We start from the raw sequence: 144179 nt of genomic DNA, 5'->3' as shown, positions 1-144179 counted from the left end.
TCACTTGGAAATGTAAGGGTTTCTTAGAGAACATGAAGTCAATCATGCTTTTGCACTCTGCTACCGATAGAAATGACTTTTTGTACATGCCCGTCTGAAATTCACTGCAAAATGCCCTTCTTTTCTACTTTCTTGAATGTTCTCAACGCATTAGGTGAAAGAGCGTGTTTGAGCAAGAGTGATGCAGTGTGCGTTTTCCTGATTTTCAAGTGATTTGGGAAACATACTCCTTGTATTTCCACATTGTGTATGAAACAACATGAAGCTTGCAAGAGATTGAAACAATGAATCCCAAAACGTATTCCAGCAGTGAAAACACACGTTTCTACAAAGACCTTGAAGGAGCAGGCAAAAGCCTGGTGGCTGAGTGTTCTTTCAGAGAGAAAAACATGCATTTCATCCTTTTGGAGTGAGTTTTCAGCCTGGAATCCATATGCGTTTTGTACTGTGCAGAATGTAGCTACCTGCTCGGGGGTTGTGTCATAGAAGCACCTTTCCTGCAGGAGCTCATTGCAACATTCATTCTTTGGCTAAGTTCTTTAGGGTTGGTTTTGGAAGGTCTTTCAACTTTGGCCAAATCCCGCTTCGTACGAAATTTTTTCACAGCGCTGTTTCCAAGTGTCCACAAAGAGCTGCTGCTTGAAACTGTACACATGCACATCTCCCATACTGGTGTGCTCGTTTCACTACCTGGATTTTGGTTTCCTCTTCTTTCTTTGAAATGACAAGCCTTCATTCGCCATGCTACACACACCTTGTAGCAGTATCAGTGTTAAGCATGTTGGTGCTCTCAAATCGCTGTGTATTCTGTGTAGAGTGTATCACTCTCCAGCACTGAATACACAACTCAGAGCTCCATTCGCCACAGACACGGAAACACATCTTTTTGGGAAAGTCCTAATTCAGGTCACTTGGAAATGTAAGGGTTTCTTCGAGAACATGAAGTGAATCATGCTTTTGCACTCTGCAACCGATAGAAATGATTTTTTGTACATGCCCGTTTGAAATTCACTGCAAAATGCCCTTCTTTTCTACTTTCTTGAATGTTCTCAACGCATTAGGTGAAAGAGCGTGTTTGAGCAAGAGTGATGCAGTGTGCGTTTTCCTGATTTTCAAGTGATTTGGGAAACATACTCCTTGTATTTCCACATTGTGTAAGAAACAACATGAAGCTTGCAAGAGATTGAAACAATGAATCCCAAAACGTATTCCAGCAGTGAAAACACACGTTTCTACAAAGACCTTGAAGGAGCAAGCAAAAGCCTGGTGGCTGAGTGTTCTTTCAGAGAGAAACACATGCATTTCATCCTTCTGGAGTGAGTTTTCAGCCTGGAATTCATATGCGTTTTGTACTGTGCAGAATGTAGCTACCTGCTCGGGGGTTGTGTCATAGAAGCACCTTTCCTGCAGGAGCTCATTGCAACATTCATTGTTTGGCTAAGTTCTTTAGGGTTGGTTTTGGAAGGTCTTTCAACTTTGGCCAAATCCCGCTTCGTACGAAATTTTTTCACAGCGCTGTTTCCAAGTGTCCACAAAGAGCTGCTGCTTGAAACTGTACACATGCACATCTCCCATACTGGTGTGCTCGTTTCACTACCTGGATTTTGGTTTCCTCTTCTTTCTTTGAAATGACAAGCCTTCATTCGCCATGCTACACACACCTTGTAGCAGTATCAGTGTTAAGCATGTTGGTGCTCTCAAAACGCTGTGTATCCTGTGAAGAGTGAATCACTCTACAATACTAAATACACAACTTAGAGCTCCATTCGCCACAGACACGGAAACACATCTTTTTGGGAAAGTCCTAATTCAGGTCACTTGGAAATGTAAGGGTTTCTTCGAGAACATGAAGTCAATCATGCTTTTGCACTCTGCAACCGATAGAAATGATTTTTTGTACATGCCCGTTTGAAATTCACTGCAAAATGCCCTTCTTTTCTACTTTCTTGAATGTTCTCAACGCATTAGGTGAAAGAGCGTGTTTGAGCAAGAGTGATGCAGTGTGCGTTTTCCTGATTTTCAAGTGATTTGGGAAACATACTCCTTGTATTTCCACATTGTGTAAGAAACAACATGAAGCTTGCAAGAGATTGAAACAATGAATCCCAAAACGTATTCCAGCAGTGAAAACACACGTTTCTACAAAGACCTTGAAGGAGCAAGCAAAAGCCTGGTGGCTGAGTGTTTTTCAGAGAGAAACACATGCATTTCATCCTTCTGGAGTGAGTTTTCAGCCTGGAATTCATATGCGTTTTGTACTGTGCAGAATGTAGCTACCTGCTCGGGGGTTGTGTCATAGAAGCACCTTTCCTGCAGGAGCTCATTGCAACATTCATTCTTTGGCTAAGTTCTTTAAGGTTGGTTTTGGAAGTTCTTTCAACTTTGGCCAAATCCCGCTTCGTACGAAATTTTTTCACAGCGCTGTTTCCAAGTGTCCACAAAGAGCTGCTGCTTGAAACTGTACACATGCACATCTCCCATACTGGTGTGCTCGTTTCACTACCTGGATTTTGGTTTCGTCTTCTTTCTTTGAAATGACAAGCCTTCATTCGCCATGCTACACACACCTTGTAGCAGTATCAGTGTTAAGCATGTTGGTGCTCTCAAAACGCTGTGTATCCTGTGAAGAGTGAATCACTCTACAATACTAAATACACAACTTAGAGCTCCATTCGCCACAGACACGCAAACACATCTTTTGGGGAAAGTCCTAATTCAGGTCACTTGGAAATGTAAGGGTTTCTTAGAGAACATGAAGTCAATCATGCTTTTGCACTCTGCTACCGATAGAAATGACTTTTTGTACTTGCCCGTCTGAAATTCACTGCAAAATGCCCTTCTTTTCTACTTTCTTGAATGTTCTCAATGCATTAGGTGAAAGAGCGTGTTTGAGCAAGAGTGATGCAGTGTGCGTTTTCCTGATTTTCAAGTGATTTGGGAAACATACTCCTTGTATTTCCACATTGTGTAAGAAACAACATGAAGCTTGCAAGAGATTGAAACAATGAATCCCAAAACGTATTCCAGCAGTGAAAACACACGTTTCTACAAAGACCTTGAAGGAGCAGGCAAAAGCCTGGTGGCTGAGTGTTCTTTCAGAGAGAAAAACATGCATTTCATCCTTTTGGAGTGAGTTTTCAGCCTGGAATTCATATGCGTTTTGTACTGTGCAGAATGTAGCTACCTGCTCGGGGGTTGTGTCATAGAAGCACCTTTCCTGCAGGAGCTCATTGCAACATTCATTCTTTGGCTAAGTTCTTTAGGGTTGGTTTTGGAAGGTCTTTCAACTTTGGCCAAATCCCGCTTCGTACGAAATTTTTTCACAGCGCTGTTTCCAAGTGTCCACAAAGAGCTGCTGCTTGAAACTGTACACATGCACATCTCCCATACTGGTGTGCTCGTTTCACTACCTGGATTTTGGTTTCCTCTTCTTTCTTTGAAATGACAAGCCTTCATTCGCCATGCTACACACACCTTGTAGCAGTATCAGTGTTAAGCATGTTGGTGCTCTCAAATCGCTGTGTATTCTGGGTAGAGTGTATCACTCTCCAGCACTGAATACACAACTCAGAGCTCCATTCGCCACAGACACGGAAACACATCTTTTTGGGAAAGTCCTAATTCAGGTCACTTGGAAATGTAAGGGTTTCTTCGAGAACATGAAGTCAATCATGCTTTTGCACTCTGCAACCGATAGAAATGATTTTTTGTACATGCCCGTTTGAAATTCACTGCAAAATGCCCTTCTTTTCTACTTTCTTGAATGTTCTCAACGCATTAGGTGAAAGAGCGTGTTTGAGCAAGAGTGATGCAGTGTGCGTTTTCCTGATTTTCAAGTGATTTGGGAAACATACTCCTTGTATTTCCACATTGTGTAAGAAACAACATGAAGCTTGCAAGAGATTGAAACAATGAATCCCAAAACGTATTCCAGCAGTGAAAACACACGTTTCTACAAAGACCTTGAAGGAGCAAGCAAAAGCCTGGTGGCTGAGTGTTCTTTCAGAGAGAAACACATGCATTTCATCCTTCTGGAGTGAGTTTTCAGCCTGGAATTCATATGCGTTTTGTACTGTGCAGAATGTAGCTACCTGCTCGGGGGTTGTGTCATAGAAGCACCTTTCCTGCAGGAGCTCATTGCAACATTCATTGTTTGGCTAAGTTCTTTAGGGTTGGTTTTGGAAGGTCTTTCAACTTTGGCCAAATCCCGCTTCGTACGAAATTTTTTCACAGCGCTGTTTCCAAGTGTCCACAAAGAGCTGCTGCTTGAAACTGTACACATGCACATCTCCCATACTGGTGTGCTCGTTTCACTACCTGGATTTTGGTTTCCTCTTCTTTCTTTGAAATGACAAGCCTTCATTCGCCATGCTACACACACCTTTTAGCAGTATCAGTGTTAAGCATGTTGGTGCTCTCAAATCGCTGTGTATTCTGTGTAGAGTGTATCAATCTCCAGCACTGAATACACAACTTAGAGCTCCATTCGCCACAGACACGGAAACACATCTTTTTGGGAAAGTCCTAATTCAGGTCACTTGGAAATGTAAGGGTTTCCTCGAGAACATGAAGTCAATCATGCTTTTGCACTCTGCAACCGATAGAAATGACTTTTTGTACATGCCCGTTTGAAATTCACTGCAAAATGCCCTTCTTTTCTACTTTCTTGAATGTTCTCAACGCATTAGGTGAAAGAGCGTGTTTGAGCAAGAGTGATGCAGTGTGCGTTTTCCTGATTTTCAAGTGATTTGGGAAACATACTCCTTGTATTTCCACATTGTGTAAGAAACAACATGAAGCTTGCAAGAGATTGAAACAATGAATCCCAAAACGTATTCCAGCAGTGAAAACACACGTTTCTACAAAGACCTTGAAGGAGCAAGCAAAAGCCTGGTGGCTGAGTGTTCTTTCAGAGAGAAACACATGCATTTCATCCTTCTGGAGTGAGTTTTCAGCCTGGAATTCATATACGTTTTGTACTGTGCAGAATGTAGCTACCTGCTCGGGGGTTGTGTCATAGAAGCACCTTTCCTGCAGGAGCTCATTGCAACATTCATTGTTTGGCTAAGTTCTTTAGGGTTGGTTTTGGAAGGTCTTTCAACTTTGGCCAAATCCCGCTTCGTACGAAATTTTTTCACAGCGCTGTTTCCAAGTGTCCACAAAGAGCTGCTGCTTGAAACTGTACACATGCACATCTCCCATACTGGTGTGCTCGTTTCACTACCTGGATTTTGGTTTCCTCTTCTTTCTTTGAAATGACAAGCCTTCATTCGCCATGCTACACACACCTTGTAGCAGTATCAGTGTTAAGCATGTTGGTGCTCTCAAATCGCTGTGTATTCTGTGTAGAGTGTATCACTCTCCAGCACTGAATACACAACTTAGAGCTCCATTCGCCACAGACACGGAAACACATCTTTTTGGGAAAGTCCTAATTCAGGTCACTTGGAAATGTAAGGGTTTCTTCGAGAACATGAAGTCAATCATGCTTTTGCACTCTGCAACCGATAGAAATGACTTTTTGTACATGCCAGTTTGAAATTCACTGCAAAATGCCCTTCTTTTCTACTTTCTTGAATGTTCTCAACGCATTAAGTGAAAGAGCGTGTTTGAGCAAGAGTGATGCAGTGTGCGTTTTCCTGATTTTCAAGTGATTTGGGAAACATACTCCTTGTATTTCCACATTGTGTAAGAAACAACATGAAGCTTGCAAGAGATTGAAACAATGAATCCCAAAACGTATTCCAGCAGTGAAAACACACGTTTCTACAAAGACCTTGAAGGAGCAAGCAAAAGCCTGGTGGCTGAGTGTTCTTTCAGAGAGAAACACATGCATTTCATCCTTCTGGAGTGAGTTTTCAGCCTGGAATTCATATGCGTTTTGTACTGTGCAGAATGTAGCTACCTGCTCGGGGGTTGTGTCATAGAAGCACCTTTCCTGCAGGAGCTCATTGCAACATTCATTGTTTGGCTAAGTTCTTTAGGGTTGGTTTTGGAAGGTCTTTCAACTTTGGCCAAATCCCGCTTCGTACGAAATTTTTTCACAGCGCTGTTTCCAAGTGTCCACAAAGAGCTGCTGCTTGAAACTGTACACATGCACATCTCCCATACTGGTGTGCTCGTTTCACTACCTGGATTTTGGTTTCCTCTTCTTTCTTTGAAATGACAAGCCTTCATTCGCCATGCTACACACACCTTGTAGCAGTATCAGTGTTAAGCATGTTGGTGCTCTCAAAACGCTGTGTATCCTGTGAAGAGTGAATCACTCTACAATACTAAATACACAACTTAGAGCTCCATTCGCCACAGACACGGAAACACATCTTTTTGGGAAAGTCCTAATTCAGGTCACTTGGAAATGTAAGGGTTTCTTCGAGAACATGAAGTCAATCATGCTTTTGCACTCTGCAACCGATAGAAATGACTTTTTGTACATGCCCGTTTGAAATTCACTGCAAAATGCCCTTCTTTTCTACTTTCTTGAATGTTCTCAACGCATTAGGTGAAAGAGCGTGTTTGAGCAAGAGTGATGCAGTGTGCGTTTTCCTGATTTTCAAGTGATTTGGGAAACATACTCCTTGTATTTCCACATTGTGTAAGAAACAACATGAAGCTTGCAAGAGATTGAAACAATGAATCCCAAAACGTATTCCAGCAGTGAAAACACACGTTTCTACAAAGACCTTGAAGGAGCAAGCAAAAGCCTGGTGGCTGAGTGTTTTTCAGAGAGAAACACATGCATTTGATCCTTCTGGAGTGAGTTTTCAGCCTGGAATTCATATGCGTTTTGTACTGTGCAGAATGTAGCTACCTGCTCGGGGGTTGTGTCATAGAAGCACCTTTCCTGCAGGAGCTCATTGCAACATTCATTCTTTGGCTAAGTTCTTTAAGGTTGGTTTTGGAAGTTCTTTCAACTTTGGCCAAATCCCGCTTCGTACGAAATTTTTTCACAGCGCTGTTTCCAAGTGTCCACAAAGAGCTGCTGCTTGAAACTGTACACATGCACATCTCCCATACTGGTGTGCTCGTTTCACTACCTGGATTTTGGTTTCCTCTTCTTTCTTTGAAATGACAAGCCTTCATTCGCCATGCTACACACACCTTGTAGCAGTATCAGTGTTAAGCATGTTGGTGCTCTCAAATCGCTGTGTATTCTGTGTAGAGTGTATCACTCTCCAGCACTGAATACACAACTTAGAGCTCCATTCGCCACAGACACGCAAACACATCTTTTTGGGAAAGTCCTAATTCAGGTCACTTGGAAATGTAAGGGTTTCTTCGAGAACATGAAGTCAATCATGCTTTTGCACTCTGCAACCGGTAGAAATGACTTTTTGTACATGCCCGTTTGAAATTCACTGCAAAATGCCCTTCTTTTCTACTTTCTTGTATGTTCTCAACGCATTAAGTGAAAGAGCGTGTTTGAGCAAGAGTGATGCAGTGTGCGTTTTCCTGATTTTCAAGTGATTTGGGAAACATATTCCTTGTATTTCCACATTGTGTAAGAAACAACATGAAGCTTGCAAGAGATTGAAACAATGAATCCCAAAACGTATTCCAGTAGTGAAAACACACGTTTCTACAAAGACCTTGAAGGAGCAAGCAAAAGCCTGGTGGCTGAGTGTTCTTTCAGAGAGAAACACATGCATTTCATCCTTCTGGAGTGAGTTTTCAGCCTGGAATTCATATGCGTTTTGTACTGTGCAAAATGTAGCTACCTGCTCGGGGGTTGTGTCATAGAAGCACCTTTCCTGCAGGAGCTTATTGCAACATTCATTGTTTGGCTAAGTTCTTTAGGGTTGGTTTTGGAAGGTCTTTCAACTTTGGCCAAATCCCGCTTCGTACGAAATTTTTTCACAGCGCTGTTTCCAAGTGTCCACAAAGAGCTGCTGCTTGAAACTGTACACATGCACATCTCCCATACTGGTGTGCTCGTTTCACTACCTGGATTTTGGTTTCCTCTTCTTTATTGAAATAACAAGCCTTCATTCGCCATGCTACACACACCTTGTAGCAGTATCAGTGTTAAGCATGTTGGTGCTCTCAGAACGCTGTGTATCCTGTGAAGAGTGAATCACTCTACAATACTAAATACACAACTTAGAGCTCCATTCGCCACAGACACTCAAACACATCTTTTGGGGAAAGTCCTAATTCAGGTCACTTGGAAATGTAAGGGTTTCCTCGAGAACATGAAGTCAATCATGCTTTTGCACTCTGCAACCGATAGAAATGACTTTTTGTACATGCCCGTTTGAAATTCACTGCAAAATGCCCTTCTTTTCTACTTTCTTGAATGTTCTCAACGCATTAGGTGAAAGAGCGTGTTTGAGCAAGAGTGATGCAGTGTGCGTTTTCCTGATTTTCAAGTGATTTGGGAAACATACTCCTTGTATTTCCACATTGTGTAAGAAACAACATGAAGCTTGCAAGAGATTGAAACAATGAATCCCAAAACGTATTCCAGCAGTGAAAACACACGTTTCTACAAAGACCTTGAAGGAGCAAGCAAAAGCCTGGTGGCTGAGTGTTCTTTCAGAGAGAAACACATGCATTTCATCCTTCTGGAGTGAGTTTTCAGCCTGGAATTCATATGCGTTTTGTACTGTGCAGAATGTAGCTACCTGCTCGGGGGTTGTGTCATAGAAGCACCTTTCCTGCAGGAGCTCATTGCAACATTCATTGTTTGGCTAAGTTCTTTAGGGTTGGTTTTGGAAGGTCTTTCAACTTTGGCCAAATCCCGCTTCGTACGAAATTTTTTCACAGCGCTGTTTCCAAGTGTCCACAAAGAGCTGCTGCTTGAAACTGTACACATGCACATCTCCCATACTGGTGTGCTCGTTTCACTACCTGGATTTTGGTTTCCTCTTCTTTCTTTGAAATGACAAGCCTTCATTCGCCATGCTACACACACCTTGTAGCAGTATCAGTGTTAAGCATGTTGGTGCTCTCAAATCGCTGTGTATTCTGTGTAGAGTGTATCACTCTCCAGCACTGAATACACAACTTAGAGCTCCATTCGCCACAGACACGGAAACACATCTTTTTGGGAAAGTCCTAATTCAGGTCACTTGGAAATGTAAGGGTTTCTTCGAGAACATGAAGTCAATCATGCTTTTGCACTCTGCAACCGATAGAAATGATTTTTTGTACATGCCCGTTTGAAATTCACTGCAAAATGCCCTTCTTTTCTACTTTCTTGAATGTTCTCAACGCATTAGGTGAAAGAGCGTGTTTGAGCAAGAGTGATGCAGTGTGCGTTTTCCTGATTTTCAAGTGATTTGGGAAACATACTCCTTGTATTTCCACATTGTGTAAGAAACAACATGAAGCTTGCAAGAGGTTGAAACAATGAATCCCAAAACGTATTCCAGCAGTGAAAACACACGTTTCTACAAAGACCTTGAAGGAGCAAGCAAAAGCCTGGTGGCTGAGTGTTCTTTCAGAGAGAAACACATGCATTTCATCCTTCTGGAGTGAGTTTTCAGCCTGGAATTCATCTGCGTTTTGTACTGTGCAGAATGTAGCTACCTGCTCGGGGGTTGTGTCATAGAAGCACCTTTCCTGCAGGAGCTCATTGCAACATTCATTGTTTGGCTAAGTTCTTTAGGGTTGGTTTTGGAAGGTCTTTCAACTTTGGCCTAATCCCGCTTCGTACGAAATTTTTTCACAGCGCTGTTTCCAAGTGTCCACAAAGAGCTGCTGCTTGAAACTGTACACATGCACATCTCCCATACTGGTGTCCTCGTTTCACTACCTGGATTTTGGTTTCCTCTTCTTTCTTTGAAATGACAAGCCTTCATTCGCCATGCTACACACACCTTGTAGCAGTATCAGTGTTAAGCATGTTGGTGCTCTCAAATCGCTGTGTATTCTGTGTAGAGTGTATCACTCTCCAGCACTGAATACACAACTTAGAGCTCCATTCGCCACAGACACGCAAACACATCTTTCGGGAAAGTCCTAATTCAGGTCACTTGGAAATGTAAGGGTTACTTCGAGAACATGAAGTCAATCATGCTTTTCCTATCTGCAACTAATAGAAATGACTTTTTGTACATGCCCTTCTGAAATTCACTGCAAAATGTCCTTCTTTTCTACTTTCTTGAATGTTCTCAACGCATTAGGTGAAAGAGCGTGTTTGAGCAAGAGTGATGCAGTGTGCGTTTTCCTGATTTTCAAGTGATTTGGGAAACATACTCCTTGTATTTCCACATTGTGTAAGAAACAACATGAAGCTTGCAAGAGATTGAAACAATGAATCCCAAAACGTATTCCAGCAGTGAAAACACACGTTTCTACAAAGACCTTGAAGGAGCAAGCAAAAGCCTGGTGGCTGAGTGTTCTTTCAGAGAGAAACACATGCATTTCATCCTTTTGGAGTGAGTTTTCAGCCTGGAATTCATATGCGTTTTGTACTGTGCAGAATGTAGCTACCTGCTCGGGGGTTGTGTCATAGAAGCACCTTTCCTGCAGGAGCTCATTGCAACATTCATTGTTTGGCTAAGTTCTTTAGGGTTGGTTTTGGAAGGTCTTTCAACTTTGGCCAAATCCCGCTTCGTACGAAATTTTTTCACAGCGCTGTTTCCAAGTGTCCACAAAGAGCTGCTGCTTGAAACTGTACACATGCACATCTCCCATACTGGTGTGCTCGTTTCACTACCTGGATTTTGGTTTCCTCTTCTTTCTTTGAAATGACAAGCCTTCATTCGCCATGCTACACACACCTTTTAGCAGTATCAGTGTTAAGCATGTTGGTGCTCTCAAATCGCTGTGTATTCTGTGTAGAGTGTATCAATCTCCAGCACTGAATACACAACTTAGAGCTCCATTCGCCACAGACACGGAAACACATCTTTTTGGGAAAGTCCTAATTCAGGTCACTTGGAAATGTAAGGGTTTCCTCGAGAACATGAAGTCAATCATGCTTTTGCACTCTGCAACCGATAGAAATGACTTTTTGTACATGCCCGTTTGAAATTCACTGCAAAATGCCCTTCTTTTCTACTTTCTTGAATGTTCTCAACGCATTAGGTGAAAGAGCGTGTTTGAGCAAGAGTGATGCAGTGTGCGTTTTCCTGATTTTCAAGTGATTTGGGAAACATACTCCTTGTATTTCCACATTGTGTAAGAAACAACATGAAGCTTGCAAGAGATTGAAACAATGAATCCCAAAACGTATTCCAGCAGTGAAAACACACGTTTCTACAAAGACCTTGAAGGAGCAAGCAAAAGCCTGGTGGCTGAGTGTTCTTTCAGAGAGAAACACATGCATTTCATCCTTCTGGAGTGAGTTTTCAGCCTGGAATTCATATGCGTTTTGTACTGTGCAGAATGTAGCTACCTGCTCGGGGGTTGTGTCATAGAAGCACCTTTCCTGCAGGAGCTCATTGCAACATTCATTGTTTGGCTAAGTTCTTTAGGGTTGGTTTTGGAAGGTCTTTCAACTTTGGCCAAATCCCGCTTCGTACGAAATTTTTTCACAGCGCTGTTTCCAAGTGTCCACAAAGAGCTGCTGCTTGAAACTGTACACATGCACATCTCCCATACTGGTGTGCTCGTTTCACTACCTGGATTTTGGTTTCCTCTTCTTTCTTTGAAATGACAAGCCTTCATTCGCCATGCTACACACACCTTGTAGCAGTATCAGTGTTAAGCATGTTGGTGCTCTCAAATCGCTGTGTATTCTGTGTAGAGTGTATCACTCTCCAGCACTGAATACACAACTTAGAGCTCCATTCGCCACAGACACGGAAACACATCTTTTTGGGAAAGTCCTAATTCAGGTCACTTGGAAATGTAAGGGTTTCTTCGAGAACATGAAGTCAATCATGCTTTTGCACTCTGCAACCGATAGAAATGATTTTTTGTACATGCCCGTTTGAAATTCACTGCAAAATGCCCTTCTTTTCTACTTTCTTGAATGTTCTCAACGCATTAGGTGAAAGAGCGTGTTTGAGCAAGAGTGATGCAGTGTGCGTTTTCCTGATTTTCAAGTGATTTGGGAAACATACTCCTTGTATTTCCACATTGTGTAAGAAACAACATGAAGCTTGCAAGAGGTTGAAACAATGAATCCCAAAACGTATTCCAGCAGTGAAAACACACGTTTCTACAAAGACCTTGAAGGAGCAAGCAAAAGCCTGGTGGCTGAGTGTTCTTTCAGAGAGAAACACATGCATTTCATCCTTCTGGAGTGAGTTTTCAGCCTGGAATTCATCTGCGTTTTGTACTGTGCAGAATGTAGCTACCTGATCGGGGGTTGTGTCATAGAAGCACCTTTCCTGCAGGAGCTCATTGCAACATTCATTGTTTGGCTAAGTTCTTTAGGGTTGGTTTTGGAAGGTCTTTCAACTTTGGCCAAATCCCGCTTCGTACGAAATTTTTTCACAGCGCTGTTTCCAAGTGTCCACAAAGAGCTGCTGCTTGAAACTGTACACATGCACATCTCCCATACTGGTGTCCTCGTTTCACTACCTGGATTTTGGTTTCCTCTTCTTTCTTTGAAATGACAAGCCTTCATTCGCCATGCTACACACACCTTGTAGCAGTATCAGTGTTAAGCATGTTGGTGCTCTCAAATCGCTGTGTATTCTGTGTAGAGTGTATCACTCTCCAGCACTGAATACACAACTTAGAGCTCCATTCGCCACAGACACGCAAACACATCTTTCGGGAAAGTCCTAATTCAGGTCACTTGGAAATGTAAGGGTTACTTCGAGAACATGAAGTCAATCATGCTTTTCCTATCTGCAACTAATAGAAATGACTTTTTGTACATGCCCTTCTGAAATTCACTGCAAAATGTCCTTCTTTTCTACTTTCTTGAATGTTCTCAACGCATTAGGTGAAAGAGCGTGTTTGAGCAAGAGTGATGCAGTGTGCGTTTTCCTGATTTTCAAGTGATTTGGGAAACATACTCCTTGTATTTCCACATTGTGTAAGAAACAACATGAAGCTTGCAAGAGATTGAAACAATGAATCCCAAAACGTATTCCAGCAGTGAAAACACACGTTTCTACAAAGACCTTGAAGGAGCAAGCAAAAGCCTGGTGGCTGAGTGTTCTTTCAGAGAGAAACACATGCATTTCATCCTTTTGGAGTGAGTTTTCAGCCTGGAATTCATATGCGTTTTGTACTGTGCAGAATGTAGCTACCTGCTCGGGGGTTGTGTCATAGAAGCACCTTGCCTGCAGGAGCTCATTGCAACATTCATTCTTTGGCTAAGTTCTTTAGGGTTGGTTTTGGAAGGTCTTTCAACTTTGGCCAAATCCCGCTTCGTACGAAATTTTTTCACAGCGCTGTTTCCAAGTGTCCACAAAGAGCTGCTGCTTGAAACTGTACACATGCACATCTCCCATACTGGTGTGCTCGTTTCACAACCTGGATTTTGGTTTCCTCTTCTTTCTTTGAAATGACAAGCCTTCATTCGCCATGCTACACACACCTTGTAGCAGTATCAGTGTTAAGCATGTTGGTGCTCTCAAATCGCTGTGTATTCTGTGTAGAGTGTATCACTCTCCAGCACTGAATACACAACTTAGAGCTCCATTCGCCACAAACACGGAAACACATCTTTTTGGGAAAGTCCTAATTCAGGTCACTTGGAAATGTAAGGGTTTCTTCGAGAACATGAAGTCAATCATGCTTTTGCACTCTGCAACCGATAGAAATGACTTTTTGTACATGCCCGTTTGAAATTCACTGCAAAATGCCCTTCTTTTCTACTTTCTTGAATGTTCTCAACGCATTAGGTGAAAGAGCGTGTTTGAGCAAGAGTGATGCAGTGTGCGTTTTCCTGATTTTCAAGTGATTTGGGAAACATACTCCTTGTATTTCCACATTGTGTAAGAAACAACATGAAGCTTGCAAGAGATTGAAACAATGAATCCCAAAACGTATTCCAGCAGTGAAAACACACGTTTCTACAAAGACCTTGAAGGAGCAAGCAAAAGCCTGGTGGCTGAGTGTTCTTTCAGAGAGAAACACATGCATTTCATCCTTCTGGAGTGAGTTTTCAGCCTGGAATTCATCTGCGTTTTGTACTGTGCAGAATGTAGCTACCTGCTCGGGGGTTGTGTCATAGAAGCACCTTTCCTGCAGGAGCTCATTGCAACATTCATTCTTTGGCTAAGTTCTTTAGGGTTGGTTTTGGAAGGTCTTTCAACTTTGGCCAAATCCCGCTTCGTACGAAATTTTTTCACAGCGCTGTTTCCAAGTGTCCACAAAGAGCTGCTGCTTGAAACTGTACACATGCACATCTCCCATACTGGTGTGCTCGTTTCACTACCTGGATTTTGGTTTCCTCTTCTTTCTTTGAAATGACAAGCCTTCATTCGCCATGCTACACACACCTTGTAGCAGTATCAGTGTTAAGCATGTTGGTGCTCTCAAATCGCTGTGTATTCTGTGTAGAGTGTATCACTGTCCAGCACTGAATACACAACTTAGAGCTCCATTCGCCACAGACACGCAAACACATCTTTTTGGGAAAGTCCTAATTCAGGTCACTTGGAAATGTAAGGGTTTCTTCGAGAACATGAAGTCAATCATGCTTTTGCACTCTGCAACCGATAGAAATGATTTTTTGTACATGCCCGTTTGAAATTCACTGCAAAATGCCCTTCTTTTCTACTTTCTTGAATGTTCTCAACGCATTAGGTGAAAGAGCGTGTTTGAGCAAGAGTGATGCAGTGTGCGTTTTCCTGATTTTCAAGTGATTTGGGAAACATACTCCTTGTATTTCCACATTGTGTAAGAAACAACATGAAGCTTGCAAGAGGTTGAAACAATGAATCCCAAAACGTATTCCAGCAGTGAAAACACACGTTTCTACAAAGACCTTGAAGGAGCAAGCAAAAGCCTGGTGGCTGAGTGTTCTTTCAGAGAGAAACACATGCATTTCATCCTTCTGGAGTGAGTTTTCAGCCTGGAATTCATCTGCGTTTTGTACTGTGCAGAATGTAGCTACCTGATCGGGGGTTGTGTCATAGAAGCACCTTTCCTGCAGGAGCTCATTGCAACATTCATTGTTTGGCTAAGTTCTTTAGGGTTGGTTTTGGAAGGTCTTTCAACTTTGGCCAAATCCCGCTTCGTACGAAATTTTTTCACAGCGCTGTTTCCAAGTGTCCACAAAGAGCTGCTGCTTGAAACTGTACACATGCACATCTCCCATACTGGTGTGCTCGTTTCACTACCTGGATTTTGGTTTCCTCTTCTTTCTTTGAAATGACAAGCCTTCATTCGCCATGCTACACACACCTTGTAGCAGTATCAGTGTTAAGCATGTTGGTGCTCTCAAATCGCTGTGTATTCTGTGTAGAGTGTATCACTCTCCAGCACTGAATACACAACTTAGAGCTCCATTCGCCACAGACACGCAAACACATCTTTCGGGAAAGTCCTAATTCAGGTCACTTGGAAATGTAAGGGTTACTTCGAGAACATGAAGTCAATCATGCTTTTCCTATCTGCAACTAATAGAAATGACTTTTTGTACATGCCCTTCTGAAATTCACTGCAAAATGTCCTTCTTTTCTACTTTCTTGAATGTTCTCAACGCATTAGGTGAAAGAGCGTGTTTGAGCAAGAGTGATGCAGTGTGCGTTTTCCTGATTTTCAAGTGATTTGGGAAACATACTCCTTGTATTTCCACATTGTGTAAGAAACAACATGAAGCTTGCAAGAGATTGAAACAATGAATCCCAAAACGTATTCCAGCAGTGAAAACACACGTTTCTACAAAGACCTTGAAGGAGCAAGCAAAAGCCTGGTGGCTGAGTGTTCTTTCAGAGAGAAACACATGCATTTCATCCTTCTGGAGTGAGTTTTCAGCCTGGAATTCATATGCGTTTTGTACTGTGCAGAATGTAGCTACCTGCTCGGGGGTTGTGTCATAGAAGCACCTTTCCTGCAGGAGCTCATTGCAACATTCATTCTTTGGCTAAGTTCTTTAGGGTTGGTTTTGGAAGGTCTTTCAACTTTGGCCAAATCCCGCTTCGTACGAAATTTTTTCACAGCGCTGTTTCCAAGTGTCCACAAAGAGCTGCTGCTTGAAACTGTACACATGCACATCTCCCATACTGGTGTGCTCGTTTCACTACCTGGATTTTGGTTTCCTCTTCTTTCTTTGAAATGACAAGCCTTCATTCGCCATGCTACACACACCTTGTAGCAGTATCAGTGTTAAGCATGTTGGTGCTCTCAATACGCTGTGTATTCTGTGTAGAGTGTATCAATCTCCAGCACTGAATACACAACTTAGAGCTCCATTCGCCACAAACACGGAAACACATCTTTTTGGGAAAGTCCTAATTCAGGTCACTTGGAAATGTAAGGGTTTCCTCGAGAACATGAAGTCAATCATGCTTTTGCACTCTGCAACCGATAGAAATGACTTTTTGTACATGCCCGTTTGAAATTCACTGCAAAATGCCCTTCTTTTCTACTTTCTTGAATGTTCTCAACGCATTAGGTGAAAGAGCGTGTTTGAGCAAGAGTGATGCAGTGTGCGTTTTCCTGATTTTCAAGTGATTTGGGAAACATACTCCTTGTATTTCCACATTGTGTAAGAAACAACATGAAGCTTGCAAGAGATTGAAACAATGAATCCCAAAACGTATTCCAGCAGTGAAAACACACGTTTCTACAAAGACCTTGAAGGAGCAAGCAAAAGCCTGGTGGCTGAGTGTTCTTTCAGAGAGAAACATATGCATTTCATCCTTCTGGAGTGAGTTTTCAGCCTGGAATTCATATGCGTTTTGTACTGTGCAGAATGTAGCTACCTGCTCGGGGGTTGTGTCATAGAAGCACCTTTCCTGCAGGAGCTCATTGCAACATTCATTCTTTGGCTAAGTTCTTTAGGGTTGGTTTTGGAAGGTCTTTCAACTTTGGCCAAATCCCGCTTCGTACGAAATTTTTTCACAGCGCTGTTTCCAAGTGTCCACAAAGAGCTGCTGCTTGAAACTGTACACATGCACATCTCCCATACTGGTGTGCTCGTTTCACTACCTGGATTTTGGTTTCCTCTTCTTTCTTTGAAATGACAAGCCTTCATTCGCCATGCTACACACACCTTGTAGCAGTATCAGTGTTAAGCATGTTGGTGCTCTCAAATCGCTGTGTATTCTGTGTAGAGTGTATCACTCTCCAGCACTGAATACACAACTTAGAGCTCCATTCGCCACAGACACGCAAACACATCTTTTTGGGAAAGTCCTAATTCAGGTCACTTGGAAATGTAAGGGTTTCTTCGAGAACATGAAGTCAATCATGCTTTTGCACTCTGCAACCGATAGAAATGATTTTTTGTACATGCCCGTTTGAAATTCACTGCAAAATGCCCTTCTTTTCTACTTTCTTGAATGTTCTCAACGCATTAGGTGAAAGAGCGTGTTTGAGCAAGAGTGATGCAGTGTGCGTTTTCCTGATTTTCAAGTGATTTGGGAAACATACTCCTTGTATTTCCACATTGTGTAAGAAACAACATGAAGCTTGCAAGAGATTGAAACAATGAATCCCAAAACGTATTCCAGCAGTGAAAACACACGTTTCTACAAAGACCTTGAAGGAGCAAGCAAAAGCCTGGTGGCTGAGTGTTCTTTCAGAGAGAAACACATGCATTTCATCCTTTTGGAGTGAGTTTTCAGCCTGGAATTCATATGCGTTTTGTACTGTGCAGAATGTAGCTACCTGCTCGGGGGTTGTGTCATAGAAGCACCTTGCCTGCAGGAGCTCATTGCAACATTCATTCTTTGGCTAAGTTCTTTAGGGTTGGTTTTGGAAGGTCTTTCAACTTTGGCCAAATCCCGCTTCGTACGAAATTTTTTCACAGCGCTGTTTCCAAGTGTCCACAAAGAGCTGCTGCTTGAAACTGTACACATGCACATCTCCCATACTGGTGTGCTCGTTTCACTACCTGGATTTTGGTTTCCTCTTCTTTCTTTGAAATGACAAGCCTTCATTCGCCATGCTACACACACCTTGTAGCAGTATCAGTGTTAAGCATGTTGGTGCTCTCAAATCGCTGTGTATTCTGTGTAGAGTGTATCACTCTCCAGCACTGAATACACAACTTAGAGCTCCATTCGCCACAGACACGGAAACACATCTTTTTGGGAAAGTCCTAATTCAGGTCACTTGGAAATGTAAGGGTTTCTTCGAGAACATGAAGTCAATCATGCTTTTGCACTCTGCAACCGATAGAAATGATTTTTTGTACATGCCCTTCTGAAATTCACTGCAAAATGCCCTTCTTTTCTACTTTCTTGAATGTTCTCAACGCATTAGGTGAAAGAGCGTGTTTGAGCAAGAGTGATGCAGTGTGCGTTTTCCTGATTTTCAAGTGATTTGGGAAACATACTCCTTGTATTTCCACATTGTGTAAGAAACAACATGAAGCTTGCAAGAGGTTGAAACAATGAATCCCAAAACGTATTCCAGCAGTGAAAACACACGTTTCTACAAAGACCTTGAAGGAGCAAGCAAAAGCCTGGTGGCTGAGTGTTCTTTCAGAGAGAAACACATGCATTTCATCCTTCTGGAGTGAGTTTTCAGCCTGGAATTCATCTGCGTTTTGTACTGTGCAGAATGTAGCTACCTGATCGGGGGTTGTGTCATAGAAGCACCTTTCCTGCAGGAGCTCATTGCAACATTCATTGTTTGGCTAAGTTCTTTAGGGTTGGTTTTGGAAGGTCTTTCAACTTTGGCCAAATCCCGCTTCGTACGAAATTTTTTCACAGCGCTGTTTCCAAGTGTCCACAAAGAGCTGCTGCTTGAAACTGTACACATGCACATCTCCCATACTGGTGTGCTCGTTTCACTACCTGGATTTTGGTTTCCTCTTCTTTCTTTGAAATGACAAGCCTTCATTCGCCATGCTACACACACCTTGTAGCAGTATCAGTGTTAAGCATGTTGGTGCTCTCAAATCGCTGTGTATTCTGTGTAGAGTGTATCACTCTCCAGCACTGAATACACAACTTAGAGCTCCATTCGCCACAGACACGCAAACACATCTTTCGGGAAAGTCCTAATTCAGGTCACTTGGAAATGTAAGGGTTACTTCGAGAACATGAAGTCAATCATGCTTTTCCTATCTGCAACTAATAGAAATGACTTTTTGTACATGCCCTTCTGAAATTCACTGCAAAATGTCCTTCTTTTCTACTTTCTTGAATGTTCTCAACGCATTAGGTGAAAGAGCGTGTTTGAGCAAGAGTGATGCAGTGTACGTTTTCCTGATTTTCAAGTGATTTGGGAAACATATTCCTTGTATTTCCAGATTGTGTAAGAAATAACATGAAGCTTGCAAGAGATTGAAACAATGAATCCCAAAACGTATTCCAGCAGTGAAAACACACGTTTCTACAAAGACCTTGAAGGAGCAAGCAAAGGCCTGGTGGCTGAGTGTTCTTTCAGAGAGAAACACAAGCATTTCATCCTTCTGGAGTGAGTTTTCAGACTGGATTTATATGCGTTTTGTACTGTGCAGAATGTAGCTACCTGCTCGGGGGTTGTGTCATAGAAGCACCTTTCCTGCAGGAGCTTATTGCAACATTCATTGTTTGGCTAAGTTCTTTAGGGTTGGTTTTGGAAAGTCTTTCATCTTTGGCTAAATCCCGCTTCGTACGACATTTTTTCACAGCGCTGTTTCCAAGTGTCCACAAAGAGCTGCTGCTTGAAACTGTGCACATGCACATCTCCCATACTGGTGTGCTCATTTCACTACCTGGATTTTGGTTTCCTCTTCTTTCTTTGAAATGAAAAGCCTTCATTCGCCATGCTACACACCCCTTGTAGCAGTATCAGTGTTAAGCATGTTGGTGCTCTCAAAACGCTCTATATCCTTTGTAGAGTGTATCACTCTCCAGCACTGAATACACAACTTAGAGCTCCATTCGCCACAGACACACAAACACATCTTTTGTGGAAAGTCCTAATTCAGGACACTTGGAAATGTGAGGGATTCTTCGAGAACATGAAGTCAATCATGCTTTTGCACTCTGCAACCGATAGAAATGACATTTTGTACATGCCCGTCTGAAATTAACTGCAAAATGCCCTTCTTTTCTGCTTTCTTGAATGTTCTCAACGCATTAGGTGAAAGAGCGTGTTTGAGGAAGTGTGATGCAGTGTGCGTTTTCCTGATTTTCAAGTGATTTGGGAAACATAGTCCTTGTATTTCCACATTGTGTAAGAAACAACATGAAGCCTGCAAGAGATTGAAACAATGCATCCCAAAACGTATTGCAGCAGTGTCAACACACGCTTCTACAAAGACCTTGAAGGAGCAAGCAAATGCCTGGTGGCTGAGTGTTCTTTCAGAGAGAGACACATGCATTTCATCCTTCTGGAGTGAGTTTTCAGCTCTTAATTCATATGCGTTTTGTACTGTGCAGAATTTAGCTTCCTGCTCGGGGGTTGTGTCATAGAAGCACCTTTCCTGCAAGACCTTATTGCAACATTCATTTTTGGATAAGTTCTGGAGTACTGGTTTGGAAGATCTTTCAACTTTTTCCAAATCCCGCTTTGTACGAATTTTTTTCACAGTTCTCTTTCCAAGTGTCCATAAAGAGCTGCTGCAAGAAATGTTACACGTGCACTTCTTTCATTCCCTTGTGCTCGTTTCACTACATAGATATTGGTTTCCAGGTTTTTCTTCAAAATTACAAGCCTTCTTTGAGGGATCGTCCCATCGCTAAGTAAAACGACAAGGGAGGTCCATTTTTGAATGTTCCCTTCCTCAGGGATGTGTTACAAGGTAAATATCTCCAAGAAAGATACCTCTTTCTCCATGCTTCATACACTTTGGAGCTGTATCAGTTTTCAGCATGTTGTTGATCTACAAAAGGTTGTTTAACCTATGTAGATTTTGTAACTCTCCCGCACTGAAACGACGCCTTAGAACTCATTTAGGAAGATTAAAGCAAATTGACAGGCGAAGAAATCCTTTGCCTTAAAATCTTTCTTTAGTGTACAGGGAAATGTAGCATTTCATCTACACGATGAAGTATTTCCTGGCTTAGCTCTCTGTAACCTATACAAATGATCTTTTCTACATACACGTCCCAATTTTACTGCAAAATGCTTTCCTTTCTGGTTTCTAGCATCTTCTGAATGCATTAGTAGTAAGTACGTGTTAGAGCAAGGGTTAGGGGTTGCACATTTGTTTCGATTACAGTTCATTTGGGGTACAAATTCTTGAATTTGCACCTTCGCTAAGGAAACAACATTGAAGTCTGCACATCATGCTTGTGAAACATTACATAATTCAACCCTAGACTTATTCCACAAGTCACAATGCCGTGACCGACTATATTTCCAGAGACAAATACATGCATTTGATCCTTCTGGAGTGACTTTTCATTCTGGAATTCATGTGCATTTTGTACTGTGTAGAATGTTGCTATCTGCTAGAGGGTTCTGTCAGAGAAGCACCTTTCCTGCAGGAACTTGTTGCAACATCCATTTAGGAGAAGTTCTGTAGAGCTGGTTTTGGAAGGTCTTTCAACTGTGGCCAAATCCCGCTTTGTACGAATTTTTCTCACAGTTGTCTTTCCAAGTGTCCACAAAGAGCAGCTGCATGAAATGCCACATGTGCACTTCTTTCATTTCCTTGTGCTCGTTTCACTACATAGATATTGGTTTCCAGGTTTTTCTTCAATATTACAAGCCTTCTTTGAGGTATCGTCCCATCGCTAAGTAAAAGGACATGGGAAGTCCATTTTTGAATGTTCCCTTCCTCAGGGATGTGTTACAAGGTAAATGTCTCCAAGAAAGATACCTCTTTATCCATGCTTCACACACTTTGGAGCTGTTTCAGTTTTCAGCATGTTCATCTACAAAAAGTTGTTTAACCTATGTAGAGTTTGTTATTCTCCCGCACTGAAAAGATGCCTTAGAACTCATGTAGGATGATTAAAGTGAATTGACACGCGGAGAAATCCTTTGCCTTAAAATCTCTCTTTAGGGTACACGGAAATGTGAGCATTTCGTCCACATGATGAAGTATTTCATGATTTAGCTCTCTCTAACCTATACAAAAGAACTTTTCTACATACACGTCCGAATTTCACTGCAAAATGCTTTTTTTCTGCTTCCTTGCATCTTGTGAATGCATTCTTAGTAAAAACTGGTTTGAGCAAGAATTATGCTTTGTACATTTATTTCGATTACAATTCATTTGGAGTAAAAATTCTGGAATTTGCACCTTGGCTAAGGAAACAACCTTGAAGTCGGCACATCATGCTTGTGAAACATTACATAATGTAACCCAAAAGTTTTTCCACCAGTCAAGATAAACTTTCCTCCACAGACTTTGAAGGATCAAGGACCAATGCAGTCACCGCGTATTCTTCCAGAGACAAATAGATACATTTTATCCTTCTGGAGTGACTTTTCCTTCTGGAATTCATGTGCATTTTGTACTGTGTAGAATGTTGCTATCTGCTGGAGGGTTGTGTCAGAGAAGCACCTTTCCTGCAGGAACTTGTTGCAACATTCATTTTTCGATAAGTTCTGGAGTGCTGGTTTGGAAGGTCTTTCAACTTTGACCAAATCCAGCTTCGTACAAATTTTTCTCACAGCTCTCTTTCCAAGTGTCCATAAAGAGCTGCTTCATGCAATGCGACACATGCACTGGATTCATTCTTGTGTTCTCGTTTTACTACATGGATATTGAATTCCAGTTTTTTCTTCAATATAACAAGTCTTCTTTGAGGGATCCTCCCATCATTAAGTAAACCGACTGGGGAAGTCCATTTTTGAATGTTCCCTTCCTCAGGGATGTGTTACAAGGTAAATGTTTCCAAGAACGATACCTCTTTCTCCATGCTTCACACACTTAAGAGCTGTATCAGTTTTCAGCATGTTGTTGATCTACAAAAGGTTGTTTAACCTATGTAGAGTTTGTAACTCTCCCGCAATGAAAAGACGCCTTAGAACTCATTTAGGAAGATTAAGGCGAATTGACAAGCGAAGAAATCCTTTGCCTTAAAATCTTCCTTTAGGGTACATGGAAATGTGAGAATTTCGTCCACACGATGAAGTATTTCATTGTTTAGCTCTATGTAACCTATACAAATGATCTTGTGTACATACACGTCCGAATTTCACTGCAAAATGCTTTCCTTTCTGGTTTCTTGCATCTTGTGAATGCATTATTAGTAAGTACGTGTTTGAGCAAGAGTTACGCGTTTACATTTGTTTCGATTACAATTCATTTGGGGTACAAATTCTGGAATTTGCACCTTCGCTAAGGAAACAACATTGAAGTCTGCACATCATGCTTGTGAAACATTACATAATGCAACCCAAGACTTATTCCACAAGTCACAATGCCGTGACCGACTATATTTCCAGAGACAAATAGATGCATTTGATCCTTCTGGAGTGACTTTTCATTCTGGAATTCATGTGCATTTTGTACTGTGTAGAATGTTGCTATCTGCTAGAGGGTTGCGTCAGAGAAGCAGCTTTCCTGCAGGAACTTGTTGCAACATTCATTTAGGAGAAGTTCTGTAGTGCTGGTTTTGGAAGGTCTTTCAACTGTGGCCAAATCCCGCTTTGTACGAATTTTTCTCACAGTTGTCTTTCCAAGTGTCCACAAAGAGCTGCTGCATGAAATGGTACACGTGCACTTCTTTGATTCCCTTGTGCTCGTTTCACTACATAGATATTGGTTTCCAGGTTTTTCTTTAAAATTACAAGCCTTCTTTGAGGGATCGTCCCATCGCTAAGTAAAACGACAAGGGAAGTCCATTTTTGAATGTTCCCTTCCTCAGGGATTTGTTACAAGGTAAATGTCTCCAAGAAAGATATCTCTTTCTCCATGCTTCACACACTTTGGAGCTGTATCAGTTTTCAGCATGTTGTTGATCTACAAAATGTTCTCTAACCTATGTAGAGTTTGTAACACTCCCGCACTGAAACGACGCCTTAGAACTCATTTAGGAAGATTAAAGCGAATTGACAGGCGAAGAAATCCTTTGCCTTAAAATCTTTCTTTAGGGTACATGGAAATGTGAGCATTTCATCCAACGATGAAGTATTTCATGGTTTAGCTCTCCGTAACCTATACAAATGATCTTTTGTACATACACGTCCGAATTTACTGCAAAATGCTTTCCTTTCTGGTTTCTTGCATCTTCTGAATGCATTAGTAGTAAGTACGTGTTTGAGCAAGGGTTATGCGTTGTACATTTGTTTCGATTACAGTTCATTTGGGGTACAAATTCTGGAATTTGCACCTTCGCTAAGGAAACAACATTGAAGTCTGCACATCATGTTTGTGAAACATTACATAATGCAACCCAAAACTTATTCCTCAAGTCACAATGCAGTGACCGAGTATATTTCCAGAGACAAATAGATGCATTTGATCCTTCTGGAGTGACTTTTCATTCTGGAATTCATGTGAATTTTGTACTGTGTAGAATGTTGCTATCTGCTGGAGGGTTGTGTCAGAGAAGCACCTCTCCTGCAGGAACTTGTTGCAATATTCATTTAGTAGAAGTTCTGTAGTGCTGGTTTTGGAAGGTCTTTCAACTTTGGCCAAATCCCGCTTTGTACGAATTTTTCTCACAGTTGTCTTTCCAAGTGTCCACAAAGAGCTGCTGCATGAAATGCTACACGTGCACTTCTTTGATTCCCTTGTGCTCGTTTCACTACATAGATATTGGTTTCCAGGTTTTTCTTCAAAATTACAAGCCTTCTTTGAGGGTTCGTCCCATCGCTAAGTAAAACGACAAGGGAAGTCCATTTTTGAATGTTCCCTTCCTCAGGGATGTGTTACAAGGTAAATGTCTACAAGAAAGATATCTCTTTCTCCATGCTTCACACACTTTGGAGCTGTATCAGTTTTCAGCATGTTGTTGATCTAGAAAAGGTTGTTTAACCTATGTAGAGTTTGTAACTCTCCCGCACTGAAACGACGCCTTAGAACTCATTTAGGAAGATTAAAGCGAATTGACAGGCGAAGAAATCCTTTGCCTAAAATCTTTCTTTAGGGTACATGGAAATGTGAGCATTTCATCCACACGATGAAGTATTTCGTGGTTTAGCTCTCTGTAACCTATACAAATGATCTTTTGTACATACACGTCCGAATTTTACTGCAAAATGCTTTCCTTTCTGGTTTCTTGCATCTTCTGAATGCATTAGTAGTAAGTACGTGTTTGAGCAAGGGTTATGAGTTGTACATTTGTTTCGATTACAGTTCATTTGGGGTACAAATTCTGGAATATGCACCTTCGCTAAGGAAACAACATTGAAGTCTGCACATCATGTTTTTGAAACATTACGTAATGCAACCCAATACTTATTCCACAAGTCACAATGCAGTGACCGAGTATATTTCCAGAGACAAATAGATGCATTTGATCCTTCTGGAGTGACTTTTCATTCTGGAATTCATGTGCATTTTGTACTGTGTAGAATGTTGCTATCTGCTGGAGGGTTGTGTCAGAGAAGCACCTTTCCTGCAGGAACTTGTTGTAATATTCATTTAGTAGAAGTTCAGTAGTGCTGGTTTTGGAAGGTCTTTCAACTTTGGCCAAATCCCGCTTTGTACGAATTTTTCTCACAGTTGTCTTTCCAAGTGTCCACAAAGAGCTGCTGCATGAAATGGTACACGTGCACTTCTTTCATTCCCTTGTGCTCGTTTCACTACATGGATATTGGTTTCCAGGTTTTTCTTCAAAATTACAAGTCTTCTTTTTGGGATCGTCCCATCGCTAAGTAAAAAGTCAAGGGAAGTCCATTTTTCAATGCTCCATTCCTCTGGGATGTGTTATAAGGTAAATGTCTCCAAGAAAGATACCTCTTTCTCCATGCTTCACACACTTTGGAGCTGTTTCAGTTTTCAGCATGTTCATCTACAAAAAGTTGTTTAACCTATGTAGAGTTTGTTATTCTCCCGCACTGAAAAGATGCCTTAGAACTCATGTAGGAAGATTAAAGTGAATTGACACGCGGAGAAATCCTTTGCCTTAAAATCTCTCTTTAGGGTACACGGAAATGTGAGCATTTCTTCCACACGATGAAGTATTTCATGGTTTAGCTCTCTCTAACCTATACAAAAGAACTTTTCTACATACACGTCCGAATTTCACTGCAAAATGCTTTTTTTCTGCTTCCTTGCATCTTGTGAATGCATTCTTAGTAAAAACTGGTTTGAGCAAGAATTATGCGTTGTGCATTTGTTTCGATTACAATTCATTTGGAGTACAAATTCTGGAATTTGCACCTTCGCTAAGGAAACAACCTTGAAGTCTGCACATCATGCTTGTGAAACATTACATAATGCAACCCAAAACTTTTTCCAACAGTCAAGATAAACATTCCTCCACAGACTTTGAAGGATCAAGGACCAATGCAGTGACCGAGTATTCTTCCAGAGACAAATAGATACATTTTATCCTTCTGGAGTGACTTTTCATTCTGGAATTCATGTGCATTTAGTACTGTGTAGAATGTTGCTATCTGCTGGAGGGTTGTGTCAGAGAAGCACCTTTCCTGCAGGAACTTGTTGCAACTTTCATTTTTGGATAAGTTCTGGAGTGCTGGTTTGGAAGGTCTTTCAACTTTGGCCAAATCCCGCTTCGTACAAATTTTTCTCACAGCTCTCTTTCCAAGTGTCCATAAAGAGCTGCTTCATGAAATGCTACACATGCACTGGTTTCATTCTCGTGTTCTCGTTTCACTACATGGATATTGATTTCCAGTTTTTTCTTCAATATTACAAGTCTTCTTGAGGGATCTTCCCATCATTAAGTAAATCGACTGGGGAAGTCCATTTTTGAATGTTCCCTTCCTCAGGGATGTGTTACAAGGTAAATGTCTCCAAGAAAGATACCTCTTTCTCCATGCTTCACACACTTTGGAGCTGTATCAGTTTTCAGCATGTTGTTGATCTACAAAAGGTTGTTTAACCTATGTAGAGTTTGTAACTCTCCCGCAATGAAAAGACGCCTTAGAACTCATTTAGGAAGATTAAAGCGAATTGACAGGCGAAGAAATCCTTTGCCTTAAATCTTTCTTTAAGGTACATGGAAATGTGAGCATTTCGTCCACACGATGAAGTATTTCATGGTTTAGCTCTCTGTAACCTATACAAATGATCTTTTGTACACACACGTCCGAATTTCACTGCAAAATGCTTTCCTTTCTGGTTTCTTGCATCTTGTGAATTCATTATTAGTAAGTACGTGTTTGAGCAAGAGTTATGCGTTGTACATTTGTTTCGATTACAATTCATTTGGGGTACAAATTCTGGAATTTGCACCTTCGCTAAGGAAACAACATTGAAGTCTGCACATAATGCTTGTGAAACATTACATAATGCAACCCAGACTTATTCCACAAGTCACAATGCCGTGACCGACTATATTTCCAGAGACAAATAGATGCAGTTGATCCTTCTGGAGTGACTTTTCATTCTGGAATTCATGTGCATTTTGTACTGTGTAGAATGTTGCTATCTGCTAGAGGGTTGCGTCAGAGAAGCAGCTTTCCTGCAGGAAGTTGTTGCAACATTCATTTAGGAGAAGTTCTGTAGTGCTGGTTTTGGAAGGTCTTTCAACTGTGGCCAAATCCCGCTTTGTACGAATTTTTCTCACAGTTGTCTTTCCAAGTGTCCACAAAGAGCTGCTGCATGAAATGCTACACGTGCACTTCTTTGATTCCCTTGTGCTCGTTTCACTACATAGATATTGGTTTCCAGGTTTTTCTTTAAAATTACAAGCCTTCTTTGAGGGATCGTCCCATCGCTAAGTAAAACGACAAGGGAAGTCCATTTTTGAATGTTCCCTTCCTCAGGGATTTGTTACAAGGTAAATGTCTCCAAGAAAGATATCTCTTTCTCCATGCTTCACACACTTTGGAGCTGTATCAGTTTTCAGCATGTTGTTGATCTACAAAAGGTTCTCTAACCTATGTAGAGTTTGTAACTCTCCCGCACTGAAACGACGCCTTAGAACTCATTTAGGAAGATTAAAGCGAATTGACAGGCGAAGAAATCCTTTGCCTTAAAATCTTTCTTTAGGGTACATGGAAATGTGAGCATTTCATCCAACGATGAAGTATTTCATGGTTTAGCTCTCTATAACCTATACAAATGATCTTTTGTACATACACGTCCGAATTTTACTGCAAAATGCTTTCCTTTCTGGTTTCTTGCATCTTGTGAATGCATTAGTAGTAAGTACGTGTTTGAGCAAGGGTTATGCGTTGTACATTTGTTTCGATTACAGTTCATTTGGGGTACAAATTCTGGAATTTGCACCTTCGCTAAGGAAACAACATTGAAGTCTGCACATCATGTTTGTGAAACATTACATAATGCAACCCAAAACTTATTCCACAAGTCACAATGCAGTGACCGAGTATATTTCCAGAGACAAATAGATGCATTTGATCCTTCTGGAGTGACTTTTCATTCTGGAATTCATGTGCATTTTGTACTGTGTAGAATGTTGCTATCTGCTGGAGGGTTGTGTCAGAGAAGCACCTGTCCTGCAGGAACTTGTTGTAATATTCATTTAGTAGAAGTTCAGTAGTGCTGGTTTTGGAAGGTCTTTCAACTTTGGCCAAATCCCGCTTTGTACGAATTTTTCTCACAGTTCTCTTTCCAAGTGTCCATAAAGAGCTGCTGCATGAAATGCTACACGTGCACTTCTTTCATTCCCTTGTGCTCGTTACACTACATGGATATTGGTTTCCAGGTTTTTCTTCAAAATTACAAGCCTTCTTTTTGGGATCGTCCCATCGCTAAGTAAAACGTCAAGGGAAGTCCATTTTTCAATGCTCCATTCCTCTGGGATGTGTTATAAGATAAATGTCTCTAAGAAAGATACCTCTTTCTCCATGCTTCACACACTTTGGAGCTGTTTCAGTTTTCAGCATGTTCATCTACAAAAAGTTGTTTAACCTATGTAGAGTTTGTTATTCTCCCGCACTGAAAAGATGCCTTAGAACTCATGTAGGAAGATGAAAGTGAATTGACACGCGGAGAAATCCTTTGCCTTAAAATCTCTCTTTAGAGTACACGGAAATGTGAGCATTTCTTCCACACGATGAAGTATTTCATGGTTTAGCTCTCTCTAACCTATACAAAAGAACTTTTCTACATACACGTCCGAATTTCACTGCAAAATGCTTTGTTTCTGCTTCCTTGCATCTTGTGAATGCATTCTTAGTAAAAACTTGTTTTAGCAAGAATTATGCGTTGTGCATTTGTTTCGATTACAATTCATTTGGAGTACAAATTCTGGAATTTGCACCTTCGCTAAGGAAACAACCTTGAAGTCTGCACATCATGCTTGTGAAGCATTACATAATGCAACCCAAAAGTTTTTCCACCAGTCAAGATAAACTTTCCTCCACAGACTTTGAAGGGTCAAGGACCAATGCAGTGACCGAGTATTCTTCCAGAGACAAATAGATACATTTTATCCTTCTGGAGTGACTTTTCATTCTGGAATTCATGTGCATTTAGTACTGTGTAGAATGTTGCTATCTGCTGGAGGGTTGTGTCAGAGAAGCACCTTTCCTGCAGGAACTTGTTGCAACTTACATTTTTGGATAATTTCTGGAGTGCTGGTTTGGAAGGTCTTTCAACTTTGGCCAAATCCCGCTTCGTACAAATTTTTCTCACAGCTCTCTTTCCAAGTGTCCATAAAGAGCTGCTTCATGAAATGGTACACATGCACTGGTTTCATTCTCTTGTTCTCGTTTCACTACTTGGATATTGATTTCCAGTTTTTTCTTCAATATTACAAGTCTTCTTGAGGGATCTTCCCATCATTAAGTAAATCGACTGGGGAAGTCCATTTTTGAATGTTCCCTTCCTCAGGGATGCGTTACAAGGTAAATGTCTCCAAGAAAGATACCTCTTTCTCCATGCTTCACACACTTTGGAGCTGTATCAGTTTTCAGCATGTTGTTGATCTACAAAATGTTCTCTAACCTATGTAGAGTTTGTAACACTCCCGCACTGAAACGACGCCTTAGAACTCATTTAGGAAGATTAAAGCGAATTGACAAGCGAAGAAATCCTTTGCCTTAAAATCTTTCTTTAGGGTACATGGAAATGTGAGCATTTCATCCACACGATGAAGTATTTCATTGTTTAGCTCTCTGTAACCTATACAAATGATCTTTTGTACATAAACGTCCGAATTTCACTGCAAAATGCTTTCCTTTCTGGTTTCTTGCATCTTGTGAATTCGTTATTAGTAAGTACGTGTTTGAGCAAGAGTTATGCGTTGTACATTTGTTTCGATTACAATTCATTTGGGGTACAAATTCTGTAATTTGCACCTTCGCTAAGGAAACAACATTGAAGTCTGCACATCATGCTTGTAAAACATTACATAATGCAACCCAAGACTTATTCCACAAGTCACAATGTCGTGACCGACTATATTTCCAGAGACAAATAGATGCATTTGATCCTTCTGGAGTGACTTTTCATTCTGGAATTCATGTGCATTTTGTACTGTGTAGAATGTTGCTATCTGCTGGAGGGTTGTGTCAGAGAAGCCCCTTTCCTGCAGGAACTTGTTGCAATATTCATTTAGTAGAAGTTCTGTAGTGCTGGTTTTGGAAGGTCTTTCAACTTTGGCCAAATCCCGCTTTGTACGAAATTTTCTCACAGTTGTCTTTCCAAGTGTCCATAAAGAGCTGCTGCATGAAATGCTACACGTGCACTTCTTTGATTCCCTTGTGCTCGTTTCACTACATAGATATTGGTTTTCAGGTTTTTCTTCAAAATTACAAGCCTTCTTTGAGGGATCGTCCCATCGCTAAGTAAAACGACAAACGAAGTCCATTTTTGAATGTTCCCTTCCTCAGGGATGTGTTACAGGGTAAATGTCTCCAAGAAAGATACCTCTTTCTCCATGCTTCACACACTTTCGAGCTGTATCAGTTTTCAGCATGTTTTTGATGTACAAAAGTTGTTTAACCTATGTAGAATTTGTAACTCTCCCCCACTGAAAACACCCCTTAGAGCTCTTTTCGGAAGAGGAAAGCTCATTGTTGCCCGAAGAAATCCTTTTCTTCAAGGTCTTTCTATAGGGCTCATGGAAATGTAAGGGTTTCGTCGACAACAGGAAGTAATTCATGCTTTAGATCTCTGCAACCTACACAAGTGAACTTTTGTACACACTGGTCTGATTTTCACTGAAAAATGCCTTTCTTTTCTGCCTTCTTGCATCTTCTCAATGCATTAGTAGTAAGAGCGTCTTTGAGCAAGAATTATGCAGTGTACATTTTTCTGCTTTACAAGTCATTTGGGCTACAAATTCCCAAATTTGCACATTCTCTAAAGAAACAACATAGAGGTCTGCACATCATGCTTGTGTAACAGTATACAATGCAAACCCAAACTTATTCCACGAGGGAAAATACACTTTCCTCAAAAGATTTTGAAGGATCAGTCACCAATGCAGTGACCGAGTAGTCTTCCAAGGAGAAATGGATGCATTTGATTCTTCTGGAGTGACTTTTCATTCTGGAGTTCATGTGCATTTTGTACTGTGTAGAATGTTGTTATCTGCTGGAGGGCTGTGTTAGAGAAGCACCTTTCCTGCAGGAACTTGTTGCAACATTCATTTTTGAAAAAGTTCTGTAGTGCTGTTTTGGAAGGTCTTTCAACTTTGGCCAAATCCCGCTTCGTACAAATTTTTCTCACAGCTCTCTTTCCAAGTGTCCATAAAGAGCTGCTTCATGAAATGCTACACATGCACTGCTTTCATTCTCGTGTTCTCGTTTCACTACATGGATATTGATTTCCAGTTTTTTCTTCAATATTACAAGCCTTCTTTTCAGGATCGTCTCATCTTTAAGTAAATCGACAAGGGAAGTCCATTTTTGAATGTTCCCTTTCTCTGGGGTGTGTTATAAGGTAAATGTCTCCAAGAAAGATACCTCTTTCTCCATGCTTCACACACTTTGGAGCTGTATCAGTTTTCAGCATATTGTTGATCTACAAAAGGTTGTTTAACCTATGTAGAGTTTGTTACTCTCCCGCACTGAAAAGACGCCTTAGAACTCATTTAGGAAGATTAAATCGAATTGACATGCAAAGAAATCCTTTCCCTTAAAAGCTTTTTTTAGGGTACACTGAAATGTGAGCATTTCGTCCACATGATGAAGTATTTCATGGTTTAGCTCTCTTGTAACCTATACAAATGATCTTTTGTACATACACGTCCGAATTTCACTGCCAAATGCTTTCCTTTCTGGTTTCTTGCATCTTGTGAATGCATTATTAGTAAGTACGTGTTTGAGCAAGAGTTATGCGTTTACATTTTTTTTTATTACAATTCATTTGGAGTACAAATTCTGGAATTTGCACCTTCGCTAAGGAAACAATATTGAAGTCTGCACATCATGCTTGTGAAACATTACATAATGCAACCCAAAACTTTTTCCACCAGTCAAGATAAACTTTCCTCCACAGACTTTGAAGGATCAAGGACCAATGCAGTGACCGAGTATTCTTCCAGAGACAAATAGAAACATTTTATCCTTCTGGACTGACTTTTCATTCTGGAATTCATGTGCATTTTGTACTGTGTAGAATGTTGCTATCTGCTGGAGGGTTGTGTTATAGAAGCACCTTTCATCCAAGAGCTTGTTTCAACATTCATTTTTGGATCAGTTCTCTAGTGCTCGTTTTGGAATTTTTTCTAGTTTGGCCAAATCCTGCTTTGTACGATTTTTTTTATAGTGCTATTTCCAAGTGTCCACAAGGAGTTGCTGCTTGAAATGCTACACAGGCACTTCTCCTGGACTGGCATGCTCGTTTCACTACGTACATTTTGGTTTCCTGTTATTTCTTTTAAATTACAAACCTTCTTTCCTTGGTTGTCCCATCTTTAAAGAAATGGACCAGGGTAGTCCATTTTTGAATGCTCCTCTACTCAGGAATGTGTTATCCACGTCTCTAAGAAAGATACCTCCCTCCATACTGCATTAACTAGTAAAATTTTCCGTTCTGACTGATTTCGTATCCCTCAGGAGTTTTCTTGTGTTTCTAGTACCATGTTTTTAGGACCGCACATGGGTTATCTCATGTTTTGCAAGCAATCTGTTAAAACCCGCTCACGGGTTTTTTTGTGTTTCACCAGCCATCTGTTAAGGGCCACTTCTGAATCTTCTGTTGTTTTCATGTAATCTGTTAAGGACCTCTCACGAGTTTTCATGATTTTCACTTGCCTTATCTTTTGGACCTTAGATGTCAGCACACTGTCTTGTGCACATTGAATGAAGTGATCTTATTTGTGGAAACCGTGCAGGTCAATCTACAAAAAACTATATAATTGCACAAACCGATAAAGCATTGCAGTTACATTGTATTTTGGTGATTCTAGTAGTCTTCGTCTTCAAGTTCCTGGCTCTTCTGGAAATACTCTCAGAAAAAGGAAGGAACCCAAAGAAACTGATACACTTCCAGGAGTATTTAATGATAATTTATCTGTTATTCATAGTGAGATCCAAGATGGGGTGACTGTTTTGAAGATCCCAGAGATGATTCTGCTGATTCTACTAACGGTGAATTTATTACACCTGTAAGGAAGCGCAAGGTGGCGGTGCTTTCAAGTGATTCGGACACTAACGAAGCTACTGATAATTGGTCTTCTGAAATTGACACACCACCGCGCTTACAAATGTTTGAAGGTCATGCTGGGGTCACTACACTTCCGTCTCATTGTGATCATACCCTCTGTGGCGGTAAACCTCTACTCTCTGTAATAATCCCACAGACTCCAGGTTTGTTCTGTGGCAGCAATTCAGCAGTAGATGTAGCATTGTAATAAGTATCCTGGTAAATATGGTGCCGTATGTCAAGATAGGGTCCAAAGACTGAAAGGACAGTTGCTTGCAATTTCTTTCCTTCAGCAGTGTATATCTCCATATTGCAGATAGAGCCAGTGTCACTCTCGCACACCATCCAAAAAAGTTAACCGTATTTTGTTATTTTCGCTGGGTTGTATGTGCTAAATTTTAAACATCTTCTCCATGGAATCATTCCCCCGTCCAAGGACAACTGTTGCTTTGGCTTCTATATTGTTCGAAATTTATGCAGGAAATAATCCAGCACAACTTGCATCTTGAAAAGCCTCCCCGAGGGACTGTCCACTTTGGCGTTATCATTGAAATGTCCATATTTGTTCAAATCAATGGTGACTCATTGTCTGTGGAAATATAGGAGTACATATCAAAGGATCTGTTGACCAATAGTCTTCAAGCTCTCTTTTCTTGTTTGATCCATCAGAATAATTAGGACAAAACATTTCTTGATGTCCTTCTGTGTAACCAGAGACCACTTTAGTGTTCTAGATGGTGTTTTGTGTTTCATTGCGGTTTGTTCATGATAGTTGGACAGCTCTTTGCACAACATCTCAAACAATTCATCACCAAAAAAGAGATTGGTCACAGAGGGTACAGAGTCACACTGAGATGGAAATGTAGTGACCCCGGCATGACCTTCAAACGTTTGTAATTGTGGTGGTGTGTCTATTTCAGATCAACAATTATCAGTAGCTTCGTCAGTGTCCGAATCACTTGAAAGCACAGCCACCTTGCACTTCTTTACAGGTCTGATAATTTCACTGTCAGTAGAATCACCTCCGGAATCATCAAAACAGTCATTCGCATCATCGATCTCACTAGGAATATCTGATAAATTATCGTTAAATACTTCTGGAAGTGTATCAGTTTCATTGGTTTCCTTCTTTTTTCTGAAAGAGGGCACTTCCAAAAGGGCCAAGAACTTGAAGACGAAGACTATTCGAATGACCAAAATACAATGTAATTGCAATGCTTTATTGGTTCATGCAATTATATAGTTTTCGTAGATTGACCTGCACGGTTTCCATAAATGAGATTGCTTCATTCGATATGGACAAGACAGTGTGTTGACATCTAAGGTCAATAAGAGACAGCGCGTGAAAAACGAGAAAACTCGTGATCAGTCCTTAACAGATCACCTGAAAAACACGCGAAAACTCGTGAGCGGTCCTTAAGAGATGTCACTCAAATCACCAGAAAACTCTTGAGCGGTACACATTGTGTTAAAACTGAAACTGCTACTACTGTGTGAAGCATGGAGTGAAATGTCTCTGCAATATTAGATCCACCAGTTCAAACAACCAAGAGGAGGTTTGGTCCCTGCCCAGCTGTGGTATGGATGGTGCCTCAGGGGCAAGGAAAACTGCCATCAATTTAATAGTGCTCAATTTGGAATAGGTTTGGGGTTGCATTGTTTAATCTCTCGCAAGCGTGATATGCAGCCTTCAATGTTGTTTGCTTGTGGTGAAGCTGCAGGCAGCCAGCCAAGGACAGAGTCAGGACCTGGCTCTGCTGAGGGGAGTGGTGGAATCTGTGCAGGGCACCCAGGGCTCCAACCAAACAATGTTTGTCAGGTTAGGCTCTAATAGCCAGGGAAGAAAAATGTGCCTGGAACGTGTACTTTATTTTGTCATATCTTATATTTATATTAACATATATGGAAATTAAACATATTGCATATATTTTAATATTTTTAAATATTTTATTTTTCAAAATATTTTTTTCAAGTGTGATATATTGTGTAACTTGTCTCTACATGCAATGGTGCTAAACAAGTTTTACACACATATTGTGTTTCACTCCACTTTCCCTAGAAGACCATACTTTACATGCCCTAGTGGGATTTTTTTACTGCTGGTTACTATCTTTTGTAAAACACAATCTTTTAATTGTCCTGATAATCTGAATGGTGAATCTTTATTTGGAGCCCTGCTACACATAATGGAGGAGGTGCTAGGCCATGTGCTGCATGGGGTTGAATTTTCAGTAATCCATTTTCTAGTGATATCAAATAAAAAATTTTTATACCTCATTTTTTTTTCTTCCCCTTCTGCAGAATCACTCTCCCTGTCGAACACTCACATTTCTCTTTTGCCTGGTGATGGTCTAATGTCAGACTCATCACTCTCTTCCAACAAAGTCCTATCTTCCAGCTGACGGCCAAAGTCACCTGGCCCATCAGACAGTGTCTGCATGTAATTTGCTCAAACCTTCTCTGCTGCAATGCACCTTTTAAAAAACTTTCGCCGTGAAAAAAGGTGGATGGAAAGAGTTAGATGTATTGCTTATCATGTCTCTGGAAATGCTGACTGGCAAGTTGAGGAAAAGGCAGGCACAACGGACAGGAAAGCTAGGGGTGGCCAAAATAAGTGGGGGGCCCAGCGGTGAAGTGCAGTCAAGAGTTAACTCGTGAGTGGTGGGAAAGGTGTTTAACTGAGACTAAAAAGTGTTCAGGGCCCAGCTGGGCATGGCTCAGTGCTTGAGTGTCGACCTAGGATCCAGGCGATCAGGGTTCGATTCCCGGTCAGGGCACATGCCCAGGTTGCAGGCTGGAGCCAATCCATGACTCTCTCATCATTGAGGTTTCTAGCTCTCTCTCTCTGTCTCCCTTCCTCTCTCTGAAATCAATAAAGATATACTTAAAAAAAAAAAAAAAAAGCATTCAGGCATCTTGCTAGTTCAGTTGTGGGGTCTGCTGGCTTTTGCTGGCAGGGTTTTTGGTAATCATAGTCTTGATTTGACAGGCTTTTTTCTTCCTCTGATTTTGTCCTAGCCATGTGCTTTTATTTTACCTGTGCACTACCTTTTCTTACTTCTCTGGGTACTCATTATAACTTACCTTGCTTTTGTTTTCTCTTGCTGCCTTGCTGGCTCCGCCGGCTCTGAGTTTCCTCTTGGGCAATGGTTTGGCTTTTCTCCTTCATATTTGGGACTCTCTTCAAAAACTCATGGTCCTTAGCTGTCCTCTCCTATTCGGCAGTGAGGCTCCAAATGCTGCCCAGAGCCCTAGGTGTGCGGTGGGGCGTCTCGGCTGGTGGGCTCTCCACTGGATGGCAGGGCAATGATCTGAAGTGATCACTGGGGGCTGCTAAGTGACAGGAGACTTTTTCTCAGCAAGAGACCACTCAGTTTCTCAAGAGAAAGATGCTTGGGAGGGTGATCAGGAGGATGCATTCTGGCCTGCTGGTCCTTAAGGGGCAGGGCAGCAGCAAACAGGTGGACGGTTTCACAAGTTGACATGAGATGCTCATTGATTCCACCAACTGCCTCACCTTGCTCCCCCCTCCCAGAGACCCTAATGTCCCCAATTCTGTTTCCTCAAAAAGAGCCCCTATCTTTTGCAGGGAGGACTTCCCATGGTGGGAAGCCCAAGTCCCCTGTGTCATGCCCCTTGTCCCCTCCATGGCATCCACAGCTGAGAACGAGCACTCCGAGGGGCCCACTGCCTCACTCCCACAGGAAGTTCCTCTGAAAGGACTGGCATGTGACTTACTCCGTCTCCACTTGTCCATCATCCTTCCAAATTCCAAAACTAAGCTCAACTCCTTCACCCACTTTTGTCACCTCTCCTACTCTTTTTGTTCTTGTGAGATAATAACTGAAATTTTTGTTTTTGTTTGCCTAATTTTAGCAGGGTTTGGTAGACCGAAGACATAGACATCTGCGGTCCATTTGTCCACTGAACCAGAAGTCAATTTTCAATTTTCCATATGTCCTCTGACACTTCCAGTACATTGATGTACATAAAACTAACCACTCAGAGCAAACCTGCCAATGAATGCAAATAGAAAACATTGAATGTATTTCTGTAGGTACACACGTGTTTTTGTTTGTCTGAACTGTGAGTATGTGTGTATATATATGTGCAGGTGCTTGGTCTCCCCAGGCCACGCACATGTATGGGAAAATCACAATGACTGCAGACTTCTGTCTGTTCAGGTAACTCAAGTTCATTTTCAAAGTCACTCTTAGTTAGCTGTTTCCAAGATTTCAGGGTTAAAGTTGATATGCCCCCAGAAACTGGACTCTCTCCTGCAGCCACTGCAAGGCCAAGGCATGCAAGTTGTTTCCCTGTCTGCATGCTGCCCTTGAAGGTACCTGACTCACCACAGCCCCTGTGCAGGTTCCAACAGGGAGAGGCTGAGAAAGTGACCACCTGGGGTTTTCAGAGGGCCAGCCATAGGGTTTCAAACACTTCTGAATCTGCATAGGAAGAAATGCCTCTTTCCATCTCCATGTCATACTGGATGTGTTACAGGCCCCAAAACACCTCTTCTTGTGCCTAGTGCCAGTGTCTTAAATAAACTATATGAGAAATAGTTCCATCAGTCTCTCTCCCTGCTTGCCCAGAATTTCCAAAACTCTCTCCAGAAAACATTTTGGCTTCCTTTGTGGCTCATTTTTTCTAATCATAGTTGCTGAAATTCAGTCCACTCTCCTCGATCCACTTCTCCCCTGAGACTTCCCCTTCAGCACACGTCTCCCTCTTCCCAGTTGCAAACAATGTCCTTTGCAAGTCAGTGGATGACCGGAGATGGTGATCTAAGGGTGGGTTGTTCATAGTGGGAGAGCTCAGCCTCCTGTCAGCCAGCCAGGAGCCTTGAAGTGTGTGTGAGAGCACACACGTGTATGAGTGTGTTTCTGTGAGCGTGTGTGTGTCTGTGCACAGCGGGGCCCCAAATGCATGTGCATAGCACACATGTCTCTTTTCAAGTCACTATACACTTGGAATTGAGGCATTAAAGAGAAAAAGACTTACCTTTGTTCTTCTTATGAGCAATGCCTTAGAGTTGGAAAGTGTGGTACATATCCCAGGTAACCCTATCCGCCTAATAAAAACTTTCCTATAAGGGCGAAGAAGATGCTGCTGGAATTGAAGCAAGTGCATTTCCACTGTCAGAGATAAAGGACTGAGGTGCCATCTCTGTTGGAATTGCCCTATGACGTCATGGTTTGGCTGGGGTCACATGGTCCGGCTTCTCTTTAGTGGTGACATAGTGAGAACTGCAAAAAAACTAGCTATTCTAAGTTTTACTAAGGCTTAGATTGAATTGAAGGAGAAATGGAAAAGCCGAGGGTAAGTAGGTGTAATTTCCAGTGGACTGATAGACTCTGGCAAGCAGACATTGATTCCAGTGCCTGGAACATGAATGCATGGATCCATCCTGTCCACTTTGTCGAAGGCACCAGGTCTCATTTTCTACTCAATTGAAGACCACAGTTCAGGCTGGCAGTCTGATTAACTGAGCCCATGAGAGGGGATCGGTGAAGCTTTAAGCTCCCACAGTGCGCTCTGATTTTCAGAAAATCTCAACATTCTTTAGGCTCCAGAAGGGGGAAAAAAAAAAAAAGGTTTATTGATTTGATTCTTTCAACAGTGATGTATTATAACATTACCAGCAATCAAAATGGACTTCATTAGGGGGAATTTTAATGATGCTTCCTGGGAGGCCTGTTGTACTTGAAATAGCTTCACCTCTTCCTGTTTCTTCCACAGCCGTGACGGGTTTTCCAGGGAAGGAAATGAGAACAGCTGCTCAGATCATCTTAGGTGGGCCTTTCATGATATATCATGTAAGCTGGGGAGATAAACCATCCCTAGAAGCAGCTTCTTAGCAGGAAACTAGTCTTTGCTAGGCATTTAAATACTATGCTTTTGACGCTGGGGGACAGGGAGCCTGTGAAATGCATAAGCGATCCTGTGTGCATTTCTTTGCTCTGTTTTTTTCTCATGACAAGAGCATCACTTACAGATCAGTGGTGATTTCATGTCAGAAATCAGCTCATGAACCTGTGTCCTTATTTCACTGTGAGAGGTGACTTTGCAGACAGAATAAATGGATCAGGTTCAGGTGCCAGTGAAAGTATTTGAGAAGCCCTCTGCTCTAAGGACAACTCCTTTCTAGATGATACAGGGCCCTCTGTGCACTCTTGTGGGGACAGGGCCCCCTGTGCACACCGGGTGGCACTCTCTTGGGCACTACCTGTTGCCAGGGCCCCAGCCTCGAGGTTGGCGACTCACTCACTCAACCTGTGAGCAGATCACCACGGATGGCCATGGGCTTCTCAAGGACAGAGCCTGCAGCTTTTCCCAGCCAGTTATGAACATAAATCAGAATAGAAAATGAAAGTTTTAGGATACAATCAAAAAGACTGAGTTCATACTTGGGCAACATGTCTTTTGGACGGGATGTGTCAGGCTGCACACGAATGTGATGTGCTGATCCTGGCCAGAGGGTGGGGCAGCCTCTTGCTGCACCTCTTAACCCCAGGAGGAGGGGAGCAGAGAGAGGTTTATTGTCCCAGGTCTAAGTTTCTCACTCTTGCTAAACTCAACAAAAACAATGAAATGTTTAAATGGAGGACCTCTGCAGCCTTTCAAAATATGATGCCCAAGAAGGTGCTCAAATTACAATGGATTAAGAATAAAAACAATGGCAAAGACAGTAAGTGCTCTCATGGGAGAGAGTTGGAGGCAAGAAAGGAACGTGCATCCAGAATTGATACTGCTGAACTAGGCCACTTCACACAGCAACAGCCAGGGGCATGGCCAAGCTGAGCACAGTGAGGGCTGTCCTTGGCAGACACCTTGCCGTTTGTGACAACCCTGCCTTCTATGACCTGGATGGACCTTGAGGGCATAATGCTTAGTGAGGTAAGTCAGACAGAGGAAGACAAATATCGTATGATCTCACTTATGTGTAGAATCTAAAAACAAAACAAAATTCATAGATACAGAGAACAGATTGATGGCTGTCAGAGGCAGGGGTAGGTGGTGGTAGAAATGTGTGAAGGGGGCCAAAAGGAACAAACTTCCAGTTATGAAACAAATGGGTTCTGGGCTCTGGCCAGTGTGGCTCAGTGGTTAGAGCATTGGCCTCCACACCAAAGGGTCTCGGGTTTGATTCTCAGTCAAGGGCATGTACCTTGCTTGCAGGTTTGATCTCTGGCCCCACTTGGGGCAAGTGTGGGAAGAAACCAATGGATGTGTCTCTTTCATATATCACTTGGATGTCTCTCTCTCCCCCTTCTTCTCCCCCTTCCCTTCCACTCTCTCTAAAAATCAATGGAAAAAATACCCTTGGGTTACAATTAACAGCAACAAAAAGTTGAATAATGCAAGACTATTGTGAACATATTAAGTAATAAGGAATCTCTAAACATGCTGGATGTGGTCACTGGTCTTCCATGAATGGCCTTTCATGTGAGGACAGAGGGACCATCTTTCTCTTGCAACAGCTGCCGTGAATTCCATGGGTGACCCCTGGTTGAAAGGCACAGTGGAACCTCCAGTCCCAGTTCTGGTTCCCTTTGCTTTATCATTGATCGTGCTGTCATCACGTAGGAATGCGACAGGGTTAGAGGCCATGTGGAACCCCCCATGCAATGGACTAATATCCCAGGTCTTCTTGAGCTTGAGTGGCCACACCCATTCTGGCCAATGACCTGTTCCCGGGTGTGAGTGACAGACACATATTGCAGGGAACACGTCTAAAATGTCTGGCCTTCCCTTTGTTCCTTTCTCTTATTAGTAACTAGGTTAATTACAATGGCATCATTAGGATTGAGGTCTGAGGAATCTAAACACAAAGGGGAGACAAAAGGTTTTATCTTAATCCATTTTCAGTAACTGCACCATTAAAAATTCAGCTTTCAGCCCTGCTGGGCTTGGCTCAGTGGTTGAGCATAGACCTAGGATCCAGGCAATCCAGGTTTGATTCCCAGTCAGGGCACATGCCCAGTTTGTGGACTAAGCAGCCGATCAATAACTCTCTCATCATTTTTGTTTCTACCTCTCTCTCTCCCCCTCCTTTCCACTCTCTGAAATTAATAAAGATATGTTTAAAAAAAGAAAAATTCAGCTTTCAGACATTCAGGCACAGATCAGTATAGATTGGGTGAACACAATGGTAGGCAATTTTAGATGTTAATTATAATTATGTTTCCTTTTCACTGAAACCTTCACAACCAAGTTCTGTGAGATCAAATGAAATTTTCACTCAACTTTTCTAGTCATTTTTTTTTTCCACATTGAAAACCTAGCATTTTCCAGCTTGCATTTTAGCTCCAGTGAAATAATTACCTCCAACTGATGAGGCTAATGGACATCTCAGGATCTGTTCTTTTAATTCTAAGATGATTTCAGCTGCAAATACTGATATCTGTAGGAAACTATAGCAAAGGGATATCACTTACAAGTGAACATTCAGAGTCTCTCAATGTAATTGTCTACTGTTGGTACTTCCATCCATACCCAAACCATTAAATGCATCTTGTTCTTGGAGGCACATGATGGTTGGAAGAAGCTGTTTGTCACATTTCATCAGCTTGGGTGTTGGAAGAAAAGGAAGGCTCCACGGAAAGTGCTGCTGTGGACTTGGCCGTACCCAGTACAGGTGCCCCGACCTGCCCCAGAGAGCTGATGGGCATTGGCAGAATCGGCTGTGGCCATGTCAAAGGCCACCAACAGGTGTGTTGAAGGCCACCAGGTCCCACCAGTACAGTGTAATGGATCCCACCTACCCTTGCAGGCTGGGTGGCCGTTTTCCCTCAATCTATCCTGACTGGTCAGGGAAAGAAACCGTGTGGTGATCACCAATTATAAGCCTGGCATTTCCTCCTTCCTAGCTCACTGGAGCTTTTGGAGGCCAAAGGCCTGGGAAAAGACAATGAACTGTGTCAAAACATGAGGCGTGGAGTCCTGATTTGCCACTTTCTCTGTGTGCTTCGGGACCAAATATCTGAAATGTCTGAGTCTCAAATTTTTCATCTTCACAATTAAAGTATGTGTTGTGTTGAAGGATCAAAACCGATAATGGAAACAAAAGTACTTTAAACCTTTTGAAAGCACTTTGTAAATGTCGGATTTGGGTGACTGGTGCTGGTGAGGCCTCCTTGGCCAGCCAATGAGAGGCTGCAACAGCCAAGCCACCTCGGTGTCTTTAATCTGGCTGGCGGACTGGTTCCAGAGGAAAGCTGTTCTCAGGGGAGAGAAAATAAGTCTATTGACTTAGTCATGTAACCAGAATCAAATCCCACCCAGGCCATGCCTACCTCCCAGGGGTTCCCATCTAAAGGTTTACTCTGATAATTTTAGTTTCCAATGTGCAAGTGTCAGTCAGGATTAGGAACAGGGAAAGTCAACTTTAAAAATGTTCCTAGCTACACCTGGAATATTAAAACACACACACACAGCCCTAGCCAGTGCAGCTCAGTGGTTGAGCATTGTGCCATGCACCAAGAGGTCACTGGTTCAAGTCAGCACACATGCCCTTGGTTGAGATGCATGGAGGCAGCCGATTGGTGTTTTTCTCTCACATAGATGTTTCTCTCTTTCTCTCTCCCTCTCCCTTCCTCTCTTTCTAAAATAAAACAAAACATTTAAACACACACACACAATATTAGGGCAAATATACATGCATGGAGAAAGAAATGAGCAAAGAGATTTGTGCTAAAGACAGAAACTCAGAATTCGATTCACTAGATTTTCTTTACGCTATATTTTGGGGGGTAGGGGCTATTTCTCTCACCTACATTATTTTTGGTGGAGAACCAATGATTTGGTAGGTGATGGATATATGACCATTCTCAAACTTGGGTTCCTTGGTGACCTGTTTAATAGAAAGAAAGCTTATGATGAAAAGGAGGGAAAATAAGCACAGCACATACCATGGCAGCTGCCGGCCAGTGGAAGCTACACTAGCATCTTGTGGCTCCCAGGGCTCCACAGACTGTGGAAAGACACTTACACTCCAGTATGGAACAGGAGTGTACAGGGAGTATGAGGGGAGGGTGAGCCCCATGCTCCAGTCCCTCCTTGCAGCTCAGAGCCAGAGATCACTCAGTGGGTGAAGGCACAACCTGGACTCCAAGAAGCTTCCAGAGCAGAGACAGGCAGAGCTGGGAGCGGAGCACGGGACTGAGACCTAACACCCTGCTGACACTCGAGCTGCATGTTTACTACCGCGAGCAATTGTTGTAACTGGGTGGATCACGTGAAGAGAGCAAGACTTCACCTGATTCCATTTCTTGTGTGATATTTGTGGAAAGGGTATTTTATCTGAAAGACTAAATTTATTCTATTTCTGAAATCCTAGTTAGGACTTAAAATAAGAATATAAAGAGTCGAATTCCCAAAGCTGCAGAAATGGAAATAAATCTCACCCAAGGTGTTAACTATATAAAAGGAATGGTGAGTGTTGAATATTACGGAAAAATCATCCATTTAGTAATTCAGCACCTATTTCCTAGAAACCCATATATATCAGGCTGGAGACATGAACCACAGTTGGCTTGGTGTCTGGACACTGGAGGGTAGGGAGAGATGCGGTGGATGTGGGGAGCTGGGGGTGCCCAGAGGAGTAGGGATAAGTCCTGTGCCAAGGGAGATCTCTCCAAAGAGCCAGCCTGAGGTGGGAAAGGGAACATGTGAGCAGGTAAATCAAGGACATGCTCCTCCCGCAGCAAGGCCATCTTGCTAAGGAAGCGAGAGAACTGAACTGGATGGCATGATCAGTGATTCAGTCAGTTTAGGTTCTGACACAAGATCCTTATCTTGTCACAAACCAGCGCCGACTGTCCTAGGCCAGTGCTGGACTGTGGACCATACTTTGAACCCTGTCCTAAGGGACAATTAAGAGTTTTTCAGGGGAGCAGGAAGGACTAGTGTCCCACAGAGAGAGCAGCCTTGGCCAAGACCAGAGGCAGGAGGGGCCCCACAGCCCAGTGCACAATAGTTCAGAGGGACACAGGTGGGGGACTGCAATTCAGCAGGGGCCAAGCTTATTTATAATTAAGGAAGCTGGACAGCTTGCACCCGCTTCCTGTGAAAAATCTTCTGGAAATGAACAGTCTGCACAACTCAGAGAAAGAAGGTTTGCTCCTCAGCCTCTGAGGCCAAAGGCCCCATTCTTTCCAGGGAAAGGGTGCATTTAAGAAGCACAGGACTCCTGGTGAGTAAGAGAAACAAGATAAAAAGATCCCAAAGGAGGCATCTATGGGCCTTCCCTAGGTTTTGGTTTCTGAAAACCTCACTTCCTACCTGCTGTCTGTTGAGAAATTACAGTGAGACTGTTTAGCTGCTTTACAAAGCAAGAGAGCAGGAGAGAGAAGGAGGGGGGTTTAGAGCTGCCCTGTCCACAGCCTTTGATCTGAGGCCAGACATACAACCTGTGGGAGGAGGGGTCTGGCTGAGGCTGCCACACACACCTGCCTCACTGTGGCCAGAAATGCCACCTTTATGAGTCCATTCCTTTGAATTAAGCCTGTTCTCTCTAATAATTACCTTTTAAAATCCAAATGCTCTTGGAAAAGCATAAAGCCAAGCTTGACTTAGTTTTAAATGTAAAGGCTGAACTGGGCTCATTTATTAACTCAGCATGGTTCCCAGCCTTACTGAGACAGCCAGGAAAGTCAGTAAGTAAAAAGGCACACCAGACACACTTCACAGACACATCCTGCCCAGAGCCATACCTAAGAGTGTCCGCTATGAGCATGCCCACACTCCCCCCCCCCCCCGAAGACACAGATGTTTCCTTTGCCCTGAAGAACCTGTGCATTGTTGGGATTCATGGAATAGTTCTCCAGATGTTGTAAACATGACTCACCTATGCCTTTCCCAAGAATATTTCGCTTTCACTCAGTTTCCCAGGAAATCTTTCTGTTGCTCCAAGTTCTAAGTAACAGGACACCGAGCCACTTCCCCTTTCCTTCCCCTGCCTGGAACCCGTGCTCAGGTGCTCAGGGGGGAGGTGCAGAGCTCTGTGACAGTGAGGGGCTGGGTCTGAGCTGTGGGGAGGATGCACACTCCCCACTTCTGCGGCGCAGGCAGTGGACAGAATGCAGCTGTTTTAGGAAAGAAATGTCAACTATAGTAAAATGGACTGCACTTACAATACAGCCCTGCTTCCCAGCCAGGCACAGAGACAGTTCAGATCCAGAAGAGCTGGGATTCCAGGAGAAAGCGTTGCCTTCCTATCCCTGTCAGGTCAGGACCCTGGGAGATGAGGCATTTGTGCCTTAATCTCTCCCAGGCATTAAAGAGAGCGGCCAGGACGATCAAACCAAGGAGCCTAGCTTTATCCTTCAGGCGACAGAGATGAATGGCAGTTTTGTGCAGGGAAAGGGAAGAGACAAGTGTGGCACCAGTAATTGTCACCTGCTGTGTGCTCACGGCCAGGATGAGCAATCTAAATACAGGGAGTCCAAGTTTCCAGGACCTCTTTCTCTCGAGGGTCAGCACAACACTGGTAAATTCGTTCCTGCTGAAGAGTGCTTGGCTTTAAGGAGAAGACCTTTCCCTAGACACTTCTATGCCTGTGGAATATTTTCCAACTAAGAGTTTTCAATAACTTATCCTCACTAAGTGCCAGGCTCTGTGATAAATACTTCACATGTGCTGTTACTATTATTATCTCACCCATCTTACAAGTCAGGAAATCAAAGCTTTGAAATTTCAAATGTTGCCCAAGACACACGAGTAAGTGGTGGAGCTGGACTCAGGCTCCAGTGCTCTGCTTCTGGAACCGCCTTCCTGAATGGCTGGGCTCTGCCACATGAGCTGAGTTTCAGACGGGCCTTCTCCACCTCTAGGGCCAGCCCTGCACACGGAGCTCCTTGGGGCTCCTCACCCTTTGGGAATCGTTTCCCTTCCTTGTCCTAAAGGAGGCTCTCTTCTTCCAAACCATTTTCACTCCTCAGACCCTCAAGGAATGTACTGATTCTAAGCCCCGTCAGAATGCCCTGCAGCGAGGCCTTCAAGGCCTCTCCCTAGCGATCGCTACACCTCTAAGTTCATGCTAGAATCTTTAAACTCGTGAAGAATTACAAAATTCAGTGTCAATCCCAGCTATCTTCTCCAAGCTCTCCTAGCAAAGACCATTTGTAAAAAATTTACAAGTAATGGCTTTCTCTCTGTCTTTTGTTTCTTAGGGAGGGTGGTTCTCTAGATGAGAATCATCTATATAGTTGATAAGTGAAAATTCTAATATTTTCCTTATTATGGACACAAACTACTATCAGAGTAGCCTGGTTCAGTGGAAAAAGCTCCAGGTCAGAGGACAGAAGCTCTGAATTGCACCTCCGCTCAGTCAACAACACACCTTTGGACCCATAGCCAGCTGCTTCCTGCTCACAGGCTGTTTCTTATCTTTGTGAGTTGAGGGATGGATTAGTTGCTCTCTCAGAGTCTTTTAAGCTGTGCCATTCTATCATCACAGTCATCAAATATCACCAAGCACTTCTGATGAGCACATGTCTATCAGGTGATAAATGTCCTGTTTGTCTGATGGCAGCCACATTCCCTGAGGGTCTGCTGTATCCAGTGAGGGCAGGGCTGATTCTCTACCTGGACACCTCAGTTTGCTTTTCAAAGCTGAAAAGAAGAGAGAGCACACACAGTGAGTATCAAATACCTAATGCCAGGCACTGTGTTGGGCACATAACATGTATTATATTCTCATATCAAAGGTCAAGGGTGGAAAGGACCATCTCTACATGTATTTGTTTATTTAAGAAATATGTCCAGAGAGCTTCCAACATTCTGATGCTGTTTTAGGTGCTAGAGATACAACAGGAAATGAGAGAGACAAACCTATGACATTGTATAAATACCAATTTATTCTACACATATTTACTGAATACTTACCATATGCCAATCGCTCTGCTAGCTGTTGGAGATACCAGAGTGAACACGTCTCTGCCCTCATGTTTACCGCTTAGACTACAGTAATGAGTGGACAACATTCACAACATAAGAACACTCTGGAAACACCAGAGGGACACATGGCAGAGGGAGACACACCTTTACCTTCACCTGGTCACAGAGTGAGTTCATCAAGGTGCTTTAGATTAACAAACTTGAAGTGGTCTCTTTGCTTGTTTACTCAAGTACAGGATTCTCCCCTGACCTGCTTGCTTTTAGAGCACAAATTTAGGTAAATAATAGATAACATATAGCATCTCTACTTATGTATCTTCATCTTTCTCCCTTTTCTATTATAAATGAATTTTTTGTCAATACCAACCACCTCTTTTTGGGAGAGAGAACTAATACTCTCATCATTCAAGCCTATTCTGTATGATATTGGATTGCAAAGAGCCTTGGGTTGTCACTCATTAAGCACATCATGAACTGCCCACAGGCAGCAAGGTCAAGAAGAGACTATCATTTTAATTTATTCAGCTCAGTTTGACACTATTGGAAAGAAATCTGATCGTACATTCTCTAAAATCTTTACACGGTTCCGGAAATGGACACAGTAGAACCAGATGGTCGATATGCCTGGAAACTTTCCGAGCTCACACAAGTCTAGATTTAATCAATTAATGGAAAAAAATAAAAGAAAAGAAGGTCTTAGTCAGTGTCAAGAGAGCCACAGGTTTGGAGCATTTCATTAAATCACAGAAGTCTCAGCACCCTAACTGCCCCAATCAGGAAGTTTGGTGTGGAAAATTCAAATAAGTGCTGAAAATATAGCATCAAATTACTTTTATTTTGTTACTTTTGATTGAAGGCTCAAAATTATACTTCATATTAAAATAACCAGTTATGAACATTTAAAATTCAAGAATATGAATGTTTATACAGCCATCCTAGTTGACAGAGTTGTGTGCTTTTCTATATTCATTCAACAAACATTTATTGGGTGTCTCCCAAGGGACAGGCATGCAGCCCCTGGCCACAGAGATGGATCAAATTTGAGAAGAGAGTGAAAGCTTTGCAGAAAAAGGAATCCTTAAGTGGATCTTGAGAGATGTGTAGGAGTTGATCATGAGGACAAGATGTGCTTGGCAGTGGGACAGGGAGGAGACAGAGGCAGGAGATGGACGGAAAGCAGAACAGGCAGTCCAGGTAGAGGTAAGAGCCTACACAAGGGCCAGGGCCATGGAAACACATTGCAGGTTGAGGGAACACAAGCCCCAGGGTTGGGGATGAGGCGCAGTGGGGGGCAAGGCTCAGCACAGGAGCTGCCACAGGTAGTGAAGGAGCCCTGCCAAGCTGCGGGCGCTGCTGATTCTGTACCTGAAAGGAGCCCCTACTGTGTTTTAAGTAAAGGGATACAGAATAAGATGGTTTCAAGGAGGTTCCTAGAATCACTTTATCATTGTCAGCATTTCACAGTGCATGACTATAGCAGTTCATTGTCTCTTAGAATTACTTTACCACTGTCAGCATCTCACTGTGCATGAGTACAGCAGTTCATTATCTCAGCATCTCCATCTTCATGTTCATGAACTTCTCTCAGCTGTAACTCCTCTGGCTCCTGGCTCCCTGGGAGCAGCAGTGGCCTGTGCTCTCCTCTCAGGTTACTATCTAAAGGTTATTAGGACAAAACTGTGGATTTCACTATTTAAAATAACTGAAGTTTAATGTTTTTGTAAAGCAAAGGGCCACTTGATTTTTATACATCTTATGAATTTTGATTTTTTAAATGTGAATAAAAAAAGTGAAGAAATATTTTCTAGTTTGAAAAATCAATGCCCCTGCCCTAGACCACCGTGTGGACTTGACTGTTGCGCATGCTCCCATGAATGACATCAGCTGGCGAGACTCTGGGGAGACATTGGGGTGGTACTGTTTTCAGGAACAACACATCTTCCATCTGTGTCTTCTATTGAACTCTGCAGACAGTCCAGGCAGGTGCATTCCTGGTGTCATCTCTTTCAATGTTGATCCAGCTCTGCCTTCTGCTCGCCAACACCAACAGGGAGGAGAGAAGAGCATTACAATTTGTCCAAGGAATGTCCACTGCTCATCTCAAATAGCTTAAGATAGACCAGGAACAAGATGCTGTCATTATATCAATGAGACAAGAGAGGACATCAGCTATAGGGGACTGTTGGCTTATAGAATAACAGTATTAAAAGCCCTCAGAGGAGATGGGTACAGCTATCCCCAGAAGACTGTGACATGATGTGGAGCCTTCAGAGGGCAAGGGGTGACTGTCCCAGGTGCCAGCAGGGGTGGGGAATCTAGTGTGAAGGACATCTCCTGGCACCCCGGTTGGAGATGGTGCAACGGAAGAGAAGGGCTCTCTGCTTGGGACACACAGACAGGCAAGAGTCATCGGCCCAATATGTGTCTCAAAACCCAAAAGTGGGTTGATGGTTTTCCAAAGCCCTGAACCACTCAGGGCTCAAGTGACTCACCCAGATCAGCTCTGCTCTGTCAGCCAAATTGTACAGCCCACGAAGGAAGTACTGTCTGGCCACCAGGAGTGATCTGCTCAGGCACTGAAGGGGCAGGGAGGTATACAGGGCTAGAGACCCAAAAATGGAAAAACAGGGACAGGGGTACACACTGGTCCCGGGCACTGGAGGGGCCTTAGGAAATTGCAAAGAAGGTGTGTCCAGCGACACAGGACCAAGCCCTCCACCTGGACTCTATGGCTAGTCCCAGGATGGGAGAGGGACTGTCCAGGAAGACATAGCACTGTGCTGGGGGACGGGGATCCTGAGGCACAAGACATGGACAGGAACCAAGCTGTCCTGGGTCTGAGTGGTGCTTAGATTTGTGGTCACACACAGAGTCTGGATGGAGCTGTGAAGGGAATCTGCAGCCCTGAGTGTCACAGCAGCCTCATGGCCACCAATAAACAAATTATTAAGAGAGAGAGAGAGAGAGAGAGAGAGAGAGTGTTGGGGGTGAATGGGGAGGAGAGGGCACCAATTATGTGCATATTAATGTATTAAATACTGTCATCCTGACAAACTTCTAGATGCAGACTGAGCTGAATCTAGCTTATGGTCTCCTACGCCAGCACTGAGGACAGTCATATTCACACAGTTCCCTAGGGCAGTTAGAAATAGGAGACATCAGTGCCTGAGCACCCGACGTGCCTTTACGTCACTCTTCCTGACTCCAGCTGTGTCTTAGTGGAGAGGGTCCCCTAGGTCGCAGCCCGTGACTCTGCGCAAAAGGGAGCTAATGGCAAAGAGCTCGGTGTTGCCTTCCTTTCTCGGGGGGGATTCCATTGGGTCATGGCCTTCCCTGGCTCCCTCAGGGTAGAGCCTTACTCTGCAGCTAAGGGGCTGTGTCACTCTCTTTTGTTGGGTGGTGAAACCTCACCCTGCTCCAGAGGAACCACCAGGAGGAACCTGCCATCTGCCCACGATCATCCCGCTATCACCACTGACTTCCAAACTCAAGGGCTGAACCTTGTGACTGTGTCCACGTGACAGCCTGCCCTCCAAACGCGAGGCGGCAGGAAAGGCTCGCCTGGCTGGTGGCTGGGGCATCCCCTCAGGCAGGAAGGGGGTAAGGTTCAGATGACCGCAATCGTGGGTTCTAAACTAGGCTTCTGGAGCCAGAGGAAAGGCCAGAGAGGATCAGGCAACAAAGAGCCAGGGTAAAGGGCCAGAGAGGACCAAGCAACAAATACAAAAGGTGGCGGTGAGTGAGCAAAATCCCAGAAAACTGGAGGAAGCGTGGATGGTGCTAGCAGAAAGCTGGCCAAAGTTTGTCTTCACTTTTTCCTCCCACGGTCAATACAACTGGGTTTTTCTCCAGACAGTGTGACGATACTGGGGAGGCGGCCAGCAAGTTGACTTAAAGACACTGCAGTTCTGGAAATTCCTGGGGCTACCAGCCCAATTCCTGGCCACTGGGAAGAGTTATTTCAAAATGGCCAGCAATGTGTTCAGTAGCAATGTGACCTACAGGATTGGGGTTATTCTTGAAAACTTTGAGCGGATTACAAATAAGAGAAGTTTGTAAGCTATTCTTATACTCTACAAATGTTATTGTTTAATATATTGAGAGTAAATGGGAAAAAATAATAGATGGAAAATATACAGGTATTTTCATACCCCCATGTTCAGTATAGACACAATTAAAAGCAAGACCAGAAAAACCACATAGAGACACAAGTGACTGCACATGTCAAGTGTCGGAGACACAAGAGAGATTATACTCACAATATTTTTTAAAAAGCATCAGAGACATTAAAGATAAGAGAGAGAGATGCTAGACAAAGCAGGCACACTCAGGGTGGGTGAAATTTCAGTCCTCCAGGGTCTGGCTTCTTCAACAGCAAACCTAAGTAAAGAGGAAGCTTGTTTGAAAGGATGCTCCCGAGGAACATAAAATGTTGACAACTAGGGGTTTTGCATGAAGATACTTGCTGTAAACAAAAAAGAGCTGCACCAAAGAAGAAAAACAAATACCTACAAAGGGAACTTGTGGACAGCTCTTCCCCCTTTCTGTGCTGCTTGCCTTAGGGCCATGCTATTACTTTTCACGAGGGTACATTATATAAACAGCATTCCTGGGGAGTCAGCTGGTATGCAGGCTGCTCCTGGCTCTCATGGTTGACTGTTTTTCGCTATCTCAGGTCTTAATTCTTGAGTCACTAAGATTTAAACTTAGGCAAGAAGGAAAAGCAACTCCTGTGCTTTTCTAAGAAAGCATCACCTAACCCAAGATCACACAGGTCATAGTTTTCTTCCAAGAGTTTTACCATGGGAACTCTTATATTTAGGTCTATTTTTCATTTTGTGCATATATTTACTTCTTTATTCACTTCTCTAAATATGTACATTGGGTAGATTATAAATGGAATTATTAAAGAATATAAATAATTTTTATTATTTTTGATGTATACTTTAAACTTGATTGTGAGGAAGGTTGTACCAATTCATACTCTTCATAGCAGCTTAGGGAATAAATGTTTACTGAAATCCTATTATTTGCGAGTGCTATCATTCTCTTCTCTCCTCCTTTCTTCTTTTTATTTATTTAATGCTCACCCGAGGATATTTTTTCCATTGCTTTTCAGAGAGCATGGAAGGGAGGTAGAGAGAAACATCAACATGAAAGACACATCAATTGGTTGCTTCCCGCACTTGCCCCGACTGGGGGCTGGGGACTGAGGCTACAGCCAAGCCACGTGCCCTTAGCCAAAATCAAACCCAGGACCCTTCAGTTCTCGGGCTGACACTCTAACCACTGATCCAAATGGGCCAGGACCTGTTCCCCTTTCTTGCGAGATAATTGACATGTATCACGTGCAAGTTTAAGGGGTACAATGTGATGATTTGATATACATACGTATTGTAAAATCTCTTCCACAATAAGGTTAGCTGTCACACTTTTCATCTCACATAACAGTAATTTCTAAAACATATTTCCAGTTACCAAGGAATGGTTTTCACCAAGGAAGTAAACAAAGTGTTAAAGACCCCAGTTTCCTCACGAAGAAAAATGTGGCGAGAACATCCCCCATGGACAATGGGCAGGTTTGAATACTGTGTCTCATAATGAGCATCCTAATGATCAGCGAAAACCAAAGCACTCAGAGTGCAACGTCCCAGCTATCTGCAGGCTTTTCTGTGCACATTTCGTTATTCAGCAGGAAACTACCAGCTGCATTAACTATCAAAGACTCACTCTGTAATGAGATGTAAATTGCATTCTAAAAACCAGTATTTCCCCTCAAGGGACTGGGAAACTAAATTACGTAGATTTTGGTCTTCAAAGACCACCATAAGTTATGATATAGACAAAAGCTAGGCAAAGAATGAATTTCCCACCATGTGACCATTTCTAAAAGAAAAATATTGATCCTACCATGCAACTTCAAGCTAGTCGCTGGCAAGTGGTGCCAGGAATTCAGAATCCATGGTGAGCAGCAACAATTCCATGAGCTCTGCATGCCAAAAAGGCTCCAAATTCTCACACTTTGATTGGTCAAAAAAGTAGTGTCCTGATTGGTTGGAGTGGAGCTGCTCTGATTGGTCAGTGAAGATGTTAATGAGGAAGATATAGCTGCACAGCTCTGATTGGACATGGAAAGTCTCAGTCCTATTGGTTCAAATATAACTCCAGGAACTGGTTTACAAGGGCTTGCTCTGCAGGCAGAAACAGTGCAGGCAGGTGGGTCAGCGTGGGAGGCAGACAATCTAGTGCAGGCTTTTCTCTGAAGTGTGGTTTGCGTGAGAGGCAACTCTTTAGAAACAGCTTCTAGGCTCTGTTTTTATTTAGGTTCTGTTTTTTTATTTGAGCCCAGTGAGCCACCAGGATTCCTTCTTGGCAGGTATCTTCTTTCTCAGGTTGAGCATAGTGTGGGGGAGTGTGGACAAATGGCATTTAAAATGCGGTTTACACAACTCCACCACCTCTCAAAATTTTTGGTCCTAGATTTTTAATATGTGATACCCATCACAGGAGAGTGATTGCCCAAGATAAAATTAATATCTGTAAAGCCAATACTTACCTTTACCTTAAAGGAATACATGGCTCTACTTTACTTTAAATAGTGGTGAAATTCTACAGAACACGCGATGTCATCAAAAAAGCTGATAGTGGTGAAAGTCTACAGAACACATGATGTTATCAAAAGAACTGATACACTGTTAGAGTCAGATCAATAGGACATGGGGTGTTGGCATAAAAAACAGAGGTGCCACCAATTCAAACATCCCTGGGCACCAAGTCTAATAGGCCTTGTTATAACCCTGGACATACTTAATAAAAAGTTAACCTATAGAGAGAAGGAACTGCACAGCCCAGAACATTGCAGGTTCTCTTTCAATAATTAAACATACCAGAGTATTGCAAACACAGTGACATGACAAAAGGAAATTGAAAGAGATTTCTATCAGGATCTCCTGCATATTTTAATGATGCCTGAGAGAAATTAAAGTCTTTAAGCAAAATATTCATGTAGTCTTTATCTTTGCTACTTTTTTGATAATAAGAAAAATGTTAAATCAAAGTTTTCAATGGCTCTTTTCATAGCCTTTAAGGCTAAGATGATGACCAGAGGCTTAGGCAAGTTGTGGTCTGGGGGGGTCTCCTCTGTACCCATCCTTTGCTTTAGGTTCTACCCTTCCTTTAAGGTGGATCATCTTTGTAAGCTAAATAATTGAGCTGTTGGGGTGTGTGTGTGTATGTATGAACATGTGTGCCTGTGCTTGTGTGTGCTGTATATATGTATTGTGCTTGTGTGTGTGTTGTGTGTACTATGTGCTATATATGTTGTTGTGAATTTCAGTCTCTTATGAGTGTGTTGTGTATAAATGTGTTGTATGTTGTCAGTATGTAAGTGTAGATTTTTCAGTTGTGTGTATTGTGTGTATAGGTGTGTTGTGTATATTTAAGCATGTACTTGTATGTCTGTTGTGTGCTTCCACAATGTCGGTATAGGACACACTATGTGATCTGTTTGTATTTATTAAGAGAATATTAGGGGACATTTCTTAAGCAGACATTTTTGAATGGTTGCTGAGTAGAGCAGGGGAATTCTGCTTCCAGACAGTAGCTAATGATGGTGGTACACCTACCGCTTGAGACATTTTGGTTCAATTCTGCCAAGGCTGATACAGACATCTGGGGGTTGGACCTAGCAAGCAGCTAGTAACTTCCTTGTTTCCCTGTTTGGAGCAGATGTATGAGAAAGATCACTTTATACAGATCACCTTGTTTCTGTGTAACCATCACTGAAAAATCATTTGCTCCCTCATCTTTTCAATACCTTCCCAAATCACATCCATTGTTTTTCCTTTTTCTTCTAAGGGTGTACATTTGGCTGCAATTCCACACACAATCCAGTGCTGTTAGTGTTCCTCGTCTGTGAACTAATATGTATACAGTGCCACCTAGTGTTCAGGAAGCAAAAAACCAATGCAAGCAATTCAAACAGGATTTTTCCATTTTTGAAATGGGTAATGTTGACTTCGGGTCATAAAGAGATTGGAGGCACAATTATTACCAAATTAGTTGATCTGAATCACAATTGTACCTGTATAAATAAGTACCTGTGCCAGAGGGAAAGTCTTGGCTTACTGTAAAATTCAATACTTATTAAACTGTAAAAGAGAGATTTTTCTAGTTTTGAATTAGAGCTCTCAATCATGGGTCACTGTAGCTCTCATGGTCAAACCTAAGTAAAGAAACCTTTTTATTCCTGTCGGAGTATCTTTTTAAATAGTGGACATATTTTCCTGTAGACTTAAGGACTCAAATTGGATGTTTATTTTCTTGTGGAAAACATTGCTAAAACATTTTGGAGAGACTACATTAGAAAGTGTTCTGACTTCCGACATACAGATTGAGAAAACCGTACCCACACGGTCCTTGTCAACAGTCCTTTTGGCTGTCTCTGAAGATGTGTGCTAGGGGTGCCTGCCACTAAACAGTGGACCGGTCTAACTAAAGGAGGAATATGCCATCGCTGACACAGATCCAGTAGCCATGGTAGGGAGCAGTGAGGGACAAGATGACCACTGGGGACCTCACAATTCACCAGTGTGTCAGAGATCTGATAATGGTGAAAGTTAATATTCGGTCCCTATCCTATAGTGTTAGGACTGAGGGATTTTTATACACGGTTGTGCCATAATGCTGTATCTTTACACTTTAGAACAGAACAGAAATGAGGAAAGGTAACAAAAAAACTGCTGCAGGGCATGGAACTATATTCCTTTGTCATAGCCCCTTGGAATTATGCAGGGAGGCAGAATTCAGTGAGGCTGTTTCTTTCAATAAAAGCAAGGAGCATCCACCTCCTGTCTGGAGGAAAATGTGTCGATGGCTCCAGGGAATGGGGTAATTCTCAGATAATATTGTTATGGGTTAGGGATGGTCTTTGGGAGGGTGGGATGTGCTCTTCCACTGTTTTCTCCTCCCTGGATCAGTTTTACCCAGGTGAGTTGTCCTTCCTCTTTGCATCACCCTCTCTGGCTCTTCTATTTCCCAGAGAGCTTTCTTCACCTTACTTCCCATGTCCAAATCATTCGGCACCTTCAACCATCTCTCTCCAGCTCCAACCTCCTTGGAGTATTTATAGATGTCCAGTCATTCAAGTTGAATTACAGTATTGTCTGTTTTTTATATCTTTACTGATTTTGTTTCCTTTTTCTATTACTGAGAGATGAACTGAAATTTACAATTGTGATTATGGGTCTATTTCAGGAAGAAACATATAAACTTTTGCTTCAAAGCTCTGATTTTAGGTGCAGAAACATTTAGGATTGTTTTGTTTTTCTGATGAACTGACTTCTTGACATTATGAAATGACCCTTTTTATTTCACAATATTCTTTATTTAGAAATATATTTTCTCTAATATTAATATAGGCACTCCAACTTTCCTGTGTTAGTGTTCACATGGTATAACTATTTTCACCATTTTCATTTTAACCTATTGGTCCCTTTACATTTAAAGTGTGTTTCTTATAGATCGAATGTGTTTTCATCATGCTTGTATAACGAGTCCAACAATTTCTGAACTTCAGTTGGGATGTTTATGATTTACATTTAATGCGGTTAATGTGATTTGTTTAAAGACATGTGTTTTGTTTCCTATTTGTTCCATCTGCTGTTTTGTCCCTGTGCTTTTTATGCTTTCTTTTGTATTAAGTATTTTTGATTGATTGACTTTTAGAGAGAAGAGGGAGGGGAGAGAAACATCAATTTTTTGTCCCACTTATTTATGCATTCATTGGTTGATTCTTGTATGTGCCTATGTGCCCTGACCAGGAACAGAACCTGTAATCTTGGTGTATTGCTCTAACCAACTGAGCTACTTGGCCAGGGACTGAATTAAGTCTTTTTAATGATTCCATTTATGTAATTTGTTAACCTATTAGCATCATTCTTTTCCTGTGGTAGTTTTAGAACTTATAGTACATGTCTTTAACTTCTCACAGTCTACCTTCAATTCATATTACACCACTTCACATATAAGAGCACTCCAACAATATACTTCCTCCCTTCCTCCCACCTCTCTGCATTTTGTGCTTTAAAACCAACAGTGTTATTACTTTGGATGTAATCTGTCAATTACCTTTATTTTTTTCCCCCAATTTTAATTTTTCCATCACCTCTTATCTCCTCTAATCCCTCTTCCTCCTGTGCCCATCCCCCTCACCCTGCAATCACCGCACTGTGGTCCATACCCAACAGTTCTCCCTTTTTTCTTTTTTGCTCAATTCCTCCACCTCCCCAACCCTCCCTCACCCCTCCTGAGCTGTATGCCTGCTATCTATCTGTCCCTATTTTTGCTTGGTAGTTCAGTTTGTTCATTAAATTCCACGCGTGAAATCACATGGTACTTGTCTTTCTCTGACTGGCTTCTTTCACTTAGCCTGATGTTCTCTAGGTCCATCCACACTGTGGCAAAGAGTAAAATCTTCTTTTTTACAGTAGATTAGAATTCCATTGTGTAAATGTGCCACAGCTGTTTTACCCACTTACCTCCTGGTGGACACTTGGGTTGTTTCCAGATTTTGGTTATTGTAAATAACTCTACAATGAAATAGGGGTGCATATATTCTTTCAACTTAGTATTTTGGGTTTCTTCTGATAAATTCCCAAAAAAGGAATCACTGGGTCACAAGGCAGTTCCATTTTCAATTTTTTTGAGTTAATTCCACACTGCTTTCCACAGTGGTTGAACCAATCTGCATTCCCACTGACAGTGCAGGAGGGGTCCCTTTTCTCCACATCTTTGTCAACACTTGTTTGATTTATTGATGATAGCCCTTCTGACAGGTGGGAGGTGATATCTCGTTGTGGTTTTAATTTGCGTTTCTGATTAGTGACGTTGAGCATCCTTTCAAGTATCTATTGGCATGTGTATGTCCTCTTTGGAGAAGTGTCTAGTCAGGTATTTTGCCCATTTTTAACTTAGATAGTATTTTTTTTTGGTGTTGAGTTTTATAAGTTGTTTATGAATTGAGGATATTAACCCTTTATCAGATGTATCATTGGCAAATATGTTCTCCCATTCAGTGGGTTGTCTGTTCATTTTGTTGATGATTTCCTTTGCTGTGCAAAACCTCTTTAGTTTGATGTAGTCCCATTTGTTTTTCTTTTGTTTCCCTTGCCTGAGGAGATATATCAAAAAATATATTGCTACAAGAAATGTCTGAGATTTTACTGCCTACATTTTCTTCTAGAATTTTTATGTTTCAAGCCTTAAATCTTTAAATCTTTAATCCCTTTTGAGTTTATTCTTGTGTGTGGTGTAAGAAGATGGTCTACTTTTATTTATTTTTGCACAAATCTGTCCAATTTTTCCAACACCATTTATTAAGTAGGCTGCTAATATTTAGTTGGACATCAGACACTGAATCTTACCTTATTGCTTGCTGTATATTTTACCCCCACTACTGACACAATACACTTCTTAGCACTGTAACCAATGCCCTATAATTTAAATAGTTTCCCACTTTGACTGGTGGGAACACAGCTTGTGTGAGTGAAAGATTTTCTTTTTCTGCTCCTTTTGGGTGGTTCTTTTTTAGGCCACAGGTGGTTCCCCTTCCAGACACGGGTGCACTATGCTGGAAACCTGAGGAGAATCCTCTGCAGGTATCTGGAACTGTCTGCACAGCTCTCTCCTAACACTGCTCTACACACTCATGCCACCTTGACCAACCCTGGCTCTCAAATGCTTCCCAGCTAAGGGAGACCTCACCATAAGATGTGGGCTGGAATCCCTCAGTCCGTTAGGGGGAGTCTTGGGACTCCTCTTTCCTATTTCTCTTCCCTTGGGGATTATTACCCTGTCTTGCCTTACATCCAACCAAGGGAAACAACTCCTTCATACCTTTTGTTATTCTCAGTAGTTTCTGACCGGAGGTAGTTATTCCACATTGGCTGCTAGAAGTCCTTCATCAGAAATGAATCTTCTTGTTTGATCACCTGTCAGTCTGCTTTGTGTTTTAGCTGAGTAAGAGCAGCATTATTATCTCACCTAAGCCACTAAAAAACAAAATCCTCATTATCTCTTATTAAGATAATTCCCTTTAGGGTAATTGCCATCTTCCCCCTGACAATATACTTTAGGGATATAACTACATTGTATCATTAACAGTGGGTCCCAATTGCAAGGATTTCCTTAGGGATAGGGCATGCAGGTATGGTTTGAAAATGACACTTAAGAGATTCTAATATGCTGAAAATTCACATCTCTACTTTTTTCTTCTTATATATAATATTGGCCTAATCTAGTATTCTCTTTAAGAGTATATGGCCCCCTTATAAAGAAATAATCTCTGTAATCTCTTCTAAAAGTTAGAAATAGGTTTTAAATATAAGCAACTTTTTGCATCTAAAAGAACCTGAGTTCAGTTATTTAACCTATTGCTGTGGCATTTCCTTACATTGAGCCTAATTATGATCCTAGAACAAACTGAGCTTAGTTATGAGATGCCTTTACACTAAAGTATTTCTAAGTGCTATTTCTAGTATTTAAGATTTTCAAGTGTATATACACAAGTGAGACTAATCAAATTTTCAATTTCTGGCAATCTGTTTGAGAATTTGTGATATTTGGTTGCAAACCATAGGAACTGGTTCCTTGTTAAGTAAAATGGTAACTAATGGGGGGAAAAATTCCCAGAGAACTGAAGAAAAGGCTAAAGGGCCAGCAGACACAAGGCCTTTCATGCCATTCTCATTTTGAACTAATCTCAACCATTTTCTCAAACTACTCCAGGAACAGTTAGTCCAATTCATCTAGTTTTGATCTCCTCTTCACAATTTTAAGGAAAGTGACATTCCCACCAAAACGCTATCCAGTGGGGAATTAGTTAATTCTACAATTGAAAATTGAGGTACACTACCAGAAAAAACATGGATGTAGGACGCATAAAATCAAAAGATGTTTATATTGATTAGGTGCGTCCTAATTTTTCCTTTGGTCAAGAACATGGGAATTACCAGCTACCTGCAAGTTAGAAATGACTTATTAGTGTACTCATTGTCCTCGGGTATGTTTAATGAGCATTTGTGAAATATTTTCTTAGTCTCTTCCCAATTATTAATCTTTCAAATTTCTTACCTCTAGAAGATAGATTTTAAATATGATTTTTTAAAAATTGATTTTAGAAAGAGAGGAAGGGAGAGGGATAGAAACATGGATGGATGGGCTGCCTTCTGCATGCCCCTGACTGGGGATCCAGCCGGCAACCCATGCACGGCCCCACGAGTAATCCAACTGCAGACCTCTTGGTGCAAAGGTCGGCACTCAGCCACTGAGCTGCAGCAGCAGAGCCAGAAGCTAGGTTTTAAAGACAACGATGATCAATCACATCCATGTCAAATAACCAACAACTGCCTTGGTCCATGTCCCCTTGTTTCCAGATCTGGGCCTCAGTACCAAGTGTACCTGCGCACCTCCTCCTTTCGGGTTCAGGCTTAATTTCTCATGGCCACTTCAGATATTTAGCAGGCAGTAAGTTGACAAAAAGCACCTTTGTCTGCCTCAAAATACTACAGAAGTTTTCATTACCTGCAGGTGGCCTACCTGGCACCCAGACTTATTGCCAAGAGGTACGGCCGGTGTCCCAGCTCTAGCCCTGCTCTGCGCTCTCCCTGTTGTGTAAACTTGGCCTGTTCTACTCCCTTAGCTTGTTCTTTCCTCTATAAAATGCAGACACCGCAGAGCTGTCATGAGAACCTGCTGCCAGGACTTTTTCTGAGGAGTCTCTTCTTTGAAATGTTATAGCATCTTAAAAATTAGTGTTTTTGCACAGTGGGTATGAGAAGGAAACCTTCCAGGCAACTGGACCAAAACACAGCGTCCAGTCTCAGCTCTGTCACTACACAGTTTTGTATCCGTGGGAAAAACTACTTTTCTGTTAAAGTGTCAATAGAAGATGGAGTCTTGGTTACAACAATGGTTTTCAGAAGACGGTCATGCAGAAACCCCGGCATTGCGCCCCCGTGACACTGATGGACACTGTCCCTCAGTTTCAGACACTAAGTTAATGGACCCAACACCTTCCGCAACCCTCTTTGTCCGTAATGTTAACTCACATACTGAGCCTGCTGCAGTGTTTGCACCGGGACCGTCTCCCTGTCCTCCCGGCTCCTCAGCTGGTCTCTCTCCCAGCAGCGCACCCCTGGGCCCAGCAGCACCGCCTCCTGCTCGCGGGGGGCACTAAGGGCACAAAACTGTTTCCCGAAGAGCACAGACCGCTCAGGGGCTCAGGAATCCTGCAGGCTGAGCGGTCTGAGGCCTGAGGTAGCGGGGAGGAGCTGCGGTTTCTTTTTTTCCCTTAAATTGAAGTTGCTGCAGGTCCCTGGTTAATGAAATCACGCAGGAGAACCGCAGGCCCGCCCTCCGGAGGCCTCATCCCAAGCCCGGGATTCTGATTGGCCCGGGAAAGCCCCGCCTCCGCCCGGGGCCAGGCAGCGAACCCCAGCCCGCGCCTGCGCACTCACTGCCTGCTGCCAACCCCTTAGGCCTCTGCTCGCTCTGAGGCTCTCTGGGGGTGCTGAAGGCCTGGCTCCCAGGAGCCTACACGCGGCATCCCCACGCCTTCCGCCCCCTCCATCCTCTCCCACGCGCACAACACCTGCTCTCCGTGGGCTCCCACAGCTCCCCCCACAGCGCGAGTCCCGATGTGCGCGCCCAAGGAGGGGAGGGCCGGGTGCGGGCAGTGGTACCCGAAGACCGGACCTCACCAGGGCAGAGCCATTGGGGCTAATGTACCGCATGTCCTGTCCTCCGTCTGATGATGGCTCAGGAAAGTGACAGCAGTTAGACGGGGTTCTCCACAGGAGACGTGCAGAGAAAGAGAATCCTGGAGCCTGTGAGAGTCTGAGCTTTCCAAGAACACGAGTCCCTACAGAGATGGACGCCAGCACTTGCCTGGGGGACCCAAGTTCAGAGAAACCGGCAGGGAGAGAGGACAGTCCCCAAGGAGACATGTTCTGGAAGGAAGAGGAGCTTCAGGAGGGAGCCTTCTCCTGAGGCCTCGCCAGGCCCTCTTGCTGCAAGGTGCTGCTTCCCGTCCTGGTCCCACTGCTTTCCCCACGGGGATGTCTCAGCATCGCCCCCTCCTGTGGCCTCTGCTTTCCCTTCTGTCGCTCACTCACTTTTACTCGGGATGATCGTGGGCCCTGTTGTGTTTCAGTTGTTGGGTCCGGTTGTTATGGTTGCATAACAGTTACCCAGGTTCAGAGGTACTAACAGCAGCCGCTTAATTAGACTATACTTTTGTGGGTCAGAAATTAAGGAGCAGCCCTGGGGGCTGGTGTCCCACCTGAGAAGAGAAGAGCCTGGTGCTGGGCACTTTGCTGGGGCTGGTGGTCGAGGCCACTGTGGCTTCACCCAGAGTTTGTGGCCTGAAGACCAAAGAAGCGCCACCCTTTCTGCCCTGGCCTGGAGCCACCCAGCAGGCTCACTTCCTCTGTGGTCTCCTGGAGGCAGGCTGCCCACTAAAGCCTGTCCTGATTAGGGGAGGACACTTGGCCCCAGGTCCTGACCCGAGGGCTGTGAGAAGAACGTGCTGTGGAGCTTCAGAGCCACCTGCACGTGCCCTGCCCCCGGTGGTTTCTCTGGCCTTTCTGTATGTGATTAGAATGCATAACTGACCCCACCACCTAGTGTTCACACGTAACACCTGTAACAACATTACAAACACGTTTTCTAGGAAGTGATTGCAACATAGTTAACAATGTAGACACATATTTTCTAGAACTTCTTTGTAAAACCTTCCAAAACAGGCAGACTTCTTTGTCTCAGGTGCTGAGCTCTGAGAAGAGGATGGATTTTGCCTCTGCTGCCTTTGCCTGAAGAACCAAAAGGGAAGCAGCCAGATGAACTACATCGAGGGACACACAGACCTCATAGTTGTCAGTGAGCCTAAGCATGGCCATTGGACAAGGAAATGCCCAGGAGGGACAGGTGGGCCTTGGGGACTGTGGAGCCGGGGTTGGAGAGGAGAGCGGTGTTCACCCAGCTCAGGGCTCGGTCCTTGGTAGGTATTTGAGGAGACGGAGAATGTCCACTGGAAATATTTAGTGGATAGTTAGAAAGCGGTCTGACTTCAAGAGAGAAGTGGAAACAGGGAAATTTGGGATCCTAGAATCAGCAGACAGGTTCACAGGTCATCTCTGTCAACAGTGCATTGCTGTTAGCATGTTACACCCTTGACCTTTGCCATGGCTCTGATGGTGGCTTTTTCATTTTATACTTTGGGAAACAAGTTTGGAAATTAAGTGCTTTGCTCAGTAAACCAGTCACATAAGTATTTTGCACAGGTGCTAATTGGGTATCTTAGTTATTGTCATGTATATTTAAATAGTTTCTATTTTTCAGGTTAGATGGCAATTCTGAAAGGAAGGCCTGTGACTCTAATTATAAAAATCATGAATGAGCTGTATCACCACATACCTAAGAATCACTGTGTGTTAATGACTTGGATAACTTTCCTATTGAGAAGTAAGTTTCATCCTGAAAATTGTTAAACATTATTAAGCAAATAGGGATAGCAGACTTAGCTGTTTTCTGTGTTTTAGTTTATATAAGCATGTTGGTAGCATTAGAATCCACTGTTGCTCCCCAGGAGGAATTATTACTTGCACCTCAATAATTTTTGTGCTCATCCCGGTCTGTCTGATGATAGTTGCCCACAGTTAAGCCTGCGTGGACTGAATGCCTGCTGTGTTTAACAATTGTACTAGTGACTAAAAACACCGCAAGATGGCCACACACCCGGGATTCCCAGGTTAGCAGGTCTGAGCTTGACGGCCACAGGAGGATGGTGGTAGGACATGTCCACACCGAATCATGCTCTGACCCAAAGGTGGCCCCAATCACTTCCTGAATTCTGTAGCATTCATGTCCCAACTCTGCTCTGTGCCAGAGCCACCCTGGAAATGCTGACTGTGCTCAGAATTATCGACCTGTGCTGCATCCTTGCTCCTTCATGCATTCAGGGGGAGAGAGAGAAGCCTGTGCTCCCAGCTGAGGCAGAACTTCCTGTGCACTTTCAGCAGGTGTGTGGCTCACACCCCGTTTTGGAAGGAGCACTTGGATGCAGTTCTGATCCTTACTTTGAGGGAAATATTTTTATTTTTAGGGAAAGTTATGGTACACATTGTTTTAACATACTGTTTGTAATTTCCACATGTGGGGATATGGGTCCTCCTGACCCAAATGAATGTTCAGATCTCAATTACGATATATTATGTGAACTTGGCTGTGGCAGCATTGCAGTTTATTCACACATGTCATATATTTTAGAATGTGCTGCATCCTTAGGAAATTACTGCTTTGAAAAAAACACCTCGAGCTTTGAGTTGAGTGATATCTGTGAGGTTCTAAATTTCTGCATTTCTTCTACAAAGCTGCACACCTTTGCTTATACTCTTATCAGCAGTTTCTAAGATGATACCTGTTCCATTACCCCCTTCCCCAAATGGCATCTTTTAAAATCTTTATCAGTTACTTTAATTGGAATTGCTTTTGGCCCCTGAGAAAGTGAACACATTTTCATGTTTCAGCTGTTTGTGTTCCTTCCCATGCAGATATTGGTGGCTACTCATTAGCACCACCTCAGGGCCCACCTGTCGGTATCAAATCCTCACTCCTGAGATGACCTCCCTTACACAGTCAATGTGTTTCTACTTATTGTCATGGTGTTTGCCACCAAGAAGGTTTCCCAGGCTCTTCCCACAGCACCTTACTGCTGAACACACTGTGACATCAGAGCCTGGGTGGCAGCAACTGTCTCCCCCTCTCCCAGGCATTTTCCCTGTGGCCATGAGAACTCTCTTCACACACACCCCCCAATCTGGTCTAGAACTTACTGGACTGAAAGCCTGGTTTCCTTAGAGACCACGGAAGTCACCATGGCCTAGCTGGATGCTGAGACAGCAGCTGCTCCGACTTGAGTCACACTCACAGGGAGTGAGCTCTTACACCACAGGCACCAGTCCATCCTTCACACATTCCCACCATGGGGTCATCCAAGGTCCAAGAATTTCTCCAGTCCAGGTGAATGTTGGTTGTCCAGGTGCCCACTGGAGAAGGTGAGAGAGACAGTTGAGTCCATCCTGTTCCATGTGCGTGTGTGAGGGCAGTGAGAACACAAGGTTTCACAGAGGGATCCAGGTGACAGGAGGCAGAGCTGGGGACAGAATTGGGGAGTTGGCAGCACACAGAGGCAGGGTCCCTGGCAGGCAACCCAGGGCCAGCTGAACTTCCAAATCCCGGGGTGTGTTTGGAAGTCAGGGACAAGGACAGCAGCTGGGGTTCCTAAAGAAGCCACCCAGGCTGAAGACAAGACATGGAAACAGGTGTAGAGGCTGAGGGCAGAAGGGTTGTCATTGTGACCAGATGGTATGGTTCCTGTACATACTGACGCCTTATATACATCATTTGAATTCCTCACAGCTGATCCTCACTCCAACCGCACATGGTGGCAGACATCCGTGGCAATCAGGACTGTGGCAGTTCAGACAGCTAGAGCCAGTCAGGGGGATTTTCAGCAGGGATTTGACTCCAGTGGCCACACTGCTGTGCAGTTGGCAAAGCTCCTGAACTGAATGCTGAGGCCTGCAAGTCAACATGAGGATGGAGAAATCTGAGTGACAGGGACACAGGCAGAGGGTGGCCAGGCCAGGGGTGGCCCTGGTCAGCACTTCAGGGTTTTGAGCTTCAAAATTACTTGGAGTAACACAACTTCCCAAAACCTGCTGTTTTGTGGATAGCTCTGATCTCTCACTGGCTGGCCACACTCTGGCTCCAGGAAAGGAGTGGGCTGGTTGCTCACGTCTGGGTTAGAGCAGCTCTGTGAGTGCCAAAGGGACAGAAAAGTACAGCAGGTGGGGGATGCAAACTCTCCCACCGAAGAGAAATCTACAGTCCCCCACCTTTCCACAGCAGGAGGGTTGGTTTGTCAGATTCCACACACTGAGGTGTCTGTTGGTCCCCACACTCTCAGAACCAGACCTGGGCTGGCAGCTCTAAGATAAGGACAGGAGATGGCACAGCTACCATTCTCCCTCTGAAGCGTGCCTGTGCTGTCACAGGGAAGATTGATAAGCTTGCTTTAGGTTCTGCAGGTTATCATCAGACACTGGGTTCCAAGGAACTAGCTAGTAAAGTGCTCTTGCCAAGTCCTTATCAGTAAGATAGAAAACAGAATCACACTGTAAGGATATACACTTTCTAGTGTTTGAGTTGCCTTCATTTGGTAGTAACTACAAACCACATAATATGTATGTTAAATTTTCTATCCATAGCGCTAAAATAACTCGTCTATGAAATCAGTGGCAGTTTGTTTAGTTGGAAAATGATAATATTAATTATTTGGGACCCAAAAGTAAGAACATGTCTAAATACAAAATAGAATTTTACCCTCTAAAACTTAATTTTTAATTTAAATTGTTGAATAGGTAACACTTCACATGGGCTAAAAAAAACAACACCCAGTCATTTTTCTATTTTATTGATTTTTTTGGAGCTCTTTATATGTGAAGGATGGGAGCTGTGATTAGTTTGTAGTGTACCCTTAGTTTCCACGTGTATATGTGAACAAATATTAATGTGCATGCTCACTTTCTCTCTGTTTTTTACACAAGCAGTAGCATATTATATAACCGTCCTCTACCTGGCTCTTTGCTTAATGGTATATACTGGATAATCTCCCACAGTAGTGAATGGAGGACTTTTCTGTGTTTTATAGCTGCATAGGATTTCAGATGTGTTCTATTGATGGACACTGAAGTTGTTTCAAATCTTTTGTTGTAACAGCAATTCTGGCCTAAAAGCTTTGATATGATCCATTTTGCACATATATTTACAGTCAATTCCTAGAAGTTAAATTGCTCCAAAGATCTGTGCCTTTGTAATTTTATAGTTGTTTCCAAATTGTTCTCCAAATAGGTTATAAAAGGCAATCACCTAATGTATAAAAATGCATCTATCTCCTGTCTTATAACTATTATACAAATTTTGACTTCTGCTAATTGAATAGGTTTTGTGTTAATATGGTTGAGCATCTTTCTGTATTTTCTTTTCACTGGTGTATCTACTTAAAGTGTTTGCCGATTGACTTATTGGGTTGCTGATCTTTGTCTTGTTCATTGAATTCTAGGAGCTCTTGATATATTAAGGTTGTAATTAGATGTGAAAGGTGTATTTTTCTTATTGTCTATCTTGATTTATAAATATGCTGATGGCAGGTTTTTCATGCATAAGTTTTATTGTTATGTAGTTTAATCTGTAAATCTTTTTACTGCATTGGGGTGTTCAGTTAGAATTAGAAGGGTCTTCCTTTGACTAAAAACTTGTAAAGGAATTTGCTCATGATTTCTGTTAGTACTTTTATTATTTTATATTCAACATATAAATAATTGACTTACTTGGAATTAATTTTTTTTTATACAAAAACCTTTATTTACTGTTTATATTTCTTCTGCCCATCCCTATCCTTGATCTGGAACCCAGCCAGCTCCTAAGACTTCCTGCTGCCTGGTTCTTGAAACTGGGGCCTTGGGGACATGGAGGAGGCCTCTAAGAGGTCAGAAATCTCTTCACCCACCAGTTATGGAAGTTGAAGGAAGCTTTCCTTCCTGCCAGAAGCTCCAGTAGCTTCCCAGGGTAGCCCATCAAGTCGGAGGATCCATTCCCCACTGGATGGATACAGGAAGAGACAATGTGTCTCGGAGACCCAAAGACTCCCCACCATTCACTGCTTCTATAGCATGCCAGGCTCTATAGCTGAACCAATCTCTTTCTTGGAGATGGAGTCCAGCAACAGGAGTGGAGGTGGGATGGAGAGACTGCAGTTCTGGTTCCTAATCAACAAACAGGAAACAGGAAAAGGTTGGCCTGGTTGAACTGAAATGGGAAAGGGTAGGAGAGTGCAGGAGAACATGGGCTGGGTTACTGGCCTGGGGTGGGGCCAGTTGGACATCAGTAAAAAGAGATGATAGCCCCTCTAAGAGTAGGCACTCCTAGCCTCACAACCACCTGAAAGAGGGAGAACGGAGTCCTGTCCCCACTTAGACAATGGGCTAATGATACAATAAACACTTTTGGTCTGAGGGTGCCCTTTCCTGGCACCAGTTAGTACAGAAAAGGGCAGCCAGTCCTCATCTGCCAGACATAGGTTTGGCTACCTCCCTGGCCACCAAAGCCCGTTCCGGGTACTATCACTCTTACCTTCACCATTACTGCCCCACCAGAAACTCTGCATGCCCCATAACCTTGTTGCAGACTGGGGCTGCCAGCCAGACTCCAGCTGGTGGGGCAGAAATAGGGCCCTGGAGCTCAGGGCTGTTCCCTGGGTGAGGCCCACCCATGAATTTGTCAAGGCTCTTTCCGACAATTCTGCCATAAGCCAGACATATAGAACCATCCTGGGAGGGCACTGGGCTCTCAGGTTCTCCAGAAGATGAGATCTTGGGGAAGCACTCTCAGGGAGGAAGACAAGCCTCAGAATGTGTTTTTGTTTGTTTGTTTACTGTCCCCGGTCCTGCTCTCTTGGCTTAGAAGTCTGAGTCTGCATTCATGAGCTCAGCCTCCATCAGGTTGGTGCGGGAATGAATGGGGGCCAGTCCCTGCCTGGGGCCCTGGGCCCAGGCCTTGGGGGCTGGGGTGCCAGGCAGAAACGGATCCTGCAGGGGACTGGGCTCTGGGAAGAAGGGATTGGAGACCAGGGTCCAGGCTCTCTGTTGGCAGGATTCCCCAGTTCCCCAGGTGCATGTGGCCACCAGGCATTTCTGTCCAGGCAACTGCGGCAATCAAGGAACAGCGCTGGTGCTTGTGGTAGATGCAGGGGCGGGGTGGTGAAGCTCAGTGGGTAGCACCAATGGACACACCTCCTTCTTCCTCTTCCTCCGCTTCTTTTTATGGCCCAGGCTCTTCTCCAGCTCTGGGGAGATCTCGGCCTCAACCAGCCATAGGTTGGATTTTTCCCCTGGGGGCACTGGAGTTGCCACAGGGGTGACAGACACATCCTGGGCAGTATGGCTCCTCTCCAAGCCACCATCGTGGTGACATGCTTTGCCCAGGCAGAGGACACATCAGCGGAGGGCTCATTGAGGTCAAAGGCCAAACCCGCCCCAGGCCCATCACGGGAGACGGTGTGCATGCTGAAGGAGAGCTCCTGGCCTGGGTTCTGCAGCAGCTCGCGCCACTTGGAGAAAGCCTTGGCAATCATCTTGCTCTTCTTGATGAGTTTGGGCTCATCATCACTCTGTCCAGTTAACCTGCACCAGGTGCATCTCCAGATGAGCAGCGTGGCCTTGGTCCAGACCCAGGTGTCCATGGCAATGCCGGTTCCAAACATGGCAAACAGGTTGATTTTCTCCATGAAGAGGCTAGGGCGATTCTTGACCTCACAGTCAAGGATGGGCTTCTTGGTGGGCAGCCCAATGGTTACATTGGCCTGGCACAGCACCTAGTCCCGGAAGCTGTGCTCCCACTCAGCCTGGTTGAAGAAGTCATAGAAGTGGCAGCTGAAGGTGATGAGCACAAAGCCAAAGGCCAGGAAGCCAAAAATGCCTAGGCGCAGCATGGTCTCATTGGTTTTGCTGGCAGCCTTCTTGCTCAGTAGCCTGGGGTGGTTGCTTTTGATGGAGAACAGAGTCATGACTCCTCCAATAAGAAAGTAGCCTCCCACAATGAGCACCAGGCCAATTGGGGCCAGCACAAAGCCAGCACGCTATTGGTAGTTCTTGTAGCCCATAAAATATGCAGCTCACGGAGTCCCCATCCACCTGAGCCACAGCAAGGATTGCCACGGTGAGGACAAAAGGGAGTGACCCTGTGAGCAGGTGGAAGTAGGAGGTCTTGCGAGAGAGAGGTTGGTAGGTGGTGCTCAGGGCTTTGAAGGAGGTGTGCCAGGCATAGGTGAGGACCACAAACCAGACCACGCCAGCCATCAGGGCATAGAACACAATGACAAAGATGATTACGCAGGACAGGGTCTTATTGGAAGTGGGCTCCCCAAGCCTCATGGTGCCATCTGCATGGCAAACAATCTCCCGGTGGGCACCGTCCATGAACTGGGCCAGCCAGCCAATGCTGCCCACAAAGAAACACGCATTGACGTAGAAGAGAATGACTGCAGGGTAGCGATTCAAATTCTGCCAGTCACAAAAGTGGCCAGGGTGAAGAGCATGCAGAGGCCTGTGACGGCCCCAAAGGCCGCGATGTAGCTGAGCATGTCCTGGTGCTCGGCCTCGGTGAAGAGCGGGTCTGGCACTGGATCCCCCAGCCCTCCACGTCCTCATACCAGCTCTTGGGGTTGTGAGTCTGAACCAAAGGAGCCTCACACTGGCCCGAACTACTGATGTTCTGCACCTCATTCGGGCAACCCTCAGGGAAGTGGTCGGGGGTGCAGCGCAGGAAGTCAGGCCAGCCCCGCTCTCTCTCCACGATGGCAGGGTCCTCGGGTGGCTTGGCAGAGGGTGCGGCTGGGCAGCTCCACTCGGTCGTTCTCACACTTGGGCATGTACACAGCACACAGCAGGGGCTGGATCACTGCCCAGCAGCGAGGGGCGTTGGGAAGGCCGGACCAGAGCAGAAGCTTGCCGTGCGCCTCCTCCTGGGAGTCCGAGTCCCCGGCCAGCAGCGCGGAGGTGGCCTCGCAGGGCAGCGCCGAGCCCAGGCACAGTTGTAGCGCAGCTGCTCGCAGGGGGCCGCCCGGCCGCAGTGGCTCAGCGGTGGCGGAGGGCCGGTGTCCGCCGTGCTCCTTTGGGTGCTCCCACCTACGCTCCACGGCCCAGGCCCCCTTGTTCCCGCTCAAGGCCATCCCCCCACCCGGTCCCCCCAGCAGCAGCAGCAACAGCCCCAGAAGCAAGAGCTCCCGCCAGTGAGAGGCGAGCAAACCCACCAACTCAGCAGAAGCCCCGAGCCCCCACCCTCTCCCCGGAGCCCCCAGGGCACCCGCGAAACCCTTGGGGCCACCGGCAACACAGGCAACCTGCGCCGCCCGCGAGTCCGGTGCCGGGCTCCTAGGATGCTCCTCGCCGCGGGCCCTCAGCGCCCAACTTCGAAAACTTTGGAGCCTGGGGCCCATGTTGGGCAGCGGAGGCCGAGGCGGGGATGCAGGGCTCCCTACCCCTTCCCTGGCAACCCAAGTGGTCTTCAGCCCTGGGAGCCCCTTGGGCCGCCAATCTCCAGCCCCATCCCCTCTCCTACCATTGAAAACCACATCCAGCCCCCGATGGAGGCCAGGCCCTGAGGAGGTGCTGGACTAGGGCCCGGGCGCCACCCCTCACAGGGCCTGGGGCCCAGGGGCCACAATAGCCGAAGCATGCTGTAGGCTTGGAATTAATTTTTATGTACAGTGTGAGATATGAATGCAACCTTTGTCTTTATTTTGCTGGATAGCGACTCAGTTGTCTGAATGCCATATATCACAGTCATTTCTAAGCACATACCTAGGAAGCTCAACATGATTTTCCATGGAATTCCATAATAATTTCCTTGTTCCTAGTTCATCTTGAGAATGTAACTGTGATCTTTTGTAACAGCTGTACATGTACCTTCCTGAGCATGGGTGCCCTGTTTGGGGCCTTCTAATCATGCTTTCTCTTAATATAAACTACCAAGGTCTTAGTCCCTCTTCATCATATATACCATTGATCACGTGTTATATCTGAACATGTACATTTCTGAGCATGGGAGGCCTGAGTATAGACCTGGCTAAGTACATAACTTCAGACCATAGACCCCCTCTTATGAGCATGAACCTGCAGTATTCTAGACCTTTCTGTGTATGAATGCCCTTTTATAACAGAACGCTTCTGAGAAAAAAAAACTGAGCACGGAGCCATGAGTGTGTAACATCCTAAACCTAATGGCCCAATGATTATACACTCCTGAACATGGAATCCCGGGCATAATCACGCACCACCTTTGCCTCCTCACCCAGGGCTCCTGTTCAGTCCTCAACACACTGAGGGTTGTTGACACTTCCTTTCAAATGCTTTATTCCATGTGCAACCACCAGGACACCATAGTCACTTTAATTACTTAGGGGAAATCCTCAGGAGGGCATTAGAAACTTAGGAGTCAACCCAGTAGAACGTGTGGTCTAGACATGGGTGATGGAAAGCCCTACTGCACTTGGGAAACCAGAAGCTTACCCTCATTAATTCACTCTCAGGAGCCTATCCCCAGGTACTCACATACAGGATCTCATCACCAGGGACTCACCTTAAAGAGAGACCCTCAAAAGCCCATCCCTAAGAGACAAACCCTAGGCAATTTCCCATATGCATCCTTTTATCTTCTCAGCCACTGTGAAGCAGATGTGACTGCATGAGGCTGAAGATGACTCAAGTCTCCTGGAGATGACTGTTATGATGGGAGTAACCTGGTCTCCTGTGGAAACCAAGTTGGGTGCAAATATCTTCATGTCACAAGTTACTCACCATTCTGGGCCTGCAAAGTGACCTCTACCTGATCAGCTGTTGAGAGGATTCCTGAAGATTATGATGTCACTTTGACCATTGATGATCACAAGGTATTTGTCCATAGGCCAGCAAGTGGCAGCTCAAGGACCTAGACTCTCACACCCATTTTTACTGGAAATTAAATTGAAACAAGCACTAAGACAGACACTGTGGACTCAGAGATGAAAAACACAGCCTCTGTCTTGGCAGAGCAGCCGACCATGATAACCATGCATCACAGTGACTACACATCCTATCCTGAGCCACCAGAGGAAATCTAACTCCACATGGGGCTGCCAGAGAAGGTCATGGTTCTCTGAGATCAGAAGACACAGTGGAGTCAGCCAGAGGAATGCTTAGGGTTAAAGAAGGTTCTAAACACCTAATGGCATGTGTGCTGAAGACCTGGAGCAGGAGAAGGAGGCAGGCTAGCAGTGAATACAGGGGTGCCTGCATGTGTGTGTTCACCTGTACATGTAGATCTGTAAAATTAAGAACTAGTTGTACATTTATTCAGCAGAAGGTTTCTCACTTCTAAAAATATAATTTATTTTTCTAAACACCCATTGTCTCTTGGATTCTACTTTTGCAAGGGCACAGAAGGGCCAGGGACATGCGCCTGTGGGGGTGGTTTCTCCTGCACTGGACACCATGGCTGCTCCCTCGGGGCTGCTACAGTGTGGGCAGGCATGTGAAAATTGGCAGTGTCCTCCTCTCTCCTCCTCATAAACTCCAGGCTCATCCCAGTAGGACTTCTTATCCTCCTCAACCCACAGTAGTGGTTCTAGAAGACAGAGCAAACTTGTTCTTTGTTGTTTTGAACTGAGTTGCTTCATGTGCTGGTTAAGAACAGAATGAGCCTTGGCTGTCGTGTCTCCGTTGGTTGGTCATCCAGTTACAGCAATGCATACTGCAAAAGGTTGCTCTTTTGAATTCCCATTGAAGGCACATGCCCAGGTTTTTGGTTCTGTCCCTGGTCAGGGTGACTGTGAGAGGCAATGGATGAATGTTTTTATCTCACATCCATGTTTCCCTCTCTCTCCCGCTCCCTTTTTCTTTAAAAATCAATTAAAAACAAAAAGCAAATAATCAGGTCACCATGGTCAACCACACTCTTTTTGTAGTTGGAAGTTGGTGGTTGTGGCCACATACGTTTAGGATCAGTGAAATACTGCGCATTAAGGAAAATCACCTTTGCTGATTGACCACCTGTACCTAAAACATATGGTCTCCTTTCCAAAAGAAAACTATATAAAGTTTTCCCTTTAGGCATGTGTAGAGAGCCCCATGGTGAACCATTTGGCTTCTGCCAAAAAAAGCAGTGATATCTGAAAAAAGGGTTTATTTGTTTCTCAGCCAGTATTTATTGAGCAACTACTATGGGCCAGGTACTGAGCTAGGTTCTGTGGATACAGTGGTGAGCAAAATCAGTACAGCCGCTGCCATGGTGCTGCTTACAGCCTAGCAGAGAAAAGAGTCATAAGGGATCACACACTTTCTGGGGTGGGCGGCTGGCAGAGAATGAAGGGGTGACCCTCATGACCACTATGCACTGTGGGAAAGCTACATGGTGGCTTTAAAAACAAGACAAGACTTTTCAGATAATGATGAATATCCGTGATGCAAGTTAATTTAAATGTGAAATAACAGAACTGCAAGAATTTTTTTGTTCTTATTTTTAGAGCCGCATTGATGTTTCTGTCACATCAGCAGTTTGAAAGGAGGCATAGTCTGGGATCACTTGCCATCATTTGATATGCTTGGTGGATTACACATCCCCCCCCAAATAAAATGCACGAATGTGATCAAAGATCACAGCTGTGTGCTCTCTTTCTGAAAGTATTTCACACCCAAAAAACTTCCAACTGGGTTCAGCCAGACTTCCCTGAGCACCCTCTAGGCCTGGCTCAGAAAGGGCGCCGCCCTCAGTGCTGGCGGGTAGCTGGGTGCTGAGTCGGATAGGCTGGCTACATGTGTGTTCAGCCTGTCTCTAACACAGACAGCGTGGGGACAACTTTATGCAGGTGACTGTCTGCTACAGAGAAGACAGCTTTGACTCCACCAGTTCCTTCTGACAGGCAGAGAAAGGGATGGTTTGGGGGCAAACAGCTCATTTCAGGACAAGTCAGCCTCACAAACCATGGGTCTCCATTTCCGGCTGCCTGCCGGGCATCCGCACCCCTGTATCCCACAGATTGCGAAGCCACACCTCCGGTACTTCCTCTGTCCCCTCTGTCCTCTGTGGCAGTGAATGGCACCACTCTCCACTCATTGGCCAAGCCAGACATTAATTATTTTAATTGCTTATCCACCTAATTAAACAAATATTAATTGAATGCCAACTGCGTGCACACAGTGGTGTGCAAAGCCGGGCGTGGTTTCTGCTTTCAGGGCGCTTACTGTGTGGCTGGAGAGTCAGCCATTTACTAAAGAATCACGTGGGCGAGGGTATCCTTGAAGTAAGAGTTGCTAAAGAAAGGCCTGAAAGAAAGGGGCCTTTGTTTCCAAATGCAACAGGACAGCCATTGAAGTGTAGCGAGCCGGGTGTGATGTGATGGGAGGCGGGTTTGGAAAAGGGCTCTGGCTGCTGAGTGAGGCTGGCCAGGCGGGGACAGTGGACCTCCAGGGCCCTGAGCTGTTGAGGGGGGAGTCCCAATGCAGCCAGCTGACAGATTGCACTTGGTAGATGAGAAGCAGGGTGGCCCCTCCCCAGTTCTGTCCCTGGGGGGTTAGAGTGCCAAGACAGAGAACACTGGGGGGGACTTGAGGGGAGGTGGCGGGGAGATCATGATGAGCCTGGTCTTAGATATGTTGAGTTTAAAGCCTCTCGAGCTCCAGATGTCCCAGTGAGATGGGGCTTTGCCAGAAACCTCTGAGCTGCTGCTTTTCTCCCAAAGCCGGGAGTGGTTTTTTGTTTTGTTTTGTTTTGTTTCCCCACTGTGGTGTCCCCAGTACCTTCAGCAAGGCCTGGCTCATCATTGGTGCTTAATAAACATTTATTGAAGGAATTAATGAAATGGACCCCGAATCCCCAAACTGCAAACCAATGAGAAGAGGCATGTCTGCCACAAAGTTACTTTTTTGCTTTCGGTGACTTTTTATGCTGAAGTAATTTCAGGCTTACAGAAAAGTGGCAAGAATGTAGAAAGCTCTCTGTGGCCCCGTCGCCCGGACCCCCAGGTGTTAACATGAACACAACTGCTGCCACCACCCCAGCCCTGGGTCACCGCCCCCCCCACTCTTCTGGACTCAGGCTGCTTCCTGCTGCTCTGTTGTGACTGTCCTCACCACCTCTTCCCATTCACTAGCTTTCTGCCCCCTGAGTGCAGGCAGTGGTGTCCTGGGACCACTCCTCTGTCCCCCTGTGACCCTGGCAGAGGGGGAGCGGAAGGGCCCCATCACCCAGGGACAGTTCTCCCTCCCGGCCGCCCATCCTCTGCACAGACCAGTGGGGCCCCTGTTGATGGCCTGCATCTACGGAGATCTCGGACACTGTGCCTGGATGCCCGAACTTGCCTCTGCCGATGACAGCTCAGTGCCCCCGTCTCCTCCCCCTTCAACTGACCCTCCAGGCCTCAGGCTGAGTCCCAAGACTGAGCAGTCTGGGAGTGAGGAGATACACCACCTTTGTCCAGGTTCATTCATTCGCCTTCATCCATCCGTCCAGCAATATTTATCACCTGTCTTCCCTTCATTAATCATGGCCCTTCGTGCCGGGAATACAGTGGTTAGAAAGAACAGCGCAGGCAGCCTGCCTGTGCTTACCTGAGGGGCCGCTTCCCTGGGTCACCCTGGCTGGGACAGAGGAAGGGCTGTTAGGCCTGTTCACCACTAGGCGGCGCCCTCACACAGGCAGTTCTGCCCATCAAACCTCACCTGCACCAGAACCACCAGAAAGGGGCTCGCCCTGCCCAGAGGCTCCTTCAGTAGGTGGGATTGAAGGGGGTACAACTTGCATTTCTGACAGGTTCCCAGCTGATGGTGATGCTGCTGGTCCCTGGACCACCCTTGAGATCCACAGAGGCAGCTAAGCCAGTCTTGTGCCCACTGCCAACTCACTCACTTGGTTCAGGGCTTCTGGAGGGCCCATGAACTCATTGAATCTTCCTAAGGGTTGGGCTTAGTAGCCCCATTTCACAGGTGAGGAAATGGAGGCTTAGATGGTTAGCAGGGGGTGAGCGGCAGAGGCCTGACCTCCCAGTTCTCACCCTGCCTGGGTCCTCATTTCCCTCATTCCACTGTCCTGGGGAGCGTGAACTAGGTGTCAATGAGGCGTTCTGGTTTCTGCAGGGACAGCTCCCTAAATGGCTGTTTTATTTGAGATCCTAGTGGGTACGGTTCTTTTCCACCATCTTCCATGAAGGTTGCTATTTCAATAGCATTTCTGTGGGATGATCTGAGGGTTCTGTTTGTATTCAGGTTCCCACGTCTATCCACCAGGCTCGATTGAATTAAGTAACTCTTTTTTTTTTAGAGAGTCATTGATCGGCTGCCTCCTGCACGTCCCCTGCTGGGGATCAAGCCTGCAACACGGGCATGTGCCCTGACCAGGAATCGAACTGCCATGTCCTGGACCCTGGGTCCATGCTCAGCCGCTGAGCCACCCTGGCCGGGCCAAATTAAGTGCTCTTTACAAATGGAGATTTTAAAACAGATAGGAATACCATGTATGGGGCATGTGGGTAAAAGAGAAAAGATGCCAATGTGATGGGTTGTCTACCTCCTTCTGTGGCTGGTTCAGGAGATTCTCCTGATCTATATTTCTTCCTGAGATAGATGTGGGTTCTTGGTAGCTCCTCAACAAGGCAGAATAAGAGATGGAAAAGGTGAGATTCCAGCAAAGAAATACTGGAGAATTAGCTATTCAAGGTGGGGGGACCATGCCACCAGCTTCAGCCAACTGAGCCACCTGGCCAGGGCTTGACACTTTTAAATAATTGGTTTTGCACATACAGTGAAGAGCTTTTGTCATAAGGCAATGGATTATCACCCACTATACTCACTGCATACACTGTGCAATGATATGTTTATATTTATGGGTCATCTGACTGGGACAATTGAGACATATCCTGCATACGGGACATTTCCAATCCTAGTTCATCCAGAATTCGTGTTTACTTGGGGAAGGGAACACTTGGACTTGAGCCGTAGGATCACACCTTGTTTGCAGGGTTGACGTTGACATACTGTAGGTGTGGGTGTGATGGTGACCTGTGTGCTCATATGGTCACTGAGCATGGGTTCAGGGAGGCCAGAAATGATCTTTTTTATTTATTTTTAAAATCAACTTTATTGAGGTTTCATCTGCACACAGTAGAAGACTGGCAGAAAGCATCTTGAAATAGATACTCCACAGCTTGTCCTTTCCGGGGCCAGGGCACTTGTCCAGATGAGGCACGTGGTAGGTTTGGGGCACATACAGACTGGGGCATAAGTAAGCTTACAGTTGTTGGTGTGGAAAATAATACAATAACAAATAATAATACAAGCATAAACTCTGTGTTTCGCATACTCACAACTGCAAACTTACTTTTGTCCCCCTTCCCCCCATATTGTGGCTGAAACTGAACTTTGACTGGTCCCTGACAAAGATATGGCTGCACATGGGATTTTGTCTCCTGCTCTGTTTCTTTGCCCTCAGTCTTTCCCCGTAACATTATTCTTTGAAATGGTGTTATTTGATGGCCGAGTGATTTTTATTGCTGTGGGTTTTCCATAATTTATTAGCTTTTCTCTTCACGTCAGACGTTGTCGCTCATTTGGGACCTGTTCAATGTCAAACTGTGTTTGGATGGTTGAGGTGCCTCTGAGTCGTTCATTTCTTCCCGCCTCTTCCCTCCTTGGCCACCAGCCATGGCCTCTCCCTTGTCCAGGAAGGACACTCACGTGTATGTGCAAAGTTTCATCTCTCCTCCTGCCTCAGGGACTCTTTCAAGCAGATGTATTTTGTCTCATGAGCAGGCTCTCTTCAGTGTAGCATTCGGAGTCTTTACCATCCCATGTCCCTTTTTTGTATTTTTCAAGGAGTGAAAACAAAGCTCTGAGCCCTTTGTTAGCTGTCCCACCAGTACCCACACCGACCCTTTTCATCCTGCCGTCTCCGGGCTTCTGAGCCTGAAGACTCTGGTTGAGTCTGGGGGCAGCTTGTCCATGGACCTGGGGGGACCTGGGGGAACCAGGGGGACTCCCAGCCTGGGGGTCCTGGCCTGTTGTCTGTGTGGCTGATGAGACCATGTTGCTCTTATGGTCTCTGGCTGGTAGATTTGACTCCAGCGTGATTCAGGTTGTGAGGGGATGTCCCCCTATGTGGTAGACATGGGGGCCTGTGTGTCACCTCTTGCAGAGGGGCCAGGTCGAGTGTAGAGTTCACTCTTGTCGTCTTCCTGCAGATTAATCACTTCAGCAGTAGCCTCCCTCCGTCCCTTTCTAACCCCGGAACCGCTGCTTGCCCGTCTCCTTGCTGGCTCTGTGTTTTTTTACCCATTTTATAAAGCTCTGTTCAGGGATGCTGGGACTTGAGACAGCAAGGTGGGCTTGGACACGAGTGGGAATTTGGTGCTAAGACCCCGGCGGGCTCTGCCTAAGCTGGCGTGGTTAGCTGAGGTGGAGGCCAGCCTTGGGACTGGTCCCCGTTCCATGCAGCTGCGTCTCAGTGTCCAAGGCTGGTGGAAGCAGGACCTGGCCTCTTTCTCTTCCTGGGTCCATCGGCCACCTCTCCCCATGTCTGCCACCTCCTGCCCTGCAGAGACACCCCCCGCCCAGCCTGCCTCCTGATTACACCGCCTTACAGAGGATACACAGCTGGTTAAAGTCTAGCAAGGGCCTGGGGTCGGAGTCCCCTGGATCCCCATCTGATGATTTTTCTGCTCACCATGTTACAAAAATTTCAGCCCAGGGAGAGCCTTGGGGAACCTTGTGCCTTGCCTTCCTTCCAGAAGGGGAAGAGACACCCCTCTCCCCTGTACATCAGGAGGAATCCTTTCTGATCTGTCCCCAAAATGCCTCTGTGATAATCTAGATATTTCAAATGTATATTGTGGTTGCATCGGAAATCCAAGTCATCGATTTTTCAGAGCCTAAGCAGTTAACGTTAGGAATTTTTGCTGCAAATAAATTGATTAGTATGCAAGACAGTTGTCATGGCTGAATCATGGCCCACAGTTAAGGTAAACAGATCTGCGATGACATTTTCTGAGCAGAATACAAATGTGGCTTGTTTCCACCCAGAGGCTCCTGACATTCCTTCTACGCGGATGACAGATCCCCCCAAGAAGGTGTTGGTCACAGGGAAGAAAGATCTCTGTTTCATCTCTCTGAAAAGGTAGGGCCGTGACATTTGATGTGCTTTCTGTGGAAAGAATTGTTGTAAGGGAGAGTGTTCTTGGGTTCCCTGCCTCCCTCTCTCCCCTCCCACCTATGGTGGGGGGGACCTTCTGTTTTTCTTCGTTGATTCGGATCATCATTACAATACTGTATGTTATTGCGTTGTTAAAGTTTGCATGTCATTAATTGTTGTTTTTTCCCAATGAGAAGATGAAGGGAGGCCTTTCTTATTTAGATTCATGTGAAGGAGTAGGAGTATAAAATGTATTTTCAGTTCCTCACATGCAAGTTCCTTTCATCTGTAATCCTCTCAAGTTTCACAGTCACCCCACACAGACACCCCAGTTTTTGCCGCCTTTGCTGTACCATAGGAATGTTTTCTGAATTTCTGTGAAGCTTTAAAGATCCTCAGCATGTAGCGAGGTTAAAAGGAGCTGGAAACCTCATTGCAACTTTGTGTCCAACCAGCAGTTACTGGGAGACACTGTTTCCTGGGGGGATATTTGCATTTGGGGTCTGGCTGCTGTGGATGGAGAGATTTCTGTCTGTCTGTGCAGTTGTCACTGGTTGTGATCAGGGGCCCCTGAGCTGAGATCTGTACAAGAGGGTGGCATTTGAGGTGTGCGGGATGATTCTAGAGCTTGTAGAGTTGCAGTTGGGGGTAAAAAGCCAGAAGGTTCCAGTGACTAGATGTGAACAAGAGGATATGAAGGAGTCTACTCGGAAATTCTGGAGCCATCCAAGGAATACATTTAGGAAAAGGGCACCTTTACTATCATGGTTGGTTCCTCCTGATGCATTTCTGCATTGCACTACCAGGACAGCGTGGGGGTGGCTTCCTCCAGGGAGCCTTCCCGGATGCTCCCAGTGGTTCCCAGTCTCTCACATTGCATGCACTTTCAGTCTGAAATTACCCAGCTACATGACTCCATCTCACTGAAGACTGAACCTGTTAGAGGAAGGCCGGGGGCCTTTTACCTTTGACTGACTGGTTTCTAGCATAACTCCCGACTTAAAATGAGAACTTCGCCAGTGTGCTTGTAATGGAAACAGAACCCCATTTTCTTAGAGCAGCCTCTGTGGGAGGAAAGAATGCCCTGATTAGTCCCATTTCTTACTTGGAGCATAGATGGAGACACTGAGTCACATAGTGGTGAAGCCAGAACTAGCCCCAGGCTCCCTTAGCCTGCAGCCCTCTGAATAAACGGAAGGAAGACCATATAAAATGCCCCTGCCTCTCCTCCGCCGCAGTCCCCAGGACCCAGCACATGGTGCGGCAGGTCTGATACGCAGCTGACCCAACCATACTTGTCTTCCTCCTCCAGAAATTTTTGGCCTCATGCAGTTTCAGTGTAGGAGGGTCAGGTGACCAGGCTTTTTAGAATCTTCCCTTTTCGGCTCTGACGGTGACACATGGTGTATTTGAGGCGCTGGCATCATCTCTTTCTTCCCGAATGCCCTCTTTTCAGCTCTGTCATTCAGGCTCTGTCATCTTCCACCTGAACCGCTGGGACCTTCATTCATTCAGAGCGCACTACAGGTACAATACGAATGGCTAATTGGGGACCAGCCCTAGACTGGGTAGGGAAGGGGATAGTCAGGGACAGGGTTCTTTGGGATGGTTATATTTGAGCTGAATCTAAAAGACTGTTAGCCTGGCCAGGAGTGGCTCAGCGGTTGAGCGTCGACCTAGGATCCAGGAGATCGGGGTTCGATTCCTGGTCAGGGCACATGCCTGGGTTGTGGGCTGCAGCCGATCAATGACTCTCTCATCATTGATGTTTCTATCTCTCTCCCTCTCCTTTCCTCTCTCTGAAATAAAGATATATTTAAAAAAAAAAAAAGACTGTTAGGAGTTAATTTGGTGAAGAGAGAGAAGAGAGCTTGGTTGCCACAGGACATAGCATGTGCAAAGGCCCTGGGGTGGGAGGGAACGTGGTGTATCCAAGGCAGTGTGGCTGGAGCCGGAGAGGTGGGCAATAGCATGACCACACAAGAGCTGGTTGATCATGGCAGGGACTCCTCCTTTGTGCTGAGAGCAAAGAGTAAGCATAGGGGATATAAGCAAGGGCCAGACTGGTCAGATCTGGCTTTTGTGTGGAGAATGGATGGGAGAGAAATTGTGGATGCAGGGAGACCAAGGAGGCCGTGAGAAGGGCCAGCAGCTGAAGCCAGAGGATGGGGAGACCTTTAGGAGGCCACAGCAGGACTTGGTCCTGGGTTTGGGAATCAGCAAATAAATGGTATTGGTGCCAAGGGCCTGGATGACATCACCAGCACAGAGAATGGATGGAGGAGAGGCGGCTGTAAGATGCCTGAGGTCCGGTGCTGGCGGGGGAGCTGGCCAAGGGGACTTGGAGGGTGGGGATGGTCAGGGACAGGATTCTTTGGGAAGGTGATATTTGAGCTGAATCTAAAAGACTGTTAGGAGTTAATTTGGTGAAGAGAGGGAAGGTGGGTGGCAGGTGGGTGGGAGGAAGGGGAGGAACCAGGAAAGGATGCTTGAGATGGGGCCATGGGGGGCTGAACCCACAAAGAGGGTGGCGGCAGGGAAGGGACTATTTGCCTTCACAAGAAGTGACCCCTGTGATGATGGTGGCTCCCTGGCGGGGTGATGGGATGGCAGAAGGTTGCAGGGAGAATGGGAGGTGAGGAGAGCTTGAGGTGAGACTGAGAGGGCCCTGGTGAAATTGCCCCACAAGGCAGATGTTCTCTCGTCTGATTGGGAACCCCTTACCTGTTTGGGGGATTGATTCAATGCTGATACGTGGCCTTCTCGGCAGCAGAATGCGGTCATGGTTCTGTCTCCACAAGATGCCTCACCTTTTCCCACGTGGTGGGCCCTCCACCTCATGGGGACTCAGGGTGAGGATTGTGGACGTCACTTACCAAGGGACAGAATAAGATGCTGATGTGACCGCGAGGCTGGGCCTGGCCCTGGGCCATGCGGGCACCTGCATGTGTCACATAACTTTGCCCTTCTGCTTCTCTCCCCCTTGGAGGGCAGAATGGGGCATCCCGTGTTCCCCAACCCTCGCCCCAGAGCCACAGTGTCTGTGGAGTGTTCCTTTCTGTAACTCACATTACAAAATCAATTGGGGTCTTTGTTTTCCCCAAATAAAAATGGATGAGTGTCATTTTTTCCTAACTACGCATCGCCTTCCTTGGGCCATCCCCCCTCTGCGCTGGAGGGTGTTGGGGGCAGGGAAGGGGCAGCCCTTTGTAGGTTTGCATTTATGACTAGGGTCCCTTCCAGCCTGAACACTCCTGGACTCAAAAGGCAGGAGTGAGGTAGTGGCTATAAAATACTTAAACGTGTTGCACGGTACATGAGCTGTGAAGATAATAAATTCCACACGTTTCCACGCTGAGGACCTTTACTATATGCCGGGGTCATCAGAGTTAAGGAGTGTCCTTGTCTGGAGCTCTCAGGATGTTTTTAATGGACATTGGCATCTCCAAGAAGGGGGGCAGCTTGTTGACCACAAAACCCTTCTCTTGTAGGATCTCGAGGGCCTGGTGCTCTGTGGGACTTGTTTTGGGCCTTCTAGGAACCTAACGAACCTGACATGTTTTAGCCTCTGTTTCAGGAAAAAATACAGATGTCTCATCCGAAGGAAGCCGATGATAAGGTTACAAGATCATCTATTAATTGTCCGGTTGTCCAGCACTGTCATAGTCTAAAGGGGAGAAGATCGCTTTAAGAAAGGGATTTTTTTTCCTTTGAATTCAATGTGTATGTCGGTTCAAAACAACTGAAGTCACTTTCCAATTTCTGTGAACGTCACGGAGTAGCTAAATTTAGACTTTGTTTGTTGGTATTGTAAAATCCTTTACATGTTTTGAGTGGGATCGTTTAGATTGACCTTAAAATGTGTTTATTAAACTTGATGTCTTCAGGGGTGACTGCGAGTCAGCTGTCAGAGGTCCCCCCGGATTTCTAGAAGGAGGCAGAGAGCAGAGCCAAGTCCCGTGGCGTACCCCGGGCCCCGCTCTCCGCTCACGGTGGCCCAGATGCCCGTGTTTCTCCCACACTGCCTCATCCAAACTATTTTTGTGGACTCTTGCTTCCCTTCTGCCTCAGATACGAGTTGAGCTAAGAAAGATCAGCACTTTGGAAAGTCCTTTCCAAGGACAATGACCAGACCCAGAGAGGCTGTCTGAATACTGATCTTGCCTTTTCAGCGTGTGAGCAAGGGTGCCCGAGTTCAGGAATCCTCCACAAAGTGGGAAGGAGACACCCTTAAACCATGGTTGCTTAGAAAGCTCACATGCTTAAGTGAACATTTGCCTCAACGAGCTTTCAGAAGTGTCTAACTGAGCCCTGGCTGGGTAGCTCAGTTGGTTGGAGCGTCTTCCTGCTACGTCAGGGTTGCGGGTCCACCCCCGCTCAGGACACATACAAGCAGCAACCAGTGAATGTATAAGTAGGTGGAACAACAAATCTCTCCTGCCCCCTCCCCTTGCTCCCACTCTTTAAAAAAAATCAATAAAATTTTTTTGTTGTTAAAGTGTCTAGCTAATAAAAAATTACATATAAGATAATGACACACAAGAGAGGTGCTTCAGCTAATACCCGACTTTCTAAATCCTTAAATTAGTAGTTATTCCCAGAAAGGCCTGGTGGTGGAGTCGTTGTCGCTGGCTCACTGCGGGCCCTGAAGTGGCGCTTTTCTGGCCCCTGGACCTTCCTGCCCTCACCATGAATGCAGGGCCATGAGGGTTCTGAGTCCAAACTGAGGGTGGGGAGCCTCTCTGCTTGGACACAAATGCCCAGGGTGAGGGCAGGGCACCCGTGGACGCTGCCCTGGAGACTGGCGACTTTTGGCGGGTTTGCCCATCTGGGTTGCCAGTAGTTGATACCAGGCGTGGCTCTTTCATGTGCCTGGGTTCCTGGATGTCTTATCTGCCTCCGGGTGACCAGGAGACAGGAGTCCCTCCTGAAAGCTGCTAACTCTTTTTAACCACCTGAACGAAATACTGCTTGGGGGGTATCCTTTCCAGAGGGGAGAGGCGGAGCCCAGACAGGAGGGGCTCACCTGAGTCACCTGGGTGATGGTGGTTGGGGCAGCCCTAGGACCAGCTCCTTGGGCTCCTCCCAGGTGGTGTTTTTGGTGCCATTGGGCAGCTTTCTTGCTTTTCTTGGATTGACAAAACCTCTCGTTTTTGCTGAATTCCAGAAATGGCCTCAGACATCCCCGGATCAGTGACGTTGCCCGTTGCACCCATGGCGGCTGCTGGACAGGTGAGGATGGCCGGGGCCATGCCTGCCCACGGAGGAAAGCGGCGTTCCGGGTAAGCACCCTCACCCTTGCCAGGAATTGGGCTTCATACATGTTGAGTAACACTCTTGACCTGTTAGGAAAATACTGTTTCTCCCTGTCGTGGAGATGAAGAGCTCAGTGGTTTGCACCCTGTTTAGATTTTGCAAGATCCCTAACTATGCGCATGATTGACTTCTAAGTGTTTTGGGCTTCAGCATCCAGCTGGGGACTTCTATTTGCTTGTCTTTGTGGGGAGAGTGAGCTCTGGGATCCTGCTGGGCCTTGCTCAGGACATCTCTCCAAGGGAGTGGCTCCTCCATCCGCCCCTGGGCTCCCGCCAGAGGGCAGCAAGAATCTTTGCTCAGTGGCATGCAGGAATCCTTCCTTTCCCCACATTGGCGCCTGAAGGCTGGGTGGCTGCATGGTGCGCTGCTCTGCCGGTGATGGTTGATAACATGATAAGTTCTAGCAGGACCAGAGAGACCTTCCCTCTTGAGTTTACAGAACCCAAATTGCACCTACTCACGTGCCTCCTGCCTGTAGCTGTGCTCAGAGCTCAGAATCAACCCAGCCCACAGAAACCCCTGCAGGGGAAACAGAGCTGATGCTTGCACATTCAGTAAATGACCCCGCCCCTTTTCCTCATTGAATCCATTTTCTTTTCATTGAAATAGTTGATAAACAACATTTCTCTTGAAGTGAGATCAGTTTATACTTTTAATGCAATTTCTTTTTTAAAAAAATTGAATGTATTGGGGTGACATTGGTTCACATAGTGCAGGTCCTCCAGTGATAGCAGACGATACCTGTCAGGCCCAAGGCCTGCAGGGCGGGTGGGGTGGGGAAGCTATATGTGGAGATCTGGAATGGATGACAAAGCATACTCGGCATTGCAATTTTAGATTGTTAAAAATGTGCTGTGTGTGTGGTGCGGTCATCCAAGGAGGGGTTAAGATTCTGATGGTGATTTTGAGCGGGGGGTGGTGTGGGGGGCAAAGAAGGCTGAGAAACTGAACGTCGTGGTTACGTGGGTTTTCCCTGAGTCAGCGAGCACCCTCCCAGGGCTCTGAGGCTACCCCATTCTCCACCCACTGTGACCCATATTTTCACAGGGACCCAGCAGAGTGGTAGTGAGCAGGTGGGTGCCTGGGGCAAGTCCCCAGATCTACTGTGTCATCAGAAGCAGCCCTCCTGCCCCTGGGGCCAACTACAAACACAGCCATTGCATTTAACTAACGACTCCTGCCAGCTGGGCGCTGAGCTCAGTGGAGTCCAGGTTGCTGTCAACGTATCAACTTACTGATTTTAAAAAAAGATTCCAGGTCTTTTAAAATCGTTTTAAATGCTCCCCAACTTCTCTCCATCCGCCCTAGGACAGAGCCTGATGGAGTGAGTGCTCAGTTCTCTTTAAGAAGAGGCCAGCAGTAGGGGGCTCTTTGATGAGGGAGGTGGGCTGGGTTAGGGTTAGGGTTCCTGAGATGCTCAGGCCCAGCCCCAAATGTGCAGGGTGTAGGGTCGGCTCTGAGCCTCTGCCAGCAGCTCCTGCCGCACCTCCCGCAGGCGTGTTCGGGTCTGTGCCCTGCTCAGGGCGAGGCTGCAGGGGTGAGGCCACTTCCCTCCTGGCCTCCATGTTTCTGACCCCTGCCTGGCGTCCAGACCCTGACTCCTGCTGGCTTGCCGAGCTGATGATTGAACCATGGGCTCGGTCTCCTTACTGCCAAGTCCTCCCAGCTGTCCCTTTCTGTACTGATCACAGCATGACACTGGCTGAAGAGGGGATGGGAGGGGCTGAGACAGAGCCAAGGAAGCAAAATACCAGTAAAAGAAATGAGAGATTCTAGAACTGGAAGAGCAACAGAGGACATGCTCCCCACCCGGAGTATGCGGTGTGGGCCCTTTAAACAGATGCGCCCTTTATACAGATGCTCATGCCGACCCCCTCCTGGGGGCTCTTCCTCAGCTGGCCTCCTTCTTGGGGCCCACGTGCCTGCTCCCTTTTCCCCATCAGAGGAGGGAGCCGCCCAGCGACCATGAGGGTGATGCAGGGACGTCTCCTCTGTGTCTAAGCACAGAAACCTCCGTTTTTCCCGGGCTGTTTCCATAGTAATTCTTGCAGCTGGTATTTCTGCATGTTTTGCTGGGATCCTGTGATTGAGGCCACCGCTGTTCTAGAGCTCGACAAGCTCCCCTGACCACAGCCTGCACACTCCGCTGAGAACACAGGAGGCCCCGACAGAGGTCACAGGCATCAAAACGCCGGTGACCCCACTCAGGGCCCCGCTTCTGCACCCTGGCTCAGTCCCTGCCATCTCCCATGCTGCATGGTGTTCTCCCACCCCCTTCTCTCTGAGAATGTGGGCATGGTTGGAGGGACATGGTGACGGGGAGAGAAAGGGGTGTGGAGGGTGGCACGGGGCATGGCAACAGGCAGGGGCTTCTTCCCGCCCCTATTCCCCGCCTGGTCCTCGCACTCTGACCTGTTATTCTGGTGGAGGGAAGTGTCCCAGATTCCCAGGGCATCCACCCATCATCCTCCCAGTGCAAGCTTCGCCCAGTGCTGGGGATGCTTTGGGCCTAACACTCTCCCTTTCCCTGCGGGCATCTCAGCAAGCTGCGGACAGGACGCTGCCAGCTGTGGGGACATAAGGTGAAAGTTCACGTTTCGGATTCTTTGAGAAGCGATTCCACATGTGGAGACATGAGCAGAAGCAGGTCACCTGAGCTGTGTTTTTGCAGAGACCTCCCTGAGTTTGTCGATGGGGTGGCAAGGGGTGGTGGCTTTCGCAGGGGTGTACTCGGTGCTGCTGAGTCAGGGGGGAGGGGCAGTGATTAGAAGTCTGTCCCCACCCCTGAGCCAACCTTTTAGTGACGGAGGGTGGAGGCCACAGGCAAGGCCGTACCAGGCCCTTCCCACTGCCTTGGAGTCCTGTGCCAGCCTTCTGAGGAAAACTATTTCTGAATTGTCTGCAACCTATTACACCAGCGTCCCACCCCACAGCTGCTGGGCCCTGGTCAAGTAAGAGGCGTGTTTCCGTAAGCAGATCCCGCACTCGGTAACTCAGAGTTTATGCGCTGGCATCGCGGGAGCCCCGGCCTGTCCAGGTCTGAAGGAGGAGCATTCGCTGGTGCTCCTGTCACGTCACCTTTGTTCGAAGGAGCCTCAGGTTGCCCGGGGTGGCCCCGATGCTCCCCTTCCAGGTCCAGCCCTACTGTCATGGCCTCGTCTAAGAGCATAAGTGAACTCCGTTTGGTGACTCATTTTTGATGAAGTGGCGTTATTATTACACAATCCCTGTTAGGGAGAATCACACTCCTCACTCTTAGCTAAGTGCAGGCTCAGAAATAAATGCCTTTCACGGCTCTTTATCGAGGTAAGACTGTGCTGATTGACAGGAAGAGCAAGGTGACATGCGTCCGCGGCCCACGTTTCGAAGACGGCTTATCATCCACTCCTTGCACCGAATTCTTTCGAGTGAATACTTAAAAGTCACATTAAGCACTTAGCACTTAGAAGTCACATTTAGCACTTAGAAGTCATATTTTGGTTTCTCTTTGATTATCCAGGTGCTTCCATGTAATAGAGACGATAAAAGACGTAAGAAAGTGGGTGATTTCATTAGGGTTTTCATAGCAGAAGAAATAAGCATAGCTCTTGTGGTCCTGTTTAAAGTGGAAGGTACTGTGTCCTCCGGGCTTGCGGTTTTTTTCTGTTGCCGATAAGCATTGAGACTTGTGGGGCCATGGGTCTTCCTGAGGGCGTGAACAGCCATCTGTGTCCTGCTGTCTCTCCTGGGTTCCCCCCACATTATGCGGTTCCGATGACTAAATCCGATCGCTGCCCACGTGTGATCATATGCACAGGTGGGAGGCACAGCCTCGTGGTCCTTATTTCCCGTAGACAATTCCTGGTTGCCAAATTCCCAGGGGCCTTGAGAAACCCCAGACGCTATTCCTTTCTCTGCTGAATTGGGTGGACCTGGCCCACACTGAGACCACATGGGGGTCACGGCCACCGTGTGGCTCACTTCCCCAGTTGTCTGCTCTACGGTGGTCTAGGCAAAGGACAGAGCTATCTCTATGAAAACCAGGGTGAGCAGCCATGGCCCAGGACTTCCCTAGTTTTAGCACTGAGGCACTGCACCCCAGGAATCCTCTCAGTCCGGGAAAATCAGGCTGGCTGGACACCCTGAATCTCCCAAAAGGTCATGCAGGCTGACGAATTGCATCTCACAGGAGCTGGTGATCTCACTCATCTCAGCTAGAGCTCAAAGGCATTTTAAAGATAACCGTGCCTCCCACACCCACTTGCAGTTTGCTCCAATGCTTGCCTGAATTCATCCTTTGAGGCGTTTTGAAAATGCAATCTCGTTTATTCTGAACCCTGAAATGGTTTTGACAGTCCAGGGGCAGTAGGTAACCCTCATGCGCTATGAACACCAGGTGGCAATGTGGCTCCACGGCTGTGCGGAACCCAGATGTAACAACTGCCAGGACAGGGAAGTGGTGGCTTAGTTACCTTGCAGAGCACTAATGGCTTTGCTTCACTTAGAAAGTCATGCACGCGGGCCTAATTTCCCCATGCCATAGACTCTGCAGCTGCTGGTTGGTGCCTGGATGCCCCAGCTGTCTTATCAGGGGTACGTCTGTCCCTGCTGGTGGTGGGTCAACTCTGCTTCCTCTTTCTTGTAACTTTCCTGCCGCCTCCCCTTCTCTCTGGGCAGGTATTTTGGTGACCATGACTGTCTTCCCTCCCAGGTATCTGACTCCTTTATTTTTTTATTCCCAGCGGCCGATGCAGCCCTGTGCCTGGAAACCAGGGGGTCCTCTCAGGTTCATCCCAAACAGACTGAAGTCCCGATGAGAACCTTGGACCCATTACACACAGAACAAAACAAAAACAAACCCCTGATGCCATTTTAAATAAGAAAATGCTCCTCTGCCCTGTCTAATCTCCTACGTCCCCCAGTTACCCCCAAACCTAGAGAATCCGATTAATCTCATTAGGAATGTGTTTGTGCAGAATGGCTCTTCCTGGGTGGCCTGGCTATTTCCTGGGGGCCTGGGGGGCCTGTGCCTCCCCTGGTCACCATTACACACCAAGCCCCATTTTTAGGACCTGGGGTGGGGATTGTGTCCCTGTGAGGCCAGCGGCTCTGCACCTGGAGCTGTGGTCTTTCACACATCATTTTGAAGAGCTGCTCCAACAAGGACCTTCTCTGTCCCGGCTGCCAGGCCCTCTGGCCTTCCTTCTGCTCGGGATTAGGGATTTGTGGGGACTGTGCCTCAATTGGTCCCTCAGTCGCGGGGAGTATAGCGGCCCTGAGACATTTATCCCCAGGGAGCTCCCTTCCTCCCCTCGATGTCCCCGAGAGCCAAGACATCTGAACTCATTCTCATTTTTTTCCCAAAGATGCCAAGTGCTCTTTATACTAATTAAGTCCCCTTCGCCCTTGACATCTTCAGCGTCAACTCAGAGGACACCAGAGCGGACTGGGCTCTTGCAGAGTTTGGGATATTATTTAAACAAATATCCATCAAGACTTTTTGTTTTATGTTTATGCTGAGAGGCCCAGCAAAGTGGGGATCTTTGTGTTTATTTAGTGAGTTTCAACATGCAGACAGCCACGTCGAGTGGCTGCGGCTCCAAACGATCATTTCTCCCTCCACATCCATTTATTTGGGCCCAGACTTCATAGCAGAATGGCCCCAAATGTCCTTTTCACGTGGACTCGCCACGTGGCGCAGACAGCAGTAAGTCTTCTTTTCCTCAGCATCCTTTTATCGCCCTTAAAACTTGTTGTTTTCAAAACCCCTTGAGTTTTTTTACTCTGTTAATGTGCCACAAAATTAAGTAAAAGGGGAGTCTTCCTGCAGAGTAAGTGATGTGGGGGGAGCAGTATCCCCACGATGGGGGGAGACCAGGGGCGTGGAGCCTTCCAACACAGCTTGAGGGATCCCTTGTAGGATTCTAGTTGAAGTTTCAGCACTTTTGCAAATGTTCCCAACCATACAATTAATGCTGCTCCCACCGCCTTTTTAGTCCCAAACGTGTTTGATGACTTCCTGCTCTGCCGAGGGTGGGGACAGTTGGACAGCTGTCTCACCAAATGTAGCTCCCTCTGTGCCAGCTGCTTCTGTCCCCAGTTAAATATCCACCTGTAATGATGCTCACCTGTGACCTTGACTTTTCAGAATGGACTTTGACAATAAAGACGGCGAAGGTCCCAGCAAATTTTCTAGGTGAGTTCGTGTTCTTTAAAGAACCCAGTAGCCAGCCATCTGCTTCTTGGGATACGCACAGATGCAGATGTCTTTTGTCCCTGACAAAGTCACTGCCTGTGGTTTGACCCCCACGCCTGTCCCTTGTTCTGGGCCAGTGACAGGAAAGAGGTAGCAGCCCTGCCACATCCCAGCCTGTACTGTCAACTGTCAAGTAGCAAGTTAGTCACTCTGTTGGCTATTTCAAAACAGTGACTGCTGATGTTAATGGATTTCTTTTTAAAGGACAGAATTAGAGTTCAAGGTTAAATAAACAGTCAATATAAAGGCCTTTTTTGTACCACAGAAGATAAAGAGAAATATAAGAAACCTGGGTGGTTCTGTCCTGGATACAGAATGTAGAATTGGACTCTGAGTTCCTAGGAGCTGTGTGATTCACTGGCCACGTGACAGGCTCCACCTTAAGTACTGGCCACTTTACAGACAGGACACTGGCTCACAGGTGCCAGAGCTGTTCCATACATTACAGCTGCAAAGGAGAAGGCTGGCCTAGCCCCACGGCTTGCTCTTTTTAATTTTTTCCAATTTCGTTTTGTAAGTTATAGTAGGAAGTTTGGCGGTATTGAGAGAAAGGCACCAACCATTCCAGCAGTCTCAGCAAAATCCCCATCTGGACTCAGTTTATTTATGGAAGGGCCTGGATGCTCATCCCTGCCAACTGCACACTCCTAGTTCTGGGCTGTGGATGGACTTGCAAACCTGCCCCAGGTGACGGGGACCTTCCTCTGGCATCCATGCCAGCTAAATGTGTAAAATAGTCCATATTTTCAGTGATTTAATCTCAAGTTAGGATTCGGGGTAAAATCTTCATCAGGTCCTGTGCAAGCAGCAATAAGAGAGAATGAGCCAAAGGGAATTCATTCCTTGTGGTCAACTATATACGAGCGACCTGAGTGTCCCTTACAGTGAACTATAACAAGTCATTACTTAAAATAAAGGGTGGGGAAGTTCGGTGACACAGACTTCATACAGAGTTTCTCTTAGTTTTTCTCACAGTGTGGGCTCCAGGCAGTAGTTGTGGGAGTTACAGAGGCATTTGCATAAACAGGGGTTGGCTCTCAGAGGGGACTTGCACTAAACGACCAGCCACAACTTTCACCATGAGTTTAGACTAAGGGGCCAGATCTTGTGTCCTCTGTCACATCACTCTCCTTTTATGTTAATGGAGGGTAGGCCTAATTATCAAGGGGAGAGTAGATTCCTAAATTATAGTGTCTCTGTAGGAGTTATGAGCATAACCACCATTAACATGGGGGATGCAAAGAGGACAAGTCTTTGAATGTTGAGATAAAAATGTGTCCCTCTGGTGCAGGGACACATTTTATCTATATTTTATCTACAACAGTAATTTTGACTCAAGCGGCCAATATTGAGAAATAGATTTAATAGTGGAAAGACTGTGGATGGATGAATCCCTGCTGGGCAGGAACAGAAAGTTCAGAGCATTAGCAGCACTGGAGGAATATAAGACATGATATTATCCCCAAAATTATCAGGAAGGGAAAATATTCTAGGGGGGAAAAATAGCGTGACTGCTCCCACCCCCACCTTCTGGGAGTTTCCTTGGATGCAGTTTTTGTTTTAGATTTCTCTTTGGAAACTTGCAGTGTTTTATAGGCTCTTGTCTATTGAGAATCAACCTAAAGCTTTTGCCATTTCTGTACAATCACCTTGTCCTCGGTATAGAATTCTCTGAAGCCTTTTGATGGTGTTCTAAGGAAATGTGCCACTCATCTGTGACAGGAATCCTCCAGTTCAAGGTGCAGATGAGAGTGTCTGCCTGTGCTCAGAGCAGCCTGGGGACCGCTCTCTGGGGCAGGGGCTTCCTTGGGAATTGCTCAGTCTGGGAGTAAGAAGTCTAGTTTCTCTTCCTTCCTCCCTCCCACCCCCCGAGCCTCTGTGGCCCTCTGCTGCCTCGCCCCACCTCCTTCCCTCTTCCCTTCTCCTTTTACCTTAGATCCTGTAGCACTGCTAAAAAGAAACCTGTCCCACATATCAAATGTTTTGAAAATTTTATGATAGAAAATGTACCCAAAATTTAATCTGATTATTTAAAAAAGAACGGAAGATTCAATTTCTTATAACTTGCCCCTGCTTTATTGACTTTCTGTCTTTAAGACTTTGCTAGAGTCATCTGAAGTAGGTGGTAAAATATAGACAAACTAACAAGCCAAGGGAAAAACCCAAGCAACCTGTGTTTTTTCAATATCACAAACAGACTGTTTCTAAAATGTAGGCTCTGTATTACCTATATTTTTTCTGTACTGGGTGCTGAAAAGAATTTAGATGTGTTTGTGGTGCATTACACTATTTTTAAAGACAGTCATCAAGCTGCAAATCTTCCTGTAAAGATGCACAGTCCCCAGTTGTATGAACTGGCTTCTGAGGGAGCAAAGCCTTAGGTCTTGAACTCAGGACTGTCACAGAGCCTGCATGACCCATTTCAGGGCTTTGGGTCTACACCGCAGACTCTGACACTCTGTAGCACAGCTGCTCCCCTTAGCATCCAGTTTTCTTTTAAGGCTGTAGATTGATTCCTCACATAGGCATTCTTAGAAAATTGAAGACTGGCTAATATCATTAAGGCAATAAAATGCTTCAAAGAAAAGGAATTGTAAATTTAAAGAACTTGATCCGAACTGAAGTCAATTAAATAATTTATTTATAACATGACAGACAGACAATAACCAGATCACACTATTAATTAGGGTCTCAGCATTGCTTTGTCACAGTAGGTCTACAGGAGCTTCATTGAGAAATAAATGTAGAAGATTCTGGTGCAAGTCAATGAGAGACATTTTTATAAAACCAACTACAGGTTGTGTGTACATATATCTCATTGGAATATTATAGGATATCTGGATATCTGGACATATTACATAATCTATAGGAATGCTGTATCTGAACCTCAAATTACAACCAATATTTTAGGGTTAAAAGAAAATTTTGATGATCTGATGAAAGATTACCTGGTCTGCCCGGCAGGGTGTGGCTCAGTGGTTGAGCGTCAACCTAGGATCCAGGTGATCGGGGTTCGATTCCCGGTCAGGGCACATGCCCGGGTTGTGGGCTGCAGCCGATCAATGACTCTCATCATTGATGTTTCTATCTCTCTATTCCCTCTCCTTTCCTCTCTCTGAAATCAATAAAGATATATTAAAAAAAAAAAAAAAAAAGACTACCTGGTCTGTATCCATTAGGTATGACTATGTAAAAAACACCCAAAATGTGATGACTTAGAATAACAAGCATTACCTGGCTCATGATTCTTCTGGACAGTCCTAGTGTGCTGGTCTCCCTCATATATCTGTGGTCAGTTGGAGGTGACCACAATAGAGCTGAAGGCTGGCTTTGCTCATTAGTTTGGGCTTCACACAGTCTGAGACCTCAGTGGGCACAATTAGGCTGACTGGTCACTGACCCACCTTGTCTCCCCTCCTCCTTAGGGCCTGAGGTTGTTATCATGACAGGGGGGCCCACAGAAACAAAGGGACAGCTCACATGGCCACTTGAAGCCCAAGCCAGGAATGAGCTCTCCACCCCATTGGCTTCATTCCACTGGCCAGCTGGTCCAAGGGGATGGGAAGTAGATTCCACTCTTGCTGGAGGCTCCTAAGCTGGTCACCAAGGGATAGATTCTGAAAGGAAGCCCCCCTGACACATGGTCTTGGGCTTTACAAGAAGGATCCTGAGTTGGGGGAAATTTATATAACTAAACAAAAATTTTCCCAAACAGTTTGAAAAAGAGAATTAATTTTAAATTAACTTTGTTTTAGGAATGTGTCATAATAATTCTGTCTTTTATTTATTTTCCTATTCTCCCATTAAAATAGCAATAGTTATAATTACTGATCCCTCCATTGTGCCAGGTACTACACATTCATAAGGCATTTCATATACATCTAGCTTTCATGTTTAGCCCTACAATGTAAGATAGAAATTATTTCCATTTTTCAGACAAGGAAATCAAAGTTCATCAATAAATACTGAGTCAGGTCGAGCCATTGATTCCAGATCTATGTGGCTAAAATTCAAGTCTTTTCATAATACAGTAGAGTCCCACATCTGGAACTAATTTTTGTGAATTCAACTATGGGTGCACCGCATTGGAGCCAGGGGTGAAGGCTGAAAGAGAATAAGAGAGAAAATAATTTAAATAATAAAGATAATCCAGCCAGCCATTGCATCCAATAAGTATATGTCTTGTAGGAACTCTGAATTGGGCATATAGACCTGTGGTTACTTCAGGTAATTACAGCTCACAGGTGCTCCTGAAGCTGATGTGATTCTGATATTCTGATATATATAAACATGTCTATTGATTTCAGAGAGAGGCAGGGAGAGGGAGAGGGAGATAGAAACATCAATGATGAGAGTCATTGATCCACTGCCTCTTGCACGCCCCCTGGTGAAGGTCAAGTCGGAAACCGGGGCATGTGCCCTGACCAGGAATTGAACCTGGATCTCTCCTGGTTCATGGGTTGATGCTCAACCACTGACCCGCACTGGCCAGGCTAATTCTGATATTTTTGTTTCCTTTTAATAATATGGCTCTAAATGCAAGTGATCTCCTTTACTTCATGTTTAATTAGAGGAAAACATGATCAAATTCGTGTGAGAAAAAATCTGTCTTGTATGGACTGTGTGTTTAAATTCAATGTCTGGTGTGCCACACTCTTGGTGAATTTTCAAGAATAATTCGACCTACATTTCATTTTAAGGTCAAAGTTCTGACCTTGAACATTAATAGGATGCAAATGCAGTTAACTATGTTGTATTCTCTGGAGGAATGGATTTTAATGGCTAAGAATACAATGCCTTCTAAAGGGGTGTCGGTGTTTATTCTGCCATCTCGAGGTGTGTCGACCCAGTTAATCCTATCAGAAGTGGCAGTGACATCACCACAACAGAGCTGCTGCCCTGCAGTGAAGACTCTTGTGGGCCCTGACTCTGCCTCCTACTTTAGGAAAGAGCTAGTACTTAATTTATAAAATGTCTTCTACATGGAAGATGATGGCTTTGTTATTAAGTACACTTAGCTGCTGATTATCATAAAGCCAACATAAAACAGTATATAAGGTGAAGCGAGCAAACAAAATCATCTTACCAGAAGCATTTTATTGCATTTTATATTTTATTTTATAAAACTAATTAAAAAATTCTCACCCTAGGATATGTTTTTTATTGGTTTTGGTTTGTAAGTGGATGCATGAAGCTGCATACCATTGAAGATGGCTCATTCCCATTGCTGATGAGTGAATATTCCACTGGAATGAACACTTGGGTAGTTCCCAGTTTGGGGCTAGGAAAAATAATGTTGCCCACTTCTAGGAGTTTATGTGAAGAATCCCAAAACATTAATTTGAAGGAATATGTGCACCCCTATGCTGATAGCAGTGTTATTTACAATAGCTAAGATTTGGAAACTGCCCATGTGCCTGTCAGTAGATGAGTGGGTAAAACCTGTGGGACATTCACACTATGGGATACTGCTCAGCCAAAGCAAGGAAGAACATTTTACCCTCTGCAACAGCATAGCTGGTCCTGGCGAACATTATGCTAAGTGAAATTAGCCAGTCAGAGAAAGACCAGGATCATGTGATTTCACTCATATGGGGAATCTAATGAACAAACTAAATTAACAAGCAAAATAGAGACAAACTCATAAGTAGAGAGCAGGCAGGCTGCTCTGGTGGGGGGATGTTGGGGGTGGCGGTGGAGGGGTTGAACAGAACAGAGGGACAAAAGAGCCCTGGCAGGTGTGGCCCAGTTGGCTGGGCATTGTCCCCTGCCCCAAAAGGTTGCTGGTGTGGTTCCCATCAGGGCTCATGGGCGGGTATCAGGCTTAATCTTCTGGTAGGGGGTGTGCAGGAGACAGCCAATCAATGTCCCATGTGTTTCATGTTCACATCGACACTCCCTATCTCCTCTCCCTTCCTCTCTCTCTAAAAACCAATTAAAAAAACTTAATTTTTTTCCTTATAATTTAACCCAGTTGGAAGGAAGGAAGGAAGGAAGGAAGGAAGGAAGGAAGGAAGGAAGGAAGGAAGGAAGGAAGGAAGGAAGGAAGGGAAGAGAGGGAGGGAGGGAAAGAAAGAGAGAAAGGACTCATGGACAGCAGCATGGTGAGTGCCGGGGGGAGTGGGTGGGTGGAGGTACAAGAAAGTGTACAGGGTATAAATGGTGATTCCAAAGAAATAAAATGAAAAAATTAATATTGCCATGAATATGACCTTTTTATGAACACGTGCACATTACTATTGTGAATGTACCTAGGAGTGGGATTTTGGGATCATCTTAAGATTCTAAGTTAGCAAGTCCAAGAAAACAATAATATTTTTCAAAACCTTTTGCTCATTCGAGGGAAGATGTTGTTAACAGTAGCACTGAAACTCACCTTCAGGAAAACAGAACACAGAATGATTACCAATTTAACTGAAAAGTGATGGTGGCTGTTTTGTATTTATTTTTTTGGCTTCTCCCTTATCTTATAAAACTGTTAGAAATGACTAGCCCATGCTTTATATTAATTAAAAAAAACAGACTTTTAATGCAACAACCTTTTTTCTCAAGTGTCCAGTGACTTTTGGTTTTCTTTCCTCAATATGATTAAGGTCTGATTAAAGTTAGAGAGCAATCCTTTCAAAAGAGTCTTGTGCATTACAATCCTGAGACAAAATTTTATGTAAAATAAATACTTTGGTTTCATTTTCTTAGTACTGCTTATGCTTGAAGAAGGCCCTTTATATACAAAAGTTTCCATTACGCATCTCAAAGATAAGTATTTCTCTAAATAGTTAGTCTCTAGAGAGCACACAATTTTCAAAACATTTTAAGTATTTGGTTAGGGAGCTATGATTTATAAAGTCAATAATAGCATTTTTATGAGTAGCTCAATAAACTATAAATAGATAAGGAAAAGTTAAAATAATAGAAATTGTAGAAGACATTATCACTCTAGAAAAGCAATGGTGGTAGGACTTTGAAAGTTGGTGTTTTCCAATTGTAAGTTTTGTGTTTCCAAAGGCTTTATATAGTTAGTCATTTGCAAATGATATTAACTGCTTTGATTTCATTGTATGAATTGGTTCATTTCTAGAAACCTTAATGGAAAGGTCACAAGAAGTACTGAGTCATGTACAGTTTAATCACTAATTATTTCAATTGTTCCTTATATGAAGAGACTGTTCATACTCATATGCAGGTCATGAGTTTTCTGAACAGTTTGCTTAAAACTTATGAATGAATGGCAACTAGTTTAAGCAGAGTTTGAATTATTAAACAATAGAAATGTCTTCTTTTAACCTAATTAGTTGTGTAACCAGAGGAACTTAGAGAAGGCAAACTAATCAACACAAATGAGGAAAGTGATTGTGACGAAAGTATGAAGATGTCCAAGAGGGAGTGAGATTAGTAAAATAAACCCTCATATTAAAAGAACTCTTGGAGATATTTCATGACATTAAAAGCTCAAAAATAAACTGCTGAAAGGTGATCCACACTTAGGAAAGGAGAGTGACTATTTGCCAAGGCATGAGAAAGATGCTGGCTCTTCATCACGTTCTATGAGAAGAGCACTGTTTAGCCTACTCTTCGTATGATTACTTTTTATGAAGAGATCAAACATCTTGTCTTATGAAGTTGGGGCTTCCATAACAAAATACCATATCCCTGGTGGTTAAACAATAGAAACTTATTGTCTGGAGGCTGGGAACCTAAGACCAAAGTGCTGGTCAGGTAGGTTTCATTCTGGTGCTTCTTCCTGTGTTTTGTAGGTGACAGTCTTCTTCCTGTATGCACACAGGGCCCCTTGTTTGTGTGCTTGCAAATGGGGAGAAGGTATCTCTCTCTTCCTCTTCTAACAGATTAAGGCCCCATCTAAGCCATCTATCTTAAGAATGGGGATACATTTATCCATCTGCTCCCAGTCTGCAGTGCTCAGAAGTAGTCCCATGAACATTAACTGCCTCACATTTCCAGGAATTAAACTTGTTGTAGGCACCCAATGGCACTATGTCTTAGATTTGGGGCAAGAAAGCAAGAGGGACATGAAGTGTGGCAAAATTTCACATTACAGGGACCCTTGGAGCTATGTCATGACATTAAAAGTGCCAAAGATAAAATGCTGGTAATTGATTCAACCTTAGAAATGACTGAGCCACTGTGAGGTTGCACCAGAACAAGACTGGTCAAAACGTAAAATAAGCCATCATCAGGTGAGTGGCTGGACTGAGTGGTGAGACAGGAGGTTGTAAGCACTGTAGAGCAGGTGTTTGATACACTACCAGAATTATGTATGTACATACTTGCATACTGCTTATCTCCACATTTCACAAGAACATGATTGTCAAGGGTAATTAGGTGAGCAGAACCTGAGATTCCTAGATTAAACCTGTGGCCCTTAAAAGGTCTAAAGTTTTCTCAGGCTAGTTTAGCATGCCCTGGCTCTCAGCAAAAGCCAGGCAAATTCTCAGTGGTGCAAAGTATCCTCAGTGTGGTCACCCAGTTCTCAATTCATTAAGGTCAGACAATTGAAGCTCATCAACCACCGTGAATGAGAGTTAGCAAAAGCAAGCTAAGAATCAAATTTAGATGCCTAGTTATTTGATACAAGAACATCACGTACAGAATACATATTACTGTATGAACTATTTAAAGAAATAAAAGATGGGAAAAAATTAGCAAATACCTTTTGAAGTTATCAAAAATAATAAGATGTTCGACAAGTAAAAGCTTATTTTTGCACCTAGTGTGGCCAGCTCTTTGACATTATAACTATGCTAGAAAACAAAGATGTATGGTTCATGTATGTAAATGTATACAGAAAAAAATAATTTAAATTATTAGGGATAAAATTCATTAAATAAAATTTCAACTCACTAGGAAGACATCAAAATTCTAAATATGTATACACTTCACAAAATATCCTCAAAAAATATAACGCAAATACTGTTAGAATTACAGAGAGAGAGAGAGACACTCTAACATCACAGCAGTTACTTCAACAGCATTATTGTTTATGAAAGGGCTGGCATGTGTCAATCTGTTAGAACTTGTCTCTTTTGATAATCTTTTCCTTTTTTAAAATTTACCTTTATTGTTGAAAGTATGACAGATGTCCCGTTTTTTTTCTCCATTGATCCCCTCCATCTCCCATCTGCGCCCCCGCAGGCTTCTGCACACTATTGTCTGTGTCCATGGGTTATGCATTTATGCATATGAGTTCTCTGATTAATGTCTCCCATCCACTCCCCACCCCCCCTGCCCACTGAGATCCCTCAGTCTGTTCCCTGTTTCTATGTCTCTAGATCTATTTTGTTCATTAGTTAATTTTGTTTATTAGATTCCACTTATGAGTAATATCACATGATACTTGTCTTTCTCTTATTGGTTTATTTTGCTTAGCATAATATTCTTAGTTCCATTCATGTTGTCCCAAAGGGTACAAGATCCTTCTGTTTTGTTGTTTTGTTTTGTTTTGTTTTACAGCTGCGTGGTATTCCCTGGTATAAATGTCCCACAGCTTTTCTATCCCCTCATCTACTGACGGGCACTTGGGCTGTTTCCAGATCTTAGCTATTGTAATTTGTGCTGCTATGAACATAGGACAGGGGTGCATAGGGTCTTTTTGATTGGTGTTTTAGGATCCTTAGGATATACTCCTAGAGGTAGGATCACTGAGTCAAATGGCAGCTCGATATTTAATTTTTTCGGGAAGCTCCATACTGCTTTCTACAGTGGCTGCCCCAGTCTGCACTCCCACCAGCAGTGCACCAGGTTCCCCTTTCTCCACACCTTCGCCAGCTTTTGTCATTTGTTGATGTGTTGATGGCACCCATTCTGGCAGGTGTGAGGTGACACCTCACTGCGGTTTTAATTTGCATCTCTCTGATGATTAGTGATGTTGAGCATTTTTTCATATGTCTCGTGGCCATCTCTATGTTCACTTTGGGGAAGTGTCTATTTAGGTCCTTTGCCCATTTCTTAATTAGATTGTTTTTCTTCCTTTTGTTAAGTTGTCTGAGTTCCTTATATATTTTGGATATTAGCCCTTTATCAGATGTGTCTTTGGCAAATACGTTCTCCCATACAGTGGGTTCCCTTTTCATTTTGTTGATCGTTTCTTTTGCTGTGCAGAAGCTTTTTACTTTGATGGCATCCCATTTGTTTATTTTCTCCTTTGTTTCCCTTGTGCTAGTTGATGTATGGCCAACATATTGCTATGCGAGGTGTCTGAGATTTTGCTGCCTATGTTCTTTTCTAGGATTTTTAGGGTTTCACAGCTTACATTTAAGCTGATTTCTGGGTTCTCTGTTCTGTTCCACTCACCTATATGCCCTGTTACAACCATGAAGAAAAAGGTTGATCAAAGAATGAAAAGACAAGACAAACTGATAAAAGGCATTAGTAATATATATAATGGACAATGTTTATATAAACATATTATAAATAAGACATAAGCAACTGATGTGAATCAACAAGGAAGACAAACATCCCAATGAGAAAGTTGACCAGGTCATAAATAAACAGTTCACAGCAGGAAACATGCATTTGGTAGCTTGCCTAATGAAAGTGTGCCAGACCTTCCTAGTAAATAGAGAAATGCAAATTAATATCACAATAAAATATTATTTTGCTTCCCCTAAATTATGGGTCTGTCAATGCCCATATTGGCAAGGGTGTAGCATAACAGAAACATATACATGACTAGTGAGATTGTTCCTACAAGCATTATTTTTAATAGCAAAACATTAGAAGCAGCCCAATATTTGTTGGTAGAATAATTGATATACTGTGATATATTATGCAAAAATAAAAAATGAATTAACTATAAATTTATGTGACAGCACAATTGAAGTTTCAACTGAGCAAAACTACATGATTCATCTATATTTTAAGAAGCAAGAGAACAATAAATATAAAATTCAAAATAGTGATTACCTTTAGGAGGGGTACAGCAAGCTGACACAGAGAAGGAACATACAAAGCTACTGGTGATATTCCTATTCTTGGGCATCATGTGGTGGATGAACACTGCATATGCTTTGTGCATAGCAAATACTTTGTGATGTAAATAAAACAAAGTGCATATGTTTTTGAAGTGTCATGGTAGGAGAACCCAGGTATATTAAATGCTTTGAAACTAGCCCCACTTTAATTGCAGTGCTGATGGACCAGGATGGCAGCAGTCAGTAGAATCTACTGGCAAGTCTATTGTCCCTGGAGTCCCACTGCCTGTCTTCGAATCCTGACTGCCATTTACTAGCTGCAGGATAGTGGGAAAGTTTATTTCCTTCTCTTTACCCTTATTTCCTTGTCTTTAAAAATTAGGATTAAAATGGGCCTTGCTTGACAGGGTGGTTGTGAAAATCGTATGAAAGCTCTTATTACATGGCTACTTATACAGACTAAATGCCTAGCAAATATTCGATCACCAACAAATGAGGCCCATACTTTATGTCAAACTGGTGCCATGGGGAGTGTGCTAACACATAGATAGCAGCAGTGTATCATTCCTATGCCGTATGTCACTGGAATGTAGACAAATACACAGATTCCAAAATAGTAGCTTCTGGAACTCTAGATCTCTTCTGACTTCTCAAATGTGTTTGGTTAGAAAATCTATAGGTGGGGGTGCAGATAGGGTGGGAAAACTCTTTACGTAACGTAACTTGGAAGAATCTGAACTTATTAACTATCCTATGCATTAACAAGAGACTGCAGAATCAACAACCAAGCCCTCTTTTCATATACGTACTTGGAAATTAAGGTATGTGAAATAAATTGATAAATTTATTATATTTTTTAAAACTTCTGCATAAACAGAAACAAAATAATGAGGGCTTTACAAGGTATTGCCTCTGTTTAAAACATTATCATATATACTTGTTTATAAAATTCTTTAAATAATGTTGCATGATTTTAAATAATACACCTTATTTATACCACATAAGACTAAGAGAGTTTATAACAGCTCCTTGTTGCTGGAAGAGAGCTGGACTTTATGATTTAGTGTTAGGAAGGAAGGCCTGCACATTCAAATGCTAAATTGCAATCTCAATTCCAGCACTTGCTGGTTCTGCAGCTTTGGAGAAGTTACTTAAGATCTCTAGCCTTCAGGTTTCTCATTTATAAAGTGAGACAACTAGTAAGACCTTTCTCATAGATTTGTGAAGATTAAACAAGAGAATTCATATGCAGTGCTTAGGAGAATAGCCGGCACTAGTAGGTGTCTCCATGACAGCGATCTATTGCCAATTGTTCCTCAAGCAGACAATGGCTGGATGTGACCTTTGGACAGTGATTTCATCTGTGTCTGTTGCTTCATCTGAGCAAGTGATGGTATTGATTGCTTTATCTGAGTGTTAGATGGCAGTGAAGAGACTGGACTTGAGACACATTGCTTAAGTTTCAGACTCCAGGGGCAAGCAACAAAACCTTTGTAGGTTCCAGGGCCATTTTTGTGAAAAAAATAAAATGCAGAAATAAGATAATCTATCTCATAAGATTGTTCAGAAGGTTGGACATGAATGCAAAACACTGGAAGAAAGAGCGCAAGGTTGTTATCCTTGCCTCCAGTGGTCTCAGTGTTGGCTCTGTAAACCTCTAACAAGGAGATTTTAGAATCAAGCCATTGACATCTTTGTGCTATTATTCACCTGTTCCTGGGTTGTTGATCTCTGACTCCTGTTGGGTAGCTCGCCATGCACTTGGCTTTGGGCCCACCCTCCCTAATGGGGCATGTTTGAGCCTGAGCCAGGGTCCGCACAGGCACAGTGGGTGCCACCCCTCACAGGTACTGGCAAGCTGTTGCCTAGAACACGCTCTTCTTGAGAGCTCCTCTGAGTTGTCATCCCAGGGGTGGTTGGAGATGGCCCCCAAAAGCCCCTTCTTCCTGCATTTGATTCTACATTTCTGACAATTCTGGAATTCCATTGTTGTGCACCCCTTCCCCACATCAGCCAGGTTTTATCATCCGTGGTCCCTTATTTACACCAGGAATACGTCTGTCATCAGCTCAGACTATAAAAATGCAGGCTCACCCACCTTTAAAGGTCTAGCTAGCAACATTTTTTCCTCCACAGCTTATCAGCTGCCCTTCTTCACCAAAACTTTTTAACATTTAACAAACAAACAACAACAACAACAAACCCCAGCAAGTAAACTCTCTCCTGGGGCCTGTAAGGCTCAGTGAGCTTGTGGCCTGCTTTTGTCTGGCCCCCTGATACCTTCCCTTGTTCTGTGCTTTGGCCACAAGCCGCAGACTGTTCCTTTAGGACTCCAAGTTTATTATCACCTTATTGCCTTAGTCCTTACTGTTCATCTCTGCCTGGAAAGCTTTCTACAAAATCATTTCCTGGTTGGCTCCTTTTTTCTTTCTTTCATTTTTAAGCCCCCAAAGAGTTCTTTCCTGAACATCCAATTAAAAAAAAATTCTCATTCAGTCGTTCTGGTCACACTCTCATAGCAGATCTCAACTGGGGATGATTTTGCCCACAGCAGACGCTTGGCAATATCTGGAGATATTGTTAGTTGTGATAACTGAAAAGGTGCTCTTGGAATACAGTGTGTGGAAGCCAGGGGTGCCACTAAGCATCCAACAATGCAGAGCACAGCCCCCACGATAAAGATTTTCTGGCACAATGTCAGTAGCGCTGTAGTTGCAAAACCACTTCTACCTTATAGTCTCGCCTTATTTTGTCGGTGAATCTGGTGCTTTTTGAAGCTATCTCATTCATTTTTTCTTTTCTTGATTTTGCCTGAGTCCCAAATTAGGATGCGAGCTCCATGCAGGCAGGGATCTTGTTTGTGTTTGTCAGTGTTGCATTTCCCGCGTGTATCATGGTACCTGACACTTAGTAGAAGCTTGAAAAGTATTAATTGAATTAACAAACCATCCAGTGAATACATTTTAGCAGAAACCTTTCCTAACCACGTTGGGTACTTAACCCACTGGGTCACGCATGGAGTGTTTCTGTTGCTTATTTGTCATGCTCTTGGATTATTACATGGTGGCAGCAGTCAGACCCCATAGTGACCAGCATGATGAATGAACAGTGGCTGAAATGAACCTATTTGTAGGAACTGCCCCTGTAAGCGCATTTTGCTTCCCATGTGTCTCAGCAGCCATGGAGCAGTGCTCTGGACCAGGGTTTCTTAACTGTACTCTGCTGAGAGCACTTTAGGGGCTCTTAGTACATTTAATTATGATTTTATTTTGAACTATATTTTTAACTTAAAAAAATTAATAAAATTCAACACACACCCTCATAACATATAGGCACACTTCCTGGATGGACATGTGAATGGATTTAAAGAGCAGAGACAGATTGTGTAATAGATGTTGAGAATGACTTCTTGCTTCCTCTGTCTAGGGACCTCAGAGTTTAACTTTGATCTCCTGGCAGAATCATTAAATTACCAAACAAATCTCAGGAACTTAAGTCTGACAGAACCAGCATTAATGGATTAAAATAACTTTAAAATTGTGTAAAAGACAATTGAATTAATTTAAATTTTTATTAATTAAATAAAAAATCAACTTCTCCCTTTATTATTAAACTGTTTCAAAATTTATCTTAAGTAATTTATCTGAAGTAATTTGAGGTCTACTGGGCTTAATGATTTGAACAGCCACATTTGATTTGGACATGAAGTGACTCCTTTGGATTCTTCTAGCTTGAAGAATATCCTCCACAAATAAGTCAATCACTCCATTCTAAATTAAGGGGTACAAGGATGAATGAAAGATGAAGAAAGTTTACTCAGCCAAAAATATTTTTCTAGTTTACTAGATCCAGTGAATACCACATAAGACAGTTCTAGAAAATTCACCTGAAAAGTGGTTACTCCTGGAAAGAATGGGCCTATTGTTTTCTGTTGCTTTTATAACAAATGACCAAGAACTTCATAGCTTAAAACAATTAAGATTGGTGTTACCTTACAGTTCTGTCTCCAGAAGTCCCACTGAGCTAGGAGTCCAGGCGTCTGCACTGGAATGCCCAGGATCTTCAGAGAAGAACCATGTTTCTCCTGTGCCATCTTCCAGAGCCGCTAACTTTCTGGGCTTGTGGCCCCATTCCTCCGTCCTTAAGGCAAGCCAAGTAGCATCTTCAAATCTCTTTTTCTAACTTTCACACACACTCTTTCTCTCTTCTGCTTCCCTTTTCTACTTATCAGGACCCTGACACAACCAGCCTTCACCACAGACACAGTCCCCTTGTTCTGTCCCTGTTCTCCCTTCCACACACCCCGTGACCTGTCTTTCCCCACCCCTCTCTTCCCACCTCTTCTGTATTCAAGTCTTGGGAGCCCCAGATCCTGCTTTAAATTAGTGGGGTTCTTATTTAGATAATTTACCATCTTACTGTATTCCATTATCACTAGAGAGGCTTTGTCCACCAAGAAACAGATTTGGTCATCTGGCCTTTTGGGACTTTTGGCTAATCTAGAATCTTGCAACAATACCTTTGAACTTCTTTCTGTGATGGCTGTGTCACCACTGGGATTGTTTGTTCCCTTCTCGCCATATAATTCCTACTCTTCAGAGATTTACCAGGTTCATGCTTGTTTCTCATTTCTGTTTTGCCGTGTGTGCAGTTCCTTGCAATGTCTTTGTGCACAAACACACAATATCTGAATGTCTATACAGACACACATATATAATTATATGCAATTTATGGGAAAAAATATTTGGCAAGAATGTACTCACTTAAGAGAAGAATGGTATCCAGGACTTGTTCTATATATTCAGAATGTTTGGAAGATGAATTATGGAGCCAGTTATAATGAAATTATGCAAAGAGTTTTCTCAGAAGGCAATGGTTGACAGAGGGCCATTCTCTCTGTACAAATAGCAAACTTTGGTCTCCGGGACCTGGACAAGTTTCACTGACAGACAGTAAATTCTACCATAAGACCCTAGGAATATTTAATCACCAGTTAGTCAGCTCACAGAAGCAATTTGGTCCTATATTGATGTAGATCACTACTTATGACTTAATGGTAGACATCAGATGTTATTTCACCATGTATTTTATCACTGAGCATAAACCATGTTGTGAAGGGTATAATAAGCCTATAAGTGTTATATTCAGATTCAATAAATGATCCTTTTTCCTGTTGAAGTTTGGTAAATAATTTAATAAATCTCCTACCAGAATCCCATGTAATTCCTGATAAATCATCAGACTTTTAGCGTAGCTCATTTGTACCCTTAACGAATCCTTGATGTCTAACAGCATCTACAGTTTACATTTGCCTGGGGTCTCTAAAGCATCATGAGATGAAATGATTTTCTGGTCCTTGGTGTATGGCTGTCATAGATTTAAAGTGTTTCATGAATTTCATATTCGAGTGAATGACTTCCTCTCTTCCTCTCTCACAGGAAAGGAGAAATGGGTGGAGCTGCATTGAATGGCATGCTGTCTTGTGTAGATTGAATTTGTTATGTGTTGCATGGCTCTCAATTGTACTCTCATGTGTACTTAAAACAAACAGCAAATTCTATGGGACACATATTTTGTTCTTTGCTGAACACTGAGAGTGTATAAATGATGATTTAGGGGCCATGAAACTGAAGTTGGTATAAGGCTACAAACAGTACATTAATTTTCTTTAGAATCATAAAGGAAAGCTTGCTTTGAATATCCTTAAAAGATTAATAAAAGTTCCTTTCAAGGCACTATAGGAAAGCAACTCCAAAGAAAAATAAATATATACCCATTAGCTTTGGTTAAAATGTACCCAGATTTCCAATTATAAAATTCTTGTAAAGCCAATGATTTCCTGCTTTTAGAATCACTTAGAACAAGTGGTAAGACTTATATGGTTATTCAAATAGGAGATATTCATGTATATAGAACAAACTTCTGTCTAAATTTAAGAGATTGCAAGAATTATACATGATTCTATTTGAACGCTTTGGAGAATGCATCAGGAGAAATCAAAAGAGACTAGAACAGTGAGTTAGCAGGCTGGGCTCTGGGGAATAATTGATCACTAATCTTTTCTTTTTTTATTTATTTGTTAAATATGTTTTTATTGATTTTTCAGAGAGAGTAAGGGAGAGAGAGAGAAACATCAATTATGAGAGACAATCATCCATCGGTTGCCTCCTGTATGCCCCCTACTGAGGATCAAGCCAGCAACCCGGGCATGAGCCCTGACTGGGAACCGAACCCTGATCCCCTGGCCCATGAGTTGACGCTCAGCCACTGAGCCAACACCGGCCGGGCAGTCAATAACCTTTTCAGTGATCCCAGATAATTAAGTTCATTCAGACAATCTCCACTGAGGTCTTATTAGGGCTACACTTTGTCCTAGGTGCTGGGGATACAGTGCTGGACATATTAGGCATTGTCCCTGCCTCAATGGCATTTATCTTCTATTGGGGTGACAGACAAAACATGTAAACAAATTGGTATGCAATATACTGTCAAGTAGCTATTTTCAAGTGCTACAAGACAAAATAGAACAAGGTCAGGAACAAAAAGGATAGGAATGTGACCCAATTGTCCCAGGTTTAACTTTTCTCAGAAGGAGCTTTATCTTATGATTTCTATTTGCACAGGGATCTAAAGCAACTTATTAAAATACAAAAGCGACAGAATAATTATCCCAGGAAGTTGGCAATGAGGTTAGGGAAACTATAACAGTCCAGGGGTAAAGTAGGTCACGGAAATATAGACCTTATGATCTGGTATAATTGCTACACATGAGCCACAGATTGGCACTGAACCTGTTGGCCGAAGCAAAAAGGGATATTCAGTCATTTGTAACACTGGATATCTCCAAAACATGAACACTGCCCAGGGGCTGCTGAGGAAAACATTCCTCTAAATAGAGACACAGAAAGATTTTCTGTATGGAACAAATACCACCCCATGGAGTGTGTGGACTCTGATACCCCTCGATGAAGGCCAGTGGTTCATCACTGATGACCAGCTTGACAAAAGTAAAGATCAAATTACTTTAGGATAATTGTTCATTTTCTTTTGTCTTGTTTTTTGGTGGGGTGGGGTTTGGGAGTGTGTGTGTATGGTGTGGGAAAATGTCTAAGACCCCTTTGAAATTTTAATGAAAGCTATGGACACTGTTCCCAGATTATATCTACCCATAATTTGGCACACAGTATGAGGGTATTAAGGGGATTTTGAAGATTAAAAAAAAAACCAAAGATGTCCATTTCCTCCTTATAATATCATTAAAAAGAGAGAAACATGCTCACGGTTGTATGCTCTGATTTTTCTTATTTTTAAAATTTATTTTTAAATTACAGTTGACATACAATATTACATTAGTTTCAGGTATATGACACAGTGCTTAGGCATTTATAGCATAACCTTACAAAGGGAACACCCCTGTAAGTACAGTAGCCCCATACCACCATCCACAGTTATTACATTATTGGCTGCTTTCTTTATGCTGTACTTCACATCCCTGTGACTACATTTATACCTGAAAATGCAACTTTCCGAGCATGAAGACTTTTAAGAAAGGACCCACTGTGAGAATGGAACACTCCTGAGGATGAACAACCTATCCATGGCCTATCTTGTGAGGAAGAAGTTGAGGATAAACAACCTGAACATGGAAACCCCTAAAGAAGGAATCAATGATCTCAATTACAAATAACCAATGTCCAAAGAACTCAGGATATTTTTGTTCATGGAATACTGTATTAATTTCCCTGATCCTAGTTTACCTTGAGAATATTCTTTTGTGATTTTGTGTAACTCCTTTCTAATATCTTTGTGATTATGAAACCGCTAATTGTAGACTCCTGATCATGACCTGCATTGATTTTAACTTCCCTTTAACATCGCCCCACTTGATTATGTATCCTTTTGATTATGTGTAATATAATAACTCATACATTTCTGAGGTTGGATTCTGCTTAGTATAGAGACTGAATTTGGAGCATAGTTATAATGATACACCTCAGAGAATGCACCCCAAGATCATGAACTGTCTTTCTCTGGGAAAATTCTGAGCTTAAGTAGTCTGAAAATGGATCCTTCCAAAAATGGAAGCAATCAGCACAGTGATTTCTAAGCATATACCTAGGAAGCTCAACATGCTTTTCCATGGAATTCCATAATAATTTCCTTGTTCCTAGTTCATCTTGAGAATGTAACTCTGTGACCTTTTGTAACAGCTGTACATGTACCTTCCTGAGCATGGGTGCCCTAAGTTTGGGGCATTCTAATCATGCGTTCTCTTAATATACACTACCAAGGTCTGAGCCCCTCTTCATCATATATACCATTGATCATGTGTTATATCTGAACATGTACTTTTCTGAGCATGGGAGGCCTGAGTATAGACCTGGCTAAGTACATACCTTCAGACCATAGACCCCCTTTTATGAGCATGAACCTGCAGTATTCTAGACCTTTTTGTGTATGAATTCCCTTTTATAAGAGAACACTTCTGAGAAAAAAACTGAGCATGGACCCATGAGTGTGTAACATCTTAAACCTAATGGCCCAATGATTATACACTCCTGAACATGGAATCCCTGGCATAATCAGTGCTAAACAGCAACTCAATAAGTATGGATGCATCTGATCACAGACTGCACTAAAAATCAACTTTCTAATCTTAGCCCCTTTGGAGGAAATACTCACTTGATTGTTTTACCACTGTACATGTACCGGCCTGAGAATCAAAAAGTTCTTCATGGAGCCTACTGAACATGATAGACTTCAATTTTAATCCCCCTTGAACATAGCGCCATTTCAGAATATGCCTCCTGGTTATATTTAAGACCCTGAATATCCACTCTCCTGAGGAAAGATCTTCTGGGTATGGTTCCAACTGTGTATGTCCCCACACTTCCCATTTCATCAACACCACTGAGCATAAATTTCACTGAGGTAGGACCACTCTGGAAGGAACTCCCTTCTGAGAATTCACCACACTGAGGATGGACTCTCTGAGTGTGAAACATACTGATCATGAATCTCCTGAGCATGGACCCTCCTGAAAATGGTATCTCAGAGCATAATCATTTATAGGCTTGGAATCAATGAGGTGTGCAGACAGTTCTGTTTATGGAGTGCCCCAATAATCAATTTAGTGATCATTGCTTATCCTGAGCATGTACCCACCCCCAGATTTTGTTTAATCTCTGTACCTGTACCAGCCTGTGCATGGAACCTTTATTTGGAGACCCTGCTGGTCATGCGCTCTTTCATCATAAACTATCCTGATCTTAGTGCCACTGAAGCATGTACCTTATTGATCAAGATGAAAGCCTGAATATGTACTTTCTAAGCACAGTGGGCCTGACTTTGAATCCAGCTGACTATGTTTCCCCAACCATAGAACCCCCATCCAAGCATAGGCCCTCTTGAGCATGGACTCATTTGAGAATGGATTCATTCAAAGAATAGAAATCATCTGAAAGAACCTTACTGAGCATGGACACCCTGACTGTGGAGCATCGTAAGCATGAGTGACCTGAGCATGGACCCCCCTGGCCATGGCATCCTGGGTGTAGTCACTTTTGAAGATAGACACACCTAATCATGGCCTGGCCCAATAATCAACTTCCCTGGTCATAACCCAGTGAAGCAGAAGCATAAACTAACCACCCTAAGAATGTTTTAAATATTTGTAAGTTGATGACAATGGCTGATTTTCCTTCACTGTGGGAAATGACTTTGCAATAGGAGGACTCTGTACCCCATGTGAGTGAGTCTGCCTCTGAGCAAGCTTCCTGGGCACATGCCGGTGCTGCACATTGTTGCGTCTGAGTCCCAACCGACCCAGTTCTCTGTCTTTGTAGGCTCAGTTAGGAGGCCTTGGTAGTGTGATCCCAGAAGCTTCAGAGCATCCCTGTGTCACAACTCGTAGCACCCTTGTGATTGTGTGTTATTTACAATAAGCTCAAATAGTCTTCAAAATGAAGGCATCCAGTCACCTCCAGAGACTGCCAGGCCATGAGAACCAGGGGGACCGGGCTTGGCATGGCCTTGCATTTTGAGGAAAGAAGGACAGTGTTCACGTGCATCCTTGCACCCTACTCTGTGGCAAGAAATGGGTTGGACCCACAATTGTTATCACAAATAGGTGGAATCTGGTCTCAGTATGACCCTGGTGAGTAGACAAGCACCCCTTATTCACCAGGGACTTCTCAGAATTTTGCTTATGTCAGGTAAGGAAATAGGAACAGGAGAAACCCAGGCAGCAAGACTCAAGCACATGCTCTCCATCTGCAATATCTGTTACCTTTGTGCACCTTCTGTTTCCCAGATGCTTCTGTGGCAGGGGCAGAGCCTACCCACATGTCCAAAGGTGCTGCAAGCTCAGGCCACATGGCTACCAGCCTTTGTGTCCTGAGGGCCGGGGACATTTGTGAAAACCCGATGACCTGAAGTGGGGCTGCATTAATCTGGCACCTTCTCACCTTCTGTGGTGAGGCAGGCATGGACAGTGCCCAACCCAGGCAGTGGGCATGACACTGAATCCTGTGTGAGGCTCTTTTCCTGCCCTGCCATCAACAGTCGAGTCTGGATGCTCTCAGAGAACCTGGGGAAGAGACACATGTCCCAGAGGAGAGGTCGTTGAGCCCAGATCTGCCAGGGTTCCCCCCAAACTTCAGGAGCCTGGAAATGACCAAAAGGCTCTGATCATGAACCCAGGGACGCCATTGGACCTGTTGGACCTGTTCACCTCAAACAGCTGCCCAAATGCCTGTCTTGCTCTGAGCTGGGTATGGAGCTCCTGACTGGAAGCCTGGGGCACCTCCACTACCTGAAGCAGCATCACTAGAGGGAGAGTTGCCTCCAGTACTGGCCAGGTCCCCTGGATACAGGGGATGCTCACAGATGCAGAAGTTTGGTCCCTCTTCACACTGGGTGTGAGACATGCATACTGGGATGATTCATGTGGTGGCCTCAACCCCAGGCTAGTGCACACTCCACACATCAGGTAGCAGCCCACTCCCCCACATTTGCCCCCTCCCATGGGAACCTGCTGCCCCAACCACTTGCTGTGTTCCATGTGAGGCTGGTCCTAGGTCTGCATCCTGTTTCCTCCCAGCTCAGGTCCCTGTGTCACCAGACTCCCCTTCACACAGCCCGTGTGCTTCCACATGCTCCAATATGTCACCTAAACACAACACAAATAAGAGCCTGTCCTGTGATCACCATGTCTTCCTCTCCCCTATCCTTCTCAGAAAACAAAACAAAGCCTTTGAGTGGCCTGTTTCCCCCTGCATTTCCAGTTCTTTCTACACATGGCCTCCCTAGGGTCTCAGCCACAGAGCAGCTCTGGCTAAAACATGCACATTTGCCTCATCACCCAGGGCTCCTGTTCAGTCCTCAAATCACTGAGGGTTGTCGACACTTCCTTTGAAATGCTCTATTCCATGTGCAACCACCGGGAACACTACAGTCACTTTGGGTATTTAGGGAAATCCTAAGGCAGGCCTTAGAGACTTAGGAGTCAGCCCCGTAGAACGTGAGGTCCAGTGATGGGTGATAGGGAGCCCTACTGTCCTTGGGAAAGCAGAAGCTTACCCTCATTAATTCACTCTCAGGAACCTACTCCAAGGTAGTCACATACAGGCTCTCACCATGAGGGACTCACCTTTAGAGAGACACCCTCAAGCCCACCCCTAAGCACTCACCCCTAGGAGACAAAGCCTAGGCAATTTCTCACATGCATCCCTTTATCTTCTCAGCCACTGTGAAGCAGATGTGACTGCATGAGGCTGAAGATGACTCAAGTCTCCTGGAGATGACTGTTATGATGGGAGTAACTTGGGCTCCTGTGGAAACCAAGATGGGTGCAAATATCTTCATGTCACAAGTGACTCAACACTCTGGGCCTGCAAAGTGACCTCTACCTGACCAGCTGTTGAGAGGATTCCTTAAGATTCTTCTGTGACTTTGACCATTGATGATCACAAGCTATTTGTCCATAGGCCAGCAAGTGGCAGCTCAAGGACCTAGACTCTCACACCCATTTTTACTGGAAATTAAATTGAAACAAGCACTAAGACAGACACCATGGACTCACAAATGAAAAACCCAGCCTCTGTCTTGGCAGAGCAGCTGACCTTGATAAGCATGCATCACAGTGACTACACATCCTATCCTGAGCCATCAGAGGAAACCTAACTCCACATGGGTCTCCCAGAGAAGGTCATGTTTCTCTGATATCAGAAGACACAGTGGAGTCAGCCAGAGGGCTAAAGAAGGTTCTAAACACCAAATGGTGTGTGTGCTGAGGACCTGGAGCAGGAGAAGGTGGAAGCCTGGCAGTACTATAGGGGTGCCTGCATATGTGTGTGCACCTGTACATGTAGATCTGTACAATTAAGAACTAGTTTTACATATCTTCGGCAGAGGGTTTCTCACATCTAAAAGTATAATTTATTTTTCTAAGCACCCATTGTCTCTTGGATTCTACTTTTGCAAGGGCACAGAAGGTCCAGGTACATGTGCCTGTGGGGGTGTTTTCTCCTGCACTGGACACCATGGCTGCTCCCTCGGGGCTGCTACAGTGTGGGCAGGCATGTGAACATTGGCAGTGTCCTCCTCTCTCCTCCTCGTAAACTCCAGGCTCATCCCAGTAGGACTTCTTATCCTCCTCAGCCCACAGCAGTGGGTCTAGAAGACAGAGCAAACTCGCTCTTTGTTGTTTTGAACTGAGTTGCTTCATGTGCTCAGTAAGAACAGAATGAGCCTTGGCTGGTGTGTCTCTGTTGGTTGGTCATCCCATTACAGCAACACATACAGCAAAAGGTTGCCTTTTCAATTCCCATTGAAGGCACAGGCCAGGTTTTCAGTTCTGTCCCTGGTCACGGTGCTTGTGGGAGGCAATGGATGAATGTTTTTATCTCACATCCATGTTTCTCTCTCTTCCGCTCCTTTTTTCTTTAAAAATCAATTAAAAAGACAAAGCAAATCATCAGGTCACCATGGTGAACCACACTCTTTTTGTAGTTGGACGTTGGTGGTTGTGCCCATGGGGATCTTTAGTTCCCAAGCAGTTGCAGGGCAGAGACCATATCTGGCTCATATCCTATGCCCATGAATGGCTGTGGGTCCCAGCAAATGGTGCGGAATAAGGGTCTCAGCAAAGAGACATCTGCTCTCACCAAAAGCTGGTGTCTGCTGTGGGTTTTAGGGTTACTGAGAGTTCGAAGGGTGAATGTGACCTGTTCAGGCCCCATTTCACACACATTGCAGAGGAGGAGAATTGGGTCCTAATTTCATTTGTTATGACAGTCCCAGTAGGAAAAAATCGAGTGGGAAAGGCAAAGGGAAAGGCCCAATGTTTACAGCTGTTATTTCCTCCCAACAAGGGGAGGAGCCCACTGTGTGTGTGTCATGGTCAGCCCTCTCAGACGGGAGCATCTGACTGCATGGTGCTAACTTAGATATGTACAGAGAGTCAGAGCAAAATATTGAGAGACCTGGAGATGAAGAGATAGTGCTCAAGAGAAAGAAAGATGTGGTCAGGGACAGAGAGCCTGAGCATCTAAGACAGAGCAAGACACAGGTGGAAAACATACCCAGGCCTAAAGGAGTCTGATGCAGACAGTCTGAGGCTGCGCTGAGAACAGCCTTATCCACACCCCAGGGTGGCTGTCCCCAGGCTGGGGTCAATCACCCTGGAGCCCCAGTGGGGAAGGTGAAGTCTCAGGAGTGCAGCCTGCTCAGATTCTTGCCCTGGTCTTGCCTGCAGGACAAAAGGCACACAGACAGGCGTGTGTGTGTGTGTCTGTGTGTGTGTGTGCGTGTGTGCGTGTGTATTTTGTGTGTGCCTTCGCCTTTGTGTGCTGTGCTTAGTGGGAATCTCTGCATTGAGACACAGAACCCTGGCAGACCCAGCTCAGGAAGTTATTCTTTCCTCTGATTGCTTGTTGGTCAATTTCCTCTCTGGTAGGTCCACCAGAAGGAGGAGGGACAGGAGGTGTCTGGAGGGAACCTTTTACAGAGTGAGAAAAAAGGTCAGGAAGCAAAACTTTTAACACCAGGCATTCCCAAGGGGTCCCATCCAGTACTAACCAGGCCCCAAACTGCTTAACTCAGTCTGCCAGGGGACACCCATGGGCCCAGCCTGACCCCAGGCTCATCAACACTGAGGACCTAGAGCTGTGTTTGCACTGTCCCCTTTGTTTTCCACTTGACATCCCCTGTCAGGCTCCAGAGGTTGGGGATGGGGTGGCTGCCTGGTTTGGGATTCCTTCTTTAGAGAGGGGAAGAGGGGGCCTTTTGCCAAATTATCCAGGCAAGATATTTCTCTTGATCTTGATGTTTTCTCCATAGCTCAGGTGGCCCCCTTTCCAGGCACAGGGAGGAGCCTCACTTTTAGGGTGCTCTGTTCCAACAAAGCAAGGAGGGCTCACTCCCTAGGGCAGGCTGAGGAAGAAGCTTCCAGTGCACTTTTGAAAACCCCCTTATCTGACTGGAGGTCCCTTGCTTTGTTACGCTGTGTTAGAGGGAACTGCAGGCACTAAAGTCGGAGCCACATTTCAGTGTTAGCTCCCACTTCCCCTTGTGGAGGCAGCAGCCTTTGTGCTACTCTGGAAACTGTGTCTGACGATGGTGTGCACAAAGCCCTTGCTGCAGGGGAGCCTCTGCACTACTTTTTTTAAAAAAACCCTTGGTGGGAAGGCCGACTCCTTTACCCCCAGGCCGGTGTGTGTACCTCTTACTCTACTGTGGAAACCAGAACATCTAAGGGTGTTGCCAGACACCTTTCCACCCACGCTGGAAAAAGAGCACCTGGCTTGCTTTAGCAGACCTCCTTCCCAAATGGGAGGCCACTCTTAACCAAGTTGTGGAGGATCCCCCCTACAAAAGAAATCCCTTGATATGGAGGCATCGCACCCACACCCGGGCACCAGAGACTTGAACCCAGAAATACTTTGAAAACATCAAGCTCTCTACCCGTGTTCCCCACCACACACCCTCTGCTCTGTAGAAAATTATGTCTTAATACCTGTGAGACTCCCTAAGCATAGAGGAGGGGTTGCCTCATGCCCACTCAAAAGAGGCAAACTCCAGGCTAGAGGATGAAACCCAGTACCCAAAAGGGGGAGCTGGCTCCTCCAACCGTTGAAGCAGTCAACTTGTGTGCCAGGGGAACCCCATGTTCTGGAAGGTAGATTTCAAATTTCCTCCTGGAAAGGGAAGCATCCCTGCTATGCCATAAAATCTGCATATCGAGAGGCCCACCCCTGGTTTTAGGAGTGTGCCCCTTCACATGATACTCCAAAAAATTTGTACCCTGACCCCTTGACCCCTGCTTCTCCACTAGAGCGTTTGTAATCCCAGTGATGGAGGAAGCCCCACCATCTGAAAAGAATGTTCCCCCTCATACATTGGGGAGTGGCCCCATCTCCTCCACTCTAAGGGTAAATCCAGGGTCACACAAGCCCTCCACCTCCATCCTTGTGAGCTGAGTGGGTGGGGTCAGGTGGAAGCAGATGGTGGGCATGTGTGGGAGAGGGGAGAGGGTGGGCAGCACAAGCCACTCATTGCTGCTAAGCTGGAGGCCAGTTCTGGGAGTTCCAGTTCTCAAAAGTGATGAATTTTCACATGAAGAGGTGCAAACTTGGGGCTAAACAGTTTGAAAGTAAGTTTTTTATCCCCTCTGAATAAAAAGAGATCAGGCTGGGTTAGGTTAGCAGAGAAAATGCTGGGCTTAGGCCCCACCTCCCGTCCACCACTAGTATCCTATTGTGGGAAACAGTGAAACCAGGGCATCTTCTCCCTCCCTCTCTCTCTCCTCTCTTCTTTCTCCCCTCCCCCTTACCCTAAGAACCACAGTCATCTCTTCCCATGAGTTCTGCTGAGACTATCTGGCTGGTCTGGTTCTCAGGAAACCTGTTTTCTTCTCCTTCTCTCCCTGGCTTTAGGATTTGGACTAAGGAACTAGGGGCTCAAGGCCCATTTGAACAACCTGCTGCTGTTTTGATGCTCAGTGGTGGTGTGGTCGGCAGTTATACAGACATGAGTAGACAAAGGACCCTATCTCCAATCTTTCTTCCCCTGGCCTATCATTAGTCATGTGGCTTTAGACCCCTTCAAGGGGGAACAAGGGCAAGGAATAGCCCCATATGACTCCAGCAGAAGCCCTTGCTTGACCACCACCTTCATCATTGGGCCCTCAGGGTAATGAAGTTCTGACCCAACCAAATAGTCGGAAAAACAAAGCCTGGGGTCTCTTGACCACGGAGACAGAGTTTTGGCCAAAACAGAGTTGACATTTACTCCTCAGTTGAATTTCAGCTCCAGGCCCAGAAAAAAGGCAAAACCAGACAGAGCAAGACCAACGCTGACATCAGGACCAGCTGTGATGACTAACGATCTCCTCCCCTAGAGCCGACCAACCAAGGGAAACCATGCTCCTGAAAGGACACCTGGGAAGCTGATGAATATTCTATTGAGATTCCCTGAGGTCTCCCCTAAAATTCCCCATCCTTAGAAAACAAATAAAACTCCTCAAGATAAGGAACCTGGCCTGTGCTCTCCTTGGAGCACTCCCGCACCCCTCCTTTTCCTGGGGAAATATACTTTTGCTCTCTTTCTTCTAAACTCTAAAGGTCAACCAGGTGAGCATTGGGCAATGGCACCTGTTCTGGGGCTAACTCCTTGAACCTGTCTCCAAGGCTGCCTTCTCTCTGACTTTCCAGTGAGCTAACTGCAGCCCCACCTAGGCCCACTTCTCTCACTGTGACATTTATTTCTCAGTGAGGCCACAGAGAGGAAGGGAGAGGGAGATAAATAGAAACATCAATGATGAGACAGTCATTGATTGGCTGCCTCCTGCATGACTCCCCTTGCTGGGCATTGAACCTGCAACAGGGACCTGTGCCCTGACCAGGAATTGAAAGCTGATCGCCTGGATCCTAGGTTGATGCTGGACTGCTGAGCCACGCCCAGCCTGGCCTTATAATTACTTGAAGATCACTTTCCATTAGCATAAGCCTCCAGAGAATGTAAATGGGTAGTCAAAATTTAAAAAACAACAACAAGTATTTGTATTTTTCACAGGTTGCCTTATTGAACTGAAATTAGTTCAGAAAAGGGCTGAGACACAGGTACCGTGAGAATCTTGGTGTGGAGGGCAGAAGCTTTGGGGCCTGAGTGGTCCCAGAGGGACACAGTCTAACTCACAGAGCCCCAGCCTTGGTCTTGGGAGGCCTGTCTTCTGGGAGTCCCCAGTCCTCACTTAGGGTATTCGTTGTCCATAACATGAAGGCCGGAGTTCTATGACTCTGCAATTTGTGATTCTCTAGAGGCAGTAATCTGTGCTTCTGCTTCTCCTGAATGGAATCCAGAAAAGGAAATGAAAACAACACTGTTTATAGGAATATGTAAAATGTAACTTTATCACTAGGTCCCTCCAGGCTTCCAGGGCACACTGCCTTCTATGCACAGAGGGCAGGTGGAAGTGCAGGGTAAATTGGGCTGAGTAACAAGTGATGCACATACAAACCAAAACAAAACCTGACTACAGGAGCACAAAGGACTCACCTGGGATCCCTTGGGACACAGACCCACCCCGTTCCCAGGGCTCCACTGTGAAAGCAGCATCCTGAACAGAATTTAGGATTCAGTCCATGAAGTCACCTTCCCAAGGCCCATTTAGGTTTGAGCCTAGAAAATGGAAGACGTTTGGTCAACGTGGAAGAACGTTCCCTTCTGAGAAAGAGCAGATGAGGTCCAGGGAGAGAGCAGGTTTGGAAAATGCTCAGGGTGAGCCTGTGCAGGGGAACAGGGGTGCATATCAGTCACCCTCTTCCTCCCTCTCTCCTGATCCTGTCTGTTCCAGTGGGGACCCTGCCCCCTGGTTCTGAGCTGCTCCATGTTTCAGCTCAAGAAAGGAGGCGGCCCTGGCCTGTGTGGCTCAGTGGGATGAGCGTCCTCGCTGCTCCCACAAGTTTCTGATCAGGGCAGGTGCCCGGGGTGCCAGCTGATCCCCACTTGGGGGCGAGCAGGAGGCAGCTGACTGGTGTCTCTGTGGTTGATGTTTCAACCTCCCGCTCCCCTCCCTTCCCTGTAAAAGCAATAAAAGCATTTAAAAAGTATGTTTTATAAAAGGAGACAGACGTCATGAATGACCTGATCAGTTTTCTGTGCCTCCCGGTCACCAGCACGGTCAGTATCAGTGTCACAGGCTCAATCCCCAGACGCGCCCGGTGTTCCGCCCCCGTGACCCCGATGGACACTCTCCCTCAGTTTCAGACAGTAAGTTAATGGACCCAACACCCTGCACGACCCTCTTTCCCCCGAATGTTACTCACACGCTGAGCCTGCTGCTGTGTTTGCACCGGGACCGTCTCCCTGTCCTCCCGGCTCCTCAGCTGGTCTCTCCCAGCAGCGCACCCCTGGGCCCAGCGGCACAGCCTCCGGCTCGCGGGCGGCACTAAGGGAACAAAACTGTTTCTGTGAAGAGCACAGACCGCTCAGGGGCTCAGGAAACCTGCAGGCTGAGGTCTGAGGTCTGAGGTCACCCGGAGGAGCTGCGGTTTCTTTTTTCCTTTGTATTGAAGTTGCTGCGGGTTCCTTGTTAATAAAATCACGTGGGAGAACCGCCAGTGGCTCTTCGGAGGCCTCACCCCGAGCCGGGCTTCTGATTGGCCCAGGAAAGCCCCGCCCCCTGCTGCGGGGGCCGGACCTCCAACCCCAGCCCTGGGCTGCGCACTCACTGCCTCCTCACCTACACGCTAGTCCTGGGCTGGCTCTGAGGTGCCCTCCGGGTACTGAGGGCCTGGCTCCCGGGAGCCTTTGAGCTCTGGCCCCACATCTTCCCCCCCGCCATCCTCTCCCAGGGCCACAGCACCTGCTCTCGGTGACTCCCGCAGCTCCCGCCACAGCGCCAGTCCTGGAAGTGCGGCTCCAGGGAGGGGCGGGAGGGCCGAAGGCGGAAAAGCCTGTAGACCGGAAGTCACGAGGACAGAGCCATTGGGGCTCCTGCAGCGGGTGTCCTTTTGCGGGGCTTTTAGCGCGTGGGCCTTGTTGAGGCTCATGGAGGACGCAGCGCGAGCCCAGCCATTTGCGAGGTCCACGGGGAGCCGCGGCAGAGGCACCGGGCAGCGCCCGGCCCTAGTCAGCCACCAGGGAGTGTGGGCGCCGTCCCTGCCGACCCTGGCGGGTTCTCCGCGGGATCCCAAGTGAAAGAATTCCTGCGGGAGCCACACCGATGGCGTGACCCCAGCACAGGCTGGTTTCCATGGGAACCCGGAAGCGTTCGCCTGGAGGTGGGGTGACTGGCGGATTCTTAGTGTGGGTGAGAGGGTGGCCTTGGTGCGGAGGGAGTGTGACCTGAGGCGCAGCGGGCGGACGGGGCGGTCCTGCGGGAAACAGCGACCCCCCGGGGCTCACACAGTACTAGTGTCCACCTTCTCAGGCCATTTGGGCAACAAAACCGCAGGACAAGGAGCTGGTTGGCTGCCGCTGGGATTCTGGGCGGCTGCCTGGCAACGAGGGTTTTACAGCCACCACGTGAGACTGGAGGGAGCCACCTGGGTGGGAACCTTTAGAGCAGTGGGGCTGACCTGGGGGAGGGGCAGCTGAGCAAAGGAGGGAGGCAGGGAAAGAGCAGCCAGCTTACATGGGCCTGCATGTGTGAGGATTGCCATGTAATGTGAGCTTGACTCTGCCCCAGGCACATGTGGTGTTTCTGTGTCCCTGAGCTCTTAGAAGACCTGTGATGTCCACAGAATAGTAGAGACCAGGCTGCTTGTCCCTGGTTTTCTCCTGGACGTACCCTGTGCCGTTGCTCCTTCCAGCATCTCTTATTTCTTTCTCATTTACAGCCATAGTCTTTCTTCTCTGTGAAGCAGAGTGTGAACTAACAGGCCTCTTCCTTGTGCCTGCTCTGCCCAGGTGCCTCTGCTTCCTTCTCCTCCTTCCACCTGCCCTTTTCCTCCTCACCTCTTCAGGTCACTGACTGGCAGAGGGTCCGTCACTCTGCTGATGCACTTGGGCCTCCCCCCAGTGTCTCCATGGGCCACTGTGCACTTAAGAGATGAATCTCATTTCCAGGCTTCTCCATAAGCTCCTAGGTACCGATATTTTTGGGGCTCCTTCTGCAGCCTTCCTCTGTGGCTCCCCCACCCCCTGAATCTCACACAGTCACAGTGAAACATTCGGCTTGATCATCAGTGTTCCTGCCTGTGGGCATCCAGCAGAGCCTTGGTGGGACCACTCTGTCCTGACAGCACCTTTCTTCTGACAGTAACCTTCCTGGGGGTTGGCCATAGCAGGTAGGGACACTTGAGGATTCAGGAAAGAGCATTGAGCAACAACAGTTCTGCGCCTGGTTGGGGCACAGACATTGGGTGCTGTCCTGTTACAGCACCCCTCCTGGGCTACAAATGACTTCAAGGATGAGTTAAAAATTTTACCAATAACAGGATATGAACTTACAAGAACCCATTCCAAGTTGTTCACAGTACACACAAGTCTATAGGAACATGGAGGAAAGGCTGAGGTATGTTCTAGTCTCATCATAGAAAATGATGCAGGAGAATGGTCACATGGAGAGGAGAGGACACAAAGCCCATAAATTATAAGACAAGAGATGTTTGAGGATTGGCAGGCAGTTAATTTAAAACATTGTTTTTGGATGTTGTGATGTGTGTAGTATTTCTCGCATTTTCAGACACGTGCTCTTGTTCCCACACAGCCCTGCCCACCCCAAATATAAAGCCTCCAGTCTCCACAGAGCCCAGTCAGCCCTAATTTCTGTGTTGCTTTAGAGGAGTTTGTCTGGTCTTGACTCAGACTTTGACTTTTCTCTTGAGGTTCACAAACCTCCCTATAGAATAAACTGCACAGTTTATTCTGGCCCTTCTTTCTCATTTTCTTGGGGGGCGGGTGACACACTTTAGCTTCTGACCCTCACAGTTCCATTGATCATGCTCACATTTTAAATGGAAATAGAGTCATACTAGGAGTGTGGGTCCAATTTTGACTCAAGATGGGGCATTCAGTTCAGAAATGTTAGGGATCAAATAAACTGTCATCTCTGTTGAGGGACTATCTGGACCCATTGCTGTGAAGGATCACATGTCACAGTGTCTTTGGTTCACAATATTTGATTTGTGATGTCACCAGTGCATCATCTTTAGGTCAACCAAAGGGAGGTGTCATGGGTGCCTCAGAGGAAGAGCTGCCTCTTCTTGGATCTGAGAACTGAGGGTGCCTTTGGAGCCAGGTAAGGAGGACTGTTGTCCTGTGTACTTAGTTTACTGTTAGAACGGGGGAGGTGTCGCTGTAGGTCCAGCCCATCCACCTCACTCGTTATCTCCTGCCTCCTTGGGGCTGACTGGTCCCCAGGCTTCTTCAGCCACTGTGTGTTATTGAGATGCCTTCTGAGTAGTATCATTCAACTGCATGTTCATGAGGATTTTCCATCCTTTGATTTGTCTTCTTTTTTTTTTTGAGATGTGGCCTAAATGGCAAGTAGTGACGGCGGGTGTAAATATTATACATTGAATTCTGAGGCTCTTTTTACTTGGAACTTGTGAGTTCATTCATGACCATAATTCACACAGAAGGACATAGGGATGAGGAGGGGGAACCTGGGTCAGTCATTTGTCTCCTTTCCATCCCATCACCACCTAAAGTTGAGGACATTGATTCTGTGACTGGAGGGAGCAGGTGCTGGTGCCTGGGCTCCCAGAGGAGCTTTTGCTAATGGCCCAGCTGCTTTCATCTTACTGACTTTTCTCCAGCATCTGTGCTGCCACCCTTTGGATCAGCGACCAACCTGTGAGCTGGACTCAGGGAAGGAGGGAGCCTGTGTCTGCTGAGCTGGCCACATTTCCCATAACTCCACCTGAATTATTTTTCCTTTTTCTTGCAAACTTCCATTTCCATTCCCTATCTCCAAGGGGAACATGGTCCACACCATCTGCATGAATCACCTACAGGATGCTGGACAATGCAGAGCCAGGTTGCCTGAGAAGGCCCATGATGGGACCCCAGTGTGTGAGCTTAATCAGGAACATGGGTGCCAAGCGAGGAAGTGGGGTCATGTGCTCAGATGTCCAGGACAATATCACCTTTTGACCATAACACCTGTGCTTTTCTCCTTGGAACACTGCTGGGCCAACCATCAGCCTGACCTGTGTGTTGCTGAGTAGGTCAGTGGAGTTTTAGTACCGAGATGATTGGTTATCTGGCAGGGACCTTAGAAAAGACTTCAGGGTTCTCTGTGCCCTCTCTGACCTGCTTCCCAGTGTGTTCCAGATCCACAAAGTACCCAATGGGTGTGAGTGTGGAAGGACTTTAGTGTAAGGAGCCTGGGAAAGAAAGAGACAGACAGTGACAGAAATAGAGATACACAAAGAGATAGACACACAGAGAGATAAATAGAGAGATAGAGAGATAAATAGCCACAGGCTTTCGGCCAGGGAGGACTTGCACACATAGGGAGGAGGGGTGTGAGGGAAGGGGAAGCTCATGTAAATTTCAGAAGGGCTGTGTCAGCTGACCGAGGCCACTGGCCACAGCTGTGAGAGGGAAGAGAAGCATCTTTCCAGCTTCTTTTACCAGGTCTGCACTCTGCTCCCTGGGTGGAGCTTCTGGGCTCAGGGCTGGAAGGAGAGGAGATCATGTGAGTTCACAGGGATGCTTTAGGGGTCAGAGCCTAGTGGGGGCTGGGAGCCTTATAATACCTGAATCATCAGGCATGTATCCCACTTATCATAGATAAACCCTGAATTTGTACTTGTAAGAGATCAGAACCTGATTGTGCACTTAGCTGACCTTGGTCCTTCAGATCATAAACAGCCTCTGGAGCACAGGTTCTCCAGAGCATGCCGCCTTGTGAACACTTGTTCACTGTTTCTATTTCACTCTCTCTGTCCCTTCCCTTGCTCTTTCCCTTCCATTTTCCATTAAAAGAAATAAAACATGTTACCAGTGAAGATGGACAAAAACAAATAAGTAGGACCTCCAAAGGAAATCAAGGTCATTCTTGCCAAGGTTTTGTGTCTTGGGTCCCCATATGCCACTGAAATATCTTTAAAATGGCTTCAAAAGACCAGACAGGAATCGTGGATTAGACTTTTTTCTTCAAATCCTCACCCGAGGGTATATTTTGCATTGCTTTTCAGAGGGTTTTGGTATGAGAGAGAGTCATCCATGTGAGATTAGATGCCTTCTGCATGTGCCCTGACCAGGAACACCTCACCTCATCTTCAGAACCACCTAGAGAGTGACCACTTTGGATCCAAACTGCCTCTTCCTCTGGCTGTGGCTTAACCTCGCTTTGCAGACAGCTGGATCCATGGAGGACAAATTGAGGGAAGGAAAGTAACTTTGTTTTGGACACAAGCCCTGATTCTCAATTTCCTTGTGTTTGCTGTTGTGGGGAGTCCCAGGGCCTAGGCCCCCAAGCACCTTCTCTGTAAGTTGGAGACTCCAGTGACGGCTCTCCCGAGGTTCTCAGGGTTAATGCGCTTGGTGACATACACATCATGGCAGAATTTCTTGGTGAGTAAGAAGAGGTGACAGGTGTCTGCTGTGAGGTCCCTGCCTCTGTCTTGCTACCTGTGAGTGAAGGGGGCGCAGGCAGAGCTTCACCTGGGAAGCCTCTAATTTGCTTTCTCATGTGACCTCCGCCATCAGGCTACCAAGGGAGGTGCAACCTGGGGGTGAGCTCCTCACTTCCTTTCTCTCCTCCATCAACCTCATGTCTTTCTTCTTGCCCATCTCTCCATCTCAGAGTGGCTGTGCCCTGCATGTAGCTGGTTGTCTGCCTCACGTCAAGTGCACGATCTCCCTGCCAGCAACTCTTGTTTCTTCTTCATGAAGCCCAAGTTCAACTAAGAGGCCTCCTTCTCCTCCCAGCTCCTCCCAGGCGCCTCTGATCCCTTTCCCTCCTTGTACCTGCCTGCTTCCTCCTCACCCCCTCACCCCACTGACTGGTAGTGGGTCCTTGACTCTACTGAAGCACCAGGCTTCCCCCAGCTTCCTCCTGGGCTTCTGTGCACTGGAGAGACCAGTCCCATTACCCAGCTTTGCCTCCATTAGCTCCCAGGTGCTGACCTTCCTGGGGCTCCTTCTGCTGCCTCCTGCCTTCCTCTTCAGCTCTCCCACCTGGTGAATCTCACCAACAAGCCTTTGGCTTAGATGTCAGTGCTCATGCATGTGGCTAACCAGCGGAGCCATGGTGAGACCACTTTCTCCTGACCGCATCTTCCATCCATCACATCCCTTCCTGGTGGGTGGGCTCAGCAGGCTGCAGATACTTGGGATCTAGCAACAGAGAATTTGGAAGGGACACTTCCAGGCATGATTGAGGCACAGACATGGGGTGCAGTCCTGTTACAGCACTCCTCCCAGTAAGAGTTAAGAATTTAGATCAGTAACAGGATAGGAAGCCAAAAGAACCCATTCTGAGCTGTTCACAGTGCACTCAAGTCTCTAAGAACACGGGAAAGGCTGAGGTTCGTTCTAGATTCATAATAGAAAATGATGCAGGAAAGTGGCCACATGCAGAGGGGAGAACACGAAGCCCAGAACGTGTAGGACAAGGGATGTTGGAGGAGTTTGAGGCAGGCAATTTAAAACATTGTTTTTTTGGATATTGTGATGTGTGGTATTTGGTTTTAAAATATGTGATTTCCTTTTTCCTTTTAAATATGCAGACATGTCCTCTTGTTTTTACACAGCCCCTCTCACCCCCAAATTGTAAAGCTTCCCATCTGTCCTCATTTTTGTGTTGCTTGAGAAGAGTTTGTCTGCTCTTGGCTCAAACTATGACTTTTGATTTGAGGCTCACAAACCTCCCTGTAGAACAAATTGTGTATGGCACCTGGCCTTTATTTCTCATATTCTAGAAGGTGGACACATTAGGTTCTGACCCTCACAGTTCCATTGGTCATGTTCACATTTTAAATAGAAATACACCTATACTAGGAGTGTGGTGTCTATTTTTCCTCAAGATGGGGTATTCGGGTGACAAATGTTAAGGAAGTAATAGACCATCATCTCCTTGAGGCACCAGCTGGACCCATTGCTGAGCAGAGACACAGATGACATGTGTCTTTGGTTCACAATCTTGGATTTGTGATGTCACCAGTTCATCATTCTTAGTCCAACCACATTGAGGTGTTAGCAGTGCCTCAGAGGAAAAGCTGCCTCTTCTGAGAGCAGAGTGTTGAGGATGCCTGTGAAGCCAAGGTCCCTGTCACAGGTAAGGAGGACAGTTATCCTGAATACTTAGTTTCCTGGCACAGTAGTGGCTTTGGGTGGGGTTGTTGCTTGTGGGACCAGCCCATCCACTTCACTCTTATTACCTCCTGCCTCCTTGGGCCTGACTGACTTCCAGGCACCTGCAGCCACTGTGTGTCATTAAGATGCTTTTAAAAAAATTATGCTTATTTTTCAAAGTATTTCAAATGTTTTCTTTTATCCTCCATTGATTTCATTCCCCCTGTACCCCTACCCTCAGGCTTTCATAACACTGTTGTCTGTGTCCATGTGTTATGCATATATGCACCTAAGTTTTTAGCTTATTCTCTCCACACCCACCCACCCTCTCCTTCCCTCTAAGGTTGGTCAGTCTGTTCCTTTCTACTATGTCCCTGGACCAATTTTTTTCATTTTATTTTGTTTTTTTAGATTCCACATATGAGAAGATCATGGGATACTCCTTTTTCTTTGACTGGCTTATTTCACATAGTATAATACTCTCCAGGTCCCACCATGCTGTCTCAAAGGGCAAGGAAACATTCTTTTCAACAGCTGAATAGTATTTCATGGTGTAAATGTACAAGAAGATACTTGATATCATTTCAGTCTTCTGAAGTTTTAAAGACCTGTTTTGTGTCCTAACATGTGGTCTGTCTTTGAGAATGTCTATGTGCACTTGAGGAAAATGCATGTTCTGCAGCTCTGGGGTGAAATGTTGTGTAAATGTCAGTTAAATCCATCTGTCCCAGTGTTTCATTTAGAGTCACTATTTCCTTGTTCATTTGTTGTCTGGAAGATGTATTCAGTAAGTCGGTGGGGTGCTAAAGTTTCCTACTATGACTGTATTGCTATCAATCTCTCCTTTAAAGAGCTCAAGAATTTTTTTCTTCAGCCTGTGTGATTTCTTTCTTCTGAGGTGGGTCTCTTGTAGACAGCCTCTATTTGGGTCTTGTTTTCTTATCCATTCACCTACCCTGTGTCCTTTGATTGGAGCATTTAACCCATTTACATTTACAGTTATTATTTGGAGGTATTTATCTATTGTCATTTATTTCTTTATGGGAATGTTTCTCTATTTCAACTTCTTATTACAGCAATCCCTTTAACATCTCTTGCAATGCTGGTTTGTTGGTGATTAACCCCTTTACACTTTTTGGCCTGGGAAACTTTATTTTTCCTTCTATTTTGAATGATAGCCTTGCTGAATAGGGTATTGTTGGTTTCAGATCCTTTTTTTGCATTACCTTGAGTGTTTCATGCCTTTTCCTTCTCGCCTATAGAGTTTCTGATGAGAAACCAGCTAACAGTCTTATGGTAACTCCTTTGTAGGAAACAGATTGATTTACCCTTGCTGTCTTTAAGATTCTCTTTTTGTCATTAATTTTATCATTTTAATTATGATGTGTCTGGATATGGGCCTCTTTGGATTCTTTTTGCTTGGGACTTTTGGTGGCTCCTGAGCTTGTGTGACTTTTTCCTTGACCAGGTTAAGGAAGTTTTATGCCGTTATTTCTAGAAACCAGTTCTCTAACCCTTGCTTACTTTCACCATCTTCTGGCAGTCCTATGATGTGTATATTATTATTTTACTTGTTGTGCCACAGCTCCCTTAAACTGTCCTCTTGTTTTTTGGTTGTTTTTTCTTTTTGGTTCCCTGATTGAGTTATTTCTCTACCCTGTCTTCTAATTTGCTGAGCAGATCCTCAGCTTCTGCTAATCTAGTGTTTATTCCTTCCAGTGTTTTCTTACGTCTACTATATCATTCCCAATTGTCTTTATACTTTCCGTTTTATTTCTCATGCTGTTGAACATCCTTATGATCTAGCCTTCCAAACCCTCTATCTGATAGCTTACTTATCTCCATTTAATTTTTCTCTTCTTTTGGTGAATTCTTTTGTTCTTTCATTTGGGGCTTGTTTTTTTGTCTCCCCAGTTTGGCTGCCTGTATCGATTTGTTTCTATGTATTAGATCCTCTATGACTCCCAATCTTTTGGATGGTCTGTAGTGCAAGCCAATGTCAGATGCTGTTTGTGACTGGCCTTGAGAATGCTGTTTGAAGCTTTCCACAATCTACAGTTTGTGCCTCCCTCTGCTGTGGCTCTTTGTGTTTTGAAAGACCAAGATGCATACGAAGGTAAACTTTTCCAAGCCCTGGTTCCAGAAGCAAATCAGGAAAAGATCAAAGCCCCCCGAGGCTGTTATTCAGTCTCTTATTGAGCCTCAGGCTGTAGAAACTCCATGGGTTGGGGCCAGAGATGTTCCAGACGTTAGAAAAGCCTTCAGGATTCTTTGTGCCTACTCTTAACTGCTGCCAAGTGTGTGCAGGTTCCAAATTATATCCACTTGGTGGGCATGAGGATGGCTTTCAGTGCAAGGAGCCCATGAAAGAAAGAGACAGACAGTGACAGAGATGTAGACATATACAGAGAGAGATACACACATAGACAAAAAGATGCACAAAATGTGAAACTGGGCTGGAGGAGGACTCACAGGCACAGAGAAGAGGAGGGCAGTTGGGAAAGGGGCAGCTCATGTAAATTTCAGAGGGACCGTGACACCTGACCAAGGCCATTGGCCACAGGTGTGAGAAGGAAGAGAAGCATCTTTCCTGCCTGTTGTAGGGGGTCTGTCCCCTGTTTCCAGTGTGGAGCTTCTGTCCTGAGAAAAATCCTCAGCACTGGAAGGAAAGGAAGTCAGGTAGGTTCACAGGGATGCATTAAGGAGTCAAAGACTAGTAGGGGCTGGGAGCCCATGACAACTGAATCGTCAGGCATGTACCCCACTGAACATAGGTAAACCCTGAACATGTACTTGTAAGAGCTCAGCACCTGAGTGTGGGCCTAGCTGATTATGTTCCTTCAGATCATAAACAACATCTGGAGCACAGACACTCCTGAGCTTGCAGCCTTCTGAGCTTTTGTCCACCGTTTATCCCCTCCCCACCCCATTCCCACTGATTCCTCACTCTCCTCTTACCACTTTCTCAAACAAATTTTTTTTTAAATGTCTACGGGAGAGGATCAACAAAAACAAAAAAGTAGTGCCTCCAAAGTGAGTCAATCAAAGGTCTCATTCCTGCTAATGATTTGTGTCTTTAGTCGCCAAAGGGAACTGAATTACCTTTGAAAATGGCCTCAAATGACCAGAGTGGAAGCCTGGATTAGTGGGGTTTTTTTGGGGGTTTTTTGTTTGTTTGTTTTTTGTCTTTAATACTTACCGGAGGTTGTTTTTTCCATTACTTTTCAGAGAAAGTTGAAGGGAGAGAGAGAGAAACATCCATGTGAGATTGGTTGCCTTGAGCATGTGCCCTGTCTGGATCTGGAGACTGAGCCTGCAAGGGAGGTATGTGCCCTAGGCCAGAATCAAACCTGGTACCCTTCAGTCCCCAGTGTAGTGCTCTGAACACTAAACCAAATCGAATAGGGCAGGATTGGTGTCTTAATGGCAGAGGGCTGCAGTTTGGGCATTGGTCATGGGGTGGGGAAGCATTGTCCTGGGCTGTCAGGGGCGTGTGGCTGGGGTGATGGGGGCTTTGTGAGTCTCAACGTGTTCAGTTGATGGCTTTGGACATGTTCTGCTTTGTCAGCTGACTGTGGGATTTGCCAAAAGTCAAATCAAGGAAATGTAAGGCTCAGGCAGGGATGGGGAGCACCCTGAAATGTTGTCTGGGGTCCCCTCTTCCCCCCTCCATGCTTACTGACACTCAGAGAGTATCTACACCAGATCTAAACTACCTTTTTTCATGTCTGTGGCCTGACCCCACTTGGTCTCCATGGAGGAGAAGGTGGGGGGAAGCAAAGCAAGTTTGTCTTGGACTCAAGCCCTGGTTCCACTGGCCTTCTGTTCGGGGTGTGAGGAATCCCATGGCCTGAGGGCCCAAGCATCTTCTCTGCAAGGTGGAAACTCCAGTGCTTGCTCTCTGGGGTTACCAGGGTTAATGAACTTGGTGCCATACAGGCCATGGGGGCACTTCCTGGTCACTATGGGGAGGTGACATGTGCCTGCTGTGAAGTCCCTGCCTCTTTTGCTGCCTGTGAGTGACAGGGCAGAAGCAGAACTCTGCCTGAGAAGTCTCTTTGCTTTCCCATGTGACCTGGGAGGGGAGCAACTCACTTCCTCTCTCTATTCCTTTCTCATAATCATGTCTTTCCTCTAGTTAGTCTCTCCCTCATGGGCCGGCTGTACCCTGCTTGGAGCTGGTTCCTTGCTGGACATCACTTGCACCATCGCCCCCTTCAGGATTCCCTCTTTCTTCTCAGTGAAGCCCAAGTTCAACTAACAGGCCTCTACCTCCTGCCGGCTCCTTCCAGATGCCTCTCCTTCCTGCCCGTTCTTCCACCAGCCCTTTTCCTCTTCACCTCCTCACGCCACTATCTTCCAGTGGATTCCTGACTCTCCCAATTCCAAGGGTTCTCCCCCAGCTTCCCCCTGGGCCTCTGTGCACTGGAGAGACCAGTCCCATTTCCCAGCTTCTCCTCCATAACCTCCCAGCTACTATCCTTCCTGGGGCTCCTTCTTCTTGCTCCCTGTATTCCTCTGCTTCTCCCCTACCTCCTGAATCTCACACAACTTCACCAAGAAGTTCACAACTTTAGTGACCGCGCTCATGCCAGTGGGTGACCAGCAGAGCCCTGGCAGGACGACTATCTCCTGACAACACATTCCATCCATCACATGACTTCGAGGTGGGCGGACTCAGAAGGCCTCAGGTACTTGCGACCCAGGGACAGAGAGGTTGGTAGGGACACTTCCAGCCATGGTTGGGGCACAGACATGTGGTGCTGTCCTGTTACAGAACTTCTCTTGGGATACAAATACCTTCCAGGAAGAGTTTAGAATTTAGATAAGTAACAGAATATGAAACCACAAGAATGCATTGTGAGCTGTTAACAGTGCACTCAAGTCTCTAACAACACGGGGGAAAGGCTGAGGTACCTTCTTTTCTCATCATAGAAAATGAATCCCAGAAAGTGTAGGACAAGGGATATTGGAGGCGTCGGAGGCCGGCAATTTAAAACATTGTTTTTTGGGTATTGTGATGTGGTGGTATTTGTTTGGTTTTAAGATATGTAATTTGCTGTGATTTCCTTTGAAAAATGCAGACACGTCCTCTTGTTCTTGCACAGCCACCCTTGCCCCCAAATTGTAAAGCCTCAAGTTTGCCCTCATATCTGTGTTGCTTGAGAGGAATTTGTCTGCTCCTGGCAGCAAATATTACTTTTTACTTGAGGCTCACAAAGCTCCCTGCAGAACACACTGTACACGGTGCCTGGACCTTTCTCATTTTCTGGGGAGCAGGGACAGACAGACATTAGCTTATGACCATCACAGTTACATAGCCACACTGTAAATAGAAATACAGTCATAGAAGGGGTTTGACTCCAATTGTACTTCAAGATGGGGTCTTATGATCACAAATTTTAAGGAACTGATACACTGCCATGTCTGTTGATGTCCCACTTGCACCCATTGCTGAGCAGGGTCACAGGTCAGTGTCTTTAGTCCACAATCTTTGCTTTTAGATGTTACCAGCACATCAATTGTAATCCAACCACAGGGAGGAGTCATGGGTGCCTCAGAAGAAGAGTTGCCTCTTTGGGGCGCTGAGATCTGAGTCTGCTGCAGGAGCCAAGGTCCCTGTCACAGGTAAGCATGGCTGTTGTCCTGTATACTTACTTTTGTGTCATAGCAGGAAGATGTTGCTTGTGGGACCAGCCCATCCACCTCACTCTCATTACCTTCTGTCTCTTGTGGCTTACTGGTCCCCAGGCCCCTGCAGCCACTGTATGTCATTGAGATGCCTTCTGAGTAGCATCATTCAAGTGCATGTTCATCAAGAATTCCAATCCGTTGAGTTGTATTTATTTATTTATTTTGAGATGTGGCCTAAATGGCAAGTAGTGAAAGGTGTACATACTAATTATACATTGAATTCTGAGGCCATTTTTACTTGGAACTTGTGAGTTCATTCATCACTATAATTAACACACAAGGACTCAGGGATGAGGAGGGGGGACCAGGGTCAGTCATTTGTCTACTTCTTTCCATCCTGTCACCATCTTACTTTGAGGACATTGAGTCTGTAACTGGAGACAGCAGCTGTCGGTGCCAGGGCTCCCAAAGGAGCTTTTGCCAATGACCCAGCTGCTTTCAAACCTCTGGCTTCCTACCAGCATTTGTGCCCCTGCCCTGTGGTTCACTTACCACTCTCTAAGCTGAATGCAGGGAAGGAGGGAGCCTGTGTGTGCTGAATTGGCCACGTTTTCCATAACTTCACTTGAATTATTTTGCGTTTGTCTGGCAACTTCCATTTCCATTCTCTATCTCCACAGGGAACATGGTCCAAACCATCTGCATGAGTCATCTACAGGATACTAGAGGATGCAGAGCCAAGATGTGTGAGTGAGCCAATGATCGGACCCTAGTGTGAACTTAATGAGGGCTGTTCGTGTCACTTGAGGAAACGGGGTTATGTGCTCAGATGTCCAGGACAACATTACATTTTGACCATACCACGTGTAATTTTCTCCTTGGAACACTGCATGTTGCTGAGTAGGTCAGTGTAGTTTTAGTAACCGGATGATAGGTTGTCTTGCATAGACCTTAGAAAAGCCTTCAGGGTTCTGTGTTCCCGCTCTGACCTGCTGCTCAGCATGCCCAGGATTTAGAAAGTAAACCATGAATGTGAGTGTGGAAGACCTTTAGTGTAAGGAGCCTGTGAGAGCAAGACACAGACAATAAAAGAGATAGAGAAATACCGAGAGAGGGACAGACACAGAGACTTAGATGGAGAGATACATACATAGACACAGACATTGGGCTGGGGAGAGGACTTGTAGACACAAGGTGGAGGGGACTGAGGGAAGGAGCAGGTCATGTAAATTTCAGAAGGGCTATGTCAACTGACCAAGGCCACTGGCCACAGCTGTGAGAGGGAGGAGAAGCATCTTCTCTCCTCCTGGTAACAGGTCTGAGTTCTGCTCGCTGGGTGGAGCCTCTGTCCTGAGAAAATCTCAGGGATGGAAGGAGAGGAGATCATGTGAGTTCAAAGGGATGCTTTAGGGATCAGACCCTGGCGGGGGCTAGGAGCTTCATGATACCTGAATCGTCTGGCATTTACCCCACTGATCATGGATAAACCCTGAATATTTACTTGTAAGATCTCAGAGACTGATTGTGCACTTAGCTGACTGTGGTCCTTCAGATCATAAAGAACCTCTGGAGCACAGGCTCTCCAGAGCATGCAGACTTCTAAGCATTGTACAGTTTCGCTGTCTCTCTTTCTCTGTACCTTCTCTCCACCCCTTCTTTGCACTTTCCCTTCCACTTTCTCTAAAAAAAAAAAAAAAATTAAAAATGTCTTCTAGTGAGGATTAACAAAAACAAAAAAGTATCACCTCCAAAGGAATCAAAGGTCATTATCGCCAAGATTTTGTGTCTCAAGTCTCCAAATGGTACTGAATTACCTTTAAAAATGGCTTCAAAGGACCAGACAAGAAACCTGGATTACTGTCTTTTTTTATTTTTTTATTCTCCCACAACGGTATATTTTGCATTGCTTTCCCAAGAGTTTTCATGGGAGAGAGAGAGAAACATCCCTGTGAGGTTTGTTGCCTTCCACATGAGCCCTAACCAGGGACCCCTCACCTCATCTTCAGAACCACCTAGAGAGTGACCACATTAGATCCAAACTACCTTTTTCTCTGACTGTGGCCCAACCCTTCAAGGTGAAAGGAAGGAAATTAACATTGTCTTGGGTGCAGGCCCTGGTTCTACTGTCCTTGTGTCTGGGGTTGAGGAGAATCCTATGTCCTCGGGGCAAAAGCACCTTTTCTATAAGGTGGAGACTCCAATGCCTGCTCTCTGGGGTTACCACGGTTAATGGACTTGGTGCCATACAAGTCATGGCAGCACTTCCTGGTGAGAAAGAAGAGATGATAGGTGTCTGCTATGAGGTCCCAGCCTCATTTGCTGCCTGTGAGTGCAGGGGGCACAGGGATAGCTCCACATGGGAAGCCTCTAATTGGCTTTCCCATGTGACCTCAGCCCCTCAGGCTCCCAAGGGAGGTGCAGCCTGGGAGGTGAGCTCCTCACCTCCTTTCTCTTATCCTGCAGTGTCCTCATGTCTTTCTTTTTCCCATCCCTCCATCTCAGAATTTCTGTGCCCTGCTTGGAGCTGATTCTCTGTTGGACGTAACCTTTATCATCTCCTTGCCCACAACTCCTGTTTTTCTTCTTGATGAAGCCCAAGTTCAACTAAGAGGCAGCCTCCTCCACTCAGCTCCTCCCAGGTGCCTCTGCTTCCTGCTCCTCCTTCCACCTGCCTGCTTCCTCCTCACCACCTCACCCCACTGACTGGCGGTGGGTCCCTGACTCTACTGAAGCACCAGGCCTCCCAGGGGAAAGGCTAAGGTATGTTCTCGTCTCATTGTAGACTATGATGTAGGAAAATGGTCACATGGAGATGAGAGGACACAAAGTCCAGAAAGTGTAAAACAGGGAATGTTGGAGGACTTTGAGGAAGTTAATATAAAACTTTGTTTTTTGGATATTGTGATATGTGGGATGCTTTAGGGGAACAGAGACTGGTAGGGGCTGGGATCCTCATGATACGTGAATTATCAGGCATATACTCCACCAAACATGGGTGAACTTTGAATATATGTTTTAAGAGCTAGGAGCCTGAGTGTGAACCTAGCTGACTATGTTCCTTCAGATCATCTGATCTGGGGCACAGGCTTCAAGCACAGGGAGGTGTCATGGGTGCCTCAGAGGAAGGGCTGCCTCTTCTGAGATCTGAGACCTGGAAGCTGAGAGCTGAGGCTGCTGCAGGAGCCAAGGTTCCTGTCACAGGTAAGGAGGGATGTTGTCCTCTATACTTCGTTTCATGTCACAGCAGGGAGGGGTTGCTTGTGGGACCAGCCCATCTACCCTTTTCTCATTTAACTCCTGCCTCCTTGGGCCTAACTGGTCCCCAGGCCCCTGCAGCCACTGTGTGTCATTGAGATCCTTTCTAAGTAGTCCCAATGAAGTGCATGTTCACGAGGAATTTCCATTGTTTGAGTTGTCTTTTTTTGTTGAAATGTGGCCTAAATGACAAGTAGCAAAGGGTTTAAATATTAATTATACATTGAATTCCAAGGCTGTTTTTCTTGGAGCTTCTGAATTCATTCATAACTATAATTCACACACAGAGAGAAGGAGAGAAGAAGTTAACCAGGATCACTCATCTGTCTTCGTCTTTCTGTGTTGTCACCATCTTGCTTCAAGAGTATTGATTCTGTGACTGGAGGCAACAGGCGCTGGTGCCTGGGATCCTGGACCAATGCTTGCTATTGGCCCAGGAGTTTCATCCCACTGGCTTTCTTCCAGCATGTGTGCTGCCTCCCTGTCGATCAGCCACCTTGTAATTGGACACAGGGAAGCAGGGTGCCAGTGTGGGCTCACTTTGTCACACTCCCCCAGAATTCCACTGGAATTATTTTTCCTTTTTCTGGCAAACTTCCTTTTCCATTGTCTGTCTCCATAGGTAAGGTGCTCCCACCATCTACATGAATCAGGTCTAGAGAATGGGGTGCTAGCATGACTGATGAAGCCCATGACAGAACCCTGGTGTGAGTTTAAACAAGATCATGGATGCCACATGAGGAATAAAGGTTGTGTTCTCAGATGCCCAGGGCAACATCAGGTTTTGACCAAACATCATGTGATTTTCTCCTTGGACCAGTGCTGGGCCAACCATCAGCCTGCCCTGCACGTCTCTGAGTAGGTCAGTGGAATTTTGGTAAAAGAGAGAATAGATTTCCAGGTGTGGATCTTCCAAAAGCCTTCAGGGTTCACTGTGTTCACTCTAACCTGCTTCCAGGTGTGTGCAGGATTCTGGTACTACCCAAAGGGTGGGAGTGAGGGAGGCCTTCAGTGGAAGGAGCCTGAGAGAGATAGGATAGAGACAGAGACAGAAACCAAGACACACCGAGAGAGAGAAAGAGATACTGAGAAAGATAAGGACATACAGACAGAAACAGGGAAACACACACACACACACACACACACACACACACACATTGGCTAGGGAAGGACTTGGAGACCCAGGGAGGAGGCGGGTGAGGGAAAGGACAGCTCAGGTAAATTTCAGAAGCTCTGTGTCAGCTGACCAAGGCCACTGGCCCACAGCTATGAGAAGGAATTGAAGCATCTTTCATACCTGTGGTAAAAGGTCTGCATCCTGCTCCAAGGTTGAAGCCTCTGTCCTGAGACAAAGCCTCAGTGCTATAAGGAAAGGAGGTCAGGTGGGTTCACAGGGATGCTTTAGGAGGGCAGAACCTGGTGGGGTCTGGGAGCCCCGTACTACCATCATCATCACGCATATACCCCAATGATCAGGATCAACCCTAAATATTTACTTCTAGGAGGTAGAAGCCTGAGTGTGGATTTAGCTGACTATGTTCTTTCAGATCATGAACAACCTCTGGAGCATGGGCTCTCCTAAGCTTTCAGCCTCCTGACCATTTCTTCTCTGTGAGAATGGAATGCCCTAACAATCAATTCCCCTGACCAAAATTCATCTTGAGATGGCATCTTTGTGATTTTCCGTCACCCCTGTCCATGTCTCTTCCAAGCATGGACCCCCTAATTGTGGCGTCCCCTGACCATGGGATGCTTTGATTATAAAGTACCCTTATCTTAACCCACTGGTTCATGTTCCCCATTCATCATGTATAAACACTGAATATTTTTTGTGGGCAAAGGAGGTCTGAGTAAGGACCTAGGCAACCATGTTTGCCGCAAAATAGATACCCCCCCTAAGCATGGTCACTTGTGAGCATGAACTCCTGAGGAGTTATTTGCATTATGGATGGAGCCTTTCTGAGAGAAAACCCCTGAGAGGGCCTCTCTGAGTGTGTCAGGGGGCTTCATTACTTCTAACTGTCTAGCCCAAAAGTGTGGACCCTCAGGAACATGTACAGCCCTAATTATCAACTTTCCTAACCATAGCCACCCCTTGAGCATGTACTGCTTTATTTTACTCCCTGTACATGTGCCTTCCTGAGCATGGAAATCTTCACAGATGACACTCCTGATGGTGCACTGCTTTGATTGTACTCTTCCCTGATGATTGAACCCCCTGAACCTGTACACATTTGAGCATGTATAACACCTGAACATGTCCCTTATTGAGTGTGAATTTTCCTGAGCATGGACCACTTTGAACTTCAACCCACTCCAAGAATCTAAACCTTCTCAGATCTAACATGACTGAGTATGAATACTTTGTGTGGAGGATCCTGAGCATCAATGACATGAGCATGGACAGTCCTGAATGGAATCACTGGGCTTAATCACATCTGAGGATGTACCCAAGAAGCATGGATGCTTCTGTGCATGGAATGCACTACTAATCATTTCCCATGAACATGCTTTGTTTTGAGTGTGTACCTTTGTGAATTGTGAAATGCCTGTACATGTATACCTTCGTGAGCATGGGACTTGTATTTGTGGTCCCTACAAATCATGTATTTTTTATTATAAATTACCATGATTAAGCCACTCATGAGCATGTATTCCATTGATCGTGGAGAAAACCTGTACTGGTCTGAGCAAGGAAGACCTGGCTATAGATCTTGCTGACTCTTCATTCCGAACATAGAATCCTCCATATGCACATGAACCCATGTGTTCCTGGAATATTTTGAGTATGAATGCGCGCTTAAAATGGGACCCTTATGAGAAATAACAACACTGAACATGGACCTCTGAGCGTGGAATATCCTGAACATTAAAGCCCTGGGAATCAGGCACTCTTGAATGTCCAACCCTGTAGCAAATCACATCTACACATCAACTCAGTAATTGTAGACACTTCTGAAACTGGACTGCAGTAAGGATCAGGGCCCAAATCATAGCTGCTTTTGAGCATGTACTAATTGATTATGTAGTGTCCCCTGTACATGTGGCTCCCTCAAGAAGAGAGCCCACCTGATCATGACCTTTAATTTTAATCACATTTGAGTATAGCTCCATTTGATCATGTACACCTTTGATCATGTGTAACCTCTTAACCTGCAGTTACCTAAGCTTGGATCATTTTGAATACAAACACCATCTGAGAATGGCACATTCCTCAAAATGAAGCCCCTGATCATGGATTCTCTTCTTTGTAACATTGTCAGCAAAAGTTACCTTATCCTGGATCCTCCAGAACATGGAATCAATGACCTCATCCCATCTAAGCATGTACCTAAGAAGTGTAAAAATTTCTGCTCATGGAATTCTGGAATAATCAATTTTCTTAATCTTAGTTCATCTTGAGAATGTTCCCTTGTGATTTTATGTTGCCTGCATACACGTATCTTCCTCATCATGAAATGCCTAATTGTAGACTTTCTTGATCATGACCTACTTTGATTTCAATCTCCCATAACATAGCCCCAAGTGAGCATGTACACTTTGTATTATGTTTACTATCTGAACATATATATTCCTGACTGTATACTCCTGAGCATGGGGATATTTGTACAAATCCACTCAGAGGATGAATCCCCGGACGAGTGAATCTCTTTGTGTAGAACATCTTGGGCTTACATGACCTGATCATGGACCCTTCTGAACATTGAATCAATGAGGACAATGGTTTCTAAATATGTACCCATGACTTGTTGCCATTTCTGTTCATGGAATTCTGTATTAATTTTGTTCAACCTAGTTAATCTTGAGAATGTGCCCTTGTGATTTTTTTTACCCCTGTACATGTACGTTTTTGAGCATGGACACCCTAATCGTGGACCCCTCTAATCATGCCCTCTCTGATTATACACTTCCATTATCTTAACCGCTCGTGGGCATGTATTCTCTTGATCTTGTATAAAACCTGAGTATGTACTTTCTGAGCATGGAAGGACTGAGGAGGGAGCTGGCTGATTATTTACCTTCAGACCATAGAGCCCTCCTTAGGAGCTTGAACCCTCATGATCTTGGATTTTCTAAGTATGAATGCACTCTTATAATGTAACCCTTCAGAGAATTAACAACACTGATATGGACCCTCTTGTGTGTATATTGTGAACCTAAAGGACCAAGGAATATGCACTCTGGGTCATGGAACCTCTGTATGTAATTATTTTTAAACAGCAACTCAATAAGCAGGGACACTTATGATTATAGACTGCCCTAAAAATCAACTTCCCTAATCAGAGCCACTTTCCAGCGTGTACCTACTTCATAGTTCTTCCTCTGTATGTGTCCAGCCTGAGCATCAAAACCCTCATCAAGGCGGCTACCGGCCATGACATACTTCAATTTTAATCTCCCTTGAATATCGCACCACTTGAGCATATACTCTTTTCTTGATGTTTAATACCTCAACTTGTAAAATATGTGCATGGAAACTTTTGAGCACGGACACACACTGAGGAAAAAACGCTCTCAAGAACAAACAGCTTATCCATGACCTCTCTAGTATGGATAACTTGAGGATAAACACCATGAACACAAATACCCTCAACGTGGAATCAATGATTGCAATTACATTTAAGCATGAATCTAAGAAGAGTGGACATTTCTTTCATGGAATTCTGTAAGTATGAATTTCCCTGATTGTTGTTTACCTACATATGTTCTGTTGTGATGTTTTATAACCCCTTTTCCTGTACCTTCCTGTGCATGAAACCTCTAATTGTATATTCCCCTAATCATGACCTACTTTGATTGTAAGCTCCCCTTAACATGGCCCCATTTGAGCATATATCCTCTAGATTGCGTTTAATATACTAACTCATACTTTCCTGAATGTGGATTCCGCTGAGCATGGAGGCTTTTGAATTTGGACGACTCTGAGAATGACACATTTCAGAAAATGTATCCCCAAGACCATAGAATGTCTTCCTGCGGGACATCCTGAGCTTAAACAATTTGACAAAGAAACCTTCTGAACAGGGAATCACAGAGCGCAGTCATTTCTGAGCATATATCTAATATTTTTTTATGTAAATCCATGGATTTCTTTAATTTCCTTGATCTATGATCATCCTGGGAATGTACCATTGTGAATTTGTGTAACTACATATGGGTAGTTTACTAAGAAAGGACACTCTAATTTTTTAACCCCATACTCATGTATTCTGTGAATTTAAACTCCCATGATCTTAGTGCCTCTTAATCATGTATAACACTGTTCATGTATAAAAACTGAAAATGTTCTTCTCAGAGGCTGATCAGCAAAATGGCTAACTATGTACCTTCAGAACACAGACCCTGCCTCATGAGCATGAACTCGTGGTCTTACACCTTTCTGAGTATGACTGCCTTCTGATAATGTAACCATTCTGAGAAATACCAACACACTGCATGGACCCATGAGTGTGGAATATCCTGAACATAAAGGTCGAAGGAATATACTGTCTTGATCATGAAATCCTTGTGTGTAATCTGTGATCAATGATACACATAAACTCAATTTGCAGGGACAGTTCTGATGATGGACTGCACTAAGAATCAACTTCCCTTATCAGACCCAAATTCCAGGATGTACCTAAATGGTAGTTTATTGCCTGTATGTTTACCAGCCTAAGCATCAAAATCCACAGCATGGAGCCTACTGACTGTGACACACATCGATTTTAATCTCCCTTGAATATCGTGCCACTTGAGAATATACTCTTTTCTTGATGTTTAATTACTGAACATGTAAACTCTCTGCTTGGAAAAGTGTGAGTAAGGACACACACTGAGAAAAAAAATCTTGTGAGAACAAATAGCTTATCCACAGCCTCTCTTGTGTGTAAAACTTGAGGATAAACACGAGGAATATGGATCTTCTGAATACGAAGAAGGAACGGTATTACATTTACGTGTAAATCTAAGAAGAGTGGGCATTTCTTTTCATTGTATTCTGTAAGTATTTGTTTCCATGAGCCAATTTACCTTGAGAATGTTTTATAATCTTGGGTAATCACTTTTCCTGTATATTCTTGAGCATGAAACCTTTAATTGTATATTCCCCTGGTCCTGACCTTCTTTGATTGTAACCTCCCCTTAATGTAGCCCACTTGAGCATGTATCTTGTAGATTATGTGTAATTTAGTAACTCATACTTTCCGAAGCATTGATTCTGTTGACCGTGGGGACGTTTGAATTTGAATGACTCAGAATGACAAACTTTAGAAAATGTATCCCGAAGAACATGGAAGATCTTCCTGTGTGACATCTTGAGCTTTATCAATCTAATAATGGACCCTTCTAAATATGGAATCAGTGAGCCCTGTCATTTCTAAGCATACACCTAGGAATCCTTCACCAGTACATCCATGGAATGCTGCAATAATTTCCTTGATCCTAGTTCATCCTGAGAAAATACCTGTGTGATTTTATGTAACAACATACAAGTACCTTCCTGATCATGGAGGCTCTAAATGTTGACCCCCCCGAATCATGTATTCTGTGAATTTAAGCTACCGTGATTGAGACCGGGCTATGTACATTCAGACCATACACCCTTCCTCATGAGCATGAACCCATGTCATCCTACAACATTTTGAGTATGCATGTCCTTTTATAATGGAAGCATTTTGAGAAATTCCGACACTCAGCATCGACCCATGAGTGTTGAATATCCTGAACATAAAGGTCCAGGGAATATGTACTCATGATCATGGAATCCTTGGGAGTAATCAGTGATAAATAGCAACTCACGAAGTGTGGACACTTCTGATCATGGGCAGCACTGAGAATCAACTTCCTTCATTAGAGCCACTATCCAGTATGTACCTACTTGTTTATCCCCAGAATGTGTACCAGCCTGAGCATCAAAACCCTCAGCATCAAGCCTACTGACCGTGACATTCTCCTTTTCTAATATCACTTGAATGTCACGCCACTTGAGAATACACCCTCTTCTTGATGTTTAATGCCTGAACATGTAAAATTTTGTGCATGGAAACGTTTGAATAATGATCAATACTAAGAATAAGACACTAGTGAGAATAAATACCCTACCTTTGGCACCCCTTGGGTGGATCACTTGAGGATCAACACTGTGAACTTGGATTGCCTGAACATGGAATCAATTTCCACAAGCACATCTAACCATGAATCTAAGATGAGTGGACATTCCTATTCATAGAAT

The 144179-nt window shown here is 44.8% G+C and overlaps 1 long non-coding RNA gene and 1 pseudogene across 2 annotated transcripts; both read right to left on the bottom strand.

Annotated features, from left to right (window-relative positions):
• Positions 1 to 41366: 41366 nt before the first annotated feature.
• On the bottom strand, positions 41367 to 121386 carry LOC308550575. The gene is made up of 3 exons (XR_013997928.1): positions 121153 to 121386; positions 41942 to 42030; positions 41367 to 41438 (listed from the first exon to the last, which is right to left on the bottom strand). It is a non-coding gene; the product is annotated as an uncharacterized lncRNA (long non-coding RNA).
• LOC308550497 (protein smoothened pseudogene) lies at positions 69094 to 71630 on the bottom strand (annotated as a pseudogene). Its single transcript has one exon. The product of its transcript is annotated as a protein smoothened pseudogene (transcript).
• Positions 121387 to 144179: the final 22793 nt, after the last annotated feature.

The sequence above is a fragment of the Miniopterus schreibersii genome (genome assembly GCF_964146895.1).
Source record: "Miniopterus schreibersii genome assembly, chromosome: 22".
Classification (NCBI taxonomy): Eukaryota; Metazoa; Chordata; class Mammalia; order Chiroptera; family Miniopteridae; genus Miniopterus; species Miniopterus schreibersii.
The sequence above is the reverse complement of the archived record's forward strand: the minus strand, read 5'-3'. Positions and strand labels throughout refer to the sequence as shown.